Below are 144,179 nucleotides of genomic sequence, written 5' to 3'. Positions count from 1 at the left end.
AATGGGATTTAAGTCAGGTGATTGGCTGGGCCATTCTAGCAGCTTTATTTTCTTTCTTTGAAAACAATTGAGAATTTCCTTGGCTGTGTGTTTGGGCTCATTGTCTTGCTGAAATGTCCACCCTCGTTTCATCTTCATCATCCTGGTAGATGGCAGCAGATTTTGGTCAAGAATGTCTCTAAATTTGCCCATTCATCCTTCCTTCGATTATGTGAAGTTTGCCAGTACCATTTACTGAAAAGCAGCCCCACACCATGATGTTCCCACCTCCAATACTGTTGGTATGATGTTTTTAGGGTGATGTGCAGTGCCATTTCTCCTCCAAACATGGTGTGTATTATGACATCCAAACAGTTCAATTTTGCTCTCATCTGACCACACTATATTCTCCCAGTATTTCACTGGCTTTTCCAAATGTTGTGCAGCAAACTTTAAACGAGCTTCAACATGCTTTTTTTTCAGCAATGGAGTCTTGCGTGGTGAGCGTGCATACAGGCCATGGCGGTGGAGTGCATTACTTACTGTTTTCTTTGAGACAACAGTACCTGCTAATTCCAGGTCTTTTTGAAGCTCTCCACAAGTGGTCCTTGGCTCTTGGACAACTCTTCTGATTATTCTTTTCACTCCTCTGTCAGAAATCTTGCGAGGAGCACCTGATCGAGGCAAATTTATGGTGAAATGATTGTCTTTCCACTTCCGTATTATGGCCCCAACAGTGCTCACTGGAACATTCAGAAGCTTAGAAATGCGCCTGTAACCAATGCCATCGTTATGTCTTGCAACAATTAGGTTGCGAAGGTCTTGAGACAGCTCTTTGCTTTTACCCATCATGAGATGTGTCTTGTGTGACACCTTGGCAATGACACCTTTTTGTAGACCATCAGTTGGGACTGAACCAGCTGATATTAATTTGCTGGGGGCTGGATTGCCTTTTAATTACTGATAGATTTCAATTGTTGTCTTGGCTTTCCATGCCTTTTTGCACCTCCCTTTCTTCATGTGTTCAATACTTTTTCCCTGTGTCATTTCACATTATTACACACAACTTAATTTCTGAACGTATTTTTTTTGGTTTCTTTGTATGTATGGATTACTTGGGTTGTTACCAACATCTGGTGAAAATGTCATGTCAATAGCACCTTTGGAAATATATGTACTGAGAAAAATTGTGACGTGTTCAATACTTATTTCACCCGCTTAGGGTATTCAGACCCTTTCCTATGACACTCTTAAAATTAGTTAAAATGCAAAAATGTCATCAACAAATCACTCAATAAGTTGAATTGAGGCCATCTTAATGCGAGGATAATAGTTCATGTCATTCTGGAATTAATATCCATGTTTTCATAGGGTCTTTGATTTGCATAGGAATCAATTACACACTGTGTAGATTAGGTATGTCACTACCAACTCAGCAAATTTAATAATTTTCTCTTGATACTGACAAACTCCCCAGTCCCTGCTGGTGACAAACATACCCATAACTTGATGCAGCTACCACTATTCTTCACATGAGACATGGTGCAGAAACTGCATTGCATGTGCTGGATTTGCACCAAACTTAATGCTTTGTAGTAAAACCAAATAAACACATTTTCAGCCACTTTCTTTGCTGTGTCACTTGAATTCATTGTTGCAAACACAATTATGGATATGAGAGAGATTATTTTCCATTAAGGGATTCTTTTTGGCTACTTGGTTGTAGACCAATTTTGTGGAGTGACTGAGATGATGTTGTCCCATCGACTGTGCTTTTTCCTCTCCATCTTTCAACTTTGTAGGTTTTTGTAAGTTTCCCCAGGCCTCAGGGTCGCATTCCTGAGCAGTTTTGTTCCTCTCCATTTGTTCAGTTTGTAATGACAACCTGATCCACACAGTGTGTAATTGATTCCTATGCAAATCAGAGACCCTATAAAAACAAAGATATTAATTCCAAAATTACATGAACTATTATCATGTACTGAATTCAACTTATTGAGTGATTTGTTGATTAGAGTTTTAAAGTTTTAGAGATTACATTTTAGAGTGGTCTGAAAGTACAGAGGGGAGATGGTGAAGAAGTCTGGCAATAGACGCATGCGCGCGCGCGCGCACACACACACACACACACAGTCAACATTAAACAAACACACAGAGTGCTTTTAGTGCAAGTGTATCATTCTAGTGTGTGCACCCTGGGGATCGGGAGGGGTAGAAAGTAAAAGGGTACAGTTGTCTTCTTATTCTTGTTTCCTCTTTCATCTGCACTGATCTGAAAACAAAGGTGACAGAACAATATGGGTAATGATGCCCCCGGTAATTTACTCTCACCTGTCTGACACTAAACATATACGTGCAAAAAATAAAAGGAGACTGTTGGTAGAGACAGTGAAGAGGACATGATATAAAAGATACAGGCAGGATGGAAGAATAATTTGGAATTCATATACTATTGTCATATCACACTTCTTCCTCCCCTCAAGACTTGTAGGCTGTTTCACATGTCGGTATCAGACTGTACGGTATCTACTGTAGATTTTGGTTGAGCAGTATGTTTGTAATTGCCTCTCTGAATGAACAGAAGCCAACTGCTAACTATCACATGGTGGGGCTTTTGTCATCGCCACAGGGTCTTTGTTCACCCTCCACTATCACATACATTTAGGACAGATACATCTATTAATCATTAATCAAAGTGATCTAATGCTTTAGTTCACAACAAAGAAAAAAGAGGACAAGGAGTAAGAGCTAGAGTTGGTGACATCATGCAACAAAATGTGAAAATTGTGCCGGATGTGTCGACTTCATAGGCACTGTACATAGCCATGTTGTTTACATCTATCAGATCCACAAGAGTGACTAGTGAGTGCGGGCTAGTCTAGAGGCTGATATGGAATACAGCAATACAGTATGGATAACCAGAGGTACTAACCTTGTGCATCCTAGGGGAACGCAGAGGACAACCCTGGGTTCCACGTGGTCCTGGGGAACGAAGCCTGCGACCTTGACTCCATGGTGTCAGCCCTGGCGTACGCATACTTTCTGTCCAAGGTAAGAGTAAGAAAGAGCTATTCAATTCACACCCTACTGAGAATGGCGCTTGCTCTTTTTAATGCATTAAAAAATGCATTTAGCAAGGGCCAGCATGAGTTAAGACCTTGATTTATATTCAGTTACTTACATTGTTACTTTTCAGGCATATCAGTAGTGCTGACACAAAACCCCATAAAATAAAAACCCAGATTTCCCTTTCTTCATTTTATAATTATTGAGTTTAGCCAATCAACTCTCTGGTTTATCTGCACACTATGCAATATTGTGATGTGCTCTACCATAATTACTAGTAATTACTGTTTGCGTTTGAGTGGCACACTTTTACTTAACGTCCCTAAGGTTCGCACTGAACTTGGGAAGCAGGCCTTTAGGTTCGCCGCCCCTGTAGCTTGGAACCACTTACAGACAGACTTACAAATTGAGGAGCTGATCCCGGTCGGGGCTTTCAAAAGTCTAGTGAAGGACATGGAGGCAGACTCCATATGAGTCTGTAACTGCTTCCACTAGACCTGTTTCCTCCTGTCTTCTTATGCTTCTGCGAGGTGTTTACTGTTACTGCATGCTTAGTTTTTTATGTGCTTTGATGTTTTGCTTGTGTGTTGTGTTCTGTGTCTTGCTTTTATACCTTTTGATGCTGATTGTGTGTTGCTTTTGTGTGTCTACTGTTGCACATAGGATCCTGTGTGTTGCTTGTGTGCTTTGCCTTTTGTGCTCTTGGTGTTTGCTTATATGCTTGCTTATATGTTGCTTGTATGTTGTGTTGCTCTGCAGATATATATGCCATTTAGCTGACGCTTTTATCCAAAGCGACTTACATTGCAGTGAGTGCATACATTTCAGTATAAATGGTCCCAGCAGGAATCAAACCCACAACCTAAGCGTTGTTAGCGCCATGCTCTACCTACTGAGCCACAGAGGACCGATGATGTTTGCTGTTTTAAACTGTGTTGCTGCTTTCTTAGCCAGGGCTCCCTTGAAAAAGAGGTCTCGTCATCTCACTGGCATTCCCCTGGTAAAATAAAGGTTAAATAAAAAATTAAGAAAATTATTTTGAGTTTTCTTTCAGTCGACTCGGTTCGACATCACACTATGGGATATGCACCTCTGCATACCCTGTTCACTGAAACCCTATTCAATCATGCCTGGAACAGGCTGGGAGTGCTTTGCATGGCTGACTCTTGGAAAAGAGTGGCAATTTGGTGAGATTCTGCTTCAGAGAACTGGGGTTACATACCGTAACCTAACATTTTCCAGCACAGCTTTGGGTATAAAGATGATTTTTATCGATATTAAGATGCCTTTGGGAGATTTCAGGGTGCCGGTTATTTGCATTGTTATTTCAAAACTGGGATACGTCATGTCGAACAGGTAAAGGTGCTCATGCGGCAAAACCTCATCTCCTTGGACCTGTCATGTCAGCAAACGGGTATCTTTGATTGTGATTAAGGAGTGACAGCCATTTCACGTGTGCATATCCAGCCAGGCATAGTCTATCCGTTTTCAATGAGGCCTAATATCTGCAATAACTGAATTGTATTGTGATAGCGATAAACTCAATGTATATCATCTGTTAGGGAGTGGATATAGAGTCGGATCACATATACCTCTCTCTCCCCTTACCAGACACTTGACTCTGGGAAAACTGCTCTGCCTGTCCTGAATATTCCTCGGGGAGAATTCCCACTGCGCACAGACAATGTTTTCCTGCTGAGAGAGAGCGGTCTCTCCCAGGATAACCTGCTGTTCCGAGATGAGGTGGACCTGCGGGGTCTTCAGCTGTCAGGGCGGCTGGCCCTCACTCTGGTGGACCACAACGTGCTGCCCAGGTCAGGGTCAAGATGTTGTATCATATGTCATTTGTGCTGCTACTTATTTGTCTTTTGCGATCTTCAGCCTATTTTCATGATTAGATTTTACACTGAGTTGTCCTCATAGGCCTCTCTGGTAATGTGTTCTCTATGCTACCGACAGTTAGCAGCAGCTCCAATAGACTGCTTTCCAATGAATCCGAACATGACATCGTCAGAATAGCATCTCATCAGAGAAATTTAAACAAAGTTTAGTACAATAAGAAAACAATAAATGGATTCAATTATTGTTTTCTTTTTTTGCAGTTCCGACAGTGACCTGGAGGAGGTGGTAGTGGACGTGATAGACCATCACCGCTTGGAGAGAGCCCCCTCCCCCTCCTGTCCTGTTACCATAGAGACCGTGGGATCCTGCGTCACCTTGGTGACCGAGCGCATCTTCCAGAAGGCCCCCGAGATCCTCGACCAACAGATGGCCCAGCTCTTATACGGTAATTGAAGCCACTGCTGATGTACATATTACAGACGAGTCACATTGGTTGATTAATCGAATTAACGCTACTTTGCTAAATTCAGCCACTTCAGTAGGCACTCCAGTAACAGAAAATGCCAAGAAACAATGTTATTCTTTCATAAAAATCCATATATGTCTAATATTTGCTCAGATTGTATAATTTTGGAATGTCAGACTGATGCACCTTGGTGCATTATCGGAGGAATATATGCCAATACAGATATTTCTGTAAAAGGCCGATAATATCAGTGCTCTGATATATCTGTCCTGCTCTAATCGAAATTACAAATATGGACATTGTTCTATGAAGAAGGGCTGGGCGATGTGGCCAAAAATGTTATCTTGATGTATTTTTTCATATTGGTCGATAACGATAATTATCACAATGAACATTAAATAATGTCTGAGCGGTGCCATGTGAGGATGGGTTTTCTCTGAGCTTGCTAGAATTATTATTTGATAGTGAAGCTATTTACACATGAATTTATCTAGAACACCACTCAGCAGACCCACAACCATTCATTTGGCTTTATATTTGGATTCTACTTCTATATTAACAAACGAAAAATGCCTGACACGTGCTTGCAGCAGGAGTGATGTTATTCCTGCTAGCCCAAATGCGAATGCACCTTCACTGGAACCCAGCCAAGATGCTATCGACAAGCTGAAGGCTGAACTACTCGCCAGAATCTACGAAAAAGGGGAGAGCCAATCCACCGAAATATGAAACCAGGTTGACCATTTGAGGGTGGAACTGAAATTAGCCAGCGATAATGCTAACGGCAACAGTGAGGCACTGGATGCACGGTTGGTCTCCCTGGAGTCTGCAGGCAACAATCACTCTTTTTCCATAGCTCATCTCAGGATATGGTCCCAGTTTGTTCAGGACCCGTTTCAAACACAGACAGGCTTTGCCCTCTCTCCCAATTATGGCTAATGCCCTTTTTCCACCCTCACTCATAGATGCAGCATTCCAGCTATGGTTCAGGAATGGACTGAAACGGGTAAAGGATCTTTTTCAGGACAATTTGTTTGTCTTTTGAACAATTAGTGAGAGGATGCAATATCCCACACTCACATTTTACAGGTTTACGTACTTACCGGTTCACAACTTTGTTAAAAAAAGCATTTCTCTTCTTTCCCATCACTCCCACCTAGTGGCTGAAAAGTGTTTAGCCGAAGAGTGTTTAGATATGCATCCACGGCAAAGGGGACTTGTATCTAGGCTGTATAGCACTATTAAAATGGTTTCCTCCCCGTTCCTTAACCACCTCAAGGAATTATGGGAGGAGGACTTTGATTGTGAGCTCTCAGATGCAATTGAGAGGATACATTCAACATCTATTTGCATCAGACATTGTTTGCTTCAATTTAAAGTATTCCAGACTCCATCTTTCTAAGAGCAAGCTTGCCAGGCTGTATCCAGACGTAGATCCAACTCGCTCCAACTTTTTTCCATTTCTTGTTGAGTACAACTGTGTACTGTCTGACAATTGTGTGTACTTGCATTTAAAAAAACAACACACATATTTAAATAATATGACTGAAGCCTGAAGAAACCAGAGGGTTCAAATGTCTCAAGGCAATACCAGGCAACCAAAAATAGGCATGATAGGTAGTAGGCATGATTAAGAGGTCACTATCTGTATCTGTTATTCTGTATGCATGAAATTTAAAAAGAGAAACCCTTCTAGAAAATGGTCAAAAGTCGATAGGCCTAGCACCACTGAGAAAGACAGGTTGTGTAGTTGGCACAAGACTTGACGATAAAACAAAGTGTTGCTTGTTATCAATTGTCTTTGGAAAAGCCATACTGTTTATATACTGTATTAAACTAAGATAGGATATACTAATTGTCCTCAGAGGGAAATTTGTCTTGGACATTTAAAGTGCTGCTGCTTCACACACACACACAGCTCTTTACCACTATAACAGCCATAACATCTTTATCATTATCGAATCAACAACAAAAAAAAGAAGATAATTATTAATAGCGTTTTACCGCTCAGGCCCATTATGAAGGCTTATGCAGACGACTGTCAGACCTCCCCTTTTCACTGTGTGAAAACAACAGAATTGTCTTCTTTATTGCATACATTGGTGTAAATGAAGCCTTGTTTTCTGTGACTGCAGGCACCATAGTCTTAGATTGTGTGAACATGGCCCCCGAAGCAGGGAAGGTCACCCCCAAAGATAGCCAGTATGCTGTCCTCCTGGAGATGCGCTTCCCTAATCTTCCACCGAGGGGTGCCCTCTTCCAGTCCCTGCAGAATGCCAAGTTCGACGTGTCAGGTACAGTACCTCAGAACTGATACCGAAGCAAGAGATGAAATGTTCCGAAAAGGAAATGACATTTGTTCACATTTCACACACACCAGTATAGCATACACATGTCCGTACACCTTGCCTGTCCTGACTAGAACACTCCTCTCTCTCTGTTACAGGTCTCACCACTGAGCAGATGCTCCTGAAAGACATGAAAGCAGCGTCAGGAGGAGGTCTGAACCTGGCAGTCAGTGTCATATACATGACTTTGGAGGTGGGTGTGCATCTTAGGCATTGAATATCATTGACATACAAAGGTTTTTTACTGTACCTTGTGCTCACTTCTCTGTTATCATAGCAATTCATTGTGAATATATGAAAAACACAGTCGTCTGTTTAAACAAATGACTCTGCTTTGCAGCAGATGTGTACAAGTGCACTGCCCTTGCTAGTTTTCATCTTCAAACCCCACCGCTGATATAATACATGTTCAGAAAAGAAATATACTAACCTGTGACCTCTTTGTAAGACCCTGCGTTATCAGTGGCTCTCCCTGTGTTACTGCCACACACACACACCCTGTGCAGTCACTCAAATCATGAACACTGGAATGTTGCAGCCAATTCATGAAGAGCACACATACCACATGACAAATCGGGTGGAACCACCCACAAACCACACACTGCCAGTCTTTCAAAAATAGAAATGATATGATTGAGACAGGGTGTGTCTGTGTCTGTCTTTGTGTTCATGTGAACAAGGAGTGTACTTGCACTTCTGTATGTATGAGTCTATTGGAGACCCGATGTTTATATGTATGAACCTTTCTGGAGTGTGTGATCTGCGGGGGAAAGCACACTAAACTCCAAAGGTCTTCCTGTATAGCTCGTAGAGACCACACCTTCTTCACCACCAAATAAACTCACTCAATTATCAATACATGTCATCCCACAGGCTTTTCTCCAGAGACAAAGCTTACAGCAGGAGCTGTGTGAGTTTTGCCACAAACACAGTTACAATCTGTTGGTGGCTATGACTATCTCTTTCAAGAATAACAGCAAGCCCTTCAGACAGCTGGCTGTCTACAGTTCCAGCACCCTCTACAGGGAGGAGGTAGGAACTACATGACTCCTGTTTCCTATACTGTACGAACTCAGCCAGAATAGAGCTGTACTGACAGTCAACTCCAGTGTCAGAGAGGAGTGCCTGACAGAGGAGTGTCTACATCTAAATCAGTGGTGCTCAACATTTTTTATTACTTAATCCAATCATATTCTTCTCTGCCAATTTTCCCCCTCATGATCATTTTACCATTAGGCCTATGCTCTTATAAGTCTTCCCAAGTACCTCCTGTGGATAGGCAAAGTGTACACTAAAGCTATACATCATGATAACTATAATCAAATAAAATATTCTTAGTTGATACCAATGCCAATTTTCATCAAACTATTCACTATGATCAGTATTACAGTGTTGGTAAATAGAGCACTATTTAAATTACTAAAAAAATGTTTAAGCAGACTGTTTCATTGCCATCAACTTGGAAGGCCTTCATTGTGTTTTCTATGTTCTTGCAGATAAGCCGAGCATTGGAGCAAGCCCAGAACCCCAGATTGAGCCTGTCTCCTATGAGTAGCCCCTATTCAGACATCGATGCCTATCTCCAGGGCAACACGCTGGCCTCCCGCAAGAAGGTCCTGCCCATCATCAAAGACTTCCTCAGGGACAGGGAGCATTGTGGGAACTTAGAGAACCTTGTGGACGCTGGGATAGAGGAAGACTCCCACTTTCCTCCCACCCCCATGAACAGTCTGGTGGAGGGATGTCCTCTGGACAATGGGTTGCCCAATATCAGCGAAGAGGCCCTTGTGGAAAAGTTTAGCAAGATGGCCGACGAGGAGGAAGAGAACGTGTTGGGGCACTGACGTCTTAGCCATGTTCACACTTACTGCCGGTCATCCCATTTCACCCCACATCTTATTATAAACACCTGGATGGCCAGAGAGTTCTTTCTTAAAGGGACTGCACTGGCTTACTCTGCCTTGATTTTCCTCCTCTGTTTCTAAAGTGCAACTGAGAAGGAGATTGTGTTTCTGTGAGGTGTGGTTTGATGTTCCAGCCAAAGCACAACCATCAAACCTTATCAGGGTGAATTGGGATGTCACAGTTCACCGCCAATCACTCTGTTCTCGGAAAAGAATAAAAAACATGGACCCATGAAAATACTGGGTTCATTGACCGTTGTTTTTTAGCTTCAGTTCCTCTTTAAAGGAGAGCATTTCTGCAAATCCAGTTGAGCACAGGAGCTGGACAAAAAAAGAAAAACGCCGCAAATCTGCTCAATGTCCTTTGAAAGTGAGTTTCGAGTGTTTTCTGAATATGCAGGGTTGTGAAGTACAGCTGGAAAGAACAGGGACTGGGAACACTGGTTTCCATTTTCAGGACAAGATAATGGAATTGTAGGTATTTTAGAGGGGATTGTTTTTCACTCATTCAGAGGATTGTGGTCAGTTATGACAGTCCTTGAAAATGATTTAGTGGGAAGTCAGGAAAAAGTTGCTGAAGAATTCTGTTATCCTTTAGATGCAACAGGATTTTTGTTTTGTTTTTGGCTTGTGAGCGCTCATTTAGTGGCTGAAAATATACAAATATAGTGTAGCATCTCAGGATTTCAGATATTTCGGACAACTTGAAATTGCCGTACACAATGAACCTATTCGCAGCACAGTAACTGGCATGTTCAAACACATTTCTAATCAGCATATTGGCAAACATTACATTTTGGTATGATTTTACTGTTCATGAAATTAGTTTTCACTGAGGTTGATAACAAAAAGTCATCCTTAAAAATACATCAAAAGTTATTGATCATCCTGAAGGTGTCTAAGAAAAGATTGCTCCTCCGGATTGGTAAATTCAAGTTTCAAACAAGGGTCTTTTTTTTTTTTTTTTTTACTATGGTACAGAAGCAAACCATGCCTGCGGTGATATGGGTATGCATGTTTTTCCATTGATGTTCTAGTGGAGTTCAGTTCTATTTGGAGGGCAAACCTTTTTTTAAAGTAAGCCTGCACAGTTCTGTTTGGCACCTAGATGAAAAGTGTGTGTGTGTTTGCATTATACTGTATGTTGTATTGGTACATTTCACCATTAGATAACAACAACCTATATTGAACGATATGTAGTGATGCATTTATATATTCAAGGAGCAGTTTGAAGATAATGAAAAGTTTTAATGTGCTATTACTAGACATGCAATAATTCACTGAATGATTGTTTATTGTCACAAAATGTATGTTGAACCTTCCATTTCACAACACTACCTTGCAGTGATATATATAGTAAATTCCCCAAATGAAATGTGAGATATAGCCTACTGCATAGGCTGCATGTACATAATCTGTGAATATGATTTGATTTTGTGCCGGATATGCTACCCTAATTTTGATTGTTTTAAAGCACTTGGTACCAGTGATAATTACCTTCTGACAGTGTTGATGCAATGTTAATGTTAATGTTTTGGATTATGACAATGTTAAGGAATATGTAATCCTATTCACCTCCTTATCTATCTGAAATCAGACTTGTGCAAAACCTTGAAACGGAAGAAACCAAAAGCAATACCTGAAGGTACTGTGTTTTTATAGTGCCAAACATCTGATTATCTCTGTAATGTTTCCATCCTTGATGAGAAGTGTTCTTTAAAATGCAGCTCTATTCTACACTAAAAGGTGTATATTCATTAGTGTATTAGCGATATAATTCGGTTGCAAAGCAAGACAATCAAAACAAATATGCTCTTTGAGAAAATTCAACATATACATTTTTGTATGGAAACAAATAGCAAAATCAGAAGGCTGCTTTTAGACATAACATGTTATCATCTGATGTGTTTAAAATAACAGTTGAAGTATTAAAACAATTTGGAAAACTATTTTTTTGTGTTTAAATCTCATCTCATTAATTACCACACTTGTGTTGCTTTAAAGGTATTTAGGTAGATGTTAGCAAGCAGATATGCTGAGATGACATTCGGTGGAAGAAATTGAATTTTGTAGTTTTGGGCTCTAAAATTGCATTTAAAAATATTGTCAATATTGGTTTGTTTCTAAGCATATGCACATATTTACCACTATAAAATGTTTACACCACGCAATGATCAGCCCCCAAATCCCTGCCTTATCACTCCGCTCTTCCACCTCGGCTGGCCGCCTGGCACCGCCGCCTCTACGTGGATGCAGCAGTTGCGCTATTCGGTCACAGCTTTTCACTGTACTGGCACCCCGCTGGTGGAACAAACTTCCCACTGCTGTCAGGACTGCAGGGTCACGACCTATCTCCCGCCATAGACTGAAGACCCATCTCTTCAGGCTACATCTTGACTGTCCCTCCTAAAGACCTCTTCATCCCCACTACCCCCCTGTAAATAATAAAAAGGAAAAAAAAGAAAGCAATTCTTCCTTCTTCTAGCATTGTGACTGCCAATGGCCCCTGGTCCAAGCATAGATTTGTTTTTCTTATGATGACTGATGTATAGATGATTCACTTACTTAGACAAATGTAAGACGCTTTGGATAAAAGCGTCTGTTAAATGTTTTTTACATTTTCAGTGTGGCCATGGAGGGCAGCACATTCTGTTTTATCTTTTTCTTATTCTTTTTACCTCACCGTCTGTGATGTATGTAGGAACATGGGGGCAGGCTTCCTATTGGCTCACACAATAGGAAGCCATATTCAGAACATTGCAGATAGAAATGTCATGTATAGAATGGACACACCTCACTTATGATGCAGACTTCAAAGACTATGTAGCTGTGCTGCTCTGCCCAAGGTACTACATTTCTACCTGCTGTATGTACTACGTTTCTACCGGCAAGGCTCTCTGAAACGTTCCACTCTACTGACTAATCCCTGTGGCTGTCCCGGTGAGCTCAGCCAATAGGGAGTGAAGTGCTAAACAGGTCGGAGCTGAAATGCTGAAAAACCTGTAGGGACAGGGTGAGTTCGCTGACGGATAAAGACACAATGCTCACATCAACCCCACCACATGAACAAGACTTCCTCAGGAGAAAGGCAGATGAGACGGATTAGTCTGTTTTGGAAGTCAAACTTTTCTTGATGCGTCCTTGCGTTACTGAAGTGGACATCAGATCTGGCTGATACGGTGGACAACATGGGAACCTACTCTGATCAGGGAGACCAGTATATGCTAAATGGGTGAGTTTGTTAAACCAATGTCCATCTAACTCTGCTTGGCAGCTGATTCTGTGGAAACCCATAGTTTCATAAGTGTCACATGGGGCACTCTTGAGTAGAGTAGGTTTCCTGAAATAAAACAGGAAGTGGTGTCCCCTATTGGAGTGTGGGAGATTGAGTCGTGTGTTCGTTCTTTCAAACACCCATGTCATGAGGCTGTTCTATTGACAGGTTACTGAAGGGGGAAGTGAGATCACAACCCACTGTTGTGTAAATAAACTGGCAGTGAAGAGGGGAGATTTCATCCATCCAGGAAGTCGTGGCTCAACAAATGCTTCTCGGGAACTGTTTGATCTAGATTCAAGCTTGATTTGTGGCTTTTGAAATTGGAATTGATGCATCAGTTTCTATGGAGCAAAGTTTTAACCATGCTCAAATTAGGGACACTGTATTGTATTCAACAATGCCTTATTCTCCTATATTTAAAGGCCCACTCTAGTGATATTGAAACTGATGAAGTTGTAAAATGAAGCTGTGTGCTTACCCATGGTATTCTATGATGAATTTAGCCTGAGAATAATTATTTATTTATTTATTAGTTATAATATATATATATATAGTCTGTATAGGGGATAGGGGATTACCAGACATATATTAAGCTAAATCCTGGATTTAATCACACATTAAATGTATTGAGACACAGAGCCTTGTTAGTCACTTCACTTAAAATGTTTCCACTTTCAATGGAGAATCTCTACAAAAAAGTGTTTCAGGCTAAGATTCGACCTAATCTGTGTCTGAGAAATCGGCCTAAGAAGTAACAATAAATCTAAAACCCCAGCTCAGATTTTTACCACAAGGAACAGAAATACCTAAAGGTGCATTCTGGCTTGTCGGTGACACAGATTATAACATTGCCATATCATACTGATCTTGATGTTAAATACCTCACGTTGCCCTAAATTACACTACAGAGCTGAGCTGTACTGGGCTGGTCTAGTTCTGCATCCAGCATAGTTGCTGAGTCATCCATCCACCAGCCACTCAGTGAGCACATTTGTATCCATCACACTTCCTTCCTGAGGAACCTCCCTAAATTCAAGGTCATGTTTGAACAAGTGTAGAGTTTTGTCCATCCCACAATCATTTAGTTAAGTCTTAATTTCTCAATCCAGCAGCAATATTTTGCTCTCCATAGGCCAAGGCAACAAAAGACCGCCTCAATAAGCAGCTGCCATTACTAGATCGGGTTTCCTTTAACATAGAGGACAATGGAGGATATACCCTTGTAATACTCCAACAACAACACTGCAACAGCGACTGTCTTCTCTCCCCACCCTCTTTTCACTAATATCAGCCTTTTTGACAAACGTCCACATCACACTGTGTCTTATGACAACTCCACAAGATGGTGAAGCAGCTCGGTGCTAGGCAATGTGCTCTGTCAATATTGTGTTTGTTGGGGTTTTCATAGAGCCTGATTGTGAACTACTACCTGTGGGTATAGGCCAAGGTCTGGAGACAATAGTGAAATTAATGTGTCTTGGATGCAGGGTGTGTAACGTAGACCCATTGACAAAAATGTTTTCTTTTGTCTAAATGATACATTACACAATGGGTATGGAATGTGCAGTAGAGCACACACTCATTGAAGATGAGACCAAACAAGATTATCAGGTTTCCACTTTTACATGATTAAGTGATAATAGGACACCTATTGAGATAACTAAGTTGATATCACTGAATTCAAGGCACACAAACTCACTCACATACTCTATACACTGACACACACACACACACACACACACACACACACACACACACACACACACACACACACACACACAGTCCATACTCATTCGACTGGCAAGTCTATTTAATATTTTTTTAAATAATTCTTCTCAACTTTAAAAATAGATGTATTTTTTAAAAAGTGGAGAGAGACTTGAGTAACACAGGAACAGTTTCCTTTCTGTGTTGTAAGATGTTGCGCAAGTGTTGCAGACTGTTAGGCGATGATTATTTTTTTTATTTTTTTATCCATGATCTGAACATGATCATGATATGAACAAATCTTCTTACAACACAGGTGAGTGTCCAGATACAATGTCTTCACTTTATATGGTTTAAATACTTTCAAAGGCTTCGGCTGGCATTTATTTATTTGAAGTCCAGATTTAATTCGTATGTGGTATCTGAAAATATGTGTGGACATTGTTATTGTGGGCTACCTTGCTGGATACTTTGACCACACATGTCATGCAATCGGTGGCGACGGAGAGTAGGCGCTAAAGTATGCGCTGGCAGATAATCTTAACTATTCGGAATGATGAACTTCATAAGCATAGTAGTTGAGAAACTGAGGTGATTTTTTTAAATCTGGCGACTGGACCGAACATCACCTCTCAGGTGTAGTGAACGTGTCACCAGGTACAAAGCCCGCTGATTGGCTAAGATAAGATAGCCTAGTATTTGCTGTGGGGGTTACCTCAGAAGACTTCACTTCTGCATCCATTAGATTTTTTTACAGTTTAAGATTTATGGGATCAATAGAGTGTTCTGCATGATTGGCCGTTTATGTAGCGGAATGGCTGCAAGGTATGTGACCTATGTTTACCTGTTATTTCGATATTTACACAATGGGATTGGACAAATACAGTATACTGTTGGATACAGGAAGGTAGATTTGAAGAAGTGAAAGTGGATATATCTGCTAAAATATCTATTGTTTACATGAATACATGCATCATACCATCTGCTATTTTGCATAATATATATTTATACAGGCAACAGTAAAGGACTATGTTTTGTACAAGTAGCTTGTGGTCTTATGGGAAGCACACCTCTATATTGTAAAGCGCAATGTATTGCATTTCTGAATGAAATTATCTACATTATAGAAAACAACTTTGAAATGGGGCCAAGAGTTTTTCCAGGAAAGATGCCTGGCCATATTTTTATGTACTACTCATGGCACATTGGCAGAGGGTGCTGTTGGACTCAGTTGCCCTGAGACCTTGTTCAGTGTGACACATTGGTAGTGCAGGCCAATGACAACCAGAGGACATACACATGGAGTAAGTCCAGTTGTTCACTTTTGTAGTGGGTTTTTTTCTCCCTAGCCGCTGCACTTGGATGTGTGTGTCAAAGGGAGCTGTGTGTCTGTCAGTATGTGTACTCTATGCATTGGAGAGGGAGGTGAGGGAGAACGTGAGTGCTCTTCTCACAGGGAGTGTGTGTGTGTGTGTGTGTGTGTGTGTGTGTGTGTGTGTGTGTGTGTGTGTGTGTGTGTGTGTGCGTGTGTGTGTTTGAGCTTGGAGCTCTTTAGACATTAAGAAAACAGGTGCACAGGCAGCTCTAACAGAAGAAGCTTCTCTTTTAAGGTTAACATCACTGTGATGTTTTTGTGTCGCCTTGGCATGCCTCCCATGTTTCTCTTTGTCAACATAGCTGTGACTGCACATGAACAAACAAGCCCAACAACAATGTTCATATTCATTGAGGTCATGTTTTATGTTACTGTTGTTACTGTAGACATGATAGTTTTGAACATACATATTTTATAATTCTACAATGTGTGTTTACCTTCTTGGGTTTATCAATAAAGGACTAATACAACCTTAACTTTTGGGTAATAATCGGGTAAGACAGGTGTGCTTAGCTCATGAGGCATTTACTGTATAAGAAATTAGCATTGGACAGATTAAGATTCCAGATACCAGATCCCATATTGTGCATTTAAGGTATACCTTTTGGAGTTTTATAAAACAGTTCTAATCAGTTTACAGACAGACAGCTATTAATAGTTTTGAATCAGTTAAAACAATATTAGAAGCCTATGATTTAAATCTGCGATTATCAAAGTTATATAGGCAATGGGGTTCTGGAGATATACAGTCCTAAAATCTCTGTATTTGATTTGGATATCAAATCAAATCAAACTTTATTTAAAGTGCATTTCACACAGGTGTCTCAACACACTTTACAAAGATATATGACATTTCACAACAATACAAAAACAATACATATAATATGGAATAAAACACTATTAACACTGTGAAATAATGACAATGGTATTGGGGGAGGGAGAGTTCCAGTTGCAGACTGGCAAGTGTTGGAGGAGCCAGATAGTAACGCATTACAGTAGTCAAGTCGTGATGTTATGAAAGCTTGAATCAATTTCTCTGGGTCATGAAACAATACAAAATTCCAGACCTTAGCAATGTTGCTAAGGTGAAAGTGCTCTGGATGTGTTTTTGATGTGTGCATTAAATGTGAGTTCAGGGTCAAGGATGACACCAAGGTCTTTGACATTATTATTTGGTACAACACTGCAGCCGTCTACTTTGTATATGTCATACCTGACATGAGGTGTTTCTGTGCTTTGGAACATAGTAGCATAATCTCTGTTTTCTCTGAGTTAGGGATCAATGTTGCTCGATATCCAATAGTCTTCAATGTCTTTTACTCTCTTATTCCCAATGTTATTCCATGTTCTGATAACACGTAGTGAGTGAAAATGGTTGTAATCTATCCAGTCTTTTTTAATTCAGCGGCCACAAAGGAATTACTAGAAAAAGTAACTAGTTATGGTTCCATTCCAAATATTTGTAATTGTTGAGCCAGACCATTGAGACACAACCGTATTGTTCTGTGTTCCCTCTAGGAGTCCAGAAGCGGCGCCCTACATCCAGGACATGGAGCTGAGGGAGGAGTGGCAGGATGAGGAGTTCCCCAGGTTAGTGGCAAGCTTGTGGCAGTCCACTTTTTGGCCGGTTCAGACAGGGACAAATTATACATACATTTAACAGTAAAAAGTTAAAAGTAAAACTGGGACAGGTCGTTCAATGTCTCTGTCATCCGTTAACACAGGGAAAAATGTTTGCCTTTTTGGATGGATATGAAAATCCTGTCCCTTGCATGTGTTTGTGTGTGCTTGGCCATCAATTAGTACCTCCGACATCGTTTCAGTAAGTGGCTACAGCAGCGTTGGTATGTGTGCTTACTCACCACTGGCAAACGTGCATAATTAGGTGGGCTTGCTTCACCTTATATCAGTCCTAACCTTTCAACTACTTAGCCATCATCCTTTCATCAGTCACTCCTGCTTCACTCAGTATAACCCATACTGATTAACATCTTAATCGTTTTGATCTTTCTATACCTCCCCTCACTCATCTATCCATTCATCCATCCAATCAACCAACCAACCAACATTATGTAGGAATTTCACCCTTGTGAAATAAGATGTCTTGCAGTTCCAAAAAGCATCTGTCTGACATTCAAATGGGAGATAGCAGTTTCAGAGGTGTCGCTGAGGCCCCTTATTCATTGTTCCCATATGGTGACTAGACAGACCTGTTTGATAGCATTATCACTGATCAAATTTCCTTACACGAACCAACCTATTCTTTCAACTACCCAGACAATCTTATCAACCCTGATAAAAGTTTTCTATACCTACCTAATACCTTGAATTTTTTGTAACTCCAAAAACACATCCGGTTAACCAACAATTCTCTAGCCACTCCACTAAACTACCCCTGGGTCATCCAATCTATCAACTGTATCTATCTGTGACCTTCTAACATACTACAGTATGTATCTAATGTCCTGTCTTTTCAACCTTATGTCTATCTAACCGTTCAACTACTGTACCATCTTTTTCACCATCTATCGCCCAAACCATCTTTAAACTTTTTCTACAACCAACATAAGACTTTGTAAGCCCACAAAGTTTCTTCTGGAACTTATTTTTCTAGTTTTCTTATGATTTTAAAAGAAATTAGATGTGCAGATGTTAATATATAATGATGCACTCACAAAATGTTGCACTGCGGAAATGTGTGGATGACACCATCTTAATGCACGTTCAGCATTTGTGTGACTCACCAAACATCTTGTACCTATATTTTTTTCTATACTATTATTATTATTATTATTATTATTATTATTATTATTATTATTATTATTGTTGTTGTTGCTATTATTATATATCTATCCCTTCCTGTTATTGATCAAAAGCCCTATATTTGGTCACTCAGAGTGCCACCCCTCTCACTTTCCTCTAAAGGCTGAAAGACAGCACCAGCACCAGCCTTATCCCACCATTTGTTGCTGACCCCAGTGTGTCCTACAACTGCAGCTCCCCATTCTCCCCTTATTTCCCTGTGCAGTAGTTTGATTTCTTTTTCTGTTTCATTTTGGGGTTGGTAACAACCTAGTACCTGAACTAAGATATGTATAACCCTGGGTCCAATACTTCCACAAACATGTTCCTAACCTTTGACCACAATGTAATCTAGAGCGATCACATACTGTATACTGTCCAAGTAGTAACAACACATGCATATCTCTCTGCAAATCTGCATATTCATACAATATACTCCTGTCTCCAGGCCTCTTCCCGAAGACACCCATAGTCAAGAGGAGGAACAAGAGAGCCCAGGGGCCAATGGAGAGAGACCCGGTAAAATTAACATTTAAAATACAGTAAATGTTCCCTGTTTTCTGTTCCCAAATGTGATCTTTGTTCAAGCTATTGATCCTATATTGACCGACAGTATTAATGGTTTTGGTCATACCATTGAAAAGGTATGGGAAAAGGGTCTAGAGGGAAGGGGCAAGGGAACAAAATGGAACTTCATTTACAAATTTCAAACGTACTCTTGAATTGAACTGATCTGATCTTAATTTTTCTCAAGTGAAATTCAGGTGGTATTGGAATTAGACAGTACAATAAATACACATATGAGCACCTTCTATAAGCTTAAACTGTAAACTCAAATAAATAACTTTTTTCAGCATTTTTGGTGCATGGTTTTGCCTATCAATTTCAGCAAAAAATATTACATTTTGACAGCACTGCATACTCATTTACATACTCAATATCCCACCATACCTTTCTGTGTTTGGACCCAGCTCCGCCCACCAGCCTGGCCCTGTCTGGGAACCCTGGGAGGATGAAGCGTCTGGTGGCACCCATGCTCAGCCTGACCCTGGAACGCACCGATTCGCCGGATTGCAGCGTGGTGTCGGGTGACGAAGGCTACTCGGCCGCCGCCCTCTCTCCCTCAGCTGATGACGACACAGAGCTGGACATCAACCTGGAGGCCCTGGAGACCCCGTCAGAAAGCGAGTCCTGCACCTTCCCCGACAGCATGCACGACCTGGAGTGGGAGGGTGAGGAAGAGAGAGAGAGATTGCGGGAGAGGGGAGGGGTAGAGATGAGAGAGAGACAGGGATTGACATTAGTATGAGGGTAAGCAAGGTAGAAAAAGACAAACAAACAGACAGACAGTTTGAGCTTGAGTTGGAGAGTACGACGGACAGACAGACAGACAGACAGACAGGGAGCATGTCAATTGGACACATTATTAAATGCAATGTTGGATGATTCCCCCAGCATGGAAGAAACTATAAATGTACAAATGGGAAGAATTCTTACATCTACCTTAATGTTCTCCACCAACCTTGCTTGCACAATCCAATTCTACTAATAAATTGCACAGCACTTCTGACAGTGGCAAGTCTAATCCAGTAGATGTCTCCCTATAACTATATATAACTGGTTGCCTATTTTGGTGACCAAAACAAGCATTTTAAGTAAGAAAGGTATTTCCTGCACACAAATACATCCTCCACATACAGTATGATACAAGTACAGCAACAGTACACAAACATCATATTACCCCCAAAACGTCTCCCTGATACAGACATGAAAACAATAAATACGTAGGTTTTGCATGTACCCTGGTAAAATGCAGAACTGTTAACAGATTTAGTGCAACAATAAGTGGACAAGTCCAGGGTACAGAATTGCAATATCCACAATTCTCAATCGACATCTGACCACTAGCACCACCTTGTGACCCCCCTCTCCCCCAGACGACCTCCCCCGGCTAGGGCAGGTGGAGGAGGGGGTGTCCGGCACCTCAGGCATAGAGCAGGCGGAGATGGGCTCCATGGAGTTGGACCAGGTGGACAGCAGGGGGCGCCGGTGGCGGCGTTTCTGCATCGCGGGGCAGGAGACCCATGTCAACATGAGCGTGCTGGAGCCCTACCTCCAGGTGCTCTCTCACGGAGGTGAGATACCAGATACCATACATTGAGTAGAAAAAAAAGCAAATTTTATCAGTGAGTCCCTGGTTCCCAAATTAATGGGAAAGATTGGCACAATGACTGCATGTGATTTCTCACATGGTTCCCCCTGGCCTCTAGGTTATTACGGAGAGGGAATGAATGCTATCATCATGTTCTCCTCCTGTTACCTACCAGAGAACACCGTGGAGAACTATGACTACGTCATGGATAACCTCTTCAGGTGAGTAGAACCTCACAAACCCATTGGCATTTTTTATACTGATGTTGCATTAACATTGTGTATGTATCGTTGGATATCCATCATGACGGAAAATGCTACTGTAACTGTGTGTGTGGGGAGGGGACTATATAGAAAGGATTGACATTGAAAGTATAGTGCTGATCTATGCCTTGTTGTGTGAACACAGGTACATTGTGGGGACACTGGACCTGATGGTCTCAGAGAACTACGTTATTCTGTACCTCTGTGGCATGGCACCCAGGAATAAGATGCCTGCTATAAAGTGGCTGCGCCAGTGTTACACCTCCATAGACAGAAGGTACGTGCTCCGAGACAATACCTTCTGGGTGATGTGTGTATGCCCCAATATGTCTCCCCTGCACTTGATCTGTCTGGAGGGGGAAAGCCCGATCTCTGACAAGCCATCTACTTGTATTGGCTAATCATACTTCCTGTGTAAGGTAGTGTTTACTAGGAGTAGGATTTCCAGGGGGCAGTATGTAGCTGGGAATTCATCTGTGAGTGAGCTTGTAATAATGGGTGGGCAAGACAAACAATGTGAGTTTTGAGGGTTATATCTACCCTTTGTGTAGCCTACACCTTTCACAGCTTACACTTTAGGACCATTACAGTGCAGTATGTGCTTATATTTCCCCAAATGTGTAATGTAGACACAATACACTTGTTGGGCAAGTTTGCAATGTTGGCATTCACACAATTGAAAACTAAACATCAGTTTAATTTAGCTAATACTCACCATATTGTGATGGATAGAACTTTTCGGGGCAGAAACCTGTGATACTGTTGAATGAATAAAATGTTCAGTAGCAAACTGTGAATGTTTTACTACAGTACAAGAACTGTTTAACTGTTCAAAATTGAATACCCTAGTGATTATTGGCTTGAACTGCAAAAAGTCCCGGCTTCTCTGAGACAAGTGTGCCATAACCGTTAGACTTGAGTGCACTTTTTGTGAGTCGGTCTGAAAAAGTCACTGCTCAAATCTAAATGGAATGTCTGTATGCATAATTCAGTATAGTGTGACAATTTAAAAGAGTTCCTCATCTTAGTAACTGTACTGCTCTCCTTTCAGGTTGAGGAAGGATCTGAAAGGACTGTTTGTGGTCCACCCATCTTGGTACATCAAAGCTTTGATCACAGTTGTCAAGCCTTTCATCAGGTGAGCAGTCAAAAATTAGATTTCTTTCTTCTTGGAATTCCAACCTCCTTTCTTATTTTTGTGCTTTATTGAGACAGTAGGAAATGTAGACAGAAGAGAAAGTGACAGAGACAGGGCTCAAACTCACCCAAGAATCTCTATGTATTTATATATGAAATGATAGTTTCAAAGATGATTTTTTTGATACATGAATTAAGAATTAGGGTTCATGTTGATTTTAACCTTTGACCCATATGTTCTGCGCAGTGAGAAGTTCAGTAGGAAGATCCGCTTCATCCACAGCCTGCAGGAGCTGTCAGAGTACATCCCTATGGAACGCCTGCAGATTCCTGACTGCATCCAAGAGTGAGTGACTGGCTTCCCTCGGACACGGAGTAGCCTAGCACAGTGGCCACTAACCCTGGACCTGGACCAAAGGGTGAACAGGCTTTGGTTCCAGCCCATCGCAAACACACTTGATTCAACTCATCAAGGTCTTAATTGTTAGTTGAGTAGAAAGTGCCAAGCTGGAGTAAGAGCCTGCCCACACTGAAGCTCTCCAGGAACGCTGTTTTGTGACCACTGAGCAAGTGTTGCACACTTGAATAATGCCGACGCCTTTCAAGTGTGGAGAAGTTTAGAACATTCACTTTACTTTCTGAAATCACAAGACATACACGGCACATCAGACATGCTGCCTGTATCACCACTAGGTCTCGTTCTACTGACGTTCAATAACTTTAAGACCCCTAAGACCTCTGAGATCTCTGAGCTGGCCTAACAGTGCCTGACTTTGAGCTTTACTTAGTAGTCACCACAATAACCATATCCTAAAATACTAGTCTGCTTTACAGTATAGTGAATACAGAATATAGTATATAGTATACAGTATATACTCCAAAATAATAATATGCAAGGGGGGTGTCTATTTCGTATGCCTAATAATACTATGTGTCCCACACAAGCAATTAAGGATATGCATAAGCAAACAATGCTTTGATGTCTGATATTTATCTGCATTCGGGGAGGTTAATTGTAACTTCCCACAGTAAATATGTTTTGTTTTCTCCAGGTTTGATGAAAAGATGAACAGGTGAGGAGCACGTTGTGCGAAGTGGCAGTGTACATATAGAAAATAAATAGCGGCCATTTTGAGTGGAGGAGTGATCGGTGGGTCAACACTGGAGCATCCGGGAAGTGCTGGCTGACTGACATGGAAGTTCAAAGGTTGGCTGGCCCACATGACACCTTGACTGGACGTGCAGCACTTTTCTTGCACAGACAATCAAAGACTTTAAGTGTGTACAACCACACTATTTATTTATGAATGACTTGAACTATGAATGTAGTCATTGGGAGAGTGGTTACATTATGTTTTCTTGAGGGATTGATCAACCTTTCAAAACCCTTCAAACCTTTACAATCTTGCTGACCAAATCAGCACCATTTTATGTTTCACTACTAGTTCATCCTGTTTGTCTGTACATAAGGTGGTTCTTCTCAGCCACCATGGCCTATCAATGCATACAATATATCGCACGGTTGCATTCAAGAACACAACATTTCAAAACATGCATTTGTGGACCAAAAAATTACTCCCAGGTAGAGGTTCTTCATGGGTCCATCTAAATCCGAAAATCTGAGACCTGACCCAGGACTGCAGCAGGGTCCAAAAATTAAACTAGCCTCGGATCCGGGTCAGGTATTGTTTGATTGCCACGTGCCTCGGGTATATGAAACTACAGCTGATTTACAGAGCGGACCCTGATCACAATCTATAATTGGCAGTATATCAATCCCAAGCTAAATTAGTAGCCTACTAAAACCCTACTAAAAAATCATTCCAAGCGTAACTTTTCAGACAGAGGAAAAAGTGCTGCTTCTGAAGAATCTGTACCCTTTCATGTTCACCCACATTTTTTCTAGATTGTCAAAATCTTTATTTAAAATGCCAAACATGTTGGACAGGATCATGCTAACTTGCTTGTGCAGCCTGCCATTGTTCACATCTGACTGATTGACAGCTCAACTATTAGTTGCACAGCAATGGACTTAAGTCCCGCTCACATTGCCACTTCGGCTGTGGCTTGCCTTTCCATGGGCCCATTTCAGAATGGGTCCACATTTAATGATCCGTGAAGACCTCCACTCCCAGGAACTATTGCAACCTTTGGAAACTCACTCTTGTTTTGTTGAAGTCAGTTTATCACTCTTGCTTTGGATTTTCTTTGCAATAGTTTTAAAACTGTGCATGTCACTGTTCTTGAATGGAACCCTGCCATGTTACACAGGGATATAGAGGAAAAAGCTAATGTTAGAAATGCTGATTTTGTGTAAAGGATACATGCAAATCTCTGTTACAAAATGTTTAATGTTACATTAATCCAGTGAAATTTGTATACCTATAATCAAGGTGCAACCTACAACCGTATGAACAGAATAACATAAAGCTAAGGTCAAATGAAAGGTTCTCTGTTACAGTTGCTTTCTTTTCGATGTTCCCTGATACAGTACTGCTACTTTATCTATGGGCTCAATAGGTTCTAGCTCCAAAGTACAGAACTTCAACGGTCATATTATTTGGGATGGGGATGTAATGCTTTACTGCTTACTTGAATTTGATTGATGTGTAATGACAACCAGACATTAAAGCCACAATCTGTAATCGTGAAGCTCTTTTTGGATATATAAATGTATGATACTGTATATAGTATACTGTACCCATTGATTAAAGAAGAATATTCCTTTTTAGGGCTATACAGATGGATTGATTTGTCAAACAGATTAGGGTTAGGGTTCGGGGATGTCTATATTTCAGACCAAGAACAATAAGGTAAAGCTAGAGTGAGTGACATGTAGACAAGTATACAAAAGAAAACTTGGTACAAGCAATTAACACCCTTTTGTCTTAATCTATGGGAATAGGAATTTCTTCAACCCCATCCCTGAGCTTTATGTGACAGAGCTGACATTTTGTTGTTTTTCAAATTACCGATTGTGGCTTTAAAATGGGGACTCTTATTTTCTTGAGAATGTATATTGATTTGATTCTGACCTCATAGATTATGGAGAATTTTACTGTATTTAATTGTACTGTACTGTTCCCGGCTATAAACCTAAACCTAAACCAATTTTTTAAAAATTGGCTGGACATGCAATGTTGAACTTTGTCTCTTGGTCCCATTCACATCCATTGATTTTATGTTAGTGGTGTCTAAAGTTACTTTGGAGTGAGACTAGGGGTGGTGCAAGGGGGGGGGAGGCTAGGAGGTGAGGCTAGGGAGTGAGGCTAGGGGTGAGGCTAGGCTAGCTTCAGTTTGCCATCTGTAGAATTTACAGGACAGTACAAGGCTAAGGAGAAAACATATTGAAAGACAGTTCGTATTATGATATTGGTTATCTGTGTAAAATGTAATTATATCTGTTGAGTAAGTATGTGCTCTATGCTCTTACAAATAATTATTTTTCTTGGTTTCTGTGCTACTGCATCATCATAGCTCAGTCTTCGATGCAGGAACGAAATGTGTTAAATGAAGAACTTCTGTTCTAGGGGAGGAGTGGGCCTGGATTTTTACATAGTATTTGAATTTGATCTCTTGCCAAAGGGGGAGGGGAAGTGGCTCCACAGATTGTTTGTCCATAGGAAATGATGTTAGCTTTTTGTAAGATCAAGTTCAAGCAATCACACACTGGAGCTGCAGCAAAATGTAGCCTACAGATCATGAATGCCAACTATAATACATGATATGCTGGACAGGAGAGAAAAGAATGGTAAAAATACAGACAGTTATGTAACTACAAATCACTTGTTGCATATGGGCAGTAAAACAGTAAAAATAATTTGTTTACAGATTAACATTTGTGAGTTTTTTTATAGCCATTATAGCCAGCCACATTTTAAGCGGGGGGTCTGTAGGTCCCCCACCAAACATTTAGTTACAAAGACTTCATTTCCTGCATTCAGCTGAATTTTAGTGTGAATCACTAATGAGCCAACAACTGCTTAGTACAATGTACTGTTATGAACCTCAAATAAAACCAAAGGTACATATCATTAAGGAGGGAGATGACACAAGGACTAACTGTTCTGAACCCCCCCAGATGGTACGTCTAGGGATAGAAAGGCGGGGGGGGAAACGTAACATACCGTGTGTGCATATAATGCTGGGAACTGCTGGTGCTGTGGTAGTGCAATACAAACTACTAGGAAGACTTTATAAAATGCTAAAAACAAGGAAGATTTATTCAATAATAAAATTAACAAACAACCAAACAACACAGGGGGAATAGAGAGGGGACTAAGGGGAGGACGCCAGACGGCGCCAAAGAAATAAAAATAAAAATAACACCCCAAGCTATAATTCTAACCCTACCTGTTCTAACTACAAAGCTTTGTGACATGGCGCGTTTCCTACTGGAAGTACCTATCAGAAGATGGGTACACTGTGGTCATAAAGGGATGGGCATGGTCAGCAACAATACTCAGGTAGGCTGTGGCGTTTAAACAATGCTCAATTGGTACTAAGGGGCCCAAAGTGTGCCAAGAAAATATCCCCCACACCATTACACCACCACCACCAGCCTGAACCGTTAATACAAGGCAGGATGGATCCATGCTTTCATGTTGTTTACGCCAAATTCTGACCCTACCATCTGAATGTCGCAGCAGAAATCGAGACTTATCAGACCAGGCAATGTTTTTCCAATCTTCTATTGTCCAATTTTGGTGAGCCCGTGCGAATTGTAGCCTCAGTTTCCTGTTCTTAGCTGACAGGAGTGGCCTTCTGCTGCTATAGCCCATTCTCTGTAAACCCTAGAGATGGTTGTGTGTGAAAATCCCAGTAGATCAGCAGTTTCTGAAATACTCAGACCAGCCCGTCTGGCACCAAGAACCATGCCACGTTCAAAGTCTAAATCACCTTTCTTCCCCATTCTGATGCTCGGTTTGAACTTCTGCAGGTCGTCTTGACCATGTCTACATGCCTAAATGCATTGAGTTGCTGCCATGTGATTGGCTGATTAGATATTTGCGTTAACGAGCAGTTGAACAGGTGTTCCTAATAAAGTGGCAGGTAAATGTACAGTGCCTTCAGAAAGTATTTACCCCTTTACTTTTTCCACATTTTGTTGTGTTATAGACTCAATTTAAAATGGATTAAATTAAAATAATTTGCCATCAATCCACACACACAATACCCCAGAATGACAAAGTGAAAACAGGTTTTTATAAATTTCAGTAAATTTATTAAAATTGAAATACAGAAATACCTCATGTACATAAGTATTCAGACCCTTTGCTATGACACTCTTAAAATTAGCTAAAATGCAAAAATGTCATCAACAAATCACTCAATAAGTTGAATTGAGTCCATCTTAATGCAAGGATAATAGTTAATGTAATTTTGGAATTAATATCTTGGTTTTTATAGGGTCTCTGATTTGTATAGGAATCAATTATGCACTGTGTAGATTAGGATGTCACTACCAACTCAGCAAATTTCATAATCTTCTCTTGATCCTGACAAACTCCCCAGTCCCTGCCAGTGACAAATATACCCATAACTTGCAAAATTATTTTAATTTAATCCATTTTAAATTGAGTCTATGATATAACAAAATGTGGAAAAAGTAAAGGGGTCTGAATACTTTCCAAAGGCACTGTATACAACAGCTTAGCTGGAGGTACTGCTGCAGGAGTCAGGAGGGATGGACAGCTGCTGGGTGAAGGTGGGCTTAGACAGACCCTCACTGCCCTGATTGCCAGCCTGCAGAGGTGGGCTAGTGCCGGGACTGACTCTGGAACACACAACATAAAGGTTATAGAGACTCCAGAACACACACACACACACACACACACACACACACACACACACACACACACACACACACACACACACACACACACACACTAAATACATAAACGCAATATGTCAAAGGCAGCAGATTTGAATGGCAGGAAACCTTTTATCTGTGTTGCATCTGTTTAATGGTAACTTTTATTTGCAAATTGACAATGATCATTTATATTAACCTGGTCAGTAGAAAAACTGAAGTGTGTGTGTGTGTGTGTGTGTGTGTGTGTGTGTGTGTGTGTGTGTGTGTGTGTGTGTGTGTGTGTGTTTCATTTGGATGTACAGTTGTGGTCAGAAGTTTACATACACTTGTAAAGAATATGTATGTCATGGCAGTCTTGAGTTTCCAATCATTTCTACAACTCTTATTTTTCTGTGATGGATTGATTGGAGCACATACTTCTTTGTCACAAAAAACATTCATGAAGTTTGGTTCTTTTATGAATTTATTATGGGTCTTCTGAAAATGTGACAAAATCTGCTGGGTCAAAAATATACATACAGCACCTTGAATTATCAATTACCTCTTAACTTCTTATGAGTGATTATGATTGACTACAGCTGGTGACTTATTTCAGCCCATTTAAATAGGGCACGTTTGATACACTCATTACACTCAGCCAAAAACACTACAATGGGAAAGTCTAAGGAGCTCAGCACGGATCTGAAGTGCATCATTGACTTGAACAAGTCAGGAAAGTCACTTTGAGCCATTTCAAAGCAGCTACAGGTCCCAAGATCAACTGTGCAAACAATTGTTTGTAAGTATAAAATGCATGGCACAGTTGTGTCACTGCCACGATCAGGAAGAAAATGCAAGCTATCACCTGCTGCTGAGAGAAAATTGGTCAAGATGGTCAAGAGTCAACCAAGAACCACCAAAAAGCAGGTCTGCCATGAATTAAAAGCTGCTGGAACACAGGTGTCAGTGTCCACAGTCAAGCGTGTTTTACATCGCCATGGGCTGAGAGGCTGCCATGCAAGAAGGAAGCCGTTGCTCCAGAAGCGGCACCTTAAGGCTCGACTGAAGTTTGCTGCTGATCACATGGACAAAGAAAAGGCCTTCTGGAGGAAAGTTCTGTGGTCAGATGAAACAAAAATTGAGCTATTTGGCCACAATGACCAGAAATATGTTTGGAGGAGAGAAGATGAGGCCTTTCACCCCAAGAACACCATACCTACCGTCAAGCATGGTGGTGGTAGAGTATTATGCTTTGGGCCTGTTTTGCTGCCAGTGGAACTGGTGCTTTACAGAAAGTAAATGGAATAATGAAGAAGGAGGATTACCTCCAAATTCTTCAGGAAAACCTAAAATTATCAGCCAGAAGGTTGGGTCTTGGACGTAGTTGGGTGTTCCAACAGGACAATGACCCCAAACACACATCAAACGTGGTAAAGGAATGGCTAAATCAGGCTATAATTAAGGTCTTAGAATGGCCTTCACAAAGTCCTGACTTAAACCCCATCAAGAACATGTGGAGTGTGCTGAAGAAACAAGTCCGTGTCAGAAAGCCAACGAATTTAGTTGAACTGCACCGATTCTGTCAAGAGGAGTGGTCAAAGATTCAGCCAGAAGCTTGCCAGAAGCTTGTGGATGGCTACCAAAAGCGTCTTATTGAGGTGAAAATGGCCAAGGGACATTTAACCAAATATTAGCATTGCTGTATGTATATTTTTGACCCAGCAGATTTTGTCACATTTTCAGAAGACCTATAATAAATTCATAAAAGAACCAAACTTCATGAATGTTTTTTGTGACAAAGAAGTATGTGCTCCAATCAATCCATCACAGAAAAATAAGAGTTGTAGAAATGATTGGAAACTCAAGACTGCAATGACAAACATATTCTTTACAAGTGTATGTAAACTTCTGACCACAACTGTATGAGCTCACTGACTGAAATTTTCAACAAAATGCATGAATTGTCAAATAATATTGACATCCTAATCTACACAGTGTGTAATTATGGAAATCAGAGAACCTATAAAAACAAAGATATTAATTCCAAAATTACATGAACTATTATCCTTTCATTAAGATGGACTTAGTTCAACTTATTGAGTGATTTGTTGATGACATTTTAGCATTTTAGCTAATTTTAAGAGTGTCATAGCAAAGGGTCTGAATGTACATGAGGTATTTCTGTATTTCAATTTTTAATACATTTTTAATAAGTTTAAAAAAACGTGTTTTCGCTTCATCATTCTGGGGTATTGTGTGTGAATTGATGGCAATTTCCGAAGGCACTGTAGATTGTGAGAGAACAGTAAGGTTGCAGTATACTTATTGAAAGCCTTACCTTCAGCCACGATGTGTCCATTGATTTTCCACTTGATACCATCGCACAGAAAACATGTTCCAAATATCACTGGATTTTAAATAGGCAAATCAGCCTTCTTAATATCTTCCACAACTAGCCTCGATTGACAAGACTGCTGATCTCATTTTATGATGTTCGCTCATGGCGGCGTCCCTTAGTTCTATCAAGCCTTAGCATTAGAATGCCACTGCAATTGTGTCAACAGATATGTAAATGATATGGATTTATTTGAAGACATGACGTACTGCATAACTAAAAGCACATTTCTACCAAATGGATGAAGAAAACTATTAATTAACCTGTTGTAAAATATAACACACGTGGAGACTGGTAAACTGTGAAAATGACATGACACACTGACTTACTTATAAGTAGACAGGCCATAAGCCTATCAATAAGCCAATAAGTACAGTCATGAGAAAAAGTTAGGACACCCCCCAAAATATTAAGTTATTCTCTTAAAAATATGGACATATCAATATGTTATCTTCTTTCTAACAATGTCTATAGATAAAGGGGATGTAATTGAACAAAAAACTATGAAAATGTAACTTTGTAATCATTTATTTAACGAAAAATTAACAATAATGCCAATTCCTACTGAGGAAAAAGTTAGGACACCCTATGCCCTAATAGCTAGTATTGCCCCCCTTGGCTGAAATAACCTCAATTAGACGTTTCTTATAACTGTCTACAGGTCTCTGACATCAATTGGGAGAAAGTTTTTCCCACTCCTCCTTGCAGAATTCTTTCAGCTGTGTGATGTTCGAGGGGTGTCTTGCATGCACAGCCAGTTTCAAATCAATCCACAGCATCTCAATAAGATTAAGATCCGGGCTTTGACTTGACCATTCCAGAACTCTCAATTTATTTTTCTTGAGTCATTCCTTGGTAGATTTACTGGAATGTTTTGGGTCATTGTCATGTTGCATGGTCCACATCTGCTTCAGCTTCAACTTTCGAACAGATGGTCTCACATTTTCCTCAAGCACCCTCTGATACAATACAAAATTCATAGTGGATTCTATGATGGTGAGCTGACCAGGCCCTGCTTCAGAAAAGCAGCCCCAAACCATGACATTTCCACCCCCATGCTTCACAGTTGGTATGAGGTTCTTGTTCTCAAATGCTGTCTTGGTTTTGCGCCAAACATGTCTACTCTTACTGTGCCCAAATAGTTCAACTTTGGATTCATCTGTCCAAAGCACATTGTTCCAGAAGTTCTGGTCTTTCTCTAGGTGTTCTCTGGCAAACTTTAGTCTTGCCCTGATGTTTTTTTTTGACAGCAGGGGTTTCCTCCTTGCACACCTCCCATGTAATGCAAACTTGTTCAGTCTCTTTCTTATGGTGGATGCATGTACTTTGACATCAATTGTGGCAAGAGATACCTGTAGGTCTCGTGATGACATTCTGGGATTGTTGGAGACTTCTTTAAGCATCTTTCGGTCAGCTCTTAGGCTGAACTCGCTTGGGCGGCCTGACCTGGCCATGTTGGTGGTGGTTTTAAACGTTCTCCACTTGTAAATTATTTTCCGGACAGTGGAATGGCCAATTTCGAATAGTTTGGAGATCTTTTTATATCCCTTCCCAGACTCATATGCATCTACAATTTTTCTTCTGAAGGCCTCAGAGAGCTCTTTTGATCTCGCCATGGTGATGCAACTCACTTCAACAATCAAGAGCAAACCAAACTAAATATCTGAGGTTTAAATAGGACAGGCTCCTCCAAAATCCTCTGTAACGATGTTCTAATCATTTGCACCTGATGTGGTGCTCTTTATTATAATTTTAGGCATTTTAAGTGGAACTAAATGTAGGGGTGTCCTAACTTTTTCCTCACAAGAAGATTGCATTTCTATTAATTACATTTTACCAATAATTTTTTAAATAATTTGTTTCAGTTGTATTTGTTTAGTTATATTACCTCAATTTTTCAATATTGTTCAAATGAATATCAAATGTCCATATGTTTGAATATGTTGAAGAAGACAAAGGTTTTCATAGGGTGTCCTAATTTTTTCTCATGACTGTATGTTGCTTAGTTTGTCCCATAGAAAATGCATTCCAATGTCATACTTTCGTGAAAAACATAACTTTGGGCCCCCTCCACCAGTATGATTAGTACAGTTATAAGCACAACAACACAGTATTTTTGTCACTTTTGAACTGATCAGTTCGAACTATTAAAAGAAATTGGCGCACAAATTATCAAAGCTTAATACACACATTTCTTTGGGGGTGGGGCAAATCTATGTGATAGACCAATCACAAATTGTGTAGCAATTACAGTAAATAAATAATCTTGATACAAATGATATGCAGTTAAATAAATATTTCGGCACTTATATTAGTTGGATACGGTTAATCATTTATTCATCAAACTTTGTGTAGCCTAATCATCATTGTTATCATATATTAATTTGAAATATTTAGTTGGCCAAATCATAATAATAATTTCAATTTAATTATCCTTTGACTTCACCATCATCTTAGGCATCCAAGTAATGGCTTGCTATCAAATGATGCCCTTTGCAAATTCATAATTTATAGCCCATCACATATCATAACAGTCTCATCATTTTTAATTATGAAAATCAATTAATCATCATTAAAGTTTTATTGGGCTCCTATATTGTCATCTTGCATTCATGATATTGCAATATAGCTGTATGTGCATGAGAATATACAAAATAATAATGCATGTACTGGCCTATACTGCACACAGAATGCAATTTGATGTACTACAGCAGGGGTGTCAAACTCATTTTCACCCCAGGCCACATCAGCATCATGGTTGCCCTCAAAGGGCCGGTTGTAACTGTAAGACTGTATACATGTTACTTCTCCTTAACATATTGTAACAAATAACTGTGTTATACCAAGTGTACAAATAACAAGTGTACAAATATTGTACATGCATTTACATAAATGTAAAAATATATGTAAGCACATTGCCCTGTTATTATAACATAAATCCCTTTAATTTATCAGGTTAAGAAACCCTCCATTACTCCATCAATGAAAGATCAAACTTTTCAAGTGAATAACAAAGACAAATATGATTAAACAAGTTATTACAAATCAACTTTTTTTTTAAACTTTTTTTGTCACAGTTGAGAAGGACAGAACTATGGTAGAACAAATAAGCTGCTGCTGCTAAAGCTGCTGCTGTGAGCTGCTAAAACATGTGGGACATGTGTGGCATTTAACAAAAACAAATAGCTGCAGACAGCCTTACAGAGGGCATACATCCAACTAATGAGTGTACTCCTTCATCACCGACACTGCCTCGTAACACAGAAGACATATAGTTTTTTCTCCTTGAAGCAAAAACATGTATTCGCCTTCCCACCTTTCATTAAATTGCCTTCCCTCTGCATCAACTTTTCTCTTCTTGGATATTTTGGGATTATTTGTAGATCTTTTTCATATCCATCACCGGTTTAGTCAAACGCCGATATGCGATCTAGCGGCAGGATCCCGTCATTTCGCGGGTCACAAATTTGACATGCATTGTGGGAGATGTAGTTTATGGTCACTGTACGCTGTAAAGCATCGTAGACTTTTATTTTAAGACAATTATGTACTTTTTAAGCTCTCGCGGGCCACATAAAATGACGTGGCGCGCGGGCCTTGAGTTTGACACATGTGTACTATAGTGTTAGTGTTCAATTGTTGCGGAAATTCTGAATGCAACGCGCCGAAGTGTAGCAAGGTTCCCGAACATTTTGGAAAAGCAAATTCAGGCAGAAAAGCAGGGTCTTAACCCTCCATCTTCATTGGCATCTTCCCCTGATGAATTCATGAATGAAACAAAATCAGATCCAACAAGGAATCAGATCCAACAATTTATTACTGTCATGGGCAAGTAGTCAGAGACAGTAGTTTCCTTTTATGAATTGATTGTGTACAAACATTTTACCAGGTGTTTAAAGACATTGTTGCCTATATGTAACATTGGCCTCATGCAGGAAGCGATATACGAACAAATTTCCTCTTATTTTATTTCCTATCCACGATTTGTTCTTATTTTGTGAGTACCCACTGATTTCTGGGATTCACCAATGTTTTCTTATTTTTGCTCTTCTGTTAGGCAAGAGAAAATTTTACAAGTGGTCGAGAGCACTCTTACCAAGATAAGAAAAAAAAAATCTTGGACCAATCCTGTTTGTCCAATGCAAGGAAACATAAGTTTTAAATTTGAAGAACATAAAACAACGCATGAATATCATATAATCAAATTTAGATTATCATATGTTTTAGAGTAAGTATAATGATTGGATTATTACATTTGAGGGCTAAAGAAATGCTATTGGTCCATTGATCCCAATTAAGACGATAAAAACCCTTGGATGATGATGAATGGCTTACATACTGCTCTTAGATGCTTTGGCCATCCAGGCCTTACGCAGAGAACACGTTTTTAGAGATCACACAGATCTATTTGATGAGACAGATGAATGGCTGCTGAGCCGTTTCAGATTGCCAAGATCACTGCTTTTAGATTTGTGCAATACTCTGGAGCATCAATTTAGGCGAAACACACGCCGGTCAAATCCTATGCCTCCACACAGGTACTTACTTAGCGCACTCAGAGTTTTAGCCACAGGATCCTTTCAGAGAGAGATAAGGAGACAGGTCAGGCATTTCACACTCTTTTTGAGTCGTGCGCTTCCGAGAGTACTGAAAGCTAACATATCATTCATGCCCCAGTACATATTGTTTCCGTACAGTGCTAACCAACAGACAAGAATGCTTTTTCATATATTATTGGCGCCGTAGACTGCACCCACATACGCATCAAAGCGCCCTCTCCAGATCCATTACCATTCCTCAACCGTAAGCTGTACCACTCCATTAATGTCCAAATAATATCAGATGCAAACTGTCACCTTCTGAATGTCGTGGCCCGTTGACCAGGGGGAGCACACGACTCCTTTGTGCTGCAGAACAGCTCAGTGGGGATGTGTCTAGCTCAAGGAGCTGATGGAGAAGAGTGGCTGATTGGTAAGTGATTTGTAATTATGAAAACAACTATCCAGTTTAACCTTTATAAAAACTCAACTTTATATAAATTGAACATAGGTGACCAAGGTTATGCCCTCACTCCATGGCTCATGATCCTGCTTGCAAACCCCCAGACCAGACAGGTGCGTTCTTACAACCACCGACACGCGCGTACTCACTCCGTGGTAGAGCGCACAATTGGAGTGCTGAAGGCCAGGTGGATGTGCCTTGATTCCTGTACGCTGCACAATGTGGCCATGAGACGTGGCGTGCCACTTCCAGATCAGATACCCCCTGTGGAGGAAATGTCAGACAACCCAGTGGACGCACTTTATGGAGATGGCATCATCGTTCGGCAGCAGTTAATTGACCGCTTATGAGGTAGGCTAGCATATGGTTTTGTATACCTTTGGGCCTGTAAAGCCCTTTGAGACTTTAAACAGGGATATTGGGCTTTAAATAAACTTGAACTTCAAATGGTGGTGAATAACAAATAAGGAATTCCACACAAGCCAGTTGCAGTGTCACATTTTATTTGGACTTGCTTTTGAGTGTTTTATTAATCCTTTCAAGGTTTTTGGTTATATTATTTAACACAGAAGTCTGCATCATCACAAGCTCTGCAGTTTGTGATGATGATGCACTTTATTGGCCTTGTTCTGAAAAAAAAAAAAATCTTTTTTTTTTCTTTTTTTTCTTTTTTTAAATTGAACGCAGACATTATATTAATTGAAATAACAGCAAAGAAGCCTAGATTACTACAGGTAGAAAAACAAGTTATGTATGTATAAATACATTTTAAGGCATTCATACAGTAGATCTCCAACATGAACTTGCAAAATGTACCTTCAGTAAATGTCTGTAAATGCGTCGCTGATGGGGGCTTGATGTGCCTGGCAGTGGATCACAGTCTGTGTCACAAACTGATGCACCTGGAGCGGCATCGCTGTCAAATGGAGCATCTGGCCCTGTCAGTGCCACCTCTCCAATTATTTCTTGAATTCTTAGGTCTACTTGCGAGACCGCCACCTCCACCAGTTGTCATCATGGAGTGCTTGGCTTGGGAAATTCGTTTTTTTTGCTGCCATTTAAATGTCAAACCATTTTCAGTTACTGTGCGTCCCTCTGCTGACACGGCATTTACAGCATCACAAATGTGATTTTTGATTTTCCTGTAACGTCAGTACTGACGCTCTGGAAAACCACATGTTTACTTTGTTTAAGTTTATTTAACAGATTTCACTACTGCTGAAGTTCTTCTTCTTACAGCCTTTTTTTTGTGGCATCTCTCCAATTCTTGGGCATGTGCCAGAGTATTTGCACACGGCACAACACCTGCCCATTTGTAGTGTTTAGGGGGCGTTACCTATGCTAATAACAAACAATCGGCCAAGCACCTCCAATGTATGATCAAGTGGGATTAATCATTCAGCACACCTGGGTAAGAGCAGATTTGGATACTTAAGAACAGATTTGGATGGTTAAGAACTTTTGGTGCATCTGGAGTTGACTTCTCTTATTTTTTCTCTTAACAGAAAATTTAGAGAAAATATAAGAGACATTTAAGGGAATGTTGCTGCATGAAGCCCATTGTCTTTAAAGGGTTAAAATGACATTAAAATGTATATCAGATCACATGTATATCAGATCGCAAAAGGGGACACAGATATGAGCTGCTGTTTAACAACACAATGCTTATCCATTAGAATTGCTCAATGATGCTCCCTGGTGGTTGTTTTGCTGAGGTGAAATACCTCAAATAAAACATGTGAAAAAGTCAAGTTGACTCGTTACTGCTGTGGCAGTACCACCGCACTACCATTGCTCAACCATGAACCTTTTAACCTCTCACCTACTGTACCATGCACTTTGAGTAGAGGCACTCTCCCTATGTGTTACCTTCTGCAGCTAACAATAGTTACATTTCCAAAAGCTTGTATAAAATAAATAAATTATGGATGAAATCATTTTAAATACAAGAACAGAACAGTTTGAATTGGGGCAACAAATTTTAACATTTTGAAATGGGGTGAAGACTTTCTATAGGCACTATCTGCTGAGAGAAAGAGAGAGAGAAGGGGGGGTTGTAAATATTTACATGATGTCCTTAAAACAAATCATCAAATTCTATGTAAAATGAGAGACAATACATTTCAACAACAAAAAAGTCACCTCTCATTATGTAAAATATCTTCCCTTTAGGCAATGAGGCCTGACATTCTGATACAAAATAATTACATGAGTGTAGGCCTACATTAAAAAAACTACTTTGAGTCGGATTTGTCTGTAATACTATACCTATTACTATCTCTGAAATTAACCAACCGTAAACCTGTACCCTTAACACTTAATCAAGGGAGGGAGAAAGATTTTATTGGAAAATGACAAGGCCTTCAGTAAGTATTCATCCCCCTGGACCTTTTCCAAATATGACTTTAAAAGAAATGTAATTGTTGTTGTTTTTGTCATTGATCTATACAAAATACCCCATAATGTCATTATGACTATATATATATATATATATATGCTAACCTTGTAGGAATGTTTGAAGAGGTGTGCACCACTTGTTACACCACTGGGAAATAAATCACTATTAGCTAAGTAAGCATATATTAACTACTGGATGTATAGTAGACTATAGGAGTACGGATCCACATTTGTAGCCACTAGGTTTTTGTTATGTTCCAAAACTGTTCCCATGACCTATAAAATGTTCTAGTGAGCTTTTTAGGATGAAACACCAAGGGAATGTTCGGTGAAACCCAAAAGAAATGCATGACAGTGATTTCAACAAGACATATTTTGTGTTTTGAAAGTTATGAGAAGTCGTGATTGGCTCGATGTAGGGTTAGTGTTGCTCAGAGTAGGCATTGTTTGGCTCGTGGTAAGTGTGGGCTGAGTTGGAGTAGATGTGATTTGGCTCATGGTATGCGTGTTCTGGGTTGGAGTAGGTCTGGTTTGGCTCTGGGTAGACCTCTGAGCTGATCAGCTGATTGCGATGTCTGAGCCTGGCTTTCTGACCAACACTCTGGTATAGGAACACGACCACCACAAACTGCAGCACCTGTGGAGAGAAGAGGACTACTCAACACTGGGGCTGAACACGAATAGGGTAGAATTGGGTAGTTAGTCCACCTGAATGTGTGTTGGGGTTATCTGGGCTAGAGTTACAGTCGACCTGAATGCATATTTTGATAAGGTAACATATGCTCCTTGGTTGGTAAAACATGGCACTGGCAACATATAGGCATTTATTATAGTGTTGACTTACCTGAATGAGTATCAGGCTGACGTCCATGCCCACTATCGAAATAATGTTCTCATTCAGCCAACTGCTAATCTTCTCTTCACAGCCCTGGTACAACAAAGAACATACTTTGTAAATAGCCCACACACACAAACACACACACCAACCTCCCTCCTGTATACAGTTAAAATACTCACATCACACGCAACCTATTGCAATCGAGTACAAACCTAGTTTGTTTAACACTAGAAGCCCCGGATGTAACGTCCCATCCTGTGCGTTAGAGTTGTTTGTTTTTGTTTTTGTCATTCTTTTAATTCCTGTGTTTTTCGTTTCTGTCACTTTGTTATCTGCCCTTGTGTATTTTCCCGCTTGTGTAATTGTCTACCCTGCCTTGATTAATTTCACCTGTTCCATCATTCCCTGTGTATTTATTCTTATTCAGTCTCGTTGCCAGTTCGTCTTTGTACCTTGAGTCAAGCGTTCCAGCGATCTTTTCTAGGGTTTTTTGATATTTGATATTATTCCGACTTTGTTTTTTGCCTGCCCCTTTTTGGATTATCTGCCTGTATTTGTTGAAGTGCCTACCCGTGTACTGAACCCAACTTTGCCTACTCCTTTTCTTGATTATCTGTCTCCCCACCATTGTCTACCTGTGTACCGAACTCTTTGCTGAATTCAAATGATTGGATTAAGCTTTTGTCCAGAGTCGTACGATTGAGTCCTCTGCCTTGGTCTACTTCATTATACCGGGCCCTCATTGCTAACCAAAGTATCCAGAGTGAGGTCTGGAGATGTTCATTTGTTGTTAGTGTAATCATGAATTAGATCAATATCATGCAAGAAATAATGCACTGGTTAAGTCAGGACTTAAGACCATCTCTGAACGCACAACACCTTGAACCTTAAAGCAGATGGGCTACAGCAGCAGAAGACCACACTCCTGCCACTCCTGACAGCTAAGAACAGGAAACTGAGGCTACAATTCGCACTGGCTCACCAAAATTGGACAATAGAAAATTGGAAAAACGTTGCCTTGTCTGATGAGTCTCGATTTCTGCTGCGACATTCAGATGGTAGGGTCAGAATTTGGCGTAAACAACATGAAAGCATGGATCCATCCTTGTATCAACGGTTCAGGCTGGTGGTGGTGGTGTAATGGTGTGGGGGATATTTTCATGGCACACTTTGGGCCCCTTAGTACCAATTGAGCATCGTTTAAATGCCACAGCCTATCTGAGTATTGTTGCTGACCATGTCCATCCCTTTATGACCACAGTGTACCCAACTTCTGATGGCTACTTCCAGCAGGATAATGCGCCATGTCACAAAGCCCAAATCATCTCAAACTGGTTTCTTGAACATGACAATGAGTTCACTGTACTCCAATGGCCTCCACAGTCACCAGATCTCAATCCAATAGAGCACCTTTGGGAAGTGGTGGAACGGGAGATTTTCATCATGGATGTGCAGCCGACAAATCTGCAGCAAGTGCGTGATGCTATCATGTCAATATGCACCAAAATCTCTGAGGAATGTTTCCAGCACCTTGTTGAATCTATGCCACAAAGAATTAAGGCAGTTCTGAAGGCAAAAGGGGGTCCAACCTGGTACTAGTAAGGTGTACCTAATGAAGTGGCCGGTGAGTGTATATGTGATATCATTTCCAGTTGCATGGTGGCGCCCCTAATTAGCATACAATTACCAGTTGTCAAAAACACTTACATGTTTTGGGATTTAAACATATTTCACTAGAACAACATATTTTCTATCCGTTTCACTTTGTTTTAAAGGCGAAATCATAATGTATATACAGCGGGTGAAATAAGTATTGAACACATCACCATTTTTCTCAGTAAATATATTTCCAAAGGTACTATTGACATGACATTTTCACCAGATGTTGGTAACAACCCAAGTAATCCATACATACAAAGAAACCAAAACAAATAAGTTCAGAAATTAAGTTATGTGTAATAATGTGAAATGACACAGGGAAAAAGTATTGAACACGCTTACTGATATTTATTTAATACTTTGTACAAAAGCCTTTGTTGGTAATGACAGCTTCAAGACGCCTCCTGTATGGAGAAACTAGTCGCATGCATTGCTCTGGTGTGATTTTGGCCCATTCTTCCACACTAACAGTCTTCAAATCTTGAAGGTCCCGTGCCTCTTCTATGAATCTTGATCTTCAGTTCTTTCCATAGATTTTCAATGGGATTTAAGTCAGGTGATTGGCTGGGCCATTCTAGCAGCTTTATTTTCTTTCTTTGAAACCAATTGAGAGTTTCCTTGGCTGTGTGTTTGGGATCATTGTCTTGCTGAAATGTCCACCCTCATTTCATCTTAATCATCCTGGTAGATGGCAGCAGATTTTGGTCAAGAATGTCTCGGTAAATTTGCCCATTCATCCTTCCTTCGATTATGTGAAGTTTGCCAGTACCGTTTGCTGAAAAGCAGCCCCACACCATGATGTTCCCACCTCCAAACTTCACTGTTGGTATGGTGTTTTTACAGTGATGTGCAGTGCCATTTCTCCTCCAAACATGGTGTGTATTATGGCATCCAAACAGTTCAATTTTGCTCTCATCTGACCACACTATATTCTCCCAGTATTTCACTGGCTTTTCCAAATGTTGTGCAGCAAACTTTAAACGAGCTTCAACATGCTTTTTTTTCAGCAATGGAGTCTTGCGTGGTGAGCGTGCATACAGGCCATGGCGGTGGAGTGCATTACTTACTGTTTTCTTTGAGACAACAGTACCTGCTAATTCCAGGTCTTTTTGAAGCTCTCCACAAGTGGTCCTTGGCTCTTGGACAACTCTTCTGATTATTCTTTTCACTCCTCTGTCAGAAATTTTGCGAGGAGCACCTGATCGAGGCATATTTATGGTGAAATGATTGTCTTTCCACTTCCGTATTATGGCCCCAACAGTGCTCACTGGAACATTCAGAAGCTTAGAAATGCGCCTGTAACCAATGCCATCGTTATGTCTTGCAACAATTAGGTTGCGAAGGTCTTGAGACAGCTCTTTGCTTTTACCCATGTCTTGTGTGACACCTTCGCAATGACACCTTTTTGTAGGCCATCAGTTGGGACTGAACCAGCTGATATTAATTTGCACTGACAAGGGGCTGGATTGCTTTTTAATTACTGATAGATTTCAATTGTTGTCTTGGCTTTCCATGCCTTTTTGCACCTCCCTTTCTTCATGTGTTCAATACTTTTTCCCTGTGTCATTTCACATTATTACACATAACTTAATTTCTGAACGTATTTTTTTTGGTAAGGTGGATAGAGCAATCAGTTTGAGATGAGTTGCTAGCTCCTTACAACTGCACCAACTGTAAACTCACTGGTTTGCTAACTGGCTTGCATTGCAGTTTAGCTAACGTCAAGCTGACAAACTGGTTAGCTGAATGTTTATGACAGCCAGCCAGCCAGCTGCTAATCTGATTTGCTTAATGTCAGACAAAAAGTTTTCATATCAGCCGTGGTACGAGTATCCGCGGTGCCACAAGTGGAATAGCCATTACCTCAAAAATAGAGTAAATGTCATGAGTGGATTTCTCCAAATCAGTGTTCAGTAATACTCTGGCTGAATAATACACTGGCTCTTTCTCGGTCATTATTGGGAGTCAAGACACACAGTTGACATGGTTAGAGAGCTGAGATCAGAACTCAAAATATGAGTCATCAGAACTCAAAATATGTTTAGGGGCACAAGGAACTGAAAATGATGGAGCAAGTCATATATGCAAGAAGGTCTATACACCAGTCATTTGGTAAAGTTAAAACAATTAAAGTGAACATAAAATTGTTTCTTCTTTCAGTGGCTAATCGTCTTTACGCATGCATCAGTAAAGTTCATAGACCAATCCTCTAGCTCTTATGCTCCATCATGCAAACCACATTCAAAACCAATATTGATGTCTCCTGGGTTATAACAAGTATTCCAAATGTCTGTAATCAGGACAAATTTGTCTGTCTTCCTGCACTTTGATCACATAAGCTACTCTAGGGGAAGCAGAGCCGAGGTGAAGCGACGGATGAAGAAAAGGAGATATAAACCGTATCTTCCTTCTATCATCATGGGCAACGTGAGATCTCTGGGCAATAAGATGGAGGAGCTTATGGCACTGGCAAGAGGACAGAGGGAATACCGTGAATGCAGTCTTATGTGTTTTACAGAGACATGGCTGCAGGAGGTTATTCCCGATGCAAACACCACCATAGAGGGTTTTGAGACAGTGCGGGCGGACAGGATTCACTGTCAGTGCAGCAAAAAGCAAGGCATAGGAGTTGCTGTATTTTCAACAACAGATGGTGCAATCCTGGCCATATTCACATGAAGGAAAGCGCCTGTAGCCTGGACATCGAGCTTTTGGCCGTAGGACTTCGGCCATATTATTTGCCACGTGAGTTCTCACAGGTTATTGTTGTGGTCGTATATATCCCCCCTCTGCCAACGCGGAGGCAGCGTGTGAGACTATGCATGCTATTATCGCGAGACTACAGACCCAGCACCCCAGTGCATTCATTGCAACCCCCGGGGATTTTAACCATGTCACCCTGACAAAAACACTGGCAACGTTCTCCCAGTTTGTGAAGTGCTCCACCTGGGAGAACAAAACACTTGACCTGTTATATGCTAATGTGAAGGACGCTTACATCTCTACAGCACTCACCCGCTTGGGCAGATCGGACCACAACCTAGTCCACCTCAAGCCCATGTATGAGCATCTAGTCCAGCAGCACTCTGTGACCACTAGGACTGTGAGGAGATGGACACAGGAGGCTGATGAGGCTCTGCAGGACTGTTTTGAGACAATGGACTGGGAAGTTCTCTGTGAGTCACATGGGAAGGACATTGGTGGTCTTTCACATTGCATCTCGGACTACATTAACTTCTGTGTGGAGAACACCGTACGTACTAGGAGGGTGCGTTGTTTTCCCAACAACAAGCCTTGGATTACAAGTGATCTAAAGGCCCTCCTCAACGACAAGAAGAGAGCCTTCAGGTGTGGAACAGCGTGAGGAATCTCATCGGCTACAAGCAGGCTAATGACCTGCAAGTGCCTGGAGATCTGGACAGGCCCAATAAGTTGAACCAGTTCTTCAACAGGTTTGACTTGGGGGCTCCCTCCCCCCAGCTCCACCAATGACTCTCCACTCTGTCCTTCTCCTTCTCCTCCCCACAGCTCCTCCAGCCCTGCTCAGCTACCGGACCAGCCTCCCCCCCACCCCACCCCGCCCTGTCTGGACCCATTCACACCTCTCACCTACCCCTTTGTCCCAGTACCCTCTCCCTTCCTTCTCCCTTCCCAGCCCCTCTGACTCCATTCACACCTCCCCTCCATTCCCCTCCTCCTCCAGTCCCACTATTTCCTCATTTCACAACTCTTCAGTGCCCCCCATCATTCTACCCCCCAACACCACTGCCACAGCCAATGACCCCTCCACCACCCCCTGCTCCACTGTCTTCATCAGTATGGCTCAGGTGAAGAGAGAGCTGGGGAAACTCCGCACCAGCAAGGCTGCAGGCCCTGATGGTGTGAGCCCGAGGGTGCTCAAAGTCTGCGCGGACCAGCTGTGTGGAGTACTCCAGTACCTCTTTGACTTGAGCCTGAGTCTGGAAAAGGTCCCATCAATGTGGAAAACATCTTGCCTGGTACCAGTACCAAAGAAAAGGAACCCCAGTGTTCAGAATGACTATAGACCGGTAGCCTTGACATCCCACATAATGAAGGCCATGGAAAGACTGGTGCTAGCACACATGAGGCCCCTGATGAAGACATCCTTGGACCCCCTGCAGTTTGCCTATCAGGCAGACATTGGTGTGGATGATGCCATCATCCACCTGTTACACAGAGCTCACTCCCATTTAGTTAATGCTGGCAGCACTGTGAGGGTCGTGTTCTTTGACTTCTCCAGTGCATTTAACACCACACAACCCTTACTACTTGTGGATAAGGTGCTGAGGATGTAGGTGGACTCCCCCATTGTCTCCTGGATTACGAACTACCAGACCAACAGGCCACAGTTTGTAGGGATGTGTGTCGGACTGGGTGGTGAGCAGAACTGGGAGAGGGAGAGGACGTGGAGGTGGTCCAGAGCTACAAGTACCTTGGGGTGCACCTGGAAAATAAACTGCACTGGATTGGTAACACAGATGTCCTGTACAAGAGAGATCAGAGCCGGCTTTATTTCCTGAGGAGGCTCAGGTCCTTTGGTATGTGCAGGACTCTGCTGAACATGTTCTACCAGTCAGTGGTGGCCAGCGCAGTGCTGTACGAGGTGGTATGCTGGGGGGGCAGCATCAAGGAAGGTAACACCAAGAGGCAGAACAAGCTTATTAGGAAAGCTGGTTCTGTCCTCGGTGTCACCCTGGACACTGTGGAGGAGGTGGCCAATAGGAGGATGAGGATCAAACTCCTGGCCATCATGGACAACCCCTCCCATTCCCTACATGACACTGTGGCAGAGCAGAGAAGCCCCTTTAGCAACAGATTACTCCAACCACGTTGCACTAAGGAGCGCTATAGGAGATGTTTTCTGCCTGCTGCAATAAGACTGTACAACTCCTCTTCTGGCTGGCTCGATTGGGGTGATCAGGCTAGGGGCTGTTAAATTATACTGGACTGTTCTTACTGTATAAAATTAACAACGCTACTATGATAAAAACAGACATTTAGGAAAAATCTGGAAAGGACGGGGACATGGGTTTCACAACGGCAGTTATTTTATTATAGTGTCACATCACGCCTGTGATCCCATTGGGATGACTAGTGGTAAAGGTAGACAGCGAGAGAGAGAGATGCAATGCATGTCTGCGTGAACAATGCTGATAAGACAGAGAGTGTGTGTGAGCGTGAATGTTACCTCTGAATGGATGTGTGTTCCATTTCCAAAGAGCAGTGTCTTGTATCCAGAGAGGGTGGGGCAGTCAGAGGAGTTAAAGCAAGAACAGGGGAATACTGTGTGGGTACTCAGATTCAAAGTCCTAATGAATGCGTTCTCCGACCAATCAGAAGGATATTCTCTACCACAGCACTTCCCCTTCAAACACACAAACAATCAAAATGTTAGTACTTTATGTTATTACGATGAAAACATTAACACAGCCTTCCGCCTTCAAACACAAATCCCATCCCTGTTATATTATGGTATAGGCCTACATTTTACATGCCTACAATGAGTTATAGTGCATTATATGTGTGTGCCTCATAGAAAGTGTTCCTGAAAGGCTTACTTGAGAGATGAAAGGCTTACTTGTGTCTTGCCTAAGTTGAATGTGCTTATTGTAAGGCCTGCTATACATGCCTACAATGTGAATTATAAATGAGTATGTGCTCAGTCAGAAAACATAAAAGTACTGTGTAACAGTAATGTCACCACAGGGTACAGGCAGTGTTGGAGAAGCTACTCTGAATGCTTAAACTGATAGTTGAACTACATGTAGTGGAACTACTCCCCAACACTGGGTACAGGGCATATGTTATGCTTTTGTTACATTAGTGTTACAGTATGGGAAAGACATTTTAGTGATTTTACTTACGTAGTGTTGCACATTGTCCAGAAGTTTCCACTCTAATTGTGGGCTGCTCATTCCATATTCAGCAATTATACTGTTCACTGTTGTTGTCAGGGTGTCCCCGATCTGTTAGAGACACATCTGCATGTATGTAGTATGTCTGTTGGAGAACAACTGTCTGTGCTAGAGCACACGTCTGTCTGTCTGAGCATACCTGTGGCTAAACGCCCCCAGTGTCAAAAGATGACCCACCGAATGTAAGCTGCAATCTGTATAAGCAGAAGTCTACGTTTCATGACAACGAACCAGTGCTGATCACTCTGCTTGACCCAAAACTATGCAGCACGCATCCAGTCTCTTGACACCACCACTTGACCAGGTTCAATTGTCAGCGTATGACAAAATAAATTATTTCACATTTGAACATTTATATCATTTTGTTGATATTTGATGTACAACATGAGAACACAGAAATGAATACAGGCATGTTGTAAAACAGAACCCAGTCACCAGTCATTAAGGCGCAGATCTGGCCCACGTCTGTTTTCTGCCGGCATCCAAATGTGGCTGTACAATTTTGTTCCTGGGCCAGCTCTGGCTGCCATTCCTAAGCATTATGTTTGCCATGAAAAGGCCAGACCTTGGCCGGCATGTGGATATGGCCCAGATGCCCGCTCCCATTATCCCTCAAATGTATTCTCGTCATTGCACATGGCATGTACACATTTTTGATTGATTCATGAAAGCTCTCATTTCATCATGTGAAATACATTCAACGTAAACAAAAAAATATTGACACAAGCTGCGCTCTTTGTTTTGTGAGTGCGCTGTGTCCTTATAGTCTCCTGCTGAAATGTGCTGAATCAACTGAGAAACATTATATCGAGTTAATTAAAATACATTTTCTGGTGGTTGTTTTGCCAAGGTGAATTACCTGGGAAAAAAACATGGCAAATAGTCGAGCTGACTACTGACTACTTCTTACTGCCGTCACAGTACTGCAGCGAAAGCGTGAAGCTTTTAAACTCTGACCTACTGTATCAGAGCCACATTCCTTATACCAGAGCTGGCCCATGAGCAAATTTCCAACTCTCACCTAGTACTGGTCCCCCACATTTAGACCAAAAGTGGCCCAGTAATGACAGGAAGGTATCAGGGCCAGTTATCACATCCCAGAGCTGGCCCATGAGGAAAGGGCCAACTCTTACCCAGAACTGGTCAACCGCATTCAGACCAAAGTTGGCGCAGTAACTACAGGAACATATCAGGGCCAGATATCACATCTCAGAGCTGGCCCATGAGCAAAATGCCAACTCTCATCCAGGGCTGGCCCATATAATACTTGCCGTTTCTGGCACTCAGCCACATGTGCCACCACAAGACCAGATCTGGCCCACAATTGGCTGGGAAGTGATTGTATCAAGAGATAACTGGTGAAGTAGAAGTGCAGGATAACTGATTGATCATACAGTTATCAGTAGACATCTAATGTAGACACATCAATTCTTTGACATGAAAGGGTGGGCTCAATGCGTTACTTGGTATGTACTTTATGCCAACTGCTGGCTTAGGGAATTTCTTCTAAGTAAGAGTTATGATGTCTTATGAAGCTAGAATAGTCCTGCCTTTTACATATCTTACTCTCACATAGTAGGACCTACAGTGTTTTCTTCTCTGCGATGTATAATGCAAATGGACACTGACTTACCTTCCCATAATTTAGCAACAAGACGAATGTGACAAAGAGCTGACCAAGGACAATGATGATGAGGAGTCCCATGTACTGAGGAAGAGAAAGAGAACCAAGTTACAAACACACACCCACACACACACACACTAAAATGAACACTCACCAGTATTATGACCCCAACATGAACACTCACCAGTATTATGAATCCAATATGAACACTCACCAGTATTATAATGCAACATGAACACTGACAAGTATTATAACCCCAACATAAACACTGACTAGTATTATAACCCCAACATGAACACTGACTAGTATTATAACCCCAACATGAACACTCATCAGTATTATGACCCCACCATGAACTCTGACTAGTATTATGACCCTAACATGAACACTCACCAGTAGTAAGAGCCACCTGTTCCCCAGATAAGCACCTGCACATCCCAGAGCGGTTACACCAATCACCACCAGACCAATGACAAAGAGTCCCCCAGCAACTATGTTCACCTCCTCTAAAGATATACACAGATACACACACACACACACACACACATACACACATACATACACAACACACACAAACATACATACACACAAAAACCCACACACCTTATGTCAACTATCACTGGAAGTGCCTGCATGTACTTTCATGTGTTATACTTTGATAGATACAAAGCCAGATAAGGGATTGAAACACATTAGGTGACTTGAAACAAAATAAAAATTCGCTAATTGTCACATAGGAACTTGGACGGTTCACTTCCCCTACACATATTAACACATACACACACACACACACACACACACACTTACTAAAACTAAGAACAGCAATGAAACTGCCTTTGTCGAACAAGATCCACGCTGCACATCCAAGCACACTGCATCCCAGAATCTGTGTAGAAAAGTTAGAAAGCTGCATATTACTGTCGCAGAGTTATCTAAATTGACTTGAGACTCTAACTCTAACAACACAAATAAACAATAATAAACATTAAAGGTAGACTCTGAGATATGACATAAATGGGAAAAGAGCGGGGCCACACTATCACAGAGACGATCAACTCCGGCTCACATACCGCGATGGTGCACATGCACTGACCCTAACCCTACCCATGAGACATCTACATTTTTAGCCATGGTTACACCTTTAGAATGTCATGTTCTAGTAAAGCTTTCTTATCTTACCAGAAACACAGCATTGAAAACTGCTGAAAAGAATTTCAGAACTTGTATCTTGTCCTCCACCTTCATGATGGTCCTAATTAGTAGTGCAAAGTCTCTTTCTGTGGAATTAAGACACACACACACACCTTATGTCAACTACCACTGGATGTGCCTGTATGTACACGCATACGCACCCTCACACACACACACATGCTCTCTCGCAATTGTTTCTCTCTGTGTTCATTTTATATGATAGAGCAGAGAGGTTTACCTACGTGCTATACAGTATGTTGTCTGAATGTTGTCCTTGTCTGTTGCTAAAGTAACACCAGCCAAGTCCTCTGTACTTACCTCTCTATCCGCCTGTCTACTTATATGGGAATGAGTAATTACATTCTCAGCAGTGGTCTTTGTACTTTAATCCCCTCTTTGCATAAGCACACTGCTTCCTTTTGAATCACCTTGGGAACAGAGTCCAGTTCCTTATTGTTTATCAATCATTAACTTTATGACATACCCCCCAAACACACACAGACATACACACACACATACACAGACATACACATACATACAATCACACACACATACATAAATGTAGCAGGAGTAATATCACTTGCTTAATGATTTATTTATTAATTTATGCAATTTACAGGGACAGTCGCCAAAGAAAAACCTTTTTCATCTTTTTCCGACATGTTTAAAACACTTTTTCCGGACAGGTTAGTCTTTTTAAGACACCTCTAATCAAGTGTGTTGAAATTCTCTTCATTGGAAATAAAGGCAAAAATGTAATGCCAGTGATGATCAAGTCTCTTTATCGCTGATAGTTTTTAATGCGTTTTCCTCTTTTGTGTCTCTTGTCTAGGATGTCTCTTCTCGAACAGCTTGGTAAATTGCTATAATTTGTCAATTGAGTGCAAAAATGTTGATACAGTATGACGTGTAGATTTTACATTTACATTTTTGACATTTAGCAGACGCCTTTGTGGTGGAATTCTAAGTTAAAATACTTTGAAATAAAGTGTCAAAGACTAGAGCTGATGGTTTATTCAGAGACAAAAGCCAAGGTGGTTGGCGAAGCATCTCCTGTTTGTCTCTCTGTAGACCATGTTTATAAGGTGGAGCGTGAGGAGGTAGACAACTCCATAAAGACAGAGCAGGAGAGGGACGAGCAGGCTGAAACAGTCAAGGTGGAGAACCGTGAAAATGACAGAGTGGAGGAGGGTGAAATGGTGAAGATGGAGCATGATTAAGGATGGAGGTGGAGTGTCAACTGGAGAAGGTGGAAGGAGAGGAAGAGGGGAATGAAATGGTGCAGGTGGAGGAGTGTAAAGATGAGGTGAAGGGGGTGAAGGAGGAGGTTGGGACGTCTGTTGACCTCTTAGACAATGGCTTCGGGGGACAGCAGGTTCTCCTGGATGATTGATGATGATGAGAAGATGGAATGTGAGGCTTCTGTCAAAGGGCAGGCTAGCTCCCTTCTCCCTCAACCCCTAGCCTTGGACCTAGTCCAGGAGCAGAATCAGAATCAGAATTATTTTATTTGGCCAAGTATATTTGCACATACAGGAAATTGACTTGGTGAGGTTGGTGCATGGACATAAAAATCAAATAGCAAATATTGAAAGAAATTTACAAAATAGCAAAGTATTAACAAAAATAACACATTTACAAAAAAGAGCAGCAGAACAATACATCTTGTAGGCACAAGAGGCTGTGAAATGGTTGTGGGGCATGTACACTATAAATTAGAATAATTTTAAATAATTATAAATTACACTGTCAGTGTGTTGTTTGTGTGACAGGGTGGGTGGGGGGGGGGGGGTCAGAGAGAGACAGGGGGCTTGGTTGTGAGCCCCACTGCCATGGGGAAGAAACTGTTCAGGTGGCGCAATGTTTTAGTCTTGATTGACCGGAACCTTTTGCCGGATGGAAGTCTCTGGAAGAGGTGATGACCAGGATGGGAAGGATCAACGATGATCTTTCCTGCTCTCTTACTGGTCCTGGAGTGGAACAGGTCCAGGAGAGATGGCAGGTTGCAGCCGATGACCTTCTCGGCTGACCGAATGATCCACTGCAATCTGCCTTTGTCCTTGGCAGGGGAGGCAGCGAACCAGACGGTGATTGATAAGCTGAGGATGCACTCAATGATGGCCGTATAGAACTCAACCATCACTTTCTGCAGCATGTTGAATTTCTTCAGCTGCCGCAGGAAGAACATCCTCTGCTGGGCCTTCTTGATGGTGGAGGTGATGTTCTCCGCCCACCTGAGGTCCTTTGAAATTATTGTCCCCAGGAATCTGAATGACTCCACAATGTTAACTGGGGAGTCAAACATGATGAGGGGGGCGGTTGGGGCTGGGCTTCTCCTGAAGTCTACTACCATCTCTACAGTTTTTAGGGAGTTCAGCTCCAAGTAGTTCTGGCTGCACCAGGAAGCCAGGCTGTCAACTTCCTCCCTGTAGGCGGCCTCATCACCGTTGGAGATTAATCCAATGAGAGTAGTGTCATTCGCGAACTTCAGGAGTTTGACAGAAGGGTGGCTAGAGGTGCAGCTGTTGGTGTAGAGGGAGAAGAGTAGAGGAAAGAGCACACAGCCTTGTGGGGCTCCGGTGCTGATGGTCCGGGGCTCCGAGACAAGCTTGCCCAGCCGTACCTCTGCTTCCTGTCTGTCAAAAAGTCAGTGATCCACCTGCAGGTGGGCTCAGGCACGCTCAGCTGGGATAGCTTGTCCTGGAGGACAGCTGGGTCGATAGTGTTAAATGCAGAGCTGAAGTCCACAAACAGGATCCTGGCGTAGGTGCCGGGGGAGTCTAGGTGCTGGAGGATGAAGTGAAGTCCCATGTTGACTGCGTCGTCTACAGACCTGTTGGCTCTATAGGCAAACTGCAGTGGGTCAAGGAGGGGGTTGGTAATGGCCTTGAGGTGGGTGAGCATGAGGCGCTCAAAGGTCTTCATTACCACAGAGGTCAGGGCGACTGGTCTGTAGTCATTAAGGCCTGTGATCCTCTGCTTTTTGGGAACTGGGATGATGGTGGATGTTTTGAAGCAGGCAGGTACCATGCATTCAGCCAGTGAGGTGTTAAAGATGTCCGTAAACACTGGAGACAGCTGGTCTGCACAGTGCTTCAGTGTGGAGGGGGAGACAGCATCTGGTCCAGCTGCCTTGCTGGGGTTCTGTTTCTTTAACAGTTTGTTAACGTCTTTCTCCTGGATGGAAAGAGGTGCGATGGGGGGGAGGGGGCTGTAGAGCTTAGTGTCTCTGTCCAGGCTGGGAAGGAGAGGTATGATAGCTGTGGGGGAGGGTTGGTTTTGTGGGTCAGTCAGGGCTGCTCCATTGTCTGTCGAATCTACAGTAGAAGTCGTTCATTTGCAAGTCTGAGGTCTTCCATAGAGTGGGGGGATTTAGTTTTGCAGTCTGTGATCACTCGAAGGCCTTTCCAGACTGACGAGGAGTCGTTGGCTCCAAACTGTTGTTCTAGCTTCTTTGAGTACTGTCGTCTGGCCTCCTTAATCTCCTTGCCAAACGTGTACTTAGCTAGTCTGAACCTTTCCTTGTCTCCACTCATGAAAGCCCTCTCCTTCTCCAAACGAAGCTGTTTGAGTCTTGCTGTGAACCAGGGCTTGTCATTGTTGTAACTCACCCTGGTGCGTGTTGGAATACATCTGTCCTCACAGAAGCTGATGTATGACGTCACAGACTCTGTATTCGTCCAGGCTGTTAGAAGCAGTCCTAAAAATGTCCCAGTCTGTGGTGTCAAGGCAGTCACGCAGATGCTCCACTGCTTCTTTGCTGCTCCAATTCTTTGATGTCCGCACAGCAGGTTTAGGAAGTTTTAGTTTCTGCCTGTATGCCGGGATCAGATGAATAAGAGCGTGGTCAGATAGTCCCAGAGCCGCGCGGGGAACTGCGTGATAAGCTCTGCTGATGGTGCTGTATCTTCTCCTCCCTGGTCGGGCATTTGATTAACTGTTTATATTTAGGGAGTTTGTTAAGTTAAGTTGCCCTTGTTAAAGTCCCCAAGGACAATAACTGGGGAATATGTGTTCGCTCTCCTTCTCTCCAGTCCTAATATTTGGTCGGCGAGTTGACGTTGAGCCACTTTCACATCAGCTTGCGGGGGGATGTAAACTCCAGCCAATATAAAAGAAGTGAATTCACGTGGAGAGTAAAATGGTCTGCAGGTGATGAAAAATGATTCCAGGTCAGGAGAACAAGTTTGCAAAATCACTTTCCCGTCGTTGCACCAGCGTTCATTTATATAGAAAGGAGTAGAAATCGGGTCGCGATCTGCCCGTAACAGCTGAAGGCCGGGCACATGTACAGCAGAGTCCGGTGTCGATTCCATTAGCCACGATTCCGTGTAACACAAAACAGAAGAGATGGAAAAGTCTCTATTTGTCCTGATAAGAAGACGCAATCCATTTTGTTGCACAGTGCACGGACATTTGAGAGGAGTATTCCCGGTAGAGGCGAGCGTAATCCTCTCTCCCTGAAACGCACTAAAGCCCCGGCGCATTTGCCGCGGCGCCGGCGCCTTCATTGCACTGCTTGGCCAAGGGCCAGAGCACCTTGGACCAGAATGTCCAGAAAATCCACGGATGAGGTGAGAAAGTTGGGACATAAATCAGATGGTGTTGAGTCCCTGATGTTAAGCATCTTGTCACTCGTGAAAGTAAACTTAGTGGAATCACAATTAACGGAATTAAAGACTATAAACAAACAAAGAAGTGTGCACCAACACACCGTGGCAGCTGTATGAGGCACCATCTTGGTTAGCCCTGTCCCCTCTCAACCCACGTCCCTACCCCTAGCCCAGGAGCAGGCTAGCCCTGTCCTCTCTCAACCCCTAGCCCTGGACCAGCCTAGCCCTATCTCCCCTCAACCTGCTGTCTAAGCCCTCGAGCAGGCTAGCCCTGTTCTCCCTCAACTCACATCACTGGCCCTGCCTAGCCCTGTCTCCCCTCAACCCTTAGCCCTGGACCAGCCTAGTCCTGTTCTCCCTCAACCCACAGCCCTATCCTTGGACCAGTCTAACCCTGTCTCCTGTCAAACCACTGCTCTACCCCTAGCCCTGCCTGTCCCTATCCCTGTCCCCCCTCAACCCACTGCCCTACCCCTACCCCTAGCTCCAGCCCTGGACCAGCAAAGCTGCTTAGACACCTGCACAGAAGCCCGACCGCTGCACACAGACTCCTGACAGCGACACCGACAACCACTCACCCACAACCACTCACCTTGATCTGAGTGTACCGTCTACTCTCAAACACAACAGTCATTCAGGAACTCTCATCAGCAACACTACTCTGTTCTGAACACGGTAACAATGCTATGCACCATACAACCTCGTTGAAACCAGGCTTTCCTAGATTCAGAAAACCTGGGGAAATCCTTTGCAGAAAGTAGCTACAAAGGGGTGGAAACCCGTTTTTGAAATGAGTGACGCCTACCACACTTCAAACCAATCAAATCGCTTGCTTGGGTGTTTTAAGTTTTTCTTTCTTCTCTTTTCTTCAATGTTGCAAGCTAGCATAGGCAAAAAAAATAGAGACTCTGAAAAATAGTCCTACCCCGTCATCAACGACGTACATAACAACAAGCAACCATTCTATGGGCATGTGTGTGTGGGGGTGGGGGGTTCTTGGAATGTAACATCCAATTGCTAAATTTCTCCCATCGCTCCATCCAGGTTCAATCCAAGACAGATCGGCTAATCTAACATTCTCCAGACCTCCAAAGGAGTCGTGAAAACAACGTGATTTGGAGGTATGGCTCTACCAGACTATGCACCATATATAACCTCATCGTCAATCTAACTTTAATTATGTCACTATATTGAAGCTTAAATTGTATTACTTATAGATTAAATACTTTGATTGTACAGAAATCTGTTTTTGTGTGGTGTAACTAGAGGAGAGCACTCAATAGTTCTTTATCAGCTGAAAAATAACGTTGTGGGGGCGAGTATTTTCAAATAGGTACCTGAAACGGATGCACAAAGATCTCTTAGATCTCTTGTGTCCTGCTTGGTTCTAACTGGCTGGAATCACACAAAGGAACATGATTATTTCCAGATACATTGTTGCAGTTCTGCATATATAAACTGTCTGGTATTATCAAGTCAGGCTCACTCAAAGGCATGATTTGCACACCTACTGTGCTGGTTTGTTGATTCTATCAAGATATTCTGATTATTATCTCCTCTCTGATGCCAACTCCATGTCTGTGTCGGTGGAGGCTGGTGGGGGTAGATAATCGGAGGACGGGCTCATTGTACGGAGGACGGGCTCATAAAACTTTCTTATGATGACTGATGGATAGATGATTCACTTACTTAAACAAATGTGTTTGTTATAAGTTGCTTTGGATAAAGGCGTCTTCTAAATGCCATAAATGTAAAATGTAAATGTTTATACTGTTCAAATTTAGGTTCCATCCCCCATATGCAAATCATTTACACTTCCTGGCTGTTCGCCACCAATATCATAGAGGTGGGGAGCCCAGCCAAGAGTTTGTTGCAGTAGTCAAGGTGGGGGATCACAAGTGCCTAGACCAAGAGTTGTGCTGCTTCTCTCGTGAGGAATGGATGTATCCTTCTGATGTTGTAGAGGAAGATTCTACAGGAGCATGCTGTCACTGTAATGTTCGCCGCACAGGATAAGTGGTTGTCAAGGATCACCCCAAGATTCTTGGCTGTCTGGGAGGAGATCACAGTGGAGTTCTCTACTGTGTTGGAGAAGTCTTGGAGAGGGCAAGCTTTCCCAGGGAGTAAGAGCAGCTCAGTCTTGTTAAGGTTGAGCTTGAGGTGGTGGGCTGACATCCAAGCAGAAATGTCTGCAAGACACACAGAGACACCTGTGAGTCAGAGGGGGGGAAAGAGAGAAAGTTGAGTATCATCAACGTTGCAGTGGTAAGAGAAACCAAGTGAGGAAATTACAGAGCCAAGAGATTTGGTATAAAGGGAGAACAGTAAGGGCCCTAGGACAGAGCCCTGGGGGACCCCAATGGTGAGGGCGCGTGAAGAGGACAGCGACCCTCTCCACGTCACCTGGTAAGAGCGATTGGCCAGGTAGGATGCAAACCAGTAGAGTGCAGAGCCAGAGATGCCCAGTTCTGAGAGGGTGGAGAGAAGGATCAGGTGGTTTACTGTGTCGAATGCAGCAGAAAGGTCCAGAAGAATGAAAACAGAGGAGAGGGAGGAAGCTCGAGCAGAGTGGAGGGCCTCCGTGTGTAAGGAGAGCAGTCTCAGTAGAATGCCTGGCCTTAAAGCTGGATTGGTGGAGGTTGAAAGAAGGTTGTTATGAAGGAGATAGTGAGACAGTTGGTCAGAGACAGTACGTTCAAGGGTTTTAGATAAGAAGGAGAGAAGGGATACCGGTCTGTAGTTATGGACAGCAGACAGCAGACTCGAGAAGAGGCTCTGTAAGTTGCTTTGGATAAAGGCGTCTGCTAAATACCATAAATGTAAAATGTAAATGTAAATGGCTGTCTTAAAGGCAGCTGCGACAGATTCTGTGGATAGAGAGGAATTGATTATGGTGGTAAGGAATGGAATTAGGTCTTTGGAAATGGATTGGAGAAAGGGGGAGGGGATAGGATCGAGAGGGCAGGTTGCGTCAGCGGAAAGAAGGATTCAACAGAGGGTAGGGCAGATAAGACAGGAAGAGAGAGCGGTGAATGAGAGGGTGCACAGGTTGCGACGAGAGGATAAAGTGTGAGTAGAGACTGACTGGGAGGGGGAGGTTTTGAGAGGAAGGGAGAAGCATACAAAATGATGATCAGAAACCGGAAGAGGGGTAACAGTAAGGTTGGAGGTATGGGAGGATCTGGAGAAGACAAGGTCAAGCTGATTGCCCACCTTATGAGTCGGAGGAGAGTGGGACAGGGTAAGGCCGAAGGAGGAGAGAAGGTCAGGTGCTCCAGACGAGTGAAGCTTCTCCGACTGGATGTTGAAGTCACCTAGTAGTGTGAACAGTGTGCCGTCCTCAGGGAAGAAGCTGAGAAGGACATCTATCTCATCTGAGAAGTGGCCAAGCTGACCTGGTGGACGATAGATAATGTGAAGTTGTGTAGGCATCAGAGAGGGCTGCTGGAGTAGCTATGTAATCCATGTCTCTGTGAGAGATGATTTATAAGGATATTAAGGTTGGGTTAAGGACTTAAGGAGGTCAAGGATTCAATACACAGCATCATTCAGTGATTGATACGAAGTTAGATAAGATAATGAGTAAGCGAGTTTGGCATGTCGCCCAAGATCCTCAGCAACTTCTACAGCTGCATTGTTGAGAGCATCCTAACCAGCTGTATCACTGTGTGGTACGGCAGCACTACTGCTATGGACCGCAGACGCCTGCAGAGAGTGGTGAAGACTGCTGAGAAAATCACCAGGACTCCACTGCCCTCTCTGCAGAGCATCTACCACCGCAGAGTCCACAGGAGAGCTGCCTCCATCCTCAAGGACCCCACCCACTCCCAGCACGGACTGTTCACACTTCTACCCTCAGGCCGGAGGTACAGAAGTGTTAAATGCAGGACCACCAGACTAAAGAACTCCTTCTTTCCCACTGCCATCAGGCTCCTAAACAACGCATAGGAGATTATAATCATGGACTACCTCATATAACTGTACTACCTCATATAACTGAACCCGACTGTTACATTTTCATTTTGCACATGCATAATTGCACTGCTTACATTTGCACTGTTTTATTATTATTATTGTTGCTTTTTTATTATCACATGCTGCCTTAAATGTTGTTATCTTGTACATTTTGTTTAGTATATATTGTATATTTTTTTAGTATTGTACATTTTACATTGGTTGGCATTCTGCGGACAGCAAAGCAAGAATTTCATTGTACAGGGAAACATGTTTTCTACTGTGCATATGATAATAAACACTTTGAATTTGAATTTGAATTGGCCTGTGTTGTAAGATGATATGCCTACATGCATTTAAATGTATTACATTTTTCAGACTATAGGGCTGATTCATGTTGTTATTAACAAGTTGTAAACAACATATTATATATTTACAGGGACGTTATTTTGTCTTCATATTTGTCCCCCATTAAAAACGTCATAATAGGGTGTAACCTATAGCCTAAGGCAGTAGGAATATAGCCTTATGAATTTGAATAATATTTAGAAAAGAAGAAGCAAGACTGATAAACTGATCAAATAAGCACTACAGGTTCCTGTGACTTTTCAGTCTGGCTACGAATGCAGCTGTAGGCCTACCGCATAACGAATATAACGAATTTGGGAATAATATTTTGTGAGTGAAGTCTGTTATACAGCATAATTTAATATCGACACTTGGCCTATATCAATACGAAAACCAGAGTTTTGTAACCTAGGTTTATAGCCAGTTGAATTTGTAACTAAATCCTTTGGCTGTGCAAATATTTTGTCTTAGCCTATTGCAGAAATTTGTGTTTGAAATAAAGGCATCTTGCCAAATAATTGTTCTCTTTGGTCACCGAAGGTGTGGTCCTTTGTGGCTCAGTTGGTAGAGCATGGCACTAACAACGCTTAGGTTGTGGGTTTGATTCCTGCTGGGACTATATATACTGAAATGTGTGAACTCACTGAAATGTAAGTCGCTTTGGATAAAAGCGTCAGCTAAATGGCATATATTAGAAGGTGATTGCACCAAGAGAAAAGCCCGCACTGTAAAACAGAGTCAACCAGGATGTCATAGTAAAAGGTTTATGAATAAACGCCTTGCTTCATTCACAGGCTTCTGTTACGGTCAGATCTAATGAACCCAAGCGCGGACACAGTCAGGACACGAATATAAAATAATAAGGTTTTTAATAACGGGGGCTGGGAATGGGACAAGCAGGGGAAAATGACAAACACAGAGAGAACAAACACGAGGACTAGTATCTAGAATACTAAAGAGGCCGAGAAGCGAGACTAACGTGTAGAAACACTGAATAACGATCTGGCGATGAGTGGATGGGAAGCGGATGGGTTTAAGTACAGCACGGAGATGAGTAAATTGGCCAGCAGGTGTGTAGATCGGGCAGGTGGAGAAGATGAAGGGAAACGAGAACCGGAGCCTGGCCACCCCCATACACAACACACACACACACACACACACACACACACACAGACAGACAAAGACAGACAGGAGAAAGGGAGGCACTGGCACAGACTAGGAGGAAGTGGAGGGCGTGACAGCTTCACTCCATCACTCTCCTTTTCTACATCATTCGTGGGGGACACCATGTTTACTGTACACTTGTTTTATTTCCAACTACATTAACTATTTTATTTTATTTATCCCATATATACTTAATTTGGCCAACTTAATTTCACTCGAATGAAACAGATAGTTCTATTCGAATTGAAAGAGTTTTAGGTGCAGTGTTTTCAGTTCGGTCCGCCTTCGTTTCACCAACTGGAGAAAGAACAATGTGTCGGCAGCCCATTACAATTACCATAGTAACAGGAGTAAACACGGAAGTTAGTCCTCGCCAAAGTATGGATGTTTAAAGCGCAAAAAAAGACCGACTAGTATAAACAGAGGTGAGTTACATCCTCGGCATAATGCGTATAACGTTCGTTTCACTAAGTTCCACCTTTGAGCGAATAGCCTATGCGCTCACGAACGCAGGCACAATACATACACATGCGTGTATAAGGCCTCTTCAGAGCGTTTTACAGACTTACTTCAAAGTTGATACTTCCATCGATAATAGACCGATTTAGCGGAACTGACGTTAAATGTACATCGCAAAGAAGAGAGCAATAATTCACTGGGTTTACAACGTTTTACGAACGATAGAATTGTAGGCCAAATACAGCATGCTCTATGTTGCTGCACGCTATCTTATCTCTATTTTGGTTCGTGATACTGGATAGTTCTTGCCACTGCTGGATGTAACAAGTAGCCTAACTAGATATCTTGGATCAAATTACCAGAAGATTTCAAATACTTCTTCAAGTTATTCATGACTGGGACCAGCTGCTCATCCTAATTGGATAAGCATGGTGACATTAGGATATGACTGTGTTTCTTTTGCAGATGTGTAGACCTACGTCAACACTCCAGTGAGCATCTGTGAACAAGATGCCCAAGTTTCAGGAGCTGGAAGCCCACACATCCTTCCCTGCCACATCCCCATCAGCCCTGACTAGCCCAGGCCCTAGCTGCCTGGTTGCAAAGAGATACAGTGTCCTCCAGAGGCTGGGCAGGGGGAGCTTTAGCTCTGTTTACCTGGTACAGGACACCAAGGCCAGGGAGGAGGAGAGACTGTGAGTATTCGTCCGACAGATGTTATCTCCACTAACATTCACTTAAACCTAAGCTAAGATGCACCTATGCTATGAAGTTACATGACATTTCAAGTTAATATTGTAATTTCAGGCAACTAGTTAGGCATTGCACATTTGCACTCTCTCTGTCTCACACACACACACACACACACACACACACACACACACACACACACACACACACATACACACGCACATACTACTCACACTACCAATATTGTTGTTGAGTTTCTGCTGCTATTTGCTATGCCTCTAAGCGTTTCATTGCACTGTATCCAAAATATTGTATACTTGATAAATAAACTTAGATGTGATACTAGTCATAGATTTGGATTTTGGATCATGGATCTTTCCTTAAAATTGTATACTTGTTTACCTTATCTGCAGCTACCATGTATAGCTGTGTATTTAGCCTACATTCTGTTCATCAAAGTAGCTTTAGAGCTATACCTGGCAGAGCGAATGCGGATGGAAAGTTAGCCTGAAGTAAGGCACAGGAAACTGAGGGGGAGAGAGTGTGTCAACAGGGTTATTTGTGTGCTTTGTATGATGTTGCAGTAGACCACCCCAGGCCACAGGCTACTATGATACAACACAGTACAAGTATAGTCAGGGTATGTTGGCGTTATAGAGGTGATTGTTGGTGTGGGTAGAGGAGAAAAAATACTTACTGCTTACTTATTTCTCTACACACTTTTTTAATTAAGTCAGCTGAGGATTTTAAGTTAAAAAGCCTTTTCTTAAACTTGTCAATGAGGAATTGACTGCGATGGAGATGTTATTGAACCTGACTTTCAATACACCCACTGCTTACAGCACCTACTCACCTACTTACCACTTGAATCAGTATACACTCATACACCTATGTACCCATATTCTCACCCATTAAAGGTAGAGAGGCTTGTTAATTCCTAAGCCAAACTCAATACAAAGAGCTATTCCACATACAGCCTCTAGGTGGCAGCATTGACCTGCACAGGTTTTTCCCTCTCACCTCATTTTCTGCCATAAAAGAGCATCCCACATCCTTTCCCTTCCCCTCTAATCTTTCACATTATATCTTCATGTACGCAGGGGAGAGAGTGTTTGCTCAGTGCAACTGGATCTGTGCTAATCAAACACATTTAACCACATTGCAGAACCAGAGGAACATCCTTTGAGAATCCAACTGAAGAGAGTAGTCTCTGCTAAGTTTAATTGAATCTAGTATAATGAGTATATCTGTCCTCTGGCTCAATAGACTATTGAGGTACAGTATCAGTGGTAATCCAATGGTCTGGGATGGACTGACTTGCCCAAACAGCATGTGCATGCCTGTACATGCAGCAGTAAGATAAGCTTTCACAGGAGTGTATGTGTGTGCGTGCGTGCGTGTGTGTGCGTGCGTGCGTGTGTACGTGCGTGCGTGCGTGCGTGCGTGTGTTTATACGGTATATTAGTCTCACTTAGTCAAACTCTCTGACGATTAACTGTAATGAATCAGAGGCTGAGGGGTGGGTATCCTTCCAGCCCCAAGGATTCTATTGACCAATCTAGAGGTAGAGCTGTAAATGAAGACGGGAATCATAGGGAATGTAATGCACACTGCTCACCAGCGAAATAATGGCATCGAAAACATCCTCAGCTAACTCTATGTTCTCATTCTGTGCATTGTGTGCAGTTCGGGTTGTAAACAGAGACGCTTTAGTTGGTGTTTCAACAAAGGCAAAGACTTTGTGGACAACTTCTCGTCCCACCGTTTTGATGTCCTTCACTTTAGAGATTCTGGGTTCCGAGATGAACGGTATTTAATGTATATGAAAATAAGTAGAGACCGAAGTCTAAATTTCCCCTCAGGATATACACTAGCTAATCGTAATACAAGCATAGTCTCCCAGGTCAGACAGATTGCCTTCAACAAATTACATTATGATCCCCGCCTAAACAGTAATTAGTTTCTGTGACAGAAATCCCAGTACAAAGGGCATATAGGATAATGCAACCAGATCTGGCCATGCCTCACTGCTTGCAAGCCCAGAGCCCCATGTCTATCTGAGCACACAGATGACACAGGACGTACCCCTGTCTCCTGGGGAGGGCTCCCCCCCAGCCCTGCTCCATCAACCGGCCTTCTGCCAAACACAAGGCAGTAGAGGCTCCCTAAGCCTGTACCTGGGGAGGCTGGTGAAGGCAGAAATCATGTGTTTGATACCATTCCTCATTCCGTCCCATGCATTACGATGAGCCTGTCCTTTCTGCCTCCACCAGCCTCCCCTGGCATACACCTTCGTTCTCTGCAGACACCCAGCTGTTCTCTGTCAACCAAACAGAAGGCGTCGAGGATCTCTCAGGATAGCATTCAGTACACTGCCTTCAAGGTGTCTCTGATAGTACGGGGAGTGGCAGCAGTGTCTATTCAGATATGATTTCATTCATACAGTACTTAATAGGGCTCTGGTGGATAAATGCAGTGTGAATGTAAATCAGGGTTAGGGTCAATTACATTTTAGATCTGTTTGTTTGGGTCAATGTATTGTACATTATGTAACAAATATTAATAATGATGATAACATTAATCACAATAATATGATTTCTGAATTCAGATTGACACCAACCATGATGTGCATGGAGTTGAGTTGTAAATGATTGCGATGAAGTGTCAATGTTACATTGTCGGAAGACATGATATGACTCAGGATCCTGAGTCATATTGAGCTTCTAGTGAATCATGTTTTCATATCTGTTTCCTCTCTTTCTCTTTCTCTCTCTCTCCCTCTTCATCTCCCTCTTTCTTTCTTTCTTTCTTTCTTTCTTTCTTTCTTTTTTTCTTTCTCTCTCTCTCTCTCACTCACTCTATACATATGAGTTGACAGAGGGGGGAAGCAATTATGTTTTAAAATCCTCTCTACAGTATAAAAGATGTTGAGTAGGTCCTGAGAATGTCCTCTAAAGGTCCCTTAAAACTTCTAAGAAAGTCCTTAGAAGGTCCCCAGAATGTACAGTACGTCCCTAGAACATAGCGAGAGTGTCCTGAGAACGTCCCGAGGACATCCCAATACTATTGTGATACTATTCCTGGGGATGTGAGTAGACAATGGTTGTGAGAACATCCCAATAAGGTCCCTTTTTGGTCCCTAATGATGTCCTGTAGATGTCATGGGAGTCAAAGTTAATCACCTCTGTGAATTTTTGAATCACCTATCTACCTCCAATACTGAGCAATTGTATGCTGTTTTACAACAGGAGGGAGGGAGTACCATTTATTCAGAAAGGAGAAACAGAAAGACAGAGAAAGGTGAGCCAATTAGAGGTTGCATTCATGGGCAAGTGGTGACATGCCACCAGTTTTCCAGGTGCAGGTCCTTTTTTCCCTTTTTTCCCAGCTTTCCACACTAATTTAGTGTCTCTATAGTGTTAACAGGCAGGACAGTAGATGTGAAACTGCATCAGTTGTATTCTAACTGTATTCAGAATACTTGGGAGGCCTTCCAACATAGATTAATTTCATAAACTTGGATGGAAACAAGAAAAATATATAGTGCTTTTTGAAAATACTCTCACACTCTCATGTACACACACCCACCCACACACACACACACGACAAGGATCAGGATACTGTATGCTACCCACTACCCACTCGTGTATGCTGTTTCTCTTTTTGTCACATACTGTATAGTATGTATAGTATGTATAGTATGTATAGTAGAGACACACACGAGTGAACGTACACTTAAGTGGAGGAACACAAACATCATTGTATGACATTGTCTTGTCGGTAAAATAGATATCTCATCAACATCTGCTGTGATCAATGTACTGTAAGCACTACCGTCATAAAGCGCACTTTCTTTTGAGTGAAGCATTTTCATGTCTGTTTCTTCTGGGAGATTTGCATATTCCATTTCCTTGGTTTTCCGTCAGCTAGCCACATCCACATCCACACTGTCACACAAGAGTGATGGCTGTTTTCCATCCTAATTTGCAAGCCTCAGGTTGTCAGTCAGGCTGCATCCCCAGGGAACACAGGCTTTGTGTGGATGTTGGAGCGAGCGTACAGTATCATGTCTGTGCACAGTTCCACTTCCTGTGCTGTCCCAAATTGTTTTCTGAGACCAGTTTGGTGTTTAAACCATGCCTAAGTGATGAGCCACCTTGCCTGAGACTTGAAGATTTCTAAAAGCTCCCGGGTCATGCCAGATTTGGCTCTGTGGGATAACACAGTCTTGAGGCGTGCAGGAGACCCGACAAAAATATGTTCTTGATTAAAGTGATAATGGACAGTTTTTTCAACGGTAGCACAGCATTTCTTTGTTCAGTTGCAATCAAATTCAAAATGATATATTGTGTGACACACTCTGAGTGTCAGGGGGTTCATCACCACCAATAAGTCATATGATGCTTCTTGGCATGAACTGGCAGATTGATTGATGGCTCATGGTCTCAGTGCGGGATGAAGTCGTTTGACAGCATAACACGAAATATCACCGGTGTCAAGACAAGACAACATGAATTCACATTTGCAGAGATATTACACCAATGTAATTCACCTCATGATCCAGGGTCCCCCAACACACACACCAGCCTTTGCCCGCACACTCACACTCCTAATTACAACACGGTATGTATTCAAATCAGTGACCCTATTACATAAAAAAACAAGTGTTGCTCAGGTGATTCGGAATCACACACTTGTGATGAGATAACCTGCCTGTAATGTTAGGACCCAGAATCTGATCTCTTAATTGAGGGGGAGCGGGGGATAGGAAGTCTCCTCCTTCCAAAAGTTGTTGCTCTCCAGTTCCACCAAGTGCACTCTGTTTACAACTACTTGCACACAATACAGGGTATGAAACCATGAAGTTGGCTGGGAATGTTTTTGATGCCATCATTTCGTAGGTGAACGGTGTGGATTCTATTCCCTGTTTGAAGTCACGACAACGGCTGTGTTTGAGAACCGCTTCACTCTGTGTTTTGATTGTCAATATTTCCATGCACACCTGGACAGTTTGACTTAGTGAGACTACCATGTCTGACGCATGTAAACTCAAGTGTTGACCTCGGATCTAAAGGATGTCGTCTTGACCCAATGATAGGCGATTGGGTCTTAAACGTTGGAGACCCAGGTTTGAATCCCGTTCGTTACATGGTGTCATGACATGGATGTGTCTTCCAGTGGATGGGGAGGTCATAGGGGAGTGAATGTAGCAGAGGTGATTTGGAATCTTATGGTGAGGTAGTTGAGAATGGGGCCCTCATGTCACAAGTGTCACAATCTGACCCCCACTCCTCTCTCCAACACAGGGCATTGTAACTAGACAAAAAAAAGGGACTCAATTGGAACATAGTGACTTTGAGGCCACCAAACGGAGAAGGCTTTGGGGTACAGCTGTTTCCTGTCAGCCGAAGATTAATGGCTTTGCCTCCTTCCCCCTTATTAAGACAACCCCCTTCACCTTCCTCCTCCTCCTTAACGTTTAATTGCGATGTTAGAATGATTGACTTGGAATGAGGAGCAATGCATTCCGCTTTTATTTTTCTCTTTATTTATTTTTATTTACACACACACACACACACACACACACACACACACAGCAGCTTAGTGTGTGCAGCATTCTGGAAAGGATATGATAGCTCTGCTGGTTAGCTGCTGTCAACTTTCAGTGCAAATGATCTAACTTGTGCAGTCAATGTTTGCACACAAAGTAATTACCCACAATGCTGTTCCTTTTCAATTTGAAAACAGTTATTTCAGTGACAAGACATTAAGAGTAATGAGTAACATTTCAGAATAAGAGGAGGCTCAATGTTAATGACAAAGTAACTGCTGATTACTTAACAGCTGCTAATTTCGCCATAATGCATCAGCCGATTCACCAAGTCACCAATTTTGGATTGTGGCTGTAAAGGCCGGTTTCCCTGACACAGATTAAGCCTATTGCTTTATTCAAGGTAACGCATATAATTTTAAATTTGTTTGTATTTTGTTGGTATATAAAGGCCTGTGCTAGACCATCATGCAAAGGGCTTTGCGCCAACACAGGGCTCTTCACTAAACGTCCATTATTATGTGATCTCATTCCTTAATTGCTACTGATTTACGATGGCCATTAAGCACTATTTTGAAGCTCAAATCGACACACTGGACCTATAAAAATCATCTTCAATTGAGATTCTCCATTGACCAAGTATTTTAGTCTAGGACACGGCTTAATCTTTGATGAGATTAGATTCAACTTTATTGTCATTGTGCAGAGTACAAGTACAGAGACAACGAAATGCAGTTAGCGTCGAACCAGAAGTGCAAAAAAATGCAGAAAAGTGCAGTGTGAACAATATATACAGATAGTGCAGTATAAGTATGTTTGTTCTCATAACCGCCCCAAACCGCCCCAAAATTATCAATTAAGACAGCAATGAGAAATTAAATGATGACTAACTGACACTGCTGCCATGGTCTTAAGTTGTGCACCCCTGCCTCAACATTTTTCTGTGTTTCATAGAATTCATAGACCCAAGAACAAACAGCTGGATGATATTGACTCCTAAGCTGAATATAGAGTCAGTTGGTGCAAACAGTCATTTTCCTAACTCGATTTAGCAATAACCCTGCAACTCATCTCGTTGCCTTCCAAGGTTGCAATGAACATGTGAACACTGATGTGACATTTTAAGAGATGAAAGAATTTAAATTGAATTAGAATCTAGGATTTTTCTTGTACAAGCATATTCAACTCCGATCTTGGTGAGCTACTTTGTGCACAGCCTTTTGTCCCAGTCCATTTTTAACACTGCTGTTTCGAACAATGAACCAATCATAGTGTTAACTCTGGACCAAGTAGTCAGATGTGACTGTCAGACAGTCTGTGGGAAAAAATAACAATGAAGTGAATCACATTTGTTAGTCCTTGGCTTGGACCACTGCTCACTCTGTAGCTCTCCAGGACCAGAGTTGGAGAATTCTGTGCTACAGTACATAAGATATTAGATACGTATAGCCTTGGCTTTTTCTATGTTTAGATTTCTGTGCATGACTCTGTCTCAGGTTATGTCTGAGACAACAAAAACGGTAGCTAATATCTTGTAGAGAATGGCAACCCAGTCAAATCGTGCACATACTGTACCCTGACTTTGCAGTTTTGGTCATTTTGGGACAGTTTCCTATTTTGGATGTAGAGTTGAGAAAGAGTTGACTCCAAAAATCATTAAAAAAAAAAGGTAGACCACTAGCGATAGGTTGTAATAGGATCGTAACATCCTCAGTTGTGAAATCCTGTCCATATTAGTAGGTCCTTTGCTACTTTTATGTATGATAAGAAACAAAGAGAGTTTATTTCTTCTTCCATAAAATGTGTTGTAACACTTTATTTGAACTGTACTGTCATAAAAACGTCATACCGCTGTCATAAAACATCTCCCACCATAATTTCCATTAAAATCTCTGAATACGAAACCCACACAATACAATTCAAATTGATTACATATGAATTGAAATCGAGTTGACACCAACCCTGGCCCGCACATACACACACACAGACTATTACACAGATGCACTTTTACTCAACTTTACTTTATTGATCCCAGATTTTGATGGCAGCAAAATACATCACTGAAATACATGGACTTTGACAACAATAAAATGCATAATAGACATACAGTGCTGCTTGAAAATATGTAAACCCCTTGTGCAATTATAGATTGTTTTAGTTTTTACCATGAAATCTTTATTTAATCAGAACCAGTATTTTTTTATCTGACATAACAGGTTTATATTTATCAATTCGATATGTTGGTTTAGAGGAAATCATGGGTGTAGTAGAAAAACTACATTATAAAGAAATTAGTGCAGGTGCAAAAATAAGTGAACCCCAAGTTGAATTGGTTAAGTCAAGTAGGTAAGTAGAATCAGGTGGGTAAATAATTGGGTACCAAATGAACCAATCAAATGAGAGATCTTTTGGAAAGCGTTTGGGCGGGACTCTGATAAATAGAGATAAGAAACCTGGTCAGTTTTGAGTTACCCATACAGGTGAATGCAAAACACATCATGCCAAGAGGAAAGGAGATCTCAGAGGACATCAGGAAGAGGGTAGTGAGAGCACATCAGTCTGGGGAAGGCTATAAAATCATCTCAACAACATTTGAGCTCCATCAGTCCACTGTGAGGCAAATAATTTACAAATGGAGAGCATTTAACATGACAGCATCTCGGCCTTGAAGTGGACATCCTTCTAAAATATTCCCAAGAGCCACAATAAAAATAAGGTAAAAGCCAGCCCAAACATAACATCTAGAGATTTGCAGACCTCCCTTGCTGCATCTCAGGTAACTGTGCATGCTTCAACAATAAGAAGAACACTGAATCGAAATGGCATTCATGTGAGGGTTGCTAGGAAGAAGCTTCTGCTGTCAAAAAAGAACCAAACTGCCCGTCTTAACTTCGCCAGAGACCACCTGGACAAGCCTGAAGGTTTCTGGAAATCCGTTCTCTGGACAGATGAGTCCAAAATTGACCTTTTTGGTCACAATCAAAATTACTATGTTTGGCGAAAACCCAACACTGCCTACCACCAAAAGAACAACAACAATATCCCAACAGTCAAGCATGACCTGGACCTGGACGACTCAACATCATTAAGGAAATAATGAGTTCTGTGGTATACCAGGAGATTCTTGAACAGAACGTCAAACCATCAGTCAAGGAGCTAAAGCTGGACTGAAAATGGGTGTTCCAACAAGACAATGACCCAAAGCATTCAAGCAAATCTACCAAAGAATGGCTCAGGACAAAGAAGATTTGTGTTTTGGATTGGCCAAGTCAAAGTTCTGACCTAAATCCAATCGAGATGCTGTGGCAGGACCTGAAGCGGGCATTTCATGCCAGACACCCCTCAAACCTCACTCGATTGGCTGAGTTCTGTAAGGAGGAGTGGGCAAAAATCCCTCAACTGATGTCAGAGACTGATTCGTAGCTATACGAGACATTTACTCGCTGCTAATGGAGGTGCCACAAGCTATTGACTGAAGAGGTTCACATATTTTTGCACACATGAAATCTGAGTTTTTGTTAAATAAACAACTTTCGTTAAATAAACATTGAAAATATATAATATTTTTTTGTTTCTGTCCTTTATTTGGAATGTCTTTATTTACGAATTGGGGTTTAGATAGAGATTTTCTAAGTTAATTTTAATATTTTATACAAAAATAATGACCTTCCCAGTCGGGTTCACAAACTTTCAAGCAGCACTGTATTTTAAACATGGTTTGTGACTGTCTTGTGTGCCTTTTGTGTGGATGTACCCTGTGCAAATGGTTGTGAGGTCTGCCATGGGTAATCCAGACCTTTTTAATAGACAGGAATTGGTCTTCAGTCTACGGCGGAAGATAGGTAGTGACTCTGCAGTCCTGACAGCAGAGGGAAGCTTGTTCCACCACCGGGGCGCCAAGACAGTGAAAAGCCATGAACGAATAGCGCGACTGCTGCATCCTTGTAGAGGCGGTGCCAGCTGGGATGAACGGAGTGATGGGGCAGGAGTTTGGGGCCTGACCATTGCTTGCAAGTAGGGAGGGGCTGTTCCCTTTGCCGCCCGGTAGGCAAGCACCAGGGTCTTGAAACTGAAGCTGACATGGAAGAATTTGGGGAGATTGAACACCAGACGGGCAGCAGCATTCTGGATGAGCTGTAGAGGTCTGATGGTGGAGGTGGGGAGCCCAGCCAAGACCTGGATCATGACTACCAAGATTTTGACTGAGTGGCAGATTGGAAGAGTTTGACTGCCGATGGTTAGTAGAGAGAGAGAGAGACAGAGAGAACTTTGCACTTGATGGGGTTGAGTAATATATGGCTGGCTTGCATCCATTGGTTAAGGTTTTTCTGGGCTGGTTGGGCTGTAGTGATGGATTTGGCTGAGTGTGGACCGGGTTGAGGTCGTCCACATATTACCTATCTACTTTCCACATCACAGGCTGCGCTGTCTATGATGGCCATATAAGGGGATCCAGCAGGGTTCCCTGGGCCACGTCTCCTGTGAGTTCCTTCCAATCCGAGACACAGTCTTGGTATCTCACCCTTCATCTGTGTTCTGTTACAAAACTACAGAGCCAAGGCAGAAGGGCTGGTCTCACAGCTGTATGAGGCATTCCAGGCAATGGTGAGATCAACCTTGTCGAATGCTTCAGAGAAGTCTGTGGTGACAGGTGTACTCACTGTGGATGGTGTATGGGTGGATGATCTCTCTGGCCCAAACTGCATTGGGTCTATGTTTGGCAAAATGTCCTCCTAGACCCATGTAGCAGCAAAACTGCTATTGTGGATAACTGAGGGGTCAGGGATATGGGTCTAAGCTGGTCGGGGTACCACAGTGGCCTCTTTCCACTGTAGGCCATACTGTCATCCCACAGACACCATCTTCCCCTCCTGCCCAGAGGCCATCCATCTAAGGGGCCTCCCTGCCCTTCTTGGCTTGTCTGCTCTTCCCATGCCCTCCCTGTACTGAAACATACAAAAAAAAAGTCACTGAATTGAAGGCACGTCACAAGAATACACACACGTCACAACAATACAAGTCCAAGGCTCATCTGTTGGTGAAAAAGTAAAACCTGAAAACACTGAAAACTGAAACATGCCAGGTCAGGGCTGTGATAAGATGTCGCTATTAATGCTATGGCAATGCCCATTAGCGGCATTTCCTGGCTTCACTGTGTCAATCACATCTGTCATAGCAAGTCCATTGGGTGGTTAGTAGTTAGCTGTATCTAGGTCTATACAGTGTCTGAACCCCTACAAAGTTTTCATGTTGTTACGTTGGTGCCTAAAATTTAAATTAATTCAATTTAGACTTTTTTATACTGATATAATAATAATAATAATAATAATATATGCCATTTAGCTGACGCTTTCATACAAAGCGACTTACATTGCAGTGAGTGCATACATTTTTCAGTATATATGGTCCCAGCGGGAATACCAGATATACACAATCTCCTCCACAGATTCAATATAATTTAATTTTTTTTTTAAAACAATGTACCCGTCTCGCTTTAATTCTCCCTCCTCTCTTTCTTCCTCTCTTCCTCCCCCTCTCTCTTGCTGTGACAGATCCAGGCCCTCCTTGGTATTAATTGCTGCCTGTTTTTTTTCTTCTGTATCTGGGCTGGCGACGCGCTTTTCAACCTACGTCACTCAGCCTGGGTTCCTCTCTCCCATTCCACAGTGCATGCCAATGTTATTGTAATTCGAGCCTTTGGGACCCATTAGGATATACTGTATGCATACATGTAAATGTGCTCTGGTTTATTGTTATGATGGTAGAACTCAGATGGAAGGGAATGAACAATAACACCGTTGCCACATTTGCAACATAAAATCGACAGTCACACGTCTTTGTAGTCACAGTGATTTCTCATCTTGTTTCTCATTGCCCTTCATACTGTATAGGACAGCTAGTCATGGGTTATAGGGCAGACCATAGGCATTCTATCTAACAATGCGTTATTCCTCAAGATGAGTGAGTGTGTGTGTGTGTGGGGGGGTTATTCCTCAAGATGAGTGAGTGTGTGTGTGTGGGGGGGGGTTATTCCTCAAGATGAGTGAGTGAGTGAGTGAGTGTGTTTGTGTGTGTGTGCGTGTGTGTGTCTATTAGTGTGTTGTGGCGGCTTTCCTCTCTACTATTCCTGGACCATACCAACCAGACCCTCACTACCAGAGATAACGATACATCTGCTCAGTTATTCTATGCAGGGACTGCTCAGTGATGGATGTTATGATCATGCTCGTGAGAACCCCTGTCCTCTGAATTTGCATGGAGAAGTGCCCCTGCATTCTGAATCCCCTCGGCTGCAATGTGATATTGGGAGAGAGATGAATTACCTGAATGGCAATTGCATAAACCAAAAGACTTTTTTGCTTTGAGTTTTGTTAACCATTCACAGAGACGGGGGTTGATGTGATTGGCCAAGTGCCTCTGGGAAGTGTTATGAAGGATTTGCAGAAGTCTTGAAATTAAATGAAAAAGCGTCTTAGCATATTTATCGACAGTGTACAGTCCTTTGTGGTTTTGAATATGGAGAGAGTTGCACGTTCTGATGACTTCCGTGTTTCCCCTCATGAGAAGCATGATATACAGTAGTCATGCATATGCATTGTAGGTGGCATTACAATGAATGCAAATGTATGGGGGGTGGGGTATGTTTAAAAATCACTAAACTCCAAATGTACCCAACGACGCAATTTTTGTGGTGGCCTGTGCGTGACGTTTGAAAACCAGGCGAGTTGGTTAGCTGAAGAGTATGGGTGAAAACCAGGGTATGGGTGAAAAGATGGGGGAAGCAATTGCCTGAGGCGAGCGCAGCCCCTCTATATTATCATGGGACAAAGGCTTATTGATATCATTTGAACAACATATAGCATATATACACTCACCGGCCACTTTATTAGGAGTTCAACTGCTCGTTTAACGCAAATATCTAATCAGCCAATCACATGGCTGCAACTCAATGCATTTAGGCAAGACGACCTGCTGAAGTTCAAACCGAGCATCAGCATGGGGAAGAAAGGTGATTTAAGTGACTTTAAATGTGGCATGGTTCTTGGTGCCAGACAGGCTGCTCTGAGTATTTCAGAAACTGCTGATCTACTGGGATTTTCACGCACAACCATCTCTAAGGTTTACAGAGAATGGTCAGAAAAAGAGAAAATATCCAGTGAGTGGCAGTTCTCTGGCGAAAATGGCTTGTTGATGCCAGAGGTCAGAGCAGAATGGCCAGACTGGTTCGAGATGATAGAAAGGCAACAGTAACTCAAATAACCACTTGTTACAACCGAGGTATGCAGAAGACCATCTCTGAACGCACAACACGTCGAACCTTGAAGCAGATGGGCTACAGCAGCAGAAGACCACACCGGGTGCCACTACAATTCGTACAGGCTCACCATAATTGGACAATAGAAGATTGGAAAAACGTTGCCTGGTCTGATGAGTCTCAATTTCTGCTGCGACATTCAGATGGTAGGGTCAGAATTTGGCGTAAACAACATGAAAGCATGGATCCATCCTGCCTTGTATCAACGGTTCAGGCTGGTGGTGGTGGTGTAATGGTGTGGGGGATATTTTCATGGCACACTTTAGGCCCCTTAGTACCAATTGAGCATTGTTTAAACGCCACAGCCTAGTATTGTTGCTGACCATGTCCATCCCTTTATGACCACAGTGTACCCACCTTCTGATGGCTACTTCCAGTAGGATAACGTGCCATGTCACAGAGCTCACATCATCTCAAACTGGTTTCTTGAACATGACAATGAGTTCACTGTACTCCAATGGCCTCCACAGTCACCGGATCTCAATCCAATAGAGCACCTTTGGGATGTGGTGGAACGGGAGATACGCATCATGGATGTGCAGCCGACAAATCTGCAGCAACTGCGTGATGCCATCATGTCAATATGGACCAAAATCTCTGAGGAATGTTTCCAGCACCTTGTTGAATATATGCCACAAAATATATATATATATACACACACACACACACACACACACACACATATATATATATATATATATACTTATGCCCTACGTAAGTAATGGGACAATGAAGCATTTTTTCTTCTTTTGGCTTTTCTTCTTTTTGGCTTTTTCTTGAAGTCTGTGACCCACTGACCCCACCAGACACCCATATGTTCTCTGGTGATGCTCTGCCAGACCTGTACTGCAGCCATATTCAGTTGTTGTTTTGAGAAGGTTTTACCTTAAGTCTCCTGTGAGCTGTCCTGAAATAGGGGGCAGCATAATGTATTCTGAAGTGTACAAAAACATCTTGTCCGGTCGAGTGCAAGCAATTGCCTCCAAATTCATTGGATGACGCTTCAGGATAAAGTAAGACAATGACCCAAAACATACTGCCATAGCAACTAGGGAGTTTTTCAGGACCAAAGTCGAAAGGTCTTGACTGATCAAAACAATCTTCAACTTTCAATCCAATTGAACATGCATTTCATTTCAAGATTTTAGGCCAACAAACAACAACTGAAGATGGCTACAGTAGTATCATCAGAGAAGATACCCAGCATCTGGTGGGATCAATGGGTCACAGATTTTAGGCAGTTATTGCATGCAAAGGGTTGGCTTTAAAAAGCAGTTCTGGCTTTACAGCCTAGTAGATTATTTTTTGGGTCAGTTGGGTAGGCTATGGCAGGCTACAGATGACGTACCCGAGCCTAGCTCATGATAAATCTAGAATGGAAGGTTTCAATCCTGACAACCAAAGATTCATATTAATATGGTATACCAGTGTGTTCCATCCTGTCTTGTGTCACTCTTGATGACTCTTCAGTCAGTCTGTTATGATACTGACCTTCAAAACCACGTCAGCCGTCAGAACATTATCGAACACACTGGCATGCTGACATTAGCCAGAGGGCGAGGGTTGACTTCTCTCAATCTACAGCCAATAATTAATTTAAAGCAGCCAAGCTTGGCCATGACTCATTGACGAGCAATGAGAGAAGAACTTAACTGAAAACTGGGGGAAGAAATCCATAACTTTACCACTCTACCCTTGTAGGTAGACTCGACCATACTTTAAGACTGAACCATGTATCTATCAACCAGATTACTAGTAGATTAAACGGGCCATGTAATCATTCTAATTTTAATTTCCAAACACACCTCAAAAAGTCACTGTGTGTGTTTTTTTGTAAGAAAAGTCGTCACTAAATATTTGTAATCATTATTTTCCCAATATTTTAACCCAACCACAACATGTACCTATAGTATAACTAAACCCAACCACTGACCCTGCTCTGTGTCCTCTGAGCAGTAAGGTTTTTTCCAAGTTGGAGTGTTTCTACCTCATATCCTTTGATAAAGTTATGGAGTTGGAAACTGAATAAATGAAGACTCACTGAGAGCCTGAGCTTCACCTTGATGACCTGAGGACCAATTTAGTCGGAGCCCGCATCTGTCCTGTCCGTTAGTAGCCTTTGATTGGCTCCCTGAGGAATAGGAGGAGGATAGGCGCAGGGACAAGCGTTTGAGAACCCACTGCTCATCCAGTCTCAGGCTCATTAGTATGGATTTAGTATTAGCATAGCAGCCCCCATTAGATTTGATTACTGGAACTGCGCAGGAATACAATCAAGAAGATTCACAGCAGTATGCCTGAACTATGGGGGGAAAACGTTTTTTTTTGCTGCGATCTGCACATCTTAGGTCATGTAACTGTTTAGGCAGTGTTTACTGGCTGTGATCTTGAAATGAGCCACAATATATAGTTTTTTTTAATGCATTTTCAATATGCAAGAATAGTGTTATTGCTTTTAGTGCCAATTGTGCTATAGTGTATATGCTTTTTTAGTGGGTGGGTTGACAGATGTGGGGGTAAGTGGATAATCATTTAAATTTGATTTTAAAGTGAACCCATCCTTAATGGAGTCACTTCTCACCCATCCTTAATGGACTCACTTCTCACCCATCCTTAATGGACTCACTTCTGCAAGTTAGAGGCTGCAACTTGAAGGACAATCTTGAATTGAAAGTGATTGTGGTGAGCAAAGAGAAAGTATAACAACATCCGTGCCTCAATGTTCTTCCTCCTGTCCTTCACAGAATTCCAGTCAACTCTCTGTCCTTCCCCTCCTTATGTGGCCACAGATCCAGGACTAATATTCTAATTCTAGTAATTACATCTGTCTTACACAATTAGCACACTAATGACAGCCTGTGTGTGCGTGTGCGTGTGATTGTGTGTGTGTGTGTGTGAGAGAGATTGGATTGGCTAGAATCTCTTTCACTAACAGGGGATGGGAAAAGGTCAGCTTCTACTGGCCATACAGTACACTACACGATTTAAAGAAAATGCCTGAGAACCTCTCACATTTTGTGATCACCCTCGCCCAAAACCTTGTGTGTTGTCGGTTGTGAATGTTTTTAAAGTAGCAAAATCACAGACAGAATGAAAGTTAAAAGCAGTTGAACAGAGGATTGTCGGTTGTGCTATGTTATTTTGCGTAGTACATTGAAAGACTATATTGATTGTGATTATTTTCTCTGGTTTCGCTCAACCTGCACGAGAGGCAATTCTACTTACAGCTGACTGTCCCACTTCTCCCCCCAGTATTTTGTCATCAGTTTATGCATTGGTCATGCATTTCTATTGCCTATAGCTGTATAGATATGTATAGATATGGACATCGCGACGACCAACATTACTGACACAGCAGGAAATAAGAGAACAGAACAGTCATTAACGGTGCGTCTTTAACATGCTCACACTATGCGAAAATGTTTCGAGAAATGGTTAAAGTAGAACTGAGTGGATAGCATGTTGTGCCCACTTTTGATATTTTACTTTGAAGAGATCCCACTCTGTTACATAGGCATTGCCATAATTGCCACACTCATTGTTTAGCTTATGTTGGCCTTTTGCTCACCTTAGCCAGAGATGTACTGTCTGAATGCATCACCATACTACCTAGAGCAGTCAGTTTGTTTAGCTCAAATCAATAAGGACAATGTGCAGATATTAATAAAAAGCAGATGTTCACAACCCTCCTATTATTTTCCAGCATTTAAAATCCGGCCCAGTCCTTATTTTTCCACAGGCTGCAGACGGAAATGGATGCTGACCGAACCCTCTCCTACTTTCTCTGTGTTACTGCCAATTTTGACAATGCAGAAATGCACTACTTTGCAGAGTGATACTATCGGAAAAAGTTTTTTTCTTTTTTCTTTTGCGCTGTCAAATGATCTCCCAAAACCCTAAATGTTCCCTCTATCTCACCTGTGACCTATGATCTCTGACCCACAGTAAGGTGCTAAAGGAGATCCCACTAGGAGACCTGAGGCCCAATGAGACGGTCCAGGCCACCCAGGAGGCCCAGCTACTGTCTCAGCTCCACCACCCAGCTATCCTCACCTTCTACAGCAGCTTCCTGGAGAGAGACTCCTTCTGCATCATCACTGAGTACTGCCAGGTAAGACCTTACCAAATACTGGCCTTACCAAATACTAACTTGACCAAAGACTGACCTTACCAAATACTGGCCTTACCAAATACTAACTTGACCAAAGACCGACCTTACGAAATACTAACTTGACCAGACTGACCTTACCAAATACTAACTTGACCAAAGACTGACCTTACCAAATACTAACTTGACCAAAGACTGACCTTACCAAATACTGGCCTTACCAAATACTAACTTGACCAAAGACCGACCTTACCAAATACTAACTTGACCAGACTGACCTTACCAAATACTAACTTGACCAAAGACTGACCTTACCAAATACTAACTTGACCAAAGACTGACCTTACTGAAGAATGACCCTACCAAAGACTGGCCCTTGCCGAAAACAACCCTTCTAAAAAGAGAGAACCCACCAAATACTAACCTGCCCAAAGACTGGCCTTACCGAAGACTAATCTTACAAAGACTGACCCTACTAAAGACTGCTTATACCAAAGACTACAACACCAAAGACTGACTCTACCAACAATTGCCACCAAGCCCTTCTTGCCTATGAAGCAGAATAAGGCAGTAAAGAGTGAGACTCAAATGTGGAACTGCTTGATGACATCATAGGGGGTAATTTACTCAGGACCTTTTCTTCTTATCTTTTTTGACATAAATATCACAGTTTCCACATATGTAGACACTGGTATGGTGGTGAAGATAATGAATTTGAGGTCAAGTGGTGAAGTGCCCCTTTAACTTGCTGTTAAGAGGAATAATTGCACTGTTCCATGATGAGCTGATGGGAAACTGTGGTGCCTACACAGGTCCCAAAGGTCAGCCCACCTACATGAGATTTTTGCAAGACCTCATCATCTCCCAAAAGTACAAACTGCCCTTGGTCTGATCTCACAAGACACAGTCTATTTCTATGAATTGCTTCTGTGTTCAGCATGTTTAATACATCTGGCACGTCTCAGTGCCTCTTGAAGTCTCTCAGTCACTACATTGTCGTTCATGACCTTGAACAATACAGTATATTCACTTTGGTTTAGTCATCCCTGCGAATTTTTTGTTTGTTTGTGGAGACGCGAGTGTGGGAATACAAAAACCCAATAATATGGTACGTTTTCCACATTGTGTTGTGCTACAACCTGACTTTGAAATAGATTTAATAGATTTGACACTAGACAAAATACTATGTCAATACAAAATAATGTCAAAGTGATTTCATATGTTTTATAAAATCGTAAAAAATTAAAAGCTGAAATGTCTTGAGTGAATGAGTATCACCCCCTTTGCTATGACACTTCTAAAATTAGCTCAAATGCAAACACTCAGGAATGCTACCCTGACGCCTGAGGAGACCGAAATCTACAAAGTTGAATGGCTGAGAGTGAAGAAACTGTAGATGGGACAACATACACCCAGTCACTCTCCAAAATTGGTGTATAGAAAGTACATGGACCATTTTGTAGAGTGACTGGGATGATGTTATCCCATTACCTGACAGACAATTCTTTATAATTGCTCAGGATCATTATGAGATGATATAAGGCATTATAATACATACACGCTCATGACAAGTCTTATAATGAGCTATGAACACATATTTGTATGTGCAAAGTTACCTCAGTGGTTTCTATGCGCCTTTGTACTTCCATGAGTATACACAAGGTGCATATTAGCCACTAAGGTACAGTACACGAGGTAGAACAGTTGGACATTTTTGTCTTGGGGGAGGTTTGATTTTTTCTGTATATGTATATGGCTTTTTGTACTGCCATATTGTCATGACCTGGAATAACGAGGAATAATGTACTGTACACTGTGTGAATACGATTACCTCCTCGACACTATAACTCTGTAGTGCTCCACCTGCCAAACTGTAGCCCTCTAGTAGTAGTAGTACAGTAGTAGTAGTTGTAGTAGTAGTATTCATATTGGTAGCCTGCAGTCATGGACTTGTATTCCAAAAATCCCCCCTAGATGTTCCACATTTCTAAAGAATAGATTGGAGTGAAGGAGTAATGGACTGCATAGAGTGACAGAGCATGAAGCAATTGATTTGTGCCCCTCTCTTTCTCTTTCCCTTTCTCTCTCCTGAGCTCATCAAGCAGCTTACCCCTCTGATCTGAAAAGAAAAAGAAAAAAAGACATGAAATGAAATAAAGCATACCTCTGCCTTCTCTCTCTCTCGACATCTCTCTTTTCATCTTGTCAAAGTGTTTGCAGTATAGATAACAGCAGGTAGGAGTCCTGTCCTCCAGTCATTCTCACACTAACGAATCTGAGTCCCTTGATCTTTGTGCTGTTTTCTCGTATTTCTTCCCCCGGTGTTTTGCTTTCTTTTTTTCTCCCACCACCGTGTTTCTTTCTGTACCTCTTGTAGGATCACCCTCCTCTTTACTCAAAACAAATGCATCCCTGCCCGACATAAACACTGTACTACACACACACACACACACACACACACACACACAAGCATGCATACACATACACACACCTACACACACCCCAATGTATCATAGACCTGCTTATCTTCTCTGACTGAACCAGTGAGCCCATTATAAACCACCCCCACAGTGCCATTAAGGGCTCTCAGAGCACTGGTCGCTGTATAACTCCCATTAGGGTGAATGAGGCGGCTTATGAGACTGAGACCCATATGAAGTTAAGTGGCCGAAAGCACTAATGGCAGCTAATAGAAGGCTTTTTCGGGCTGGGGTTTTGATGAATGGGATTGGAAGCTCTTTTATCTGCATACACATTTTCAGCAGAATGGGATATTTATGGACTTCCCGGAATGGGATGAACACAGTATTTTTTGAGGCATACTCATTACAATGCGGTCTTGTGTGAGATCCTATTCATATACAGTTCCCTGCGTAAGTAATGGAACAGTGAAGCATTTTCAAAAGTTTGAAAAATCAAACAATTACTATGAGGTTAAAGTAGACATCATCAGCTTCTATTTGATGGTATTTGTGTACATATTGGTTTCACCATTCAGAAATTACAACACTTGTTTATGCATAGTCCCCCTATTGTAAGGTACCCAAAAGTAATGGGACAATTGGCTTGACAGGTGTTTCTGGTAAGTTAAGTGTGTTCCATCACATCATTTGTGCAGGCAGAAGAGTCAATGTCTAGTATTGATTCTAGGCTTTGCATTTGCCTTTGGAGTCTGCTATTGGTCAAGGAAGCCATTATTAGGCTGAAAAATCTGAAAAACGAAAACCTTAAGCTTGCCAAAATCAACAGTTTGGAACATCATTAAAAATAAAAAATAAACACTGGTGAGCTCAGCAATCGCAAACAGATAGGCCAAGGCAGACCTCTACAGTGGATGACCGAAAAATGCTCAACATAATTAAGAAAAAACTCAAAACTACTGTCCCACAGATCAGGAACACTCTCCAGGAGGTAGGCGTGAGTGTGTCAGAGACTACCATCCGCAGAATACTTCACCAGCCAAACCACTGGTTAACCTCAAAAAGGATGGTCAGAGTTCTGTAAAAAGGTATTGTGGACAGATAAGTATAGTATACTAGAATATTAGAACATAATAGAATATTATCATGTACCAAAGTGCAAAGTTTGGAGAAAAAAAAAGGATTTAGCTAGGATTTACAGCATACCACCTCATCTGTGAAACATGATGGAGGGGGTGCTGTATGCATGTATAGCTGCCACTAGAACTGGTTAACTTGTCTTCATTTATAATGTTACTGCTGACGGCAGGAGCAGAATGAACATCTTGTCTGCTCGAGTGCAAGAAAATGCCTCAAAATTCATTGGATGGCGCTTCATCATACAGTAAGAAAATGACCCAAACCATACTGCCATAGCAACAAGGGAGTTTTTCAGGTCTTGACTGGCCAAGTCAATCTTTAGATTTAAATCCAATTGAACATGCAATTCATTTCCTGATAATAATATTTTAGGCAAAAACACCTCAAAACAATCAACACCGGAGAAGATAGTCAGCGTCTGGTGGGGTCAATGGGTCGCAGACTTCAGGCAGTTATTGCATGCTAATGATTGTTGACCAAATACTAAACCTGAGTGCTTAATTTGGACATTTCATAAATCTGTCCATTTACTTTTGGGTACCCTGAAATAGGGAGACTATGCATAAAAAGTGGTATAATCTCTGAATGGTGAAACCAATATGTACACCAATAAATAAAAGCTGACAATCTCTATTTTAACCTTTATAATAATTATTTGATTTCAAGTGTAGCGATAAAATAAGAAAAAATGCTTACGTACGCAGGGCATTGTATGTTATCTCTCTCTCTCTCTCTGTGTGTGTGTGTGTGTGTGTGTGTGTGTGTGTGTGTGTGTGTGTGTGTGTGTGTGTGTGTGTGTGTGTGTGTGTGTGTGTGTGTGTGTGTGTGTGTGTGTGTGTGTGTGTGTGTGTGTGTGTGTGTGTGTGTGTGTGTGTCTATGTTACAGGACAGGGACCTGGACTGTAAACTAGAGGAAGTGCGCGAAGCAGGGCAGAATTTGCCTGAGACACAGATCACCGATTGGCTAATCCAACTGCTGCTCGGACTCCACTACATGCATGACAGGTTGACTCCACATCACCATGCCTACTTGGCTCCACCTCCCATAACCATTACATGCCTACTTCAGTATAAACTAGGGTGAAGAGTTTAAGTACTGTGTGTATATGATATACAAAATTATAGTATAATTTGGATAAGTACAGTACATTCTTACAGTGAATTCTGCTATTAAGTAGAGGAAATATACTTTTTGAGGACCCCAATTCAAGGATGAGACAAGATGTTCCAAGACAGCATTATGCACACTGTCAACATTATCATAACTAATGCTGTCTCTTTTCTCCACCCTCTCTCTTGAAATATGCAGTTGTGCATTTAAAGGATAGGATTGGTCTAAGCAGCTCTTACTCCAATCTGTTGTCATCTAAGTCCATGTAGGGGAGTGCACAAGTGCATACTTCAGTTAAAGGGTATAGAAATGGGATGCAGCAGAACATCCCTTTAATTCAATGGTTTTCAAATGTCACAGTACGGGCTACATAGTCAATTCTAACGTAATTTAAACAATCCCCCTGTATGCCTGTAGTCTGTTTACTCCTGTTTATCTACTGTCCTTTCAGGCGAATTCTCCACAGAGATCTGAAGGCTAAAAATATTTTTCTGAAAAGGAACATTGTTAAAATCGGTGAGTTTCCTTGCAGCCATGGCTCATGGGAGTTGGTGTTTTTTTTTTATGTTTGTTTGAAATGTTAAAGTGAGCTCTTACAAGCGGAGGGCGGCCAAGTCCCTCATGTTAAATTCAAAGGCTCTCTCTATAAGTCTACAGCAGACTTTTGTCCACAGAGGGAGAGAATGAATACAAAACTGTTTAACATACATATTCAATCCCTGCTAGATATAAGTTCATTCACAACAAACAAACTATACTGTTTGTTGTTTGTTCCATGTAAATGGTTTAGATCAAATGTATAATTAAAACCTTCAATTCCTTTCCAGTTACAAAATCTGAAATGTACAGTAGTCAATGGACAATGGCTGTTGAGTGAATAACGTGTAAAGTATTAGGTGTTAATTGTTCAATTTTAAATTGAAAACCTGCTCCCTTTTCCTCTGCCTCGGATGATTTAGCCTTGTTGATCTAAAATGGCATGATACAGCATAGGCGGAGGCACCTTGTAAGGTCGCTTAAACCAACTCCGACTCAAGGTCCTGCCCAAAATCATAAGATCACCAGAAGAAGGAGTCACAACTCCCTCTTCAGCGACAGCCTTCTTCTTTCTTTTGCGGAAACGCTATTCAGCCAATTGGTGGGCATTCACAATGTTTTTCTCACACCTAACACACCCTAGACCCTTCAGAACAAGTCATCATAGGCAAAGGAAACAGGACAGTTTTCCCAGCTTGGAATCGACCCATTGATGTTCTTCCTCTGTTTAGGGGATTTCGGAGTGTCCTGTCTCCTGATGGGGTCTTGTGACCTAGCCACCACCTTCACGGGTACGCCCTTCTACATGAGCCCCGAAGTGCTAAACCATCAGGGTTACAACTCAAAGTCTGACATCTGGTGGGTGGAGAACCAAACTGCAGCTATGAAACCGTGGTCGGGGGTCAAAGTGTTACAGTTAACCAAAGGTTAGATAGGGTGAGCAGTAAGTGGACATTGTGATATTTCAATTCGGGTGACTCATTGACAAACCTATCCTACTTTAGGGATGTCAAATTAAAAAAATACCACAATGTCCAAAAACTATAACTGTGACTGCATGTGGCACTTATTATTATGGAAGGTTCAGCTTAGGATAACTGTGATGTATAATTGATTCACTTACTTTAGACAAATGTACTTATTGTAAGTCGCTCTGGATAAGAGTGTCTGCTTAAATTACTAAAATGTCGCTGGACATGGCCAATAGGTTTTTATTAAACATTTGCTATGTTCGTAAAACTAGGTAAGATCATAGAAAGGGTAACACTTGTTTTTTGCTGTGGCAGATACCCTTTTACAGTGTAGTGTATACATGTTGTCTCTACTTACTGTAAGTGTGAATAATTTAATGAGAGCAACACCTGTTTTTCAATCTCAGTGTTTTGAAGAAGAGCCCCCTTTGATTTCCTTACCCCTCTGAGCATCAAAGGAAATGTTGCCTTCTAATTTTCTCAGCCTCTGCAGCTTCCTGTTGCGGATGTAGCAGCCCCTCACTTTGACAGTGCTTCAGCAGAGATTGCAGCGTAACATACTGTCATGTATTCAGACCGAGACTCAACTATTTGCCATTTCTTGAGAATTTGCTACTTACTTCAAAGAGGATGGCTAAGAGGCACTTTGGATATCGACTGTGTCATTAATAGAAAGTTGTAGACAAGAATATCAGCAATACCAGCTCCCATTTAATCAGCAGGAGAGTGTAAAGAGATTAACGGGATAAAATGGTGAGAAGCACTGTTGATACAAAAGTGAGAGAATATCATTCTATCTGCAATGGAAGTACTAGTACTTTACCTGCAGAGTTCTGCCAAAAGCAGACAGTAACCCTTTACTGAAACAGGAATAAATGTTATTGACTGAGATATTGAAAGTGAAAATAGAGAAAAACGTCTAATCAGCAGTTTTACTATATGGTTGAATAATTATCATACTTCAACAAAAGTATGCATAAGCACTTTTCCACTAATAGGTTACTACTTTCGGTTACCATTGTTTTGTTGAGTAAAATTGGTAAAATTGGTAAAATGAGGCGTTCACTGAAGGTGCTCTGCTGCTGCATCATAAAACAATTTAGGGCTTCCTGACAAATTCTAAATCCAAAGCATGGCCGACACCCAATGCAACACAGAGACGGTCTGGTAGCGTTGATTCAGATCGCTGTAATTCCGCCGCAATGCAGTCTGTTTTGATGCAATGGTGTGCACGTAGTGTAACACTTTGATAAAACATGCTAAGCATCCTAGTAGAAACATTAAAAGACCTGAGCTTCCTTAAAAAGAAAAGTCTAGCCTGACCTTTCTTGTAAAGTGTGTTTGTGTTAATGCCCCTGTTGTTACGGTCAGAGCTAAGGAACCCAAGCACAGGACACAGAGACAGGACACATATATAAAAGAATCGGGTTTTAATGAGGGAATAGGGTAAAACGGAGTAGTAGGGTGGAATGGCAAGTAAGGTAGGGTAGCAGGGCAGGCAGGCAGGGCAGGCAGGGCAGACAGGGCAGGCAGGCAGGTAGACAGGACAGGTAGACAGGCAGACAGGGCAGGTAGGCAAGACAGGTAGGATAGGCAGGCAGGCAGGCAGGCAGAAACCGGGAAGTGGTCCTATAGCACAGAGAGCGGTTAGCCAAATACTTAGACACAGAGATTCTACAGAGAACTAAGCTCTACTAAGCAGCCGAGAGCGAGACTAACGTGAAAAGACAACAAACGATCTGGCAATGAGTGGTTGGGAAGCCGGGGTTTAAATACAGCAAGGTGATGAGTTGATGAACCGCAGGTGTGTAGATCGGGCAGGTGGAGATGATGACGTGAACAGGATAGCTGGACAGATTGACAGACAGAGACAGACAGGGGAGAGAGAGCCTGGCACAGGCTAGGTGGAAGTGGAGGGCGTGACACCTGTCCAGAGAAAGGAGTCCACAATCTCCACATGTACACCCCGTATGGAGACCTGACCAGCTCCTTTGTTTTGCCAACATTGAGCTGCAGGCAGTTCCTGTCACTCCAAGAGAGAAAGTTCTCCACCAGGTATCATCCCACTACTGAGGAATCGTCAGAGAACTTCTGAAGGTGACAGGATCCTAAATTGCAGCGGAAGTCAGAGATGTAGAGGATAAAAATGAAGAGAGACAGAACCCTGTCCACGGGTGCTCCCGTGTTGTACACCAGAACCTCTTGACATGCTCTTTTGGAGTTTGATGTACTGTGGCCTTACACTGAGGTAATGTTTGGGTTATGTTATGTAACCCTGGTTTTCTGAATGAGATGGGGAAGACATCTCACAATGGGATATGAACCCCTGCGTACGCTATTTGCTGAAACCCTATTCAATCACATTGAATTCTGCAGTGTTGATACAGAATTATACAAATTTCTCCCGCACATACGCTGTAACACGTAACTTTGTAACAGGCATAATCGGCTTTTGTCACTGTGTTACACATTTCCCCAGGGGGTATCTAGCAGCAAAGTAGTCCATAAATATTTCCCCAGGAGTTCATAACTTCACTGCTTGAATCCCTAGGGCAACGCTGATGTGCAGAACCCTCAAGTTAAAGTAGAATGTGTATAGAATAAAAATCACAGGTTTAATATGCCAATATAGGGACACTAATATTATTTCCCTTTTAGCTAACTAGTTAGCCAGCTGCATTCTATGATAAAGAAGTCATATTTTGTGGGCAAGAAAAGTATGTCTTGTAGAGTAGCTAGCAAACAAGTGCGATAGCTTGCTAGCATTTCTCCAATGCTAGTCATCAGTTTAATTTGAAAATTACTGTGCAACCCCCAAAAAACACGTTAGCCACTATGACATCCATCGGGGTAGTGTTATTACAGTGTTGGCATGTTCGATTTATCTTTTGAATTTTTGATATTTACATCGTTTTGTGGTAACCAGGGTATAACAATTCGAGGTCATGTTGTCGGCCATGTTTTTTGTTCAGATCACATATTACTCCAAACCGGTTTTATAATACACCATAACCTGAAATACATTATTTTGTAAGCCTAAAAAAAAAAAGTCTATTCAGTGAGATGCAGATCACCCAAAAGCCATTCTGTTGCAAATTGTACTTTTTATGAATACTTTGATAAGGTAGTTAATGTGCCATTCAGTAGAAATCAATGATACTGTTGATACAAAACGGGATTGGGCAGAAATGTTAAATCCCTCAACAGCCTCCTATGCCTTCCACCCTTGGCCTTCCCCATAAATCTATTTTCCGTAGAAAATGACCACTAATCCGAGAGTGGGAGTGGGAAATTGGTTTTTTGTTGATAGAGAGTATGAGAGGGAGATGGAGAGAGAGAGCAATAATGTAGGACAGAGATACCAACAGCCCTGTGTGGTCTGTTGTTGACTCAACGCCTACACATGCACACACACACACACACACACACACACACACACACACACACACACACACACACACACACACACACACTCACCTTCGGAGTGGTGTGTGAATCTCAGAGGGACCAAGAGGCTCATGGTCCATTGCCCATAAACCTAGCTAATGAGAGTGGAAGTGGTCGCCCTACTGTAATGAGAGCTGGAGAGGCGGTTACACTGTAGATAATCAGCAAAGAAATATTGTAGATGGAGAGATTGTGGGAGACAGGAGGTTAGAAAGAGAGGAGAGGGGAATAGATGGGAGGAGACAGAGCAAGGGAGTTGAGGGGGAGAGAGGGATAGTGAGAGATTGAAGGAGACAAGGAGCAAGATGAGACGGGAGGGAATGAGGTAAGAGAATGAAATGATTGACTCTGCAGTTTGTGAATAGAGAGAAACAAGAGGGGTAGAAAGAGGAGATAGATATAGAGAGGGAGCAAGAGAAGGAATGTTATCACATATCTTCTGCTCCTGTGCGAGAGGTTGCATTCCAAACCGTGCATGCCGCGCACCAGATCTTCGCAACACCAGGAAAAATATTTAACATCTCAGAAAACAATAATATATGATATAGCAACAATACGATACAGCAATCTGCTGTGCTGGTCAGCTCGACTGCTATGAAACTACCAGAGCCCTTGGACCACAGGATGCAGGATATCAGGGTCAGAGGTCAACCTGTGATACTGTAGATATGTTATTGAGTTCTTCCTGGATACTAATAGTGTGTGTTTTTATGCAAAATGAATACAATATTTATTATCATTATACTCATCTGATATTTCTGAGCCACTGTAGTGGACTACTTGATGGTGTTGATTTCATAATGATAATAAAAATCTATAATTAGTCAACATTCTGTTATGAGAAACAAAGCCATTGCAAAGACAGAACTGTCTCTAATTTAATTCCCAATTTTTTAATGACATATTTTACCTTGAATAAGTTTTGATATGAAATAGGACATTACATTTAAGATCCCAGACTTCTGCTTTTTGCTTTTGCTGGATCTTGAGGTGTTGATTTGTAGGTAGCCAACAGTAAAAGGCATATTATCCTCTCCTCATTGTTTACTCATAGTCTCATTGCCTTGCTTGTTTTAAGAAGGGTGATACTTTGTACAGTATTTCATTTTAAATTAGATGTTATGACCTGTATAAAGGCAAAAACTGGATGAACCAGTTTGGGTGTAAATATAGTTTTTGAATGATGAAGCTTTTAGTGAGAGGTTCAATGCTTTGATATGTAATCACTTCAACCCCCCATATTCATGTTGATTATGTAGATAAGCACATTTAATTTTGTCTGGTTTACCATTCCAAATAAACTAAAATAAAGAATTTTTTCCATATAATTTGATCTGGAGTTGGTAGTGCCATAAGTAAATAAGTGAGCTGAGCTATGACTAAGGAGTTAATCAGTGTGATTTTTCCATAAATGGGTAGGTCATCATAGCTCTCCAAGTTTGCACAATCTTGTCTATTTTTGTTCACTTTATTTATATCTTTGGGGATATGAATACCAAGTATGTCTCCTGCTCCATCAGTCCATTTTATCGGTAAACAGCACGGTCATAAAAATGTTGTATTTTTCAGCCATCCAATACATAGTATAGTACATAATTAGGTTTTAATCCAAATTGACTAGAGAAGTTGTCCAAATCTCTAATATGTAAACCTAGCAGTGATTGTGGACTCAAGAAAAAGCTTGAATTATCTGCATACATTGAACATTTTCAAGCCCTAAATATCTAATCCCTTGATCATATTATTGGATCTCATTTTAGTTGCTAGCATTTCGATGGCCATAACAAACACATATAGTGACAATGGACAACCTCTTGACAGTTCAATACTCTTATTATTTTATTATTATTCATTATTTTACACCTGGGGTTGCTATACATAACTTTAACCCATTTTATAAGAGATTCTCCAAAATCAAGGCATTTTTAGTCAGTCATGTCAAGGCATTTATAAATAAATTCTTATCGCACTTTATCAAAAGCCTTTTCGAAATCCGCTATGAAGGCCAGGCCTGGTTTCTCTGATGTTTCATAATGCTCTATTATTTCAAATAATTGTCCATGTTATCTCCAATGTATTGTCCATGTAAAAATCATGATGAATAATATCTGGTAAGACTCTCTTGATTTTGTGCGCAATACTTTTGCCAATATTTTTGCATCACAACACTGGAGTGTAAAGGGCCAATTGGTCTGACCAATTGGTCCTGTTTTAGTAATAGTGAGATCAGACCCTCTATCTGATAGTTTGCCGTTTTTGTAGGAATAGTTCAAACTTGCTAGCAGAGTTTGATGTATGCCATCAAGACCAGTGGTTTTTCCTGTCTGAAAATATTCAATTGCCTTAATAAAGTTATTCTTCTGTAATTAACACAGTCTGAGTGGAGATGGAGGAGACTGAAAAGAAAACAAGCTTAAAATATTGCACTTCCTCTTTCAGAATATCATTGGGTGATACATGGTTTGTAATGAGTTTTTGTTTATTTTTGGTCGCATTTCTGGGTTGAAGGTTTTCCATCCAATTTGCTTTATTTTTGTAATATACTATACTTAATCATTCTTGAATAAGTTACTCCAATTCTTTTTGTTTGTTTTCTAAGTTGTTCTGTTCTTCTATTGTACAGTTTTTATCTGCATCCACTTGTCCTGTTAGTTTCTTTATTTCTGTTATTAGCCTAATCTCTTTTAACCGGAATTGTTTTTGTTTTAGTCATGGCTATTGAACTGAATGGCCTCTGAAGGCACATTTGAAAGTGTCCCACACAATAAGAGGATCAGCTGTACCTATATTATGGTTGATGAAGTCAGTTATAAATTATTTGTCTTAGTTAATAACATACTGTCATTCAGAAGGTTTTGATTTACATTTCCAGTATCCCTGTCCACCTGGAAATTCTGTAAGAGTTATTTGAAGATCACATTCTGTCACCTATCAACACTTTTTAAACTTTTGGTGCCAAAGCGAAAGGCACATGGACATAGTCAAGATGAATAGCTTGATTTAGCCTCCCCCATGTACATTTCACCAAGTCAGGGTTTTTAAATATCCATATATCCACTAGTTCTAAAGCATCCTTAATAGTTGTAATCTCCTTGAGTGAGAGAAGGTGGTAATTTATAGTATGATTTCCTTTACAGTCCATTGATGTACTTAAAACTGTGTTGTAGTACCATAATAATAGGATCATGTGTTGCTTGTGAGCTCAATAGATTGTTCTAGATATTCTCAAAGAAGTGTGGATCATCATTATTTGGATCATATACTGTAGATTAATAAGCCAAATCTGTTTATCGTCTAATACTGCTAATAGTGTTGCAATCCTGCCAAGCCACTCCGATACTTTGACCTGGATATGGAGATCCAACCATGTCTCTTCCCATTTCATTTTTCCTAATTTCCATTATATAATGCAATTATATGATCCAAGCCTCTGCCATTATTATTTGATATGAAAACAATAAAATCTTTGGTATGGAAAATAAGCTACTGTAGGAATGCTTCCGGGAAAATGCAGACAATATTGTTTGCCTCTGTTACGATATATGAATAGATTCATATTTATTGTAGAATCAATCAGTCTGTTTTCATTATTTGAATTGTCAGTCTTGCATATTGTATGGTAGGTTTAAATTAAAAAGTAAAGAGATTCAAAGAGAGAGAGGGTGAGAGAGACAAAGTGGTGGATATTTGACAAATAATACCTTCACCTCATTCTCTGAATCCATATATATATATATATATATATATATATATATTTTTTTTTTTTTTTTAATTGACTGTATTCATTCATATTTCTCAGACACAAGCTTCTAATCTCTTTATTCATTGCCACTCTTGCCTTTAATAATAAACCTTCTGAAGGTTAAGGGTATTTTTTACACCTCAATTACTAGACCTCAATTGTGTGAAAGCATTGATTGCATGCGTTCGTGTGCTAATTGTTTATTCAGCATTAAGCCTTCAATGTGAGTCATTTTGATTGATATAGAGTTTATGTAGGGGGTTATTAAAAGAATGAGTCCATTTGATCTGTATACAGTGCCTTCAGAAAGTATTCAGACCCCTTCACACTGTGTTATAGACTCAATTTAAAAATGATTAAATTAAAAGAATTTGCCAACAATCCACAAACAATACCCCAGAATGACAAAGCGAAAACAGGTTTTTAGAAATTTACTGACATTTCAAAAAATGTGTTTTCACTTTGTGATTCTGGGCTATTGTGTGTGGATCAGTGGCAAATTATTTTAATGTAATCCATTTTAAATTAATAACAAACAAAATGTGGAAAAAATTAAGGGGTCTGAATACTTTCCGAATGCACTGTAGAGTCTGTGTATGGGGTTATTAATAAGGGAATATGAAACATGATTGATTTAGCAATTCAGTTACAGGGCCTATCAGAACGAGCATCCGCACCTGTCGTAAAGCAAGTAAAGTATATGGACAGATGTAGTCAAAGGTGACCGTATTACTGCTCAGATGGATGGAGTCTAAAAGGTTAGTTAATCAGACATAGTTTTGTGGGGCTGTGCTTCACTGCAGCACTACAGCAGAGGTAATGGCGTGTAGTTATGAACAGATTGGTATTGTAATGACATGAATATCTGTTGTAATGACATGAATATCTGTTACAGAAGTAGTGTTCATGTGTCGCAGAATGTTATTGTTGATGATGCTCATCTGTGCTTCAGGGCGCTGGGCTGTATCCTGTATGAGATGTGCTGCCTGGCACACGCTTTTGAAGAACACAACTTCCTGTCTGTCGTCATGAAGATCGTGGAGGGAGAGACGCCAACACTGCCAACTCGTTATTCACAGGAGCTCAATTCACTGATGCAAAGGTGAGAAGGCATCAGCTTAGTGATGTAGATCTCAGAAATCCACCATCTCGCATACTGAAGCTCTTCAAAGTACACAATAAATAATGAAAAAATCTTTATCTGAATTCTGGATCAATCTAAGTTGGGATTCAAACATATTTTAAGGCCTTTATGTCAATGTCCAATGCAAATGTTTGTGAGATGTTCCTTAGGGACGCTGTAGAAAGAAGCTTGGGAAGTGTCAGTCATTAGGATAATTGGTACCTCATATACAGCATATACACCTGTTAACATTGCAGAAGATGGAGATTGTATCCTCGTTTTCGCCTTGATTCCCTTAACAATTATTTTATTATATTTTATTTAACCTTTATTTCTCCAGGTTAGTCTCATTGAGATAACATTCATTTTTCAAGAGAGACCTGCTGAAAATACAGAAACACCCCAACCTAACCTTCAAACCACTCTTTCTTTACTTTTTTTGTGTGAATGAGGATGCTAAAAAAAAAACAGTCATCCAGGCTCTCTGCTGCAGAGGCACTGAGGACGAAGTTCATCAAGGAGAGCATGCAGGTTAGTAGCCTGAAACATTCAACTGAACATCTTCTATTGAGAGGCACTTGGACCGTTACAGGTCCACACCGTTACAGTGTCTGATGCTAATGATCAGTACAGGTTAAAATGAACCACTCTACAGCTCTTGGCGCCACTGTTTTCTGCCGGAGTAGTTAACCTTTGTTATTATATGCATCCAGTTTGTGGTTCAATTCTTTGCCTGTATAAATAAATATGGTCATTATAGATATTTATTCTCTGCCAAAAATGACTGCCCCCATGTGAGAGCCTAATGCCCCCATGTGAGAACCTGATGCCCCCATGCTAAGTTCTGATGCTGGCCCTGCGTGGGGGGGTTGAGGGAGTCGCTGAAAATTTGGAGCATATTGTTGGAGCATTCCAACATTCGCAAAGGGCAATGGCACATCTTCCTCTCAGTGTTAAATTATCCCACGCACTCATTGTCGGACACTTTGCCTCTTCGCTTCCTGGAACTTTGCTAAAGGAAAATACTACAGGAGCGCCGCTCTCAACGCAGCACAGGCAAGCAGGTTCGACCAAACAAGGAAACATAACAGACATCAAAGCTGTTACGGTCAGAGCGAATGAACCCAGGTGCGGAACACAGAGTCAGGACAAGGATATAAAATAATAGGGTATTTAATGAGGTAATAACAGGGAACGGGACAAGCAGGGGGGAAATGGCAAACAGGGTAGGGCAGGTAGGGCAGGCAGGCAGGGCAGGCAGGCAGACAGACAGGGCAGGCAAGCATGTAGGGCAGGTAGACTAGGCAGGTAGGGCAGGTGGGTAGTGCGGGCAGGCAGGCTGACAGGTGGACAGGCAGGCAGGTGGATAACTGGGTCGAGGTTCTGGAGCATAAAGGAGAAGGCGATTAAACAGAGAAACACACAAAGACTTAGATCTATAAGCAACAAAGCAGCCGAGAACGAGACTAACTTGAAACAACAAACAACGATCTGGCGAAAGGTGGATGGGAAGCCGGGGCTTAAATGCAGGAGGAGATGAGCCGATGATCAACAGATGAGCATAATGAGCAGGTGGAGATGTTGAGTGACAGAGAATCGGAGCCAGGCCATGCCCACACACAACACACACAGACAGACAAAGACAGACAGGAGAGAGGGAGGCACTGGCACAGACTAGGAGGAAGTGGAGGGCAAGACAAAAGCACCAAAAACACTTTTACAGGTCGATTGATTGATTGGTGCTCCAAAGGCCAACACTAATGGTCGGTCAAATATACACAATGGTAAATTGACTTTCTGTCATATATTCCTTTTGGCCAAATATGTTTTCCATGTTCACCTTTTCATCCTTGACAGGTTAAAATGAAAGTATTTGATCAGTGAAAATTAAGTAAAATCTATGATAACCTACGATAAAAACTTTTTTTTTTTTATTCCAAGTTCTGGTAATGTAGGGTGTTAGGGGGTGCAGAGGTCTGAGGAGGAAGAGCCCAGGTGTAGCCTAAAGAAAGAGGTCTTTAGTCTACGGCTGAATATAGGTAGTGACTCTGCTGTCCTGACAGTGGTGGTAAGCTCATTCCACCACTGGGGCGGCAAGACAGAGAAGAACCTTGACCGAGCAGAGCAACCACTACGTCCTCGTGGTAGTCAGCAGAGGTGGAAGAACAGAGTGATCGGGTTGGGGTTTGGGGACTGACCATTGTTTGCAGATAGGGAGGGGCTGTTTCCTTTACCGCTCTGTAGGCGAGCACCATGGTCTTGAATCTGAGGCGAGCTGCTACTAGGAGCCAGTGAAGGGTGCGGAGGAGGGGGGTGACATGGGAGAATTTGGGAAGATTGAACACCAGATGGGCTGCAGTGTTCTGGATGAGCTGCAGAGGTCTGATGGTGGAGGCAGGGAACCCAGCCAGAAGTGAGTTGCAGTAGTCTAGGCGGGAGATGACAAGTGCCTGGACCAGGAGTTGCTCTGCTTCTCTCGTGATGAATGGCTGTATCCTTCAAATGTTGTAGAGGAAGAATCTAGTGGGCCATCGCTGTGATGTTAGCTGCACAGGACAGTTGGTTGTCCAGGATCACCCAACAGGGAGGGGGACACAGTGGAGCTCTCCACTGTGATGAACAAGTCTTGGAGAGGGCAGGCTTTCCCAGGAAGGAAGAGGAGCTCCGTCTTGAGCTTGAGGTGGTGAGCAGAAATCCAGACAGAGATGTCTGTGAGACACATAGAAACACGTGTCACCACTTGTCTGTCAGAGGGGGGGGGGAAGAGATAAAAATGTGTCATCAGCATAGCAGTGGTAAGAGAAACCGTGTGAGGAAATTACAGAGCCACGAGATTTTGTATACAGAGAAAACAATAAGGTTCCGAGGACAGAGCCCTGGGGGACACCAGTGGTGACAGTACATAGGGTGGACAGGGATCCTCTCCACGTTACCTGGTATGAGCGATCAGCCAGGTAGGATACAAACCAGGAGAGTGCACAACCTGAGATGCTCAACTCTGAGAGGGTGGAAAGAAGGATCTGGTGTTTTTACACATCACAGAGCTCATACTGTGCATGGTTGAATAATTCACTATATCTGACACGCTTATATTGCTGCATTCAACATATTCATAAATCACTTACGGTATACAGCCAGTGGGGCTTCCTTCCCCCTGCCCTGACTAAAAGCCTATGAAGAACTAATGCATGTAAGCATTTATATTCCTGCTCTATGATTTCATGAGAATAACACAGTAGACATGATATATTCACAATAAATGTTAATGGTCTGCGTCTTGTGTTTCTACCCTCTAGTAGCCTTAAAACAGCAATCAGGGATTTCTGCATGCAGGGTCACTAATAAACAGCAACAAACACAAACAGTACTGTAATAAGTCCTTATTGCATTGGTTATGATGAGGTAATCACTTGTTCTACTCTCATAAACGTATTTAGATCATATAGTCATTATCAATGAGTGGATATTTTTGGAAATTACTCAAAAGATCACTGACTGGTGCAGGGCGTAAGTCTGTTGGAAATTAATTTAAATTAAATTAAATGTATTTACTTTCCAAAACAAGTGGCTTTGGCAAGGTATTCTACTGGAAATGACCATATCAATGTAGACATATTTGTTCTTGTTTAATGACTGTTTTAGACCATGACATCTTTTCTGCATAATTGCATTTTGCTAAACACAAATGCCTCTGACAAATATATATACCATACAGCTATCCCCACAGCTTGTTTTTTTCACGCCACCTAGACTCTTATAGCATCTATGACTCAGTGAACATGGTCATTAGTGTTGCACTCCCTGTTCTATGATGACACAACAACAGAATGCTCTTTTGATGCCTCTTTCCTTTTTTTTTTATTTGTATCCATCAAGGGTCTCTCAGTTGACTGGTGTAAATTACTCATAGAAGGTTCCGCTATTGTCTGTGAATGTGCCTTTTGCCTCTCATACTCACCCCTGTGGTTTACTCTCTGTGTCCCTCTCTCTCTTTCTCTACAGTGAGAAAGAGAAATAGAGAAAGAGAAATAGAGAGGGAACCATCCCTATCTTGTCCTACACACACATATTGTGTCAAAAGAAAACTGGGGAGAGAGTGTGAGAGGGCAAAAGAGAGAGAACATGAGAGTGGGCCAAGAGAATAAGAGAGAGAGAGATGCGGAGAAAGAGAGAGACGAGGTACTGTAGAAGCTACACTGCAGTTTCCTTTGATTCCTTAGAGTTAGCTGTGACACATCAGCTGATACTTGCTTTATGTTCACCATCTCTCCCCCTCTCTCTCCCTCTCCCTCTCCCTCTCTTTCTTTCTATTTCTCTCTCTCCACCACAGAGCATGAAGCACAAGTTCTCCAGCATGTCACTAAAAGACAAGCAATCAGGTGGAGAAAGAGATGCAGCCAAGATAGCGAGAGCGATGTAAGACTGCCTTCTCTCCTTCGTTTCTCTCCCTTAACTCTCTTCTACTTGGTCTCTCTGTCACTCTCTCTTTATCATGGTGTTTTAATAGGGAATAGGACAGAGAGGTTTTTCTCTCTCTCTCTCTCTCTCTTTCTCTCTCTCTCTCTCTCTCAATTCAATTTAATTCAAGAAGCGTTATCAACATTGAGATTAGATTACATACATTGCCAAAACACACATATAGGAAAGCATAAATTATGATATTAAATGAAGAATAACAATCTCTCTTTCTCTCTCTTTCTTTCTTTCCTCTTCTATCTTGTGGTTGTGAGTGAGGAGGGAAACTGAAACTCACTGCACCAATATCATCCTCAGATATGAAGAATGAGTCACAGCCCCTCAGCTTTGCACTATAATTCTGCATCTTCATAAATTAATTTTCACACACACACACACACACACACACACACACACACACTCTCTCTCTCTCTATATATTCTCTCTCACACACCCCATTTCTGTTTCTGTTTCTCTTTGTGTCTCACACACACACAGACACACACACACACCTTCAGACCAAGGGGGTCTATAAATACACTCTCTCGCCAGAGCCATGTTCAGAGGGTGCTAATAAGGTGCAAGCTTAGCAGCAGCTGTGTCACTGATTAAAACAGGCACCAATCAGAGAAGCTGTCGGTCATCATTAGCTTAGCATGGCCACGCTATCACCTACACTTACACATATGTCAGAGCAGGCAGGTTAAACAGGCAACAAGGTCGTGGAGGGTAGAGATTAGCTTTTGGTTATACAGATTGCATGACGAAGGTTGTTACCTGTGTCCTCTTTGAGTCGAGAATATCTTCTTTTTCATCAAAACATGCAAAAATGGCATTGTCACTCACAACATTGAAGTAATGTTTTAATAAGGTGATATTGACTGAAACTTCACAGTACCTGCCCCTGTATTCCTGACGTTTGCCCTTTGACCCATGGACACAGGCAGAGGAAGGTTCACCTTCAGACCCTGAGGGAGAGGTCAGAGGTGGAGAAGATGACCCCCAGGGAGAGGATGAGGCTGAGGAAGCTACAGGCAGCTGACGACAAGGCCAGGAGGCTGAGGTAGGAAGGAGTCCTCACATACAGTGCCCTGCGTAAGCAATGGGATAGTGAAGCATTTTTTCTTCTTTTGGCTCTACACTCCAAAGGTTTGGATCTGACAATTACTATAAGGTTAAAGTAGAGATCCACAGCTTTTATTTGATGGTATTGGTGTTTTTCGGTCATCCACTGTAAAAGTCTGCCTTGGCCTACCAGCCTGTTTGCGATTGCTGAGCAGTGCAGTTCTTTTTTTTCTTTTTAATGATGTTCCAAACTGTAGGCAAGCCTAAGGTTTTGGCTATGTTTCTGATATTTCTACATCCACCAGCCTCCACTGACACACAAGCACAGACACACACAGATACAGAAATATACAAATCTACAAAACACACTGTCAGGTACATGAACTAATTATCTTATAAGGCACGTGACATACACACACACACACACACACACACACACACACACACACACACACACACACACACACGCACACCTACCTCACTCATTCATTATGTGAGCCCTTTTGTGAGCAATTAAATGAATGAATATGTATGTGAAAAAACTAATTATTGGCCCATAATGTAGCAGAATCACATACACAGTAAAATAGTCATCAACAACACCCACATACACATGCGAGCACGCTCACACACACAGACACAGACACAGACACACACACACACACACACACACACTTTCAGAATCTCTCTAAAGATGAGTGTTATGTGTGTTGTAAATACACTTTCCCCCTGCCCTAGTTTCCCTGGGCTGAACTGTGTCAGAGACCCGTCCACTGGGAGCAGTAGAGAGAGACGAGGAGAAATACCAGTATTGACAAGAAGGATATTTAAGTGCACTATGATGTTCTATTTCTTAGCAGGGAGCTGATATTATACAGGCCATGACCTCCTTTTCCTGACTCTCTCATTCTCTCTCATTCTCTCTCATTCTCTCGACATGGTTTCTTTTCCACTTTTTTCTTTGATCTCCTTCTTTCTTCTTTTTTATTCTCACTTTCACACTCTGTTATGCTAGTAGTCAACACTTTTATTTATTTTTGATTTGCTTAACCCTTATTTGGCCAGGTGAATCGATAGAGAAAATTAAACACAGGTTTAAATCGGTGAGAGCAAAACTCCATGCAGTACTGCTCACTAGCAAGAATCAACGTGTATAATAACGTTTCTGTCAAGAGACCTTCAAAGTCTAAAATTGGTGAGAGATTAAAGTATTTTGCCACAGTAACTACAAATAGGATTACTCAATGGGCCTTTAAATTGGCTTCCATTTCAGGACAAAGTGGGTCATGGGTCAGGGCTCAGGCTTGTAGTTCTCATATGGTTACTGCTGCCCTCTTTTTGATATGATACTGTACTTTTAATGTGTTACTACAGGAAACTGGCAGAGGAGAAATACCAGGAGAACCACATTCGAATGCAGGAGCTGAGAAGTCGTAATTTCCAGAAAGTCAGCTTGAACGTCCTGAATGTAAGAGAGAGACAGAATAACAAAATTAAGACAATGACAATCATAATTTTATAATGGTTCTATTAGATCAGGGACTTTAACACCCTTTATTGGTGAATATTGCAAAGATTTTTCTAGGATCTCAATTAAATTAATTCTCCAATCGTCTTGAGTGCAATTAGCCACCAGTTCTTTGGCCTAAGTTTAACTCCAAAGGTTTCTCTTTCTCCTAAACCTCATGTGTTATTCCCCTATGGTCTAATTAGCCAAATCCTCTCGTAAAATGTACATTTTTAAGTTTGTCACATTCTGTTAAAGGGGCAATTTGGAATTGGTACATCAATTTTGGGACTTTTAAATCAATTATATATAACCATTTATTCTTGAAGAATATAACTTTTTGTATATAAATGCTGCATGAACTTAGTTCAACTGTCTTACCCATCAGAACCCAAAATATAAGTGTTTTTGATAAGCAATGCCATTGTAAACAAACATTGTATAAATATAAAACATGGTTAAAACTATCATGTTGATCTCACAGATGGTCAGTCCTTGCATCCATAGCTCTGTCTATGAATTTGAGAGTGTTTACATTTCTCCAGCCTCATGCCTCAGCTGTTTACAAGCTGAAACTCGCTCCACCCACCTCGATCCAGGTTTGGTCCAGGGAGACAGAGGCTGTTCTACAAGACTACCTGGACGACGCGGACTGGGAAATTTACCGCGAGATGAATGACGACCTACATGGGTACGTGCAAGGAGTCATGGGATTCATACAACATGGAATACAGGAAGTTGTCCCCACAAAGACTGTCCGGCTGTTTCCAAGTCAGAAACCGTGGATGAATAGCGCAGTCAGAGCTGCACTCACCGCAAGAGATACAGCCTTCAAATCCGGTGACATCATATGCGACTGGATACTGAACTCCCTGTCGGACCGACGTCAGGTGGTGAGAATGGGCTCAAAGACCTCCACCCCCCTGACCCTCAACACAGGAGCCCCCCAGGGCTGTGTCCTGAGTCCCCTCCTCTACTCCCTGTACACCCACGACTGCGTGGCCACTCATAGCTCCAACTCTGATCAAACTCGCTGATGACACCACAGTGATTGGCCTGATCACAGACGGCGATGAGACAGCTTACAGGAGAGAGGTCGACCGCCTGGCCCAATACAGCCAGGAGAACAACCTCTCTCTCAACACCAACAGGACCAAGGAGCTGGTGGTGGACTTTAGGAAGAAAGGCCGGGAACAGGACCCTATCACCATCAACGGGTCCTCAGTAGAGAGGGTCAACAGCTTCAAGTTCCTTGGCGTCCATATTTCCGACGACCTCACCTGGGACAAGCACACCAATCAGGTAGTGAAAAAGGCACAGCAGCGCCTCTTCCACCTCAGGCGGCTGAGGAAGGTTGGCATGGGGCCCAAGATCCTGCGGACCTTCTACAGGGGCACTACCGAGAGCATCCTGATGGGATGCATCACTGCCTGGCACTGCAACTGCACCGCCCTCAACCACAAGAAGGTAGTGCGGACAGCTGAGCGCATCAGTGGATGTGAGTGTCCCTCCATCCAGGACATATACAGCAAGTGATGTGTCAGCAAAGCCCGGAGGATCATCAGAGACCCCAGCCACCCCAATCACAGCCTGTTTGAACTGTTGCTGTCCAAAAGATGGAGCCTCCTCCGGACCCTCAGGGCCAACACTCAGAGGCTCTCCAACAGCTACTTCCACCAGGCCATCAGGCTCATGAACAAGCCTACCCCAAACTCATGACTTTACCCCCATCACACCCACAGAATGGACTCTACTAGCACACAGTCACTTTAAACAACCACCTCTTACACCAACAGCACAGTGCAATAATAATGACATTCCACTGAACCACTTTACTTGTTTACTCTACTATTTATACTGCAATTGTGTCATGTCTATGTTGTGTCCCCAACAATCGTCACTGTCCAACCGTCTCACTTATATTGTACTATGTCACTTATTGTCTTGTCTCACTTATCTTGCACTATGTCACTTATTGTCTTGTCCTTACCTCATTGCACTACTGCGTATTTGTATTATTTGTATTATTGTATTATTTTTATTATTTGTATTTTGTATGCTGCATTGTCAAGGAACCAAGCCCAAGAATTTTACTCCCTGCACTCGTGTATGAGACGTAACAATAAACTTGAAACTTGAAACTTGAAACTTTACCAAAAACCGTGGCTGGGAGACCACTTTTTTGTTTTTTGAATACCAAATTGTCCGTTTAATTAGTACTTAAGACGAATCTTGGAGTTCTAGTTAATTGAAAAGCGCAATCAACTCCTTTCTCACTTTTACCCAATAGGAGAGTGCAGGTGATGCAGTCTATCAGACTCTACCAATCACAGCCCAGAACTACCAGTCGCTTGGAAACTCACCGCCAATTGGGAGACAGCAGCAGGACAGCATGTGTATGTCTGAGCCAGTTGGGTGTGGTGAGCATTTCTGTATCTATTTCTTTATTCTGGATGTCATTTTTTCTTTCTAATTGCACCCTCACTGTGCTCAAATGGTGGCATTACAGTGTTTAAAACAATGCCCTGTAGCAGGATTAATCTCAAAATATTTTTTTGTGATGCCCATGATATGGCAAATGTGAAAATGTGTTGCTCGTGATTCAACCACTACAGGTGCCATCAGAATTCCAAAAAGGCTTTGGATTTTTCCACCATTCTACAGTAGCCTGATATATCATTATTGCACTAAAGTGTGGATTTTAGCATCAGGATTGATGTATTTCACCATGTGCAAACTCTTTTCAAGTCAATAAGTCGATTTTTCACTGGAGTTGCTCTTTAAGCAGTCTACACTGGCTCCTGGTTTCTCAGTCGTTGATGGACACGGTCACTGTAATGTGGTTCAGGTGGAGAAGTCACACATGATTGCGGTTACGGTTCTGCCTCAGTGGTTCGTCCACAGGGGTCTCTTCCCAGATCACGACGCTAGGTCAACTCAAGTAAGACAAACACTTTCAACTTTAAACTTACTTTGACCTACTTGGAAAACACGTCTTTAATTTAAGTCAAGATAGAATAGAAGAGTGATAAGGTAGTAGGGGTTTAAATAAATCTAAAAGGAGTGGAGAGATTATAGAAAGGTGATTGAAGGTGACAATTCTGTCAATTCTGTCTTCTACAGTTAATCATTGTTAGCCCTTGTAGACCATAGTAGATGCTATGGGACTTCAGTTTGCTGCTTTTTTCATCTCCGGGAGTCGAAGACTGAAGAGTAGCACACACCTGTCCTTTCCTATCTCTTTCATCCCTGACAGAGATAGAAAACCCTTCCTCCTCCTCTCCTCTCCTAAGAAAATGTATAGTGAGTGTAGCATATAGATGAGAGGCTGCATTTTACTCGAATGGGTGGTTCTATTTCGATGGGGTGATGTGCAGTTTTTCGCTAATCAGTTTGTCTAATTAAAGTTGTCTCAAGCTGAGTTCCAGTGCCTACTTTAAGGGCAGAGACAGTTACACGATAATGAAAAAAAGGTTTGGTTGAATTGTGAGTATATCTCTAAACATAAAAGTTTGATGAAATTAAATCCCACATAAACCCTGATGAAAATGATGCGCGGTTAAGAAATAGTTTTGCGCTTTTCCCAAACCACCTTAAAATTCATTGTGTGCTTCAAGGTTCACCGATAGTCTCCTTGCTGTTTAACAAAGCTTAGGCTCTTGGAGGAATACACACACAGAGAGCATACACATACACACACACACACACACACACACACACACACACACACACACACACACACACACTATTCTATTAGTATGAGTATGAGAAGGTACTATGTTTCTACTCTCAATCAGGGGACCATAAATTACAAATGACTTAAAACATGAAAGTTGAGTCCAACTGAGTCCAGCTCTTTATAGATTGATTTGTTGATGGTTCTGATTGCTCTCATGAGTGGATAAGTTGACTAAAGGTCTGTCAGATACATTTAGTATCATCCAAAACACTAAATGAACCTTGATTATTTGTTTATAACCTGCTGATGATAAAATAGCATTCATGGAGGTTGCATTTACCATTTGCAAACCATTGTTGAGGATGCCAATGGGGCTTTCCCCCCAGCGTTAATAGTACTGCTGAAGCATGCCCACAAATACTGTACATTGCCCAGCATAAGTAATGGGACAGTGAAGCATTTTGTCTTCTTTTGGCTCTATAGTCCAACAGTTTGGATTTGAAATCAGACAATTATTATGAGGTTAAAGATTCTCAGCCTTTATTTGATGGTATTTGTGGACATATTGTTTTCATCACTAAGAAATTACAACACTTTGGATACCTAGTCCTCCTATTTCAGGGCACCAATAGTAATGGGACAATTGGCTTGACAGGTGTTTCTGGTAAGTCAGGTGTGTTCCAACACATTATTTGTGCTGGCATAAGAGAGCTGCCAATGTCTAGGATTGACTCTAGTCTAGGCTTTGCGTTTGCCTTTGGAGTCTGCTATTGGTGTCTGTCAACATGAGGACCAAAGAGGTGTCAATGAAAGTGATCATTATGAAAATCAGGAAAAAAAACTATCAGAAACATAGCCAAAACCTTAGGCATGCCAAAATCAACAGCAACAATCAATAAAACATAAAAATAAATAAAAAAATAAATAAAAAAAAAGCACTGGTGAGCTCAGAAATCGCAAATGGGCTGGTAGGCCAAGGAAGACTTCTACAGTGGATGACCAAAGATTGCTCGCCATTATTAAGAAAAACCCCAAAACAACTTTCCCACAGATCAGGAGGTAGGCATGAATGTGTCAGAGACTACCATCTGCAAAATTCGTCACCAGCCACTACAGAGGCATCACCACTAGTAAACCACTAGTTATCCTCAAAAAGGAGGATCAAATACACTAGAACTGGCTAAATTGTCTTAACTGATGATGTAACTGCAGACAGCAGCAGAAGAATGTATTCTGAAGTGTACAGAATCATCTTGTCTGCTCAACTACAAGCAAATGTCTCAAATATTAATTGGATGGCACTTACAGAAAATCATACAGTAAAACAATGACTCAAAACACAGGGCCAAAAAGTGGAAAGTTCTTGACTGGCCAAGTCAATCTTCATTTCTTGATGATTTTAGGCAAAAGTACCTAAAAATAAACAGCAACTGAAGATGGCTGCAGTACAGGCCTGGCAGAGCATCACCAGAGAATCCCAGCATCTGGTGGGGTCAATGGGTCGCCCTTCTTCAGGAAGTTATTGAATGCAAAGGATTGTAACAAAAAAAGTGTGATTTACAAAAACATATATTTAACCTTTATTTATGCAGGGGGAGTCTCTCTGAGACCAGAATTAATATTTATTTTAAACAAATAAATTTATTTATTAAACAAATAAATAAATATGCAATTTAGGACATACAATGATCCTGGTGAAACATATGCAGTCCTCTTTGACACAGTTCATTACCAGCATCTTAAATTGCCTCAGAGGCACTAGGGAGTTATCTTTTTTAATCTTGGAATTTGTTATTTGGTAAACTAAAAGCGGTCTTTCCTAACTCAGATTCTATAAAGGGGACATCTATCTATTCTTGGAAGCAAGTGTATAACAATAATTTGTTTTTCTGAATTTCATGAGTGATGTAAGGCATTGTGGCAGCTTTTGTAGTAGCCCTTAGTAAATAAAAAAGGAGGCAATAGCTTTCTCTACGGATGGTCAGTGACGGCCAACCCACACTTTGGTATAAATTACAATGATGCTCACGGAAACCATCTCCAGTTATGAAATGGAGAGGGCTATGGTAAACTGCGTCAAGTGGCTTCAGTGTAGTAGCAGCTGCGTGCATACAGTGCCTTCGGAAAGTATTCAGACCCCTTAACTTTTTCCACATTTTGTTGTGTTATAGACTCAATTTAAAATTGATTAAATTAAAAGAATTTGCTATCAATCCACACACAATACCCCAGAATGACAAAGCAAAAACAGGTTTTTAGAAATTTCAGTAAATGTATTACAATTTAAATACAGAAATACCTCATGTACATAAGTATTCAGACCCTTTGCTATGACACTCTTAAAATTAGCTAAAATGCTAAAATGTCATCAACAATTCACTCAATGAATTGAATTGAGTCCATCTTAATGCAAAGATAATAGTCCATGGAATTTTGGGGAGGTCAGAGGGACCAGGGAAGGGTTAGGATGGGAAACAGGATACAAACTCAATTCAGAGAGGGTCATAATTAAGAGTGTCATAAGAGTGTCATAGCAAAGGGGGTGAATACTTAGTGACTCAACCTTTCAACTTAAAATGAATAGATTACTCAAAACCTCAATTAAATACCTGGGATTATTATAATCTGCAAAAAGTGTCAGAGAAATAATTACAACAAATATTCCAGTCTCTCTCTCTCACTCTCCCTCACTCTCTTCCCCAAACAGTGGCAGGACAGAGATAGAGGACAGAATAGCACCTTGCTCTGATCCTTGGCCACATGATATGTGGTCAGGGAGGCCAAGCCCAGGGGGTGTCAGAAGGCTCATGAATTAAACATTCAGAATTTTAAAAACATTAGTGCTCATTTGCATAAGTGATTATTCTGCTCTGGTATTAACATTGCTAATGAAAATCAATGAGGCATCAAATCATGGGATGGGGCTCTCAGAATGTTGGCCTCAATCAACATTCTACCATGTTAAAAGATAGGTGTTTTTGAGTAACAAAAAAAGTAAGAAGTATAATGAGTTTGAAAACTATACATGTAAGCAACTCAAGTTAGACCTCTCTGCACATTTTAATTAACTGGATTGGTGTGAATATCTTAAAAGCTGTAGGGTGAGTATCATACCGAAAGAAGAATTCAAATAATAAGAATAAGAATTTGAAAAAGAAGAAACTTTGTGGGCTTGCATAGATAGATAGATAGATAGATAGATAGATAGATAGATAGATAGATAGATAGATGAGAGAAGGTTAGATAGAGGGAAAGATAGATAGATGATAGAAAGTTAGATAGATGAGAGAAGGTTAGATAGATAGATAGATAGATAGATAGATAGATAGATAGATAGATAGATAGATAGATAGTTAGATAGATAGAGATTATGGATAGAGAGGATGGATAGATGAGAGAGGGTAAGTATTGATAGATAAACATTTAGAAGTTAATCAGTATGGTTTAGAAGGTTAGTTGGATAGAATGCTGGGAGGTTGCGTGGAGTGGGTGTAGAGTTGGTTGGTTAACTGGATGAGAGTTTTAGGAGTTACAAAAAGCTAAATAGTTTAAAAAGTTGAATAGGTATCAGAAAGCTTTTATCAGGTTTAATACAATTTTCTGGGTTGTTGAAAGAAAGTGAGATAATCTTATTATGGTAGCGGATAAAGTTAAACATGGTTTGGTTGGTTGGTTGGTTGGTTGGTTGGATGGGAGATGAGAGAGGGGAGACATAGATAGATAAATACAATTAAGCTTCCATCAGTATGGATTATACTGTGTGAAGCAGTAGTGACTGGTAAAAGGAAGGAAGGATGGTGCTAGGTAGTTAAACGGTTAGATTTAGATAAGGCTGGAAAGACAGAAGGTTCGATAGATCGTATGTACATTTTGACTTTAGTGGTGAACTCTGTCTCTAGACTAGTAAATTAAATTAATCTTGTTTAGACTCAGCCTAGGGTGCTAATTTCTGTTAGAATAGACTGTGTTTGAATCCAATCGCTATCAAGTACTGGTGGGAGGGGCTGAAACTTTGCCAACTACTTAAACAGGCTGGTCGTTAACTGGTCGTTAGGTGGGAGGGGCTGCAACTCTGCTAGGTCATCAGCAATTATAGAATCTGTACTTCTATCCTGACTGTCTAAGAGCGACAGCCTCTTGACACAAAGACGTGGGAGTCCATCAAGGAAGACATCTGCTTGAATGTCAGTCCACCACCTCAAGCTTAACAAGACTGAGCTGCTCATCCTCCCTGGGAAAGCCTGCCCTCTCCAAGACTTCTTCATCACAGTCGAGAACTCCACTGTGACCTCCTCCCAGACTGCCAAAAATCTTGGGGTGATCCTTGACAACCGCTTATCCTGTGGACATCACAGTGACAGCACGCTCCTGTAGAATCTTCATCTACAACATCAGAAGGATATGTCCATTTCTCACAAGAGAAGCAACACAACTCTTGGTCCAGGCACTTGTGATCTCCCGCCTTGACTACTGCAACGCACTCTTGGCCAGGCTCCCCGCCTCCGCCATCAGACCTCTGCAGCTCATCCAGAATGCTGCTGCCCGTCTGGTGTTCAATCTCCCCAAATTCTCCCATGTCACCCCCCTCCTTCACACCCTTCCCTGGCTCCCGGTAGCAGCTTTCATCAGATTCAAGACCCTGGTTCTCGCCTACCGGGAACAGCCCCTCCCTATTCGCAAGCAATGGTCAGCCCACAAACAACTGCCCGATCACGTTCTTCCACCTCGGCTGGCCGCCTGGAACCACCGCCTCTACGAGGATGCAGCGGTCGCATTGTTCAGTCACCACTTTTTCGTAGTGGGAAATGTTTAAAGATGGTTAACTGTGGATGATAGATAGATAGATAGATAGATAGATTAGCTAAGAAAGTGAGATAATAGGATGGACCAATGGATAAATGATAGTCAGCATATAGGCAGATGGATAAGAGAAGATTGGAAGGTAGATAGATAGATAAATAGATAGATAAATGGATATATAGAAGAAAGGATGATGGCTGGGTAGTTGAAAGAAAGTGAGAGTAGGATGGTCAGACAGTAGGATAGCCAGAGAGATAAGAGAAGGTTAGGGTGAGAAAGAGTGTGTGGTTTTATTGGGGTAGAACTGATTGCCAAGATGTTAGTTAGTTATTCGAAGAATGATTTCTGTAGGTCTAATGCTGTTTTTATATAAGAGTCCTGAAAGTTCCATGGCAGTTGCAGTAACATGGAGTGAGGCCTGCGAGCGGTCTCATTTTGATTGGTTTGGAGCAGAAGTGATGTTTCATGAACAACAACCCCCTCCCCAATTTCGTTATTCAGGATTATAATTCAGTTGTTCGAACAGTAAAACAGTAAGGGGATCAGTAAAAATTATTGGCTGTTCCGTTTTAAGCTACCTATTGACTGGTTGGGAGTGTGGCAAACATGTTACAGGTCTCCACCCCTCGCTAACACACTTCTACCCTTAATTTGCGGCAGCCTTTCCATACTAAGGAAAGCCTAGTCTCTATGAGGTTACGCCAATGTTAATTCCATTTTCACCCTTATGCATCAGTATAGCTGCTGTGCAAATCAAATGAATTTAGCACTTCTGAGAGCATAATGCAGAAAGCCACTATCTTCATTGAATACTGGCCTTGTTTGTGTTGTATTGTGTTGACCAGAAACCTAGGGCATATGGGATGATTTTAATTAAGACACATTGAACTTTGTTTTGCTCCATGGAGAAAACACCAGAACTGTCTTCTGTTTAACACCTCTCCCTGCCTCTGTTCTTTATCTGCTTTTAGATATGGCATGTTCTTTAAGGATTAAGGATCCTGCTTTGTAATAAGATTTGTTATTGTCTGGTTTTGAAATTGAACCTTTGTCGTCAATATCAGTCAACCCTATGTATTAAAGGCCTTTGTTATACTGTAGGTAATGTTTAAAATGAAAGTGATTTAGACTCACCCTCCCAACAGTTTGTCTCCTTATCTCATTCCACATTGCTTGCTCTTTTTCTTTCTCTCTCCACTTTTTTGTTTCTATTCAAAAGCAACTGTATCATGCAGCTGCAAGCCTTTCCCCTTTCCCCTTTTCATTTTCTCTCTCTTTCTTTCTCTCTCTCTTTCTCTACAGCTCCCATCTCTTTCCCCTTCCCCTTCCCCCTTCTCTCTGTGGAGAGGAGTCCCAGGTCAGGATGGTGCTCAGGTGGAGAGTGTGAAATGAGAAAATGGAAGCATTCAGGCGAGGAGAGGGAGATTCCCAGTGCACCCACCACAGATGTGGCTACATGATGTACCCACTCCCTATCTCCTACCACACCACTGGAAGACTCTGGGCACTTGTGAGAGAGAAAGTCAGAGAGAGAGCAATAGATGTCAAGGGAGGCTGGTGGGGGTAGAACACGTTTGATACCATTCCTAATTCCATGCGATGGATTACAATGAGCTCGCCCTCTAATTTCTACCTCCACCAGCCTCCCCTGGTATATGTAGACAGAGGGGTTGAGGTAGAGAACAACACTGTACCTTTGGGCTCCTCATCTGTGTGTGAGAGAGAGAGAGAGAGCACAGAGAGCAAATGCATTATAACCATAACCCTGAACGTATTTCTTTGAAGTGTGAGTGTTATATTTTCCTCGACTACAATCAGGTTTCTTTTCCTGTAGAAATAGTATGCCAATATAGCAGATATGGGCCAAAAATAGTTATATTTCATAGTTTATTTGAAAATACATCCTTTTCCAGACATGTGAGGTTGTCAAACACAAATGCTCAACTGAAGGAAATGTTTTCTATGTTCAAATACAGGTCAAAATGAATAATGTTTGAAGGTATGTTGGTTACCTTAAAAAACAACAACGAATATTTGAAATAATTCAAATTACCATTAGATTAACTGGTTAATGTTTGTATGTGTGTGTGTATTATGTGTGTACAGAAATCCCAGAGGATCCACAAGTTGCAGAGGTCTATTATATCCAGGATGAATTTGAGTCCTGCTCTGATGAAGAAGAGGAAGGAGAAGGGGATGACATGTCGCCAGAATCTCTCTGTCAAACCTACGGACAGGTGAGATGTGTGTATCTTCTACTTCTGGAGTGGATGTCCTGTACGGCTGGGTCATGGGTCATGGGTGGTGCAGCTGCCGTACCAGGCAGTGATGCAGCCGGACAGGATGCTCTTGATGGTACACCTATAGAAGTTGATGAGGATCTGAAGATCCATGCCAAATTTCCTCAGCCGTCTGTGGATGAACAGGCACTGGTACACCGTCTTGATTACTGTGTCAGTGTGATGGGACCACATCAAGTACTCAGTGTACTGATGTGTACACCAAGGAACTTAAAGCTATTGATGCTCTCCACTTGAGCCCTCCGCCCTCCTGTAGTCCACGATCAGCTTCTTTGTTTTGCTGATGTTGAGGGAGAGGTTGTTGTCCTGGCATCCTTCTACCATGGCTCTTACCTCCTCCCTGTTTTATCACTGTCTGTGATCAGGCCTACAGTAGTTAGGGTTTAATAGGTACAGGCTGACATTTCAGCGGGGTGCGTTGAAGTCCCGTCGCTGCAGAAATTTCACAATGTGAAGTGCTGCCGAAAGCCACCACAAGATGGCGACAAGAGCTGTGAAGGATGGGATATGCATCTTGCACTTGCAAACATCCATGTTTGTTTACAACATCAGAAGGATATGTCCATTCCTCACCAGAGAAGCAGCACAACTTTTGGTCCAAACACTTGTGATCTCTCGCCTTGACTACTGCAACGCACTCTTGGCCGGTCTCCCCGCCTCCACCATCAGGCCTCTGCAGCTCATCCAGAACACTGCCGCCCATCTGGTGTTCACTCTCCCCAAATTCTCCCATGTCACTCCCCTCCTCCGCACCCTTCACTGGCTCCCGGTAGCAGCTTGCATCAGATTCAAGACCCTGGTGCTCGCCTACCAGGAGGCAAAGGGAACATTACTTGCAAGCAATTGTCAGACCCCAAACCCCTGCCCGATCACTCCGCTCTTCCACCTCGGCTGGCTGCCTGGCACTGCCGCCTCTACGTGGATGCAGCAGCCGCACTACTCGGTCACAGCTTTTAACTGTCCTGGCGTGGAACAAGCTTCCCACTGCTGTCATAACTGCAGAGTCACTACCAATCTTCCGCCGTAGATTGAAGACCCATCTCTTCAGGCTACATCTTAACGGTCCCTCTTAAAGACCTCTTCACCCCCACTACCCCCCTGTACAAATGTCTCTCCTGTTAAAAAAAGCATTGTGACTGCTGATTGCCCCTGTTCCGAGCATTGATTACTTTATCTTATGATGACTGAGTCGCTTTGGATAAAGGCGTCTGCTAAATCCCATAAATGTAAATGTTTACATTTGTCAACGCGCATTTCAATAACTACAAAGAAAGAATAACCACCATAGGATTATTTTCATTTTCTGGAAAGTGTTTTAGTCAATTATTTTGATCACTTAAGCTTACACGTAATGTGATAAATTGTGAATTGTAATCGCTACATCGCGAACAGAGGATGATGAGAAGATATACCTTTGTCAGAGCCAAACGGGGCAGTTTTACCGTTGCACCATGTTTTGAAGCTAATATACAGTATCAAGGACAGGAAAATATTGTTAAACAAGCAATTCTGGTTACTTTTGTCAGGAGAATAACATAGTGGTTAGTGTGAGTGAAAAGCATGAAATTATCGAATCTCAGGGCTATGACAAAGAGAATGATTTGCTTTATCAGATAGATTGGCAAAATCAAGATTATTATAGCAGCTCATTGTAACAAGTTCTGTGACACAGAGGCGGAGTCGAGGTTGTGTGTTCTGGGAAATCCCGTTTATTTTATAAAATGTTCGTAATACGTCCATCAAGTTCGTAAAACCCAACACACTCGGCGACTTTCCAGTCGCCCTCCTTCTTCCTCGAACGCAGAGGCACACACATCTTAAACCATCTAGTCAACGAGGCTTCATTTGCAACAGGTGTGCAACGGAGCCTCGCCGACGTCACCCTGGCCACGGTCCTGTAGCTTCCTCTACAGGCCGAACGCTGCATGTCCCCCCACATACCCCCACCGCCCGACACAGGCCGGGGACACGACGGCCGACAACCTACTCCCCCCCCCCTGCACGGGAGAGGAAGTCTGCCACGACCATCTGCGCCCCCGGTCTGTGCACGACCGAAAAGTTGAAGGGCTGCAACGCGAGATACCACCGGGTGATCCTCGCGTTCACATCCTTCATGCGGTGGAGCCACTGGAGGGGAGCATGGTCAGAGTAGAGGGTGAAAGCGCGACCCAGCAGATAGTAGCGGAGGGCGCCAACCGCCCACTTGATGGCCAGGCACTCCTTCTCCACCGTGCTGTACCGGCCCTCCCTCTCCGATAGTTTGCGGCTCAGGTACAGCACCGGCCGGTCAGCCCCCTCCACCCGCTGGGTCAGCACTGCTCCCAGGCCTCTATCCGACGCGTCCATCTGTAGGGAGAAAGGGAGGTTAAAATCAGGCGCATACAGGATCGTTTCTCCACAAAGAGCTCCCTTAAGGGCCTCGAACGACCCCAGGCACTGGCCCGACCATTGGACCGGATCCGGGGCACCCTTCCGGGTGAGGTCCATCAAGGGACTGGCCAGCTCTGAAAACCCCGGCACGAACTGCCGGTAATAGCCAGCCAGCTCCAGGAAGGCCCTCACCTCCTTCTTCGTCTTGGGCCGCGGAGAGGCGGCGATGGCCGCAGTCTTTTCAATCTGCGGCCGCACCTCCCCCCGACCCAAGTGGTACCCCAGATACCGGATCTCCCTTCGCCCGATCACGCACTTCTTCGGGTTGGCCGTCAGCCCCGCCTGCCTCAGGGACCGCAGAACAGCAGCCACACTCTGCACATGCTGCGCCCAGGTGTCACTGTGAATGACAATGTCATCCAGGTAGGCCGCAGCATAGGCAGAGTGCGGCCGCAGAATGCGGTCCATGAGGTGCTGAAAAGTGGCTGGGGCTCCGAACAACCCGAAAGGGAGCACCGTGAACTGGAATAGCCCGAGCAGAGTGGAGAATGCAGTTTTCTCCCAGGATACCGGCGAGAGTGGAATCTGCCAGTATCCCTTCGTGCAATCCAACGTCGTGAAATACTTGGCTGTGCCAAGCCGGTCCAAGAGCTCGTCAACCCGGGGCATCGGGTAGGCATCGAACTTGGAGACCGCATTAACCCGTCTATAATCCACACAGAACCGTATAGCCCCATCCAGTCACTGCGGGACTCCTCGACCACACCCAGCTCCAGCATGGCTTCCAATTCCCTGCGCACAATGTCTCGTTTGTGTACCGGCAACCTATAGGGACGCATGTGCACCGTTAAACCCGGCTGCGTTTCTATGTGGTGGTCGATAAGCATAGTCCGACCGGGCAGGGGAGAGAACACGTCCGCGAACTTAGCTTGCAAATCTGCAACGTCCGTGGCCTGGCTAGCAGAGAGATGGTTATCAATACCGACCGGAGTGCTAACTTTTGATTTTGGGACTTCTGGACCGAACTCATCTCTCTCTGGAATTATTGTAGCCAGAGCAACAGTGACCACGTCGTTCCATTTTTTTAGGAGATTTACGTGATACACCTGCAAGCTATCCCCCCGGTCCGAGCGTACTACCTCGTAATCCACGTCCCCCATGCGACGTGTGACCACAAACGGCCCTTGCCACTTCGCTAGTAATTTCGTGCTGGAGGTGGGTAACAGTACGAGCACCTTATCTCCCGGTGTAAATTCTCGTAGGGTAGTTCCCCTGTCGTACAGTCGCTTCTGACGCTCCTGGGCTTGCAGCAAATGCTCGCGTGAGATAACCCCTAGGGCGTGGAGCTTTGTGCGCAAGTCCAGGACGTATTGAATCTCATTCTTACTGTCGCTAGACCCTTCCTCCCAATTTTCTTTAAGAAGGTCTAGGACACCCTGGGGCTTACACCCGTAGAGTAATTCAAACGGGGAAAATCCGGTGGAAGCTTGGGGGACTTCTCGTACCGCAAACAACAGGGGATCTAGCCATTTATGCCAATTCCGACTATCCTCGTGTACAAACTTCCGGATCATTGACTTCAAGGTCCGATTGAACCTCTCACAAAGGCCATCAGTGGCCGGGTGGTAGACACTGGTTCGAACCGCCTTGATGTTCAACAAGCCATACAGTTCTTTGAGGGTGCGTGACATAAAATTAGTGCCCTGAAATTAGAGATATTGCGCAGCGGTATTGCCTCGGGGTATCGGGTTGCGTAATCTATCAAGACCAACACAAATCGATATCCCTGTGTACACCGATCAAATGGCCCGATAATATCCATGGCTATGCGGTCGAATGGGTTCTCGACCAATGGTAAGGGCCGCAAGGGGGCCCGTGGAATGGATGGGGGATTTACCAACTGACATTCGCGACAAGAAACGCACCACCTACGCACCTCTGCCCGAATTCCCGGCCAATAAAATCGAGCCAATATACGGTTTAGTCTTATCGTACCCTAAGTGGCCCGCCATGGGGTTGAAATGAGCCGCCTGGAAGACCATTTCCCGGCGGCTACGGGGAACCAACAACTGGGTTACTTCCTCCTGGCTATGTGAGTCACGACTTACTCGGTACAACCTGTCGCTGATAATCGCGAAATACGGGTGGGCGCGTACTGTGTCCGGCCGTACCAAAGTACCATCAATCGCTATCACTTGGTCATAGGCCGATCGTAGGGTCTCGTCACGAGACTGCTCGAGGGGGAAGTCACCTAGCAGCGGATAGTTTGGCGGGGAAATCTCAGGTTGAGACCCCCCCGCCGGCTCCGGCTCCTCGGCAGTGTCGCGAGGCGCCGCCTCAGCACAGAGCACATTACACACCTCACACCTCCCTCTCTGTCGTGCACGCACCCCGGTAGCCCTCTTTACCGCTTGAGGAAACCCTTCCCAATCTACACCCAGAATAAGGGGATACGTGAGGCGCCTGCTAACCACCGCCTGTACACTATGCTTTTTCCATTCAAAATGAATTTCGATAGCGACCACAGGGTATTCGTGAATGTCCCCATGCACACACTTCACCAACACCCTCGATGCCCCCGGCCGAACCAGGCGCTCCTGGATCATGGACTGCATGCAGCCCGAATCCAAGAACGCCTGGTGCGTATCATGTTGTATCCTTACCGGAACACGATACGCCGCTCCTGGTCCAGGGGGAGGGCCCGGTATGTCGCCGATGCGGACGACCTGCCCCACCTCCCTCACTGGGCACTTCGCCTGTACATGGCCCGGCCATCCGCTTCGCCAACACACCCCCCCTGTCGCTCAGGGTGCTTCCTGTGGGGCTAGGGCTGGTTCTCGACATGCCTGCCCCTGCCATCTCGTCCTCGGGGCGGGCGCCGGTCTCTCCTCCTCCAGCACCATGGCTCCTTCCGGGCGCCGGCCCCCCGCCCCCTGGCGCGGGGCCGGGGTTGGTCGCCGGGGCTCCTGCGGCGGGAGGGAGAGATGGTCCTCCGCCAAGTTAACGGCGGCCGCGAGATCCTGGGGCCGGTGGTACTGGACCCAGGCGGTACGGGAGCCCCGTGAGGAATTGCTCCAACACCACCCGGTCCCCGACCTCCTCCGCCGATCTGTTCCCTGGGTCCAGCCACCGCCGTGCGCTGTCCCACAGCCGCTGGGCGTAGGCAAAGGGCCGGCTCCCCTCCTCCATCATCAGGGCCCGGAACCGGCGACGGTGTTCCTCCGGCGTGAGGCCCAGGCGGTCTCGAATTGCCCGGGCCAGGGACGGGTAGTCCCGTTGGGCGGCCGCTGGCAGGCTGTGGGCAGCGAGCTGCGCCTCACCTGACAAGAGGGGCAGCAGATGGTGTGCCCACGCGCCGTCCGGCCACCCCGAGATCCTCGCCGTCCCCTCGAACACCGCCAGGAACGCCTCCGGGTCGTCCAGTTCCCCCATTTTCTGGAGGTGGACCTTGGGGGGACCTTGTGCCGACCCGGGCGCCGGCCCCGTCTTGATGGCCCCGACGAGCTCCAGGAGGAGGGTACAGTCCTCAGCCCTTGCCGTCACCATCTCCCTCACCGCGGTCTGGTGCTCCTGCTGGAGGTGGGCCTGCTGCTCCAGTATAAGGGCCATCCTTCCGATAGCCGCGCTTAACGCGTCCATTCCCTTTTTCTCCACCTTCGCTGTGTCCCAGGTTGGGTGCCACTGTAACAAGTTCCGTGACACAGAGGCGGAGTCGAGGTTGTGTGTTCTGGGAAATCCCGTTTATTTTATAAAATGTTCGTAATACGTCCATCAAGTTCGTAAAACCCAACACACTCGGCGACTTTCCAGTCGCCCTCCTTCTTCCTCGAACGCAGAGGCACACACATCTTAAACCATCTAGTCAACGAGGCTTCATTTGCAACAGGTGTGCAACGGAGCCTCGCCGACGTCACCCTGGCCACGGTCCTGTAGCTCCCTCTACAGGCCGAACGCTGCATGTCCCCCCACACTCATGAATTGCAGAGATGAAGAGTGGAAATGGTTTAAATATCAGGTTATTTTAAGGACCAAACAATGTGACCAAGTCCTATCTACTCTCATACCATCGTACACTTCATGAAATGATGTCAGACATGGAATATATGTGGCAGTGTGTCCGCGAAATTGCATATTAATTAACTCATAGGATATAATGTTTCTCAGTTGATTCCGCGTGTTTCAGCTACATAGATATAAATATGTTCATATGCGCAGAGAAGCGTGGGAAATGTTTTGCGCAGTCTGACATGAATAAGCGTGAGTCGGCTTTAATAATGCAACATTTTCATGCGAGTAAGGATTTTGGGTTTCAGGGGGATAATAATGCATTTATTTTGTATAGCACTTTTTGGTGGATCGTTTGAAGGGGGAGAGCGTGCTGAATAAATTGTCACTCCTTTGTTTGTTAATCAGAAACGATCAAGAAAAAGATTACCCTCCCCCATCAACCATACAGTATATCACCACTATAAACGTTCAACTCCTGGCTGGCTCGGGAACATTTCGCTCCAATCACACTGGAGGTTTTAGTCTGAATAGAAACGCGCCAAACGTGACATTTGCATAATGTAATGTAATCTTGTTTTGTTCACACATTATTTATTATAATGTCATTGCCTATTTGGGAGGAGCGCACCGGGCATACAAAAATGCTGTATCCCCCTCTCTCCCGCTCTCTTGCTGATTGTGATTGTGTGAATGTGTCCTCTCTCCCTCTCCCTCCCCCTCCCATTGTAACTATAACTCAACTGCTTTGATTGTTAATCTGAAACCATCAAGCAAGCGATTGCAAAAGGCTATCTTATTATGATGAGAACAACCTTCAAAAAAATATTATACACACATCACGTGTCCAATATAATGTATGCACGAATTTGAAAAAAAACAATTTCAGCAGTATTTGAAAACATGTGAATAAGACTAGAAGAATAAAAAAAATGATCACCACACAAACCTGTCATTGATTTTTTTATTGATCCAAGTAGTGACTGCCGGTGTCTTGGGCTGAATAAATTTGTCTGGATATCCTATCCAAAATTTAAGAAAGTTAAGCTATACAAGCTAGAACAAACTTTTTTTTGGCCTGCTGAGGCCATATGGCTCAAAACGCAGTGCACAGTGCATACGCATATGGCACAACAACATCCTTCACAGCTCTTATCACCACCTTAAAGTTCAGCTACTGTATACAAGCTAGACCAAACTTTTTAGCCTACCGAGGCTATGATACTGTACCAAACGCTTTCTAAACTCCTACCTACTGTACAACAGTGGTGTCAGCAAACTTGATGCTAGAATTGGAGTTGTGCGTGGCCACGCAGTCGTGGGTGAACAGGGGGTACCAGAGGGGACTGAGCACACAGCCCTGGGGGGCCCCCTGTTGAGAGTCAGTGCGGAGTAGGTGTCGCTTCCTATCCTCACCGCCTGGGGTCTGCCCGTCAGGAAGTCCAGGATCCAGTTACACATAGGTGTTCCTCTTGTCCATGTAAGATAAAGCAGTGTGCAGTGCGATGGCAATTGTGTCGCCTGTGGATCTGTGTTGGCGGTATGCAAATTGAAGTGGGTCTAGTGTGTCATGTAATGTGAAGTTGATATGGGCCTTGACCGGCCTCTCAAAGCACTTCATGATGACAGATGTGTGTGCTACAGGGTTATAGTCATTCAGGCAGGTTACCACAGGAACAAAGGCTGTCACCTTAAAACAGGTTGGGACTAAAGACTTGCACAGGGAAAGGTTGAATATGTCTGTAAAGACGGATGCCAGCTGGTAAGCGCATGCTCTGAGGACGTGGCCCGGAATGCCGCAGGCAGCTTTATGGGTATTCACCCTCTTAAAAGTGTTGCTTACGTCGGCCACAGAGATTGAAAGCACACATCATGAGCTGCGGGAGCCCTCGTAGCCGGCTCGGTGTTGTTGGACTCAAACCAAGCATAGAAGGCGTTGAGCTCGAAGAGAGGCATGTGTGCATAACACAGCTGGACTTCCCCTTATAGTCCATAATAGATTGTAGTCCACTCCATGTGTCAGGCGTCAGAGCCGTGGTAATGTGATTCCACTTTATCCCAGTACTGCGGAATCAAAACAATCCTTTAGCATAGATTCTGATTGCTCAAACCAGCGTTGGATACATATCGTCACAGGCACTTCTTGTTTCAGTCTCTGCCTATAGGTGGGTAACAGCAGGATAGAGGTGTGATTTGATTTCCCGAAGAGGGCCATGGGAGGGCCCACATTCATCCTGGTAGGGAGTGTTGGGCAAGAAATATGCTGGTGGAATTTAGGCCAAAATTTCCTCAGATTGGCTCTGTTGAAATCTCCTGCCACAATGAATGCGGCCTCTGGGTGAGAAGTTTCATGCCTGTTGGTAGTCCTGTACAGTTCATTCAGAGCTAGAGTGGTGTCAGCCTGAGGTGGGATGTACACCGCTGTAATGACCACAGCTGAGAACTCCCCAGGGAGGTAGAAGGGTCGGCAATTGCTCGTCAGATGTTCGACGTTGGGTGAACAAGAGGTCGAGAGTATCTCCACGTCAGAGCAACAGGGGTTGTTGATCATGAAACATATCCCTCCCCCTCTGTTCTTCCCTGCGTGCTTTGTCCGATCCAGCCGATGAATGGAAAATCCCTCAGGTTGAGTCGGGTATTGATGGGTCAAGCTTGCGTCAGTGCCATTTACGGCTCCAAGGTAGAGCCAGGTGAATAGATATACGGTGATGGCAGCAGATTCCAGGTTAGGTAAGTCAGAGTTGAGAGTTGCTCTTATGTCCAAAAGTTATTGGCGGTCATAACAAATGTTTGAAGAAACAAATATACAAAAAGATGTAAAATGAACACTAAAATACCAAGCAAGATACAAAGTTGAGGCGGAGCTTGTAGAAGATTGACCATTATCGTCGGCACCAACTTGCTCTTTTGTAATGTTTAACTGTAAGGATTCGATGGACAAGAGTGCCGTTTTTTGGTATTGTTATCAACATCACTGGCCTTTACGCAGACGCACATACATAGCCTATATACACTGGATACACTGGAGTAGATATCATAGGATGCTCATTGAAAAAAAAGGTCTTAAGAGACAGAGAAAAAACTTTTGTGGCTTGAGTAAAACAATTAGCCTGTGTTTTGACATACGGATGTGATGAAGGGGACGTGTCTCCTCTTCGAAGGCTCAGGAGGTGACGTTTCTATGTGTGTTTTTGAAATTGTAACAACGCTATTATGTTGAAAACAGACATTTAGGTAAAATCAAGAAGGAGGAGGGCATGGGTTTCACAACGGCAGAGTTGTTTTAGTGTCATGTCACACCTGTGGACTACCGTTTGGGAAGACTAGTTCTAATATCTAAATCATTTTTCAAAATCCATTAGTGAAAACTCCATTCAAACCAGGTTGATGATAGCTGACAGAGCAGTTAACCCTATATTTAAGCTAGACTAAGTTTAAACTATCATGTGTCGGTCATGGACTGTTGAGGTGTTACATTTACCCAGCCCCAGCCCCATCCCCATCCCTTAGCTGTAAACCAGAACAAGTGGCGGGCCGATGAATTATGGATTGTGGCTTTAACCCACTGGGGAGTAGAGAAGGAAGCAGATGAGGAGGGATCACAGGATCCTACCATCCTAATCGTGCCAGGGAAACGAACCAGTCTAGGGGAGCAAGGTACATGTGCTGGAGGTATTGCAGCAGTGTTTCTGCTTGGCCAGTTTCTTTTCTCTAACTCTGTGGTTTGTATTCTGTAGCTGTGGTGGATTCAGTTGGTGATTCATGGGGGATTACTGGTTGAGCACCTGACTGGAAGCTTGCAGAGAAACATATTCATTATGACTGTTGGCTGAAGGGCTCCCTGCCATTTTTTCCTGGCAAGTTATTTTCTCTCCTTATAATATTCTCATCAGAGAATGTCTCAGCTCTCCGTTTTTGTTATGTCCGGAGTCACAGAAAAGCAAGCCATAATTAATCGCTGAGAAAACACAATGGGAAAACGACATGCATAGCATAATTCTGCAAGCAGGAAAGTCAATTTCCACTGTGGCCTGACGCCAGAAGGGCCTTGGCAGAATGAGGGACGATGGCTTAGAGTTAGGTATGGTTGCTAGGAGGCTTCAGCAGGCCTCTTCTGTGTTGGAATTGGAGTTGGTCCCTGTCAGCCCTCTCGGAACACAAACCCACATGTTTTTAATGTATTATTTTGTATTGATTTGCATACACACATTAACAAAGAGGATAGACACAATGAAGAAATAAAGGCATTGTGCAAGGGAAGTTAAGAAACCCTGTGGGGCTTGATGAGAAGCCTCCCTAAGAACCAATGTTGAATGGTTTGGTTTGCAGGCCCACTGTGTCCCTATAGTCACTCCCCTTATAAAGTAACACCATGCACTCGCCAGTCCAACACCTAACCAGACAGACAAAGAATGTAAATATGTTCATATGCATCATAGCATTTGCATTGCATTACCATGACACCATACAGTAAGCATGATTAATTATCATTTTTAGCATAGCTTGTCCTAGCAATAACCACTGTAGTAGCATTTTTACAAAAAAAAAGTTAAATTAACTTATCCAAGGTTGCCATCTCACTCACAGTGTTAATGTGCTATGCTATGCTGTGGGTCCATACTCTATTATGCATTATGGAAATATTATGCTCCCACATTGTTCAGACTGTGTTAATCCCTTTAATTTTATTATTATTAGATTTGAGACATGGGGCCCGGGGGTTATCTGACCAGACACACATTGTACACAAATGTACACACATTGAGTAACGGAAGTGCTTAAGCGCTTAAGCGCTCAAACCCTAATATAAGATATGCACACATGAACTTGAACTTGAACATAAATCTTGCGTTGCAATCTTGCTGTATACATTACCATTACTTTTGATAATACAAGGGCCATCAATTATTTTCACTTGCTCTTGGGACTATTACTTTGAAGCAGGGTCGGAATTTAACAGGGCAAAAATGCCCACGATAGTTCCTAAAATGCCACCGAAATTGCCATGACGAGGACAAAAAAGCGCCCCAAATAAGATCTATATAACAGATCATCAACAACTAATAAACAAGTAGGCTATTTGAGCTTATAAACAGCTATTTGTATAATGGACAAAACACCTATTGCCTACAGCGCACCCATAACAACATCAAGGTAATCAAGCCCTCTTGCGTCTTCTTTTCAGTTCGGTAGTCATGCAGTTACCTGAAAATGCCCAAAATGCCCCTAAAAAGTTCAAGGGAGCAAGTGTCCTACACTGCTTTGAAGGTACAGTAACACACCAACTCTCACTTGTGCAAGAGGCAAACTCGCAGGTATAGACCCAGAGAAAGTTTAATGTGTTTTGTGCTACAAATTGTTACTACTACTTGGTCAGCATTGTAATGCAGAAAAAATAACATTATTGTAGCTGGGCTCTTTCATCACTGAACCCAGGGGACCTCTAAACTAGGTGACAGACCAATAGACCAACCCAGAGAAATGCTGATTTAAGATAAGATTTGTGTCTAAGATTCCGGCAGAAGTACTTACAAGCCCCCCTGAGCTCTGAGGCATTATGGGGCATTGTGGGGTACTGTGCCCAAACCAGAGAGAAAGACCCTGAGAGAAAGACTCCACCTTTCTCTCAGTCGCCACAAGGGAATGTCAAGGCTACTATCCAATCTCTGTCTACTGCACTACAAGAGCAGGAAGACTGGGCAAAATTAAAACTATTTGTCACTGTTGAGAGAGAAGACACAAGAAGAGAGAAGAAAGGTTATTGATGAGCCTGAATAAAACTCAGTCAGTTTCTGGGAGTTTTACCCTTAACTGTAAAGCTGTGATGAATAATTATCCACAGACATTGTGACTTAAAAGCATTGTCAGACACTTCTGCATTCAGGGCCTCCATAAAAACATAAATAACCGATTGGTATACGGCTTAATCTGGGGATTGTTCTGCTGTTCAATGCAGATCCATTAATTCTCAACGAATACAATTTAAAAATGAATAATTAGTAGATAGTAATAATTATTTGTAGACAATTTATTTGTAAACAAACTATGGTAACTATGTCACATTTAATGCGGGTCAGTGGTAAGTAAGGGTCGTAATAGTAAGAGGTTTATATAGGGCGACCATCTCATTCACCCAGTTACTTTTCCTCCACTGTCTCACATAAATGTGGCGTGTTTCCCTCTACCATTTGCATTTTACATTTACATTTTAGCCATTTAGCAGATGCTCTTATCCTCCAACACTTGGTTGGAGTGCGTTCCTCTAAAGTAAGTGAAACTATATATCAATCATTGTGAATAAGACTTATATATCCCTGTGAATATATACATACAGTCATGGCCAAAAATATTGGCACCCCTGCACTTCTTTCAGATAATCCACCACTTCTCCCAGAAAATTGTTGCAATACCAAATGCTTTGGTATTCACATTTTTATTTATTTTGTTTGCATTAGAACACAAAAAAGCAGAGGAAAAAAAGCCAAATCTAATATCATTCCACATAGAACTCCAAAAATGGATTGGACAAAATTATTGACACCCTCAACTTAATATTTGGTTGCACACCCTTTGGAAAAAATTTAATCAATCGCTTCCTGTAACTATCAATGAGTTTCTTACACCCCTCTACTGGAATTTTGGACAACTCTTCTTTTGCCAACTGCTCCAGGTCTCTCAGTTTTGAAGGGTGCCTTCTCCCAACTGTTGTATTGGGATCTCTCCACCTGTTTTCTACGGAATTTAGATGGACTCATTGCTGGCCATTTCAGAACTCTCCAGCGCTTTGTCCTAAACCATTCCTGGGTGCCTTTTGAAGTATGCTTTTGGTCATTGTCCTGCTGGAAGACTCATGACCTCTGATGGAGACCCAGCTTTCTGACACTGGGCCTTACATTGCGCTCCAAAATTCTTTGGTAGTCTTCAGATTTCATGATGCCATGCACACAGTCAAGGCATCCGGTGCCAGAGGCAGCAAAGCAACCCCAAAACATCTGTGAACCTCCACCATGTTTGACCGTAGGGACCGTGTTCTTTTCTTTGAAGGCCTCATTTCGTTTTCTGTAAAAAGCTCTATTTTGATCTCATCTGTCCACAGGACGTTCTCCCAGAAGGATTTTGGCTTCCTCAGGTAAGTTTTAGCAAACTCCAGTTTGGCTTTTTTATGTCTCTGTGTCATCAGTGGGGTCCTCCTGGGTCTCCTACCATAGCGTCCCATTTCATTCAGATGGCGACAGATGACACTGTTATACCCTGTGTCTGCAGGTCAGCTTGAATTTGTTTAGAAGTTGATCAACGTTCTTTATCCACCATTCGAACAATCCTTTGTTGCAATCTTTCATCAATTTTTCTCTTCCGTCCACGTCCAGGGAGGTTAGCTACAGTGCCATGGGCTGTGAACTTCTCGATGACGTTGTGCACAGTGGACACAGGAAGATTACGATCTCTGGAGATGGATTTGTAGCCTTGAGATTGTCCATGTTTTTTCATAATTTTGGTTCTCAAATCATTGGACAATTCTTTGCTCTTCTTTCTTTTCTCCATGCTCAGTGTGGTACACACAGACACACGACACAAAGGTTGAGTCAACTTTTCTCAATTTAAAAAAACAACACAGTATTTACACACATTGTATCAGTCATTTGAAAGTGTATACCCTTCAAACAGTTCTATCAATGTATTTTCCGTAACATGACCTGGTCTCAGGGTATTCTAGCTAGCACATAGTTATTTGTAGCAATTTGATCCCTTGATGGTCCAAACATACAGTTGGTGTGAAGAAGAACCTTACTAAGAATGAGGTTACAATGGCTACTTTCTGGTGCTTCTGTAATTGCAGTGAAATAAAGCATAACTGAGTTTGGCTGTTGTCCTCTACGCTCCTCTTCAGGACAGTGACCTGGAAGCCATGATGAGGCACATGGAGAGGGTTCTGGAAGGGGATATTGGCGGTGAGTTACCACGAAGCCACAACATCAGCACATATACTGTACGTTTTTCCTCTCTCACACATGTACACACATACTTTGTCACACACATACACACACCTCAAGAGGTTTACGACTTGCTGGTAGCGTTACTGTGAAAAACCAGGCTTCTGGCTTTCATATGCTGCACAGCTGTATTGACACACACACTCACATTAAAAGCACTGTAAGACAAAAACAGCAGGTCGTGACCTGGTATTGATCAGGTTCTTTGATGTGATGCTATTTACAGGTGCAACTGTAGCAGTATCGAATGTACTGAGATTGCTTCCATATCGATGTTGCAGCTTGGATTTTGTTTTACCTTCCTCCAGTTTCCATTTTAGGTTTCCTTACTCCCTCTATATATCAGATGCAATATAGCCCAAACACACTGGTTTTTCACAATAAATATGATTCTTTTTGTCCCCATATGTCGAACACTTCATCTGCTGCTCTTATTATGGACTCTGACTTTAAACCTTAGGGCACTTTTCAATATAAACTGATATCTGGAGTTTGTGCGACAAGACAAAACAACATACTTAGCTAGACAGGAAGAAAATATGCTTGAATTGATATCTAGTCAAGTGTTTTGTTTGTTAATTTATTTATTTGAAATTGTGATGATGGTTGATTTAAACCCCCCATTGTTCAGTGTCACGTTTTATGAAACAGCATGGTTTTGGTTTTTGTAATTTGTGTGAAAACAATGAGAGTGCACTAACAGAAAATTAAAGGGGCCATGTAGTCATTCTAATTTTAATTTCCAAACATCCCTGGGTATCTAAAAAGTCACTGTGTGTGTTTCTTTTTGTCAGAAAAGTCATCATTAAATATGTTATATCATTATTTTCCCCTTGCCTCCGCCTGTCATAGAAATGCACACTCTGCTGGTGTGAGTGTGGTGGTACATTTTAGACAGTTTGTCTCGTGAGTCATTCTTTCATTGGCACGTTCTTTGCTAAGTTCAATGCTTACCAATAAACCTACAGTGTTCCTTATGTGGATTTGTATGCAGCATTTCTGTTTGCAGTTCGATGCTACTACATTTTAGGTGAGATATTTTGGCACAAACTTTGTCAAATTGTTAGCATGCTTTTCTAGCTTGCAAAATACAACACTGTGCTAGCTCAAACAATAAGATAACTTCAACTAAATAATTTTCTTACCGTTGTATTCTAAACAGTTTTGCTGCATTTTACCTCACCATTTTAAATGGCCAGTTTCATCTAGTCTCAGCTGTTAGTCAGAGCTGGCTAAAACAGGAGGGATATACAAATGTACAAATGGTACTATTGGTTTATTTGATTGAGATGTACTTGGTTGACATTGGTGTATTAAAATCAGATCCCCTGGTGACGCTATGAGGGAGGCCAATACCACACCCATGGAAAACAAACTAGAATTCGAGGTTCACTTTTCAAACTGCTCTCATATTTAGGGACGGTTAGCATACTTTTCACAATTTCACAGTGTTACTTCAGCTACATAGAGTGCAAATACCATATAAAACACCAGAAAATATGTTTTTTGACTACATGGCCCCTTTAAGAGTTGTGTGCTTACTATGTTGAGCATGTAACTGTAATAAGACAATAGGCCTCATACAGTATGACTACACATTGCATTGTACTTGTTTATTACCTTAAAGTTCACTCATGGAGAATAGAACGATAGATATATTTCATGAGAGCTCATTTTGATCTTTGAAGACATAGCCAGAACTACACTTGTTCCTGCCCTGACACTGACAACATGAAAAGGGCACATAGAAACGACTGTACTCAGGGGGCTCCAATCTGCATTAGGGAAACAATATAAAGAAATATTGACGTTCAAGCACTTTTCCTGTTCATCACATTATATGACGTAATTCTCATAGCTATTGATACAAATGGAAGAATCATATTCATCACATTATAATACAAATTATCATAGCGATAATATATAAAGAATATATTATAATATATAAAGTCCTATAACCAAAGCTTGCAATCTGAACTTCGAATCTACTTTGGGACAATTTTGACAAAAGTGCTTTTAGTCATTTGCTAATTCTTGTTGCTGATTGTGGGGGGACATGCAGCGTTCGGCCTGTAGAGGGAGCTACAGGACCGTGGCCAGGGTGACGTCGGCGAGGCTCCGTTGCACACCTGTTGCAAATGAAGCCTCGTTGACCAGATGGTTTAAGATGTGTGTGCCTCTGCGTTCGAGGAAGAAGAAGGGCGACTGGAAAGTCGCCGAGTGTTGTGGTTTTTTACGAACTTGATGAATACGAAAGTATTACGAACATTTTATAAAATAAACGGGATTTCCCAGACCACAGAACCTCGACTCCGCCTCTGCTGTGTCCCAGGTTGGGCGCCACTGTAACAAGTTCCGTGACACAGAGGCGGAGTCGAGGTTCTGTGGTCTGGGAAATCCCGTTTATTTTATAAAATGTTCGTAATACTTTCGTAGAGGGAGCTACAGGACCGTGGCCAGGGTGACATCGAGAACCTCGACTCTGCTGTGTCCCAGGTTGGGCGCCACTGTAACAAGTTCCGTGACACAGAGGCGGAGTCGAGGTTCTCGATGTCACCCTGGCCACGGTCCTGTAGCTCCCTCTACAGGCCGAACGCTGCATGTCCCCCCACACTGATGTTTGCTAAGACCGTACCCTGATAACTTATATCTACCCTAACCACTTCAAAGCTGTTCCAAACCTAACCCTAACCACTCACAGTTTATGCCCAACCCTAACATTAAACACTCAAAGTTAATACCTAATACTGCCTAACAGCCACGTTAGTCGTTGCTAACAAAGTTTGTATTTTTTTTTATTTGTCTCTAGATTAGTCTCTAGTATTTTGACAAAAAGGGAGATTCCTTAGACGTCTTCTATTTTGATACTTCACAGTTTCACAGTTGTCTCGGAAAAGTCGAAAGTCTCATAAACTAAGATAATTTATCTTGGAATAGAGAATACCTCAAAGACACAAATGTAATTCTATGCATGAGTGCCTCTACTGGGCAAATTAGTGTAAGTTTCATCAAAATTGTTCCAGTCATGTCGGAGATAAAGCGTGTGACAATCAAACGGACAGAATTTTGTGACATATGAACAAACAGAGACCGAATCATAGTCTCCTCCCCAATTTCATTCGTGGGGGACAATAATGATACCAATAAGAATTCATGATGTCATTAGTTTTGAATTCCATTACATTCCAATTGCATTACACTCAGGCAATCAATTGATTTTCTAATGGAGTTGTGGTTTCTGTAGCATACTTTGTGAATGACACTCCTAGGTATTTGGTCTGAATCCTGACAGGTTCTTTTTTTCTGTTCGCTGCCAGTTTACACTGAAATCCTCCATGTAGCTCTCTGTGGAGTTCAGTTAGACAGGCAGTAAAGAGATTGTTCAACAGTGGATAGCAACAGTAGCATTTATAGCAGTGTGGAGGAACACCAAAAATACACACATATAATACACACATATTCTTATGTAGTCAACATGCACACAAACCCATTGTCATCAAGGACATGTAATGTAAATACATTTATGCCAGAGAGAATGGAAATGAATGCATGTTTATCCGAAGGCCTTTTCAGGTTCACACACACAACCACACACACGCACACGCACACGCACACGCACACACACACATACACAACCACACACACACACCCTCTTAGCTGACCCAGTGAAGCATAGACTTTGTGTCGGATACTGGCAGCTCCTAGACGCTCCTCTGCTTGCTCACCTGTGGCGAAGCTCTGAGGCAGCTGACTTTATTAAATATTGCCCTAGATAAGTCTGAAAACTTACCTAGTGAGAAACTTTCTTCCTCCCATCTTTAAAAGATGGGGCCTTAATAGCAGCTTAAAAAGTGTTTGAGAGTTTCTGTGGCATTTTGGTATAATTTTACTTTGAGCCTACTAGGCCTTACTAGGCCTCCCAAAGTAAAGAGCCAAGCCGCTTGCAGGATATTGCTCTGTGTCAGCTGTTGTTGGAAGCTTAGCTGTGTGGCAACAATGGTGCTACTTGTACCCATGAATATCTGTATGACCTTTGTTATATGTTGGGTTCTATTCATGGGTAATGCTGTACTGTGAACCCAACTAAGTGTGTGTGTGTGTGTGTGTGTGTGTGTGTGTGTGTGTGTGTGTGTGTGTGTGTGTGTGTGTGTGTGTGTGTGTGTGTGTGTGTGTGTGTGTGGGGCTGTGGCTGTGTGTGGCTGTGGCTGTGTGTGGGTGTGGCTGTGTGTGTGTAAGTGAGTGTTTATTAGGTCACTGCTTGCATTGGTCTAGTAGTAAGATAATAATTGATAGAATGCATATTTACATACAGTAAAATAAGTTTGGTGTTTCCTGTGGTCCTAATCACTACACTATCTCTATAGGGGCCGGATCAGGGCCAGTAGAAGTGCAGTGTGGCCCTCTGGGACTCCCAGTCATCAACAGCACCATGGTGGAGACCAGGATTCAGCGCATGAGAGAGTGAGTGCCAGGACCCTTCAATCCTGTCCAGAAAGAGGAACGTTTATTAGGATAACGTCAGGACAAAAGAACCAGTTTGAGTCAAAACTTTCTTGGATGTGTGCACATTTTTCGTCCAAGTGTGCATGTGTGTGAATTTGAATTTGAGTTTCTAAACACTTCCTGAATTGATGGAATTGAAAAGGTATTCACTCTAAACCTGCTCACTACACTATTCACTTCTGACCTTACCTTTCACCTTCTCAGAACTCTCTGACAGAGAACCCTATAATAGACTTGGCAGGTAGCCTAGAGGTTAGAGAGGCCGGCCACAATCGGCAGGTTGCTGGTTCGATCCCCACTCCTGGTTCGATCCCCACTCCTGTGAGCTGGTAACTGGAAGGTTACTGGCATCATATCTAAGGTGCCGTTGAGCAAGGCACTTAACCCCTAACTGTTCCAGAGGTGCTGAATATGGCTGACCCTGTGCCCAGAGCTCTGTTGTCTTGGGGGGGGGGTGCACATATCACATTCCTACAATTGATGAGAATTGATTCTTCTTCTAAAATGCCCCCCAGGCAGCCCCCCCCCCCCCCCCCCCAATCAATCTATGGTGTATAGCTATGCAGACATCACACCTCCTGTTCTTGCTGTGGGGGAGTGGCCTGACACTTTTGCCATGTTGTCAGCTGGGTGAGAGGCACTAGAGGGTGAAGGGGGGATGGGGGGGAGGCGGGGGGCCTCACTATATTTCCACACCGCCTGCCACTCTCCTGTACAGCACGGTGGACCTCAGGGAACAAGAAGGCCGGGAGGAAGGAGGTCGACAAGAGAGATAGAGAGAGCATATGAGAGAGAGAGAGAGAGAGATGGACAAGGGGGCCAGGGCAAATCCTCAGGAACAGTACATTTCACCTCATCATAGAACAGCAGTATTAGTGTGGTCCTAAGAACAAATCTGAAACAAAACTTACAACTTTGATTCATCTGAAAATGTTCTTGAAATTGTTATTACTTATTTGTCACATACAGACACACACACAGTTTCTGAGGCACGCTCCCGCTGAGACTGGGCCAGGTGTACTGTATTAATAACAGAAGCACATTTCCTGTGGGAAGGAGAATTAGACCCTGTCAGATCCCTCACAGCGACTGTTTCATAAAGGCTGGAGGAGGAGGAGGAGGAGGAGGGATAGAGGATGGAGGGAGGGGGAGGAGAGGAGAACAGGTAGCAATTTACAGCAGCTGCGTTTCTCACCATGTCTCTGTGGGCTATGTTTGATTGTGCCTCTCTTGGAGGTGGAGGCAGAAAGCCACTGTGTCTGCCCCTCTGTGTGTGTCTGTCTGGTTTGGCTCTGTGTTTTCAGATGGCTTATGTTTTCTCCAAGATAACTACCTAAGGGGGAGAATTTTATATTGCGTATATATCACATATATATGCATTGCTTAAAAGATACAGCACTTGTTCCACTAGATTGGAAAGCATGTTGCATTGTATTTCACTTGCCTGAGGGCTGGCCCTCTCTAAGTAAATAACTCATTCACACACACACACACACACACACACACACACACACACACACACACATACTGTACACACACACATACATACATCCTCCTGCCAACACCATACAACATTTCTCCGACACATCCAGGCATCATAAGGAGAGAAACTTGAATGAGAGAATTACCTTAGTATAACAGCATTATGTAGGCCTTACGACAGGGGGTCATCTGTCTCTGTTAAGTGCTTGTTTTGTTGCAGAAGCTGGTGCTTATGTTTGTTTTAGGAGTATGAGGAAGACCAAGGGGCTGATTGCAATGCTCTGATTATGTCTATTTATCCGACAATTTATCCGTAATCGCTCAAGTGGCTTGTGTATGTGTGTGTGTGTGTGTGTGTGTGTGTGTGTGTGTGTGTGTGTGTGTGTGTGTGTGTGTATGTGTGTGTATGTGTGTGCGTGTATGTGTGTGTATGCATGAAAATCCATTTGTGAAGATGCAGCCTTATAACGCAAAGCTGAGGGGCTGTGGCTCCTTCTTCATATCTGAGGATGATATTGGTACAGTGAGCTTCAGTTTTCCCTCCTCCCTCATAACCCATAAGTCACATGTGTTAGTATGGGAGATATTGTGAGTCTGTTACTTTAATTTATTGTGGACTACATGCATGTGAGTGTTATCATTAGCTGGCTATCCTCATAAACAATAATTCACACACACACCCACCCACCCACCCACCCACCCACACACACACAGACATACAATTAATCACATTTTGAGAGATGATCATTTTCAAATAGCATGTCTATTTGTATTTAGTTCCTCTGGGATAGCTTTATCTCACTCCCCTTGGTTCATGCTCTATTGTTACAAGGCTATTAGTCCTTATTTTGACTAACAATTTTCACCCATTCCAGCTCCAGCTTTCGCCATTCATCATACTCAAAGGCAATATTTTAAATATTTAATTTTGTGTATCAAAAGCCATTTCTGTTGAGAGAGACTGGCTCCTGCTGGTTTACCAACACAGGAGCAAATGGGTGACTCAGATGATGAATTGTGTGTTAACTGCTGGAAAGGTCAAAAGGGTGAGGAGGAGAGGGAGAAGGAAAAAGAGAAGAGGATGGGGTAGGAGGCAGAACATTTTGCATATACTTTGCTCTTAAAAGCCAGCTTTCCAAAGCAGGGCTTGCACCATGTGTGCCCGTGCATGCCAAGGCCAATTGCTTTTCCACAGTCACTTCCGGGCTTAAACAGGACTTTTCGGTGCTTAAAACTCAAGCTTTTAGCCTCCTCTACCCCCCTGGTCCTTATGAGGCCAAACGGGGCTAGGTTTAAGATAAGATAAGTCAAAGTCAAAGTCAAAGTGGCTTTATTGTCAATTCTTCACATGTCAAGACATACAAAGGAATCGAGAGGACGTTTCTCACTCTCCCACGGTGAGACAGATAAAGTGCCCAGGCACAACAGATAACACATACTAAAAGTAAAACATTCAATAAAAATAATTTAAACAGTGCAAAAAGAGCAGTCAGTAAAGACAGTAAGTAGCAGCCAAATACTGTGTATTCTGTATAAAAAAAATAATAATAGTGCAATAGTGCATTGTAGCAATAGAATAGTGGATTGTCCAGAGTCCGTAGTGTTTTTTGGGGGGGGGGGGGCTGAAGGGTTGGGAGGGGGGGTGGTGGTTTCAGCTTCTTGACAGCTTGGAGGATGTGGCTGGGGGAAGTGAGGGGAGAGAATTTAGCTTCCTGACAGCTTGGGGTATGAAGCTTTTCGTGAGTCTGTTGGTGTGGGCACGGAGGCTCCTATACCTTCTTCCAGAAGATAAGTACTTTATTGATCCCTGAGGGGAAATTAAGGCGTTACACAAACAACAACAACAACAAAATAAAGTGACAATAGAATAATAGAATAAAATAGACATCTGAAACATTATATACAGTAAGAACAGTCCAGTATGATTCAACATCCCCCAGCCTGACTCCAATCGAGCCAGCCAGAGGAAGAGTTGTACAGTCTTATTGCAGAAAAGATCTCCTATAGCACTCCTTAGTGCAACATGGTTGTAATAATCTGTTGCTAAAGGAGCTTCTCTGCTCTGCCACAGTGTTATGTAAGGGATGGGAGGGATTTCCATGATGGCCAGGAGTTTAGTCCTCATCCTCCTATTGGCCACCTCCTCAACAGTGTCCAGGGTGACACCGACAACAGAACCGGCTTTCCTAATAAGCTTGTTCAGCCTCTTGGTGTCACCTTCCTTGATGCTGCCCCCCCAGCATACCACCGCGTACAGCACTGCACTGGCCACCACTGACTGGTAGAACTTCAGCAGAGTCCTGCACACACCAAAGGACCTGAGCCTCCTCAGAAACCGGCTCTGGCTCCTCTTGTACAGGACATCTGTGTTACCAGTCCAGTCCAGTTTATTGTCCAGGTGCACCTCCAGGTAGCTCTGGACCCCCTCCACGTCCTCTCCCTGGATGGAAACAGGAGACCCTAGTCCTCCTAAAGTCCACCTCCATCTCTTTTGTCTTGCTGATAGTATAAAGGTGGTGCCTCCTACAGCTGCCACGGTGTGTTGGTGCGCTCTTCTTTGTTTGTTTTTAGTCTTTAATTCCATTAATTGTGATTCCACTCAGATTATTTTCACGAGGGACGAGATACTTAACATCAGGGACTCAACACCATCTGATTTATGTCCCAACTTTCTCGCCTCATCTGTGGATTTACTGGACATTCTGGTCAAAGGTGCTCTTGGCCCTTGGCCAAGCAGTGAGGCGGAGACAGAGAGGTAAGCGCGCCGGGGCTCTGGTGCGCTTCAGGAAGAGAGGATTATGCTCGCCTCTACCAGGAATACTCCTCTCAAATGTCCACTCACTGTGCAACAAAATGGACGAATTAAGTCTTCTTATCAGGACAAATAGAGACTTTTCTCTCTCTTCTGTTTTGTGTTTCACGGAATCGTGGCTGATGGAATCTACTCCAGACTCCGCTGTACAGCTGCCCGGCTTCCAGCTGTTACGGGCGGACCGCGACACGATTTCTTCACGCAAAACGAAAGGTGGAGGGATCTGTTTCTATTTAAATCAGCGCTGGTGCAACGACGTGAAAGTGATTTTGCAAAGTTGTTCTCCTGATCTGGAATCATTTTTCATCACCTGCAGACGTTTTACTCTCTACCTGAATTCACTTCTTTTATTTTGGCTGGAGTTTACATCCCTCCGCAAGTGAAAGTGAAAGTGGCTCAACGTCAACTCGCCGACAAAATATTAGGAGTAGAGAGAAGGAGAGAGAACATGTATTCCCCAGTTATTGTCCTTGGGGACTTTAACAAGGGCAACTTAACTCCCGAACTCCCTAAATATGAACAGTTAATCAAATGCCCAATCAGGGAGGAGAAGATTTTGGATCACTGTTACAGCACCATCAGCAGAGCTTATCATGCAGTTCCCCACACGGCTCTGGGACTATCTGACCACGCTCTTACTCATCTGATCCCGGCATACAGGCAGAAACTAAAACTTTCTAAACCTGCTGTGCGGACATCTAAGAATTGTAGCAGCAGAGAAGCAGTGGAGGAGCTGCGTGACTGCCTAGACACCACAGACTGGGACATTTTTAAGACTGCTTCCAACAGCCTGGACGAATGCACAGAGTCTGTGACGTCATACATCAGCTTCTGTGAGGACAGATGTATTCCAACACGCACCAGGGTGAGTTACAACAATGACAAGCCCTGGTTCACAGCAAGACTCAAACAGCTTTGTTTAGAGAAGGAGAGGGCTTTCAGGAGTGGAGACAAGAAAAGGTTTAGACTGGCTAAGTACACGTTTGGCAGGGAGATTAAGGAGGCCAGACAGTACTCAAAGAAGCTGGAACAACAATTTGCAGCCAATGACTCCTCGTCAGTCTGAAAAGGCCTTACAGTGATCACAGACAGAAAAACCAAATCCCCCCACTCTATGGATGACCTCAGACTTGCAAACGACCTGAATGAGTTCTACTGTAGATTCGACAGACAATGGAATTCGACAGACAGTCCTGACTCTGACACACACAACCAACCCCCCTCCACAGCTATTACACCTCTTCTTCTCAGCCTGGACAGAGACACTACCCCCCCCCCTACACAATGGACCCAGACAGCCCCCCCCCCCCATCGCACCTCTCTCCATCCAGGAGAGAGACGTCAACAAACTGTTAAAGAAACAGAACCCCCGCAAGGCAGCTGGACCAGACGCTGTCTTCATTGGTTGAATGCATGGTACCTGCCTGCTTCAAAACATCCACCATCATCCCAGTTCCCAAAAAGCAGAGGATCACAGGCCTTAATGACTACAGACCAGTCGCCCTGACCTCTGTGGTAATGAAGACCTTTGAGCGCCTCCTGCTCACCCACCTCAAGGCCATCACCAACCCCCTCCTCGACCCACTGCAGTTTGCCTACAGAGCCAACAGGTCTGTAGACGATGCAGTCAACATGGGACTTCACTTCATCCTCCAGCACCTAGACTCCCCCGGCACCTACGCCAGGATCCTGTTTGTGGACTTCAGCACTGCATTCAACACCATCACCCAAGCTCTCCTCCAGGACAAGCTATCCCAACTGAGCGTGCCTGAGCCCACCTGCAGGTGGATCACTGACTTTCTGACAGACAGGAAGCAGCAGGTGCGGCTGGGCAAGCTTGTCTCAGAGCCCCAGTCCATCAGTACTGGAGCCCCACAAGGCTGTGTGCGCTCTCCTCTACTCTTCTCCCTCTACACCAACAGCTGCACCTCGAGCCACCCTTCTGTCAAACTCCTGAAGGTCGGGGATGACACAACCCTCATTGGATTAATCTCCAATGGTGATGAGGCCGCCTACAGAGAGAAAGTTGACAGCCTGGCTTCCTGGTGCAGCCAGAACTACTTGGAGCTGAACGCCCTAAAAACTGTAGAGATGGTAGTACACTTCAGGAGAAGTCCAGCCCCAACCGCCCCCCTCATCATGTGTGACTCCCCAGTTAACACTATGGAGTCATTCAGATTCCTGGGGACAATAATTTCAAAGGACCTCGGGTGGGCGGAGAACATCACCTCCACCATCAAGAAGGCCCAGCAGAGGATGTTCTTCCTGCGGCAGCTGAAGAAATTCAACATGCCGCAGAAAGTGATGGTCGAGTTCTACACGGCCATCATTGAGTCCATCCTCAGCTCATCAATCACCATCTGGTTCACTGCCTCCACTGCCAAGGACAAAGGCAGACTGCAGCGGATCATTCAGTCAGCCGAGAAGGTCATCGGCTGCAACCTGCCATTTCTCCTGGACCTGTTCCACTCCCGGACCAGTAAGATAGCAGGAAAGATCATAGCTGACCCTTCCCATCCTGGTCACAACCTCTTCCATAGACTTCCATCCGGCAAAAGGTTCCGGTCAATCAAGACTAAAACCTCGCCCACCTGAACAGTTTCTTCCCATGGCAGTGGGGCTCACAAACAAGCCAATTGCCTCTCACTGACTCTGGGACTTCCACCCCCCATCCTGTCACACACACAATGCACTGACAGTGTAATTTGTAATTTATAATTATTTAGGGTTAGGGTTATTATTCTAATTTATAGTGTACATGCCTCATAACCATTTCACAGCTTCTGCTCTTTTTTGTAAATTTGTAAAGTTGTTATTGCTATTTTGTTAATATTTAGTTATTTTTTAAATTTCTTGTCAATATTTGCTATTTGTTTTTTATGTCTATACACCAACCTCACCAAGTCAATTTCCTGTATGTGCAAATATTCTTGGCCAAATAAAAGAATTATGATTCTGATTCTGATTAACAGTTGGTTCTGCTCACACCACTCAACAAAACTGTACCAGTCCTCTGAACTCAGTCTCCTGGCCTCCACTGACACATCCCACAATAGCAGAATCGTCCAAGAACTTCTGCAGATGGCAAGTATCTGTGTTGTGCCTGAAGTCCAAGATATAGAGAGTGAAGAGGAAGGGAGCCAGAACTGTTCCCTGGGGGGGCGCCAGTACTGCTCACCACCCAGTCCGACACACATCCCTGCAGCCGTACAAACTGTGGCCTGTTGGTCAGGTAGTTCGTAATCCAGAAAACAATGGGGGAGTCCACCTGCATCCTCAGCATCTTATCCACAAGTATTAAGGTCTATATGGTGTGGAGAAGTCAAAGAACATGATCCTCACAGTGCTACCAGCCTTATCTGAACAGGGCAGGGGGAGGGGAGGGGGGCTGGTCCGGTAGCTGAGCAGGGCTGGAGGAGATGGGGGGGGGGGAAGAGAAAGAGAAGGAGGACGGAGTGGAGAGTCATTGGTGGAGCTGGGGGGAGGGAGACAAACATCTGTTTGTGCACATACATTTCTATGTGTTTCTGTCAGCATGAGTGTATGAGTGTTTTTGTTTGTCAATATTTGCATGTACTTAAATGTGTTTCTGTAACAGTACTACTGCTTTCCTCTTCTTCTTTCCTCTTCTACACGTGTTTTCCTCAGTCAAGAGAGGGAACCCTGGCCAACGTTCTATAGTGACCTGCAATCCCGTAGTGACGTGTCTTGCCTGCGTTGGAACTTGGGACTGATATATCACAACCTTAGAAGGTGACAGGCACTTTTCATCTTGAATGGAAGATGATTTTGACTTGATCCACCTGCCTGTTGCACGGAATAGGCTTCATGTCCCCAAAAGGGTTAAAACCATACATTTATTCAGTTGTTGAACAGATTTTTTGTCATAGCTATTATTATTTATCTGATTAATTGAAATTGATCCTTTAGAAGAGAAAGTGAAGAAGTGAGTGAACAACATCATTATGGCACATGCACACAATTTCCACTTGCCGCTCCGTGGTGATAGTGAAAACATAAGGGGGTGGGTGGCGCAGTATGTATCTGGCAGACTCCAGATTCATATCACCGCAGGTTCGAAACCACCGTCTGTCTCAGTCCTCTATGTGTCCCCTCTATATCTCTGACACGGTTTCTTATTCCTACTGTCTAAATACATTAAAAATACAGAAGGGGAGTGGAATTCCACCCCTTAGAAAAATAACTGTGCACTGTGTGTTTTAGCTGCTGGATGACTCGACCAGCCAAAGGTCCTTTTTTCAATATGTCCCATGAAGTGAGAGAGTAACTGACTAACTGATGGAGTGAGTTAATACATTTTGCCTGGTTCTAGTTGTGTTGGGCTGACAGACTACTGTTTCCCCTGTTCCTACTCATCAACAAACCACAGTTTCAGCTTCCAGTATCCAACCTGTCTCCCGAGGAGAGGTGCCTCCAACCCTGACTATCAATGTGGCCTCTTCCCCTGCAACAGCTGGTGCCTGGAGCTTCCAGCCTGCTCCACAAGCCAGGGATTACTTGACAATGACGAGATCACAAAGATCACTATGAACAAACTGATCAAAAGGCTATTTTTAGCAGAAAATGAATCACTTTTACAGGGTTTCATCTCTCACAGACTGCAGTAGAAGCTCCATAACATCCAATCTGAGATTTCCTAATGGTTCATTTATCTGGAAGAAAGCTCTCAGCAGCTCTAGGAAGACTGAAATGACCATCATCAGATGGCTGGGTCTGGCCAAACTAACACCGGCCATAAATCTCTATGCTATCTAACAATAATTACTCCAGAGATAGCTGGTATAAGGTGTTCTGTGAAAAGGATAGAAAAGTCATAGAAGTTCCTCATAACTGAACAAGGACCAAAGTTACTTCAAATTCAGTTCAATTTTAGTTTATTAGTAGAACATTTGCAGACCAAGTATGAATTAACACAGAAGCCCCAGGTTTTCACTACTACTGATTGCAGCCAACAGGTATTGGTTATCAACACAAAGAGGAACTGGAAAATGCAAACAGTCTGTGGCCCTGGGAGTAGTCATATACTGTACATCACTTCTAGCCCCAATATTGACTAAAAAAGTGTAAAAACTATAACTTTGGACAGTATTTTTATGGTTCCGTTTTTTTTCTTTTTTCAAAGAACAGAGCATGATTGGCAGTGAATTGTAATGTCCAGATTCACCTTGACAAATTTGAATGTTGGGCTTTGGATGGTACAAACCACACTTGGTTCAAACCACACCTCCAAGAAACAAACCTCATTCTCGTTTTTTGAAAAAGAGGAGGAAAATCAAGGCGAAATCAGCCAGTGCAGTCCCTCTTTAAAGTCAGACTAAAATTAGTTTTTGTTACGGTTGTTACGGTTAGTTTAGTTTCGGCCTTATTTTAAAGTAAAGTTAATTAAATCAACTTTTATTATTAGGGTACCCATTACAACACTGTACTGTGAAAAGGTTGCCCGAATAAGCTTATTACACCCTGGGTTAAATTCAATCAAGCCTAAAGTTTTTACTTTTTCCCATGGTCAAAATACAATCACAGAATGGCTTGTTAAAACATATGACTACTACTTGGTAGACTCCACCCCCAGACAGTACTTGGTAGACTCCACCCCCAGGCAGGACTTGGTAGACTCCACCCCCAGGCAGTACTCGGTAGACTCCACCCACAGACAGTACTTGTTAGACTCCACCCCCAGGCAGTACTTGTGTGTCTGCGCAAACAGAAGTTTGTAAACAAAGACACAACCATTGCTTCTGTCAAGTTTGATTGAATTCCAGCTCTCCCCTGTGTCTCTGTCCCAGGTCAATGTGCTGTCGGCTGGGCCCAGAGGTCTTCCAGAGGGTGTATGACTACCTGAGGGAGGCCAGGGAGAGGCAGGAGAGCGAGGGCAGCATCAGAAAAGCCCTTAGCAGCCTTGTGGAGAGGCCCGGCGATGGCTTCGAGGTGGACCAGCTGCTGTACTACGAAGACCAGCTGCAGGGGGCCAGAGAGGGAGCGAGATGAAGGGGGGGGGGGGTCTCTTTGTTATAGAGTGTGCAGGGTTATGTTCCAGCACTGCTACAACACGCCTGATTCAACAAATCCACGTTAACTTGAATAAGACTTAGCGCTGGGCTGGAACAAAAGCCTGCACATCTTGTAGCTCTCCAGGTCTATGGTTGATGACCACAGACATAGATTAATAACAAAGACAGCAAACATATGGTTTTGACAACACTGTACAGTGAAAATGATGCACACACTTTATGATATACACTTTATAATAACTGATTAACAAGCATAAGCATAAGTAAAAAAATTAAATAAAAAAAAAACAATTCATTAAATCAATGCAGTAAACTATTTATACTATGCATGTAGTACCAAATTCCAAATAAACATTTGTAAATGCAGCAATTGTAAGCTCTTATAATGGCTTATTGATTCAAATTAGAACAAGGTATTATGAGGTGTCTGTATTATATCCAACTAGAAAAGCAAGCTGCTACCAAAGTAGTTGCCAAGTTACCAAGATGCCAGAAAAGTAATAACATTAGCAGCTCTTCAAATAGCTTTCAAGTCAGTTAAAGTCATATTTAATATCAATTCATGGATTTATATTCCTCAGAGTTCTCCTTTAGAAAAGCATCCTGCGGCTAGCTGATAGGTGTTGTTAATGTAATAGTGAGCATGGTAATAATGTACACAAATCAGGGCTGTTGGGCAACTTCCTTGAATACATGGCAACAATTAGGATGTAAGTATATGTGTACATACATATATGTACATACATATATGATGCCTTTATAATATGCATATATAATATGATGTCTTTATAATATATCACAATATGTTCTTTCTGTCTATGACAAATTGTTTTTCCAACTGACGGAAATTGGATGATAATAGCTCAGACATTATGACACAATCATACATGCTTATAACAACTTAGAATGCACTATAACTTAATGCTCTACGTTAAATAAACCAATACAGGGCATACTTTACAACTTAAAAACCACTGATATATAAAACCTTGGGAATTGGTAGGGCAGTACAGGGCTCTGTGATTATACCAGTAAAAGGTCATATGATTAACTGTATGAGATAGAATATACTGTATGATATAAACATATCTCATCTTTGTGGGAGGGAGATGAGAGGGACTTTGAACTCTGTGGGACTCTTTTCAGGATTACCTGTGAGGAGCAAGGGAGGAATGACTCATTTTGTGTGCTCCCCTTTGAAGTGTGAGCTGTGTTTCTGCTTCAGAGCCAGTAATGCCAAGCTGACATGAGATATCACAATTGTAATGACACATGACAAAGAGTTTGACATGGCTACAGAGATAATACTGTGGTAAATAATGTGCTTAACAGGATCAATGTGTGAAATTTAGAAGGAGGGGTAAGGTAAGTTAGGCACAGCTGACCGGTGGTAGCACTATATTTTATGGTCCTGTTTCCACTGGCACTGCTGGCTTCTAGGAAATTATGTTACACTTGGTACTTCCTGGTACTGCAATTAAAGGCCCACTCCAGTCTAAATGATAATTTTCTTGTCTTTTGTATTGATTTTTTTCACGTAATTTCTATAAGGTGTGGTATTGGTCCCTGTCTTTGACATAAAAAATGGGCTTAATTTTAATAGACCAATCAGAGTTCAGTGTCTATGAGTCAATTCCAACCAAAACTGAGAATGGGATGACCATATGCTGGTCTCTTGTTAATCAGATACAGGTGTGAAAGAGATCATCCTGATTGCAACCAAGATTCCCCCTGTGACTAGAGCGCTAGATTTATCAATTAGTATACACCTCATCTTTTTATATAATCCCGATTTCTCCCAAACATTTGCAAGCAACATGCCCCCTCCAGAGGATGCTCTAACAGGCCTAAACTGAAAGTAGATTTTTGACTAGACTAAGGTGCCTTTCATCAAAGTTGGAGAAAATCCTGAGTGCGAACATAATTAAATGATCATGTTATTGTGGACACATCCGATCAAGAAATGTTCCCTTTGATGCAAGTTGGAAATGTTATTGGAATGAAGTGCTTCACATAGCCTAATACAGGTGTAGCCTACAACATAAGCCTGGTTAACTTGGAATTTCGGATGTCTTAATTTGGCAGAGTGGGTGGGCTTATTTATGTAAGCCTATACTGTATGTAGGTTTCGGAAATACAGTGGTTGCTTGCTGCATGTCATACCTCCGTTCATAACAGCTGTTTTGTGTTTTCCCAGAAGAGTTCGAGCTGTAGCCTACTGTATTTGTACTGTATCAGAAACCTAACATACTGTAATATTTATACATACAGTAATCACTGCATCACAGACCTTTGTAAAACATCAATGTAAAATAGAAGGATGTATTACAAAAGGAAATAGTAAAATAATAAGTAATATACTGGGAAAGACGGGTTAAGCTGGAATTAAAATTTGAATAAATAATTGATTAACAGATTCACTTATAAACCCAGGCAATGTTGGAAAATGATAAGTGTAAATGTGTGTATATGTGTTTGTGTGTAAGTGGAATGATAAATAGCTGTACAATAAGTACAAGTATAATTATTCTCCTTTCATGTCCTCCAATTACAGGAGAGTTGGGCAGGGGGGGAATAAAACAAATAAAAAGGGACTAGAAATTATGCAAGAAATGCTATCTGACAGAACCCAAAAGTAATGGGACAAATGGCTTGACAGGTGTTTCTGATAAGTCACATCATTTGTGCAGGCATAAGAGAGCTGTCAATGTCTAGTATTGATTCTCTTTGGATTTGCCTTTGGAGTTTGGTATTTGCCTTTGGAGTTTGCTATCTGTCAACATTAGGACCAAAGAGGTGTCAATGAAAGTCAAGGAAGCAATTATTAGGCTGAAATATATTTTAAAAATCTGAAACATAGCCAAAACCATAGCCTTGCCAAAATCAACAGTTTGGAAAATCATTAAAAGAAACAAAAGCACTGGTGAGCTCAGCAATCTCAAACGGGCTGGTAGGCCAAGGAATTCTTCCACAGTGGATAACCGAAGAAGGCTCACCATATTAAGAAAAACCTCAAAACAACTGTCTCACAGATCAGGAACACTTTCCAGGAGGTAGGTGTGAATGTGTCAGGGACTACCATCCGCAGAATACATCAGCAGCCAAACTACAGACACTGCAAACCACTAGTTATCCTCAAAAAGGATGCAGACTTCAGGCAGTTATTGCATGCAAAGGATTATCCACCAAATACTAAACATGAGTACTTAATTTGGACATTTCACATTACTTTTGGGTACCCTAAAATAGGGGGACTAAGCATAAAAAGTGTTGTGGTTTCTGAATGGTGAAACTATAATGTACACAAATACCATCAAATAAAAGCTGAGAATCTACTTTAACCTCATAGTAATTGTTTGATTTACAATCCAAAGTCTTGGAGTGTAGAGCTGAAGGAAGAACAAATCATCACTGTTCAATTAATTGGATTTTCCAATGTGCTGGCTTCTCTAAGCCTATTAGAGTGTAGTGCGGAACTGTTAGATAGATGTGTAATTTCTTCCGCAGCAACACAATACTTTTCAGGTTTGCAATGAGATGAAATAAAGAGATCTGAAGGTTGATGTCTTTTGGAGAGGGTACTTTATTTGATGTTACAAAGAAATGATGTTTCAGGCTAGCAGGTTATGCCTCTCTCTCTGGGACTCATCTCCCAGAGAAACTATATAAACTACCCATGGGATTTGGCCTTTGATGCCACAGGTCCTTATCCCTCTACTCTCCTTTCTCCAGCACCAGGTGTTATTTAGTCTGCATTGTGTATGCACATACAACACAAAGGGCTATCCATTAACTTCTGGAATGACTGTCTTTGTTCTTCGTTCAGTTGAATTGGAGTCTTGGACTCTGTTTGACCTTTCAGCAATTCGTTCAGGGGCTGAGATATCTCAGTGTATGCATCTACCCAGGCTTGGTTGTAGTTGCACAGCCCCAAGAAGGATCTGAGTTCTTTGATTTTCATTGGTTCTGGAGTCTGTTGGATTGCTGCACTTCAGTTTTGAGAGATTTTTCGCTTTCCCTGGGAGATCAGCTGACCCAAGTAGGTCACTTGCTGCTGCACCAACTGAGCTTTGTCTCTATTGGCTTTGTGACCCTTTACCTGAAGATGGTCCAAGAGGGTCTTGAGGTCCATGTCATGCTCCTGCTCATCCTCTGACACCAACACGATGTTGTCCACATATTGGAGTATCATGGATTTTATTAGGGGCATCTCTCTCTCTATCGAGATTTCCACAGTATTTTTGTCATCTGACCACATTTTGTGTGTTACGAGGTCTGATGTCTGAACTCGTCAAATTACCCATGAGACCTTCTTGCCATTTCATGTGAACGGCAGCCTGAAGAGGGCGCAAGAAGGAGGCATCTAGTCAACAGCCCTCCACAGCGGCCATTATAGCTCTCTGTCGCTCTGGGGACAACTGGGCGAATTGTTGAACAACTGGTTGAAGCATGGAGTTTGAGTTTGAGTTGGTTGGTTTTGAGAGTAGTTTGGACCGTGGGATCTTGTTTTCTCCCGTCTGTGATTCCTGCCATTTTCTTTTCTTGCAGTCCTCCTTTCAGTGTCCAAGTCTTTTGCAGTAGTGACACTCTCCTTCCTGTCTGGGTACTCAATTTTGGTTCCTCGAGACCACTCTGACTTTATGGTACTTCCTGTTCCCAGGTCATGGTCCAGTTGTGACAGTTTTACCATAACTGGGATTTCTCCAGTCTGCGCTTACGGTGACCACACCCCTTCGAGGTCCTTCTCTCACTGCTTGCATCAGTTGGTGGTTTAGGGCTCCATTGACGGTCTTGTCCATGTTGTCTGAAGTTATGGCAGGCAAGCCACTGTGTCTGAGCCAGGTCTGACAGAAGCGTGCCTCAAATTCCGCAAAGTGCTCACCGGGCTTCTGGAGGCACTTGGTTAGCTCAGTCCAGTCAGTGGTGGCATGGGAGGCTGTAATCACCCATGTTTGAATACTTTCCCAGGCTCCATTGAGGTTCTGCCCATCTACACTCAGAGCGTTTTCCACTTTTAGTCTCAAGGCTTCAATCTCTTGAGCACATAGGAGTAAACTTGCTGTGCGTGGTTGTGATACCTCTTTTGACCACTTGTCGACATCCTTGGGGTCAGGAACCTTGTGTGTGACGTAGGGTTTTTCCTCATCGCAGTCTGGGCTACCTTTTTTTCTTGGCTTCCTAACTTGAATTAGTTGTAAATGTATCTCTTAAGTTGCAACAACATCATCATCACTGGAAGAGAATGAATCTGAGCTGTAAACTTCATAGCCTGGCACTGCAGCTAACATTTGCTTGAGTTCTCTTACAGGGTAGAGGGTTGGTGGGGGAGGGG

The 144,179-nt window shown here is 42.6% G+C and overlaps 4 protein-coding genes and 1 long non-coding RNA gene across 5 annotated transcripts in view; 3 read left to right on the top strand and 2 right to left on the bottom strand.

The window, feature by feature from the left end:
* LOC310810408 (exopolyphosphatase PRUNE1-like) overlaps positions 1–11,951 on the top strand; it is a 16,759-nt gene extending 4,808 nt beyond the window's left edge. Inside the window, exons 2-8 of the mRNA XM_083678159.1 lie at positions 2,926–3,030; positions 4,657–4,859; positions 5,148–5,332; positions 7,489–7,647; positions 7,800–7,894; positions 8,575–8,733; positions 9,198–11,951. Of these exons, the coding sequence (XP_083534285.1) occupies positions 2,926–3,030; positions 4,657–4,859; positions 5,148–5,332; positions 7,489–7,647; positions 7,800–7,894; positions 8,575–8,733; positions 9,198–9,545 (1,254 nt within the window). The 3' untranslated portion in view covers positions 9,546–11,951. The remainder of the gene's footprint in view (positions 1–2,925; positions 3,031–4,656; positions 4,860–5,147; positions 5,333–7,488; positions 7,648–7,799; positions 7,895–8,574; positions 8,734–9,197) is intronic.
* On the bottom strand, positions 7,499–8,301 carry LOC310810409. Its single transcript, XR_014554433.1, has 3 exons — positions 8,132–8,301; positions 7,758–7,822; positions 7,499–7,619 (listed from the first exon to the last, which is right to left on the bottom strand). It is a non-coding gene; the product is annotated as an uncharacterized lncRNA (long non-coding RNA).
* Positions 11,952–12,576: 625 nt separating the features above from the next.
* LOC310810915 (BCL2/adenovirus E1B 19 kDa protein-interacting protein 2-like) lies at positions 12,577–23,551 on the top strand. Its single transcript, XM_083678838.1, has 10 exons — positions 12,577–12,837; positions 17,483–17,554; positions 19,215–19,285; positions 19,738–19,998; positions 20,704–20,901; positions 21,037–21,139; positions 21,327–21,458; positions 22,233–22,319; positions 22,566–22,664; positions 23,371–23,551. The coding sequence occupies exons 1-10, from the start codon at positions 12,794–12,796 to the stop codon at positions 23,393–23,395; spliced, it is 1,092 nt and encodes a 363-aa protein (XP_083534964.1). The 5' UTR covers positions 12,577–12,793; the 3' UTR covers positions 23,396–23,551.
* Positions 23,552–38,326: 14,775 nt separating this feature from the next.
* LOC310811354 (CD82 antigen) lies at positions 38,327–49,207 on the bottom strand (the record flags this gene model as incomplete). Its single annotated transcript, XM_083679473.1, has 8 exons — positions 38,327–38,542; positions 38,750–38,833; positions 45,612–45,788; positions 46,288–46,389; positions 47,972–48,046; positions 48,356–48,468; positions 48,770–48,848; positions 49,142–49,207. 8 exons carry the CDS (start codon positions 49,205–49,207, stop codon positions 38,327–38,329), a joined length of 912 nt encoding a protein of 303 aa, XP_083535599.1.
* A 10,404-nt stretch (positions 49,208–59,611) lies between these two features.
* Positions 59,612–138,824, top strand: nek11 (NIMA-related kinase 11; the record flags this gene model as incomplete). The annotated part of the gene is made up of 16 exons (XM_083679472.1): positions 59,612–59,657; positions 60,157–60,386; positions 77,193–77,358; positions 81,802–81,920; positions 82,478–82,542; positions 83,295–83,421; positions 91,676–91,825; positions 92,299–92,377; positions 96,177–96,262; positions 97,245–97,364; positions 98,741–98,834; positions 101,164–101,293; positions 109,459–109,589; positions 123,916–123,976; positions 128,383–128,479; positions 138,623–138,824. The coding sequence occupies exons 2-16, from the start codon at positions 60,202–60,204 to the stop codon at positions 138,822–138,824; spliced, it is 1,812 nt and encodes a 603-aa protein (XP_083535598.1). The 5' UTR covers positions 59,612–59,657; positions 60,157–60,201.
* Between the last annotated feature and the right edge of the window lie 5,355 nt (positions 138,825–144,179).

Source organism: Argentina silus (assembly GCF_951799395.1).
Source record: "Argentina silus genome assembly, chromosome: 10".
In the NCBI taxonomy this organism is placed as follows: domain Eukaryota; kingdom Metazoa; phylum Chordata; class Actinopteri; order Argentiniformes; family Argentinidae; genus Argentina; species Argentina silus.
This window is presented reverse-complemented; position numbering and strand designations above follow the sequence as displayed.

Coding starts and splice junctions, on each gene's coding strand:
- LOC310810915 (XM_083678838.1), top strand. CDS start 12,794: ATGGGAACCTACTCTGATCAGGGAGACCAGTATATGCTAAATGG. Junction 20,902..21,036: donor CCAGGTGCTCTCTCACGGAG/GTGAGATACCAG, acceptor CCTGGCCTCTAG/GTTATTACGGAGAGGGAATG. Junction 22,320..22,565: donor GTTGTCAAGCCTTTCATCAG/GTGAGCAGTCAA, acceptor TGTTCTGCGCAG/TGAGAAGTTCAGTAGGAAGA.